The sequence below is a fragment of the Eschrichtius robustus genome, chromosome 2, assembly GCF_028021215.1.
Source record: "Eschrichtius robustus isolate mEscRob2 chromosome 2, mEscRob2.pri, whole genome shotgun sequence".
NCBI classification, from domain to species: Eukaryota; Metazoa; Chordata; class Mammalia; order Artiodactyla; family Eschrichtiidae; genus Eschrichtius; species Eschrichtius robustus.
This window is the reverse complement of record NC_090825.1, coordinates 172,604,806-172,738,026: the sequence shown is the minus strand read 5'-3', so window position 1 is coordinate 172,738,026 and position 133,221 is coordinate 172,604,806. Positions and strand designations below refer to the sequence as shown.

Below are 133,221 nucleotides of genomic sequence, written 5' to 3'. Positions count from 1 at the left end.
CAAAACACTATTTTTAAATGCCCACATGCAGGGTCACTCCTGCAGGCGGCCAGCACAGGGAGGTCAGTAGCCTCACAAGTACAGCTGCCTCAGCCATTCAGAAACAGGAACGCCCTGTTCCCAGGCAGGCACCAGAGGGTGGGCCAAATGCAGTGGGTCATGCAGGGAGAGCATCAGACACACATCACTGAGAGCCGGTGGTTGGGGAAGGAAGGTGGGCTTTGACACAAATCAGCCACCAAGAAGTGCTTCAAGGAAGAAGCCCACACAATAGAGTGTTCTGTATTCCCAGCTGAGGGGAGCCCAGTACCTCCTGGAGCTGCCCTTGTAGATATTTGGGCTCCAATCTGCCTGGCTGCTGAGGCACCACATGGCCTTCCAGGCCAGTGCAGGGGCCTGGTGCCCCCAGAGTCACCATGGGCTGAACGGTGTACCTGTCTAAACATGTTCCGTGACCAAGAACTCTGGGCTTTGCTCTAGAGACAAGACGTGATAGATTCAGGCGGAAGGATATTCCCAACCTGTCCCTTAACTTTTCCATTAACATTGAGATAAGAATGATGAAATTGATTCCACTGACGAAAAGTGATTCGTAGTGGTGAAAGGCGCTGTGTTCCAATGGGTCACAAGTGAACTGGTTCAGAAGCTCAGGGTGCAGCTCTCTCCTCCCCTCATGGAGCACGAACACAAGCTGACCCCGTTCCGCCCTTCACTCTGATGAATAATCTTCCCCACTCCTCGCCTCAAAGCTCCTGTACTAAAGAGATGCCTTTCTGCTGTTATGTGGAAAGACATACTGCTCAGGGGCAATAACGTCTTATATAATGTCCCCATCACCAGGGACCCACAAGCCACCCTTTATGTGACAAGTGACAGGGCAGTCAGAGGGAGAGAAGGAGACAGGAAGACAGCTGCCTGTGAGAGCGGCAGGTCAGGGTAAAGAGTGAAGAAAGGACCAGAGCTACATTGACTGCAGGGTCCCAGAAAGGCCAGGGGACAAAGCCAATCAGAAACCCAACGGATGCACCACTGGGGGCTGAGGGAGATAGCCAGGTCCAAAGTCGTCTGGGATAGAAAAGGCCAACGTGAAACCTTCATGACCCAGGAAAGCTGGGGACCAGTCACAGCCGTTTCCATCGTCGTTACTGTTATGTCCACAGCGGGGAAATCATGCAGTCTCCACAGCTGTACCCCTATGGAGGAGGCCAATTTACCTCACAAAGGTGCATTCATTTCACTGTTTCTGATGATACTGAGCACTTCCCTACAGGGGTATCCAAGTCCCTGTCAGATGTAACCTCTTCCAAGAAGGTGGGGCTCTGCCACTTCTCAAGGGGGAGTTGGTTCTTTTTCCCACCTGGGCCTGTTTAGTGGCTCTTCTAACTATGGACTGATTTCTGGGTCTCTGGGTCAGTGTGCTGCTGAGGAGTTGACAATGGGCATTGTTGTATTCACAAGTCCCAGTACACTTTGTACGAGGGAAAAGGTATTAAGACTTCAATGAAAGACATTAATTTAAAACGTTTCAGGGTAAAAACTAATATAAAATTAGTGGAGCATATAAATTTCAATCATCGACAGTAAAATTATTTACATGAAAATACACTAACAATGCAGAGAAAGATGAAAAATGAGATAAATATGGAAAAAATAAGACGCTAGACACAAACCCAAATTTATTAGTAATTACATTATATTATAGAGTAAATACACCAAGGGGGAAAAAAAGGATTTTAAGACTGCATTTCAAATACCTGGGCATCTTAAAACTCCATATAATGTCTATATCAAAAGAGACATTTAAAAAGTAATGCTACAGTGGTGTGGTGAACTGGGTGATTGGGATTGACATGTATACACTGATGTGTGTAAAACTGATGACTAATAGGAACCTGCAGTATAAAAAAACAAACAAACAAAAAAACAACTAATACTAAACTTTCTTTGGGTTATTTGTATGGAAATATGTTAATATAAATGTTTCAGACATTACATGAAATTTCTAAAAATCTTGTATGTTCTGGTATAATGTTATAAGTCATAATTCTAGTTATTACTTTAAAATGTATATCTCAGAAATAACTAAATTTCCTTGTCAATTGCATTATTATGAACTTTCATCAAATCTTTAACCGTGGTCATTTAAAAAAAGAAAAGTAATGCTACAGTAAGATTAAGAAATTAAGGAAAAGGAAACTGATATAATTACTGATACACTTACTGTTGAGGCTCATTAAGAAGTAGGACAGCAGGGATCCCTGTTCCCTCTTCTTGCCCCAAACATGGGCAAATGTCTGGGGAAGAGCTTTCATTACTGGATTCCAGATGCTTTTCTGTCTTTCCACCCAGCCTGGCCACTACTGTTCTGCCTCTTCCAGGAAGTCACGTCTCCATCACCAAAACAGTTGGATCTACAACTTGATTATTCCCTTCCTCCAAGGAAAGTTAGCCTGTTTGTACTGGTTCCCTTTGTCCCTGAGTCTCTCAGGGGTGACACAGAGGGCCCACGTGGAGTCTGCACATACATTGGGTTGTCTTACAGGAGAGGAATGCTGAGGTTGTGGAATTTATTTGTTTCTTTGAAGCAGGAACCAAGCCTGCTTGTTGTCTCAATGGGAGAGATGATCTCGTCTTTCCAAGCTCCTCACTGCATTTCTCAATTCTGAGAAAAAAAGGGGTCAGGGACTTGTACTCACATGTACAACATGATGAGCAGGAGCAAGAGTGATGCACGGAGGAGGGTCTTCAATAAGCTGCTCCTGGTTGACATGTCAACTTGGCTTATGGAGAATGTTCACATGAAAATGACACCTGGTCAGCCACTGAAGAACAAGAGCTGGGATGAAGTCTGCTTCATGGATCTCAGTGAGCACTTGTTGATGACACTATCACTAGGAGTCGAAGCAGCAGAATGAGGCCAACCCGCATATAAACCTCTAACCTGACCCATGAGGTCTCAGACTCAGGCAACTGCATCAAATTCTGCTGGACCCATAGGTCTTACTTCAGAAAATCAGACTGCCATCCAGGGCTACTGTAATGCATCCATTACACTGCATTCAGGGCAGTTAAGACTAATCTGCTGATAATTCAGTGTCACTGCCAGTAATTAAAGAGGTCAACAGATAGGTCACAATATGCATACACAAAAAAGAACCACAACATGACACATTACTTCACACATACAAACATGTAAATGAAGGTTCACAGGTAATGCCAGTCCAGGCTTTGTTTTAAGCTTGATTTGGATTATCATTACAATGGTTTGATTAGCCTCAAGAAAGTGTCATCAAGAAAGTGTCATGCACCCTGATGGTCATACATGATGTAACCCAAGGCTGCTCGAACATAAGAACTGTGTAACTTTTTATCAGAGGCTGAAATGAGGTTTTTATTAGACAGAGTCCTAGGAAGGCAAGATGGGCAACATATTCGGGTTAACAAGTTCTGGCTAGCTGACACCTTGCATGATGTGGGGTGTGGGAAGCTTAAAACTGGGGAGGGTGCAGAGGTTAGGCATACCTGCTGGTAAATGCATCAGACCTGGTAATGCAGTAGCTGGGTTCACTGGTGGCACATAAATGAGGGACTGGTTAGTTCTGATGGCAATAATGGTGCGGTTGGTACACCTGTACCGAGGACGTTACTGACAGCTGGTAGACTTGAGCCAATAAAAAGTCCAGAGAGATCCTGTTCAATTTCTGTAATTCCCAGTGGTGACAAAGATGGGGGAGTAACAGGACAGCTGAACCTCCATAAACCCATCTTTAAGAGGAGTAATAGGTGTACTGGTCATTTGTCTGTCTCTGCACCCGAAGCCCACCTTCAGGAACTGCCAGTCACGGCATCAAGCAGCACATATTAACAGGAGCAGCCAGAGTCACATGAGTTTTTCACTTTTCAAGCACTTGGATGGGATGACAAACCCAGAGGGAGACCATGTCACCAACAGCAGAGGTTGCTTGACCCAGACACATGATATGATTGTTACCCATGGGTTTGGAGCTGGATATAGGGGTGAAACAGAACATTCATTGCTTTTACCCTCTTCCTACAATGCCTGAGGTTGAATGCCTTCCACAGGTGTCAGGGTGTTGTTTTCCTGCAAAGGTCAGGAAATTGGGGTGTCTCACATCAGTAGATGAAATCTCACTTTTTCTCCATTCATCCCATGCTTAATCCTGACCCTGAAAGGGTCAGGACTGTGAGAGGACAAGGCCATCTTTACAAAGATGTACTATATTCTCCACTTCGGCCATTGGGACTTGATGAGCACCATACACAGTCAAGCAGTCCCTGTCTTCACAACGTCTTAACCAGGTCCACCCAACAAGGAGAAACCAGGGGTCCAAAGAGGATTAACTGTGAATCCTGCAGGCCCACTTTTGGCCAGGCTGTGGCCTGTAAGATGTAGCAACTAGACTGGCCTGGCTTGACGATGAGGAGAAAGAAAGACGTACCACTGCCCAGGAAAGGTCAGGGCCAGATGACAAACGTTCAAAATAGATCTTTGGGACCAACCGGAACACTATCCTTTTACAGAAACCCTAAGATTTCAGACTCAGGGTAGCATTTCCCATATTTCCTACATTTCATTTCTCTTAATTGTGAATCACCCCATGTCCAATGGATGAATAACATTCCTTTTTCTTTTTTCTCTTTTACTTTTGGCCACACTGCATGGGTTGCAGGATCTCAGTTCCCTGACCAGGGATCACATCGGGGCCCCGGCAGTGAAAGCTCTGAGTCCTAACCACCGAACTGCCAGGAAATTCCTGATGAGTAACATTCTAATGGAAAAAAAAAAAGATGACTCTACAATATTTCTTACATCCATAATGTTCTTCTCCACAGTGTGATCTCAAGTCAACATCAAAGTATTCAGGAGAAGTACAGTTTTCCACAAATCTTACCTTAGTAGCGTTCCTCTGCATTGCAAGATCTCCCATATTTAAGGAATATATATTTCCCTGAGGAAACAGTAAAGTGCTTACCATGTTTCACAGTAGTATGGCTTCACTGTGAGCCCTAACAGGCTGGGTTGTGAGATGGATGACTTTCCCACATTCCTCATGCTTGAAGACCATCTCTCCAGTGTGCTCTTTTCACGTCAAGTGAATAAGGACTACTGAGGGCTTTCCTACATGCCTGACATCGATAGGACAAGGTGATTTCTTTCAAGACAAAAGGAATAGAGAGAATTAAAGGCTTTCCTACATATTATTCATTTATAGGATTTTTCTAGAGGGTAAGTTTTTCATGTATCTAAAAGGAATTGGAATAACTGAAGGATTTCTCATGTTGTTTACATCCTTAGGTTTTCTCCACTGTGAGTTTGTACATGTCTAGAAAGGCCTGCATTCCAAATGAAGGCTTTCCCACATTCCTCCTATTAGTAGGGTTTTATTCCAGTGTGAACGTGAATGTGAATTTTAAGGTCGGAGGAACTTCTAAAGGATTTTCCACATTCTTCACATGGGAAGGGCTTCTCTCCACTATGAGATTTTGCATGTTTCCTAAGTTGACTAGAACTAATGAAGGCCGTCTCACATTCCCTGTGTTTATACGGTGTTGCTGCAGTGTGAAGAAGAATGTATTTTTTAAAGTATGAGGAATATCTATAGGACATTCCACATTCCTTACATATAAAGGGCTCCTCTCCAGTATGAGACTTTATATGCAAAGTAAGTTGAGAAGCTCTAATGAAGGCTTTCCCACATTCCTTACACATAAAGGGCCTCTCTCCAGTATGAGATTTTATATGCCTCATAAGCCAATAAGCACTAACAAAGTCTTTCCCATGTTCTTTACATTTATAGGGTTTCTCTCCAGTGTGGGTTCCCATGTGAATTTTAATGGATGTATGATATTTACAGACTTTCCCACACTGCTTTCACCCATAACCTTTTTTTGCGGTGTGATTTCGTACACGTATACCACAGCTTGTGGAGTGAACAGAAGCTCTCGCATGTTCCTTCTGTTCACAGGGTTTTTCCCCATTCTGAGTTACCACTTGTGCCTGAAGGGAAAGCTGATTCACACAGGCTTCCTCACCATCACTACATTCCAAGGCTTTCTCTCCAATGCTGGTTTTCCCGTCCACAATATCTGGAGTCAGGATGATGGCTTTTCCACACTGATTAAACACAGAATACTTCTCAACAGTAGAGGTTTTCTTCTGTGGAGTAAGGAAGCTTTTTCCATACTCATTATGCTCGTTAAGTGTTGCCTCCATTTTGAGTTCTCCAGTGTTCACTGAAGTCTTTCCTATGTTGCTCACAGTCATAGAGTTCCCATCCATTGTGGATTCTTGCCTGTGGATGGATAGATGAATGATGATGCAAAGATTGTTCAGACTCATTAATTGATCCTACTCATGTCAAACTTGAAACATCATTACAACGATGATGATGACTTTTACCATTTCTATTACATTCATACACCTCTGACCTGTTGATTTCTTTCAAGTTAAATGATGGAATCCTTATGCCAGAATGATGTTCCATCTACTCCAACCTTCAAATAATCCTATACAGCTTCATGGACTGTTGTAAAATCTCAATGCCTAGTTATATATGTGGAAAGCAGGACTTCCAGGAACTCTGAAGGACTAAGTTTCAAGGTAGGTTCAGGATGTCCCCAAATTCATCATATTCAGAATACAGTAAGTCCCCTACATATAAATGAGTTCTGCTCCGAGAGCGCATTCATAAGTCCAACAAAGTTAGCCTAGGTACCCAACTAACACAATCGGTTGTATAGTACTGTACTGTAATAGGCTTATAATACTTTTTACATAAATAATACATAAAAAACAAACACAAAAAATAAAACATTTTTCATCTTACAGTACAGTACCTTGAAAAGTACAGTAGTACAGTACAACAGCTGGCATACAGGGGCTGGCATCAAGTGAACAGGCAAGAAGAATTACTGACTGGAGGAGGGAGGGGAGGTGGGAGATGGTAGAGTTGAAGAATCATCAGCAATAGGAGATGGAGGGCAAGCTGCAATTTCACTCATGCCTGATGCTGATGGCACAGGTTCTGGTTCCTTGCTGGATTCAATTCTATCTATCCTCTTGAAAAAGTGATCCAGTGATGTCTGGGTAATAGCTCTTTTTCCCTCATCACAGATGACATAGTAGCACTGGACTGCATTCTGCACAGCTGCAGCAGCCTTCGTGTACCATTCTACATTCGGGTCCTGTGCCTCAAAATCTAACAGTGCCTCCACAAATAAGAAAATCCCCTTGCCATTTCCTGCATGGTGAATCTCTTCAGTTCTTCAGTTACTTCTTCTTCCTCTTGTCTCTCTTCAGCCTTTCTCTGGGCCTCCAATTCCATCATTAGTCTTCATTAGTAAACTCCTCATGTTGCATAGCAAGGAGTTCAATAAAGTTGTCCTCTTGCACATCTAGCTCCAGATTCTCCCTGAGGGTCACTAAGTTGCTGAAGACCTCTTTGGGCTACTCATCACCTTCTCAAATCCATGAAAATCATGAACAAACTTCAGGCAAAGGTTCTTCCAAACCCCATTCATGGTGATGGCCATAACCTCATTCCAAGCAAAGTCAATGATTTTTATGGCCTTGTAGATGTTACAGTCCTTCCAAAATTGTCACACGATTGTTCCTGATTGTCACTTGCCTTTACTGCCTGACAAAAAGTGTGATATAAATAACATTTCTTGAAAGTCACTTTAACTCCCTGGTCCATAGGTTGGATGAGCGATGTAGTATTCAGTGGCAGATGCACTACTGTGACGTTGGGATGAAAGTCGTCCATGAATCGGGGGTGGCACAGAGCACTGTCAAGCAGCAAAAGAATGTTAAATGGGGCATCCTTCTCCAAGCAGTATTTCTCTACCTCTGGGATAAAGTGGTGGAGAAACCAGTCCTGGAAAATGGCCTGTGTAACACAAGCTTTGGGGTTACTCTTCCACACAACAGAAAGAAAGCCCTTGGCTATGTTTTTAAGGGCTCTTGGGTTCTCTGAATGATAAACTAAGAGAGGCTTCAGCTTCATATCCCTGGAAGCACTGCCACCAAACAAGAGTTAGCCTACCTTTTTGGGTTTTTTAATACATTTATTTATTTATTTATTTATTTATTTATTTATTTATTTTTGGCTGCATTGGGTCTTCATTCGCACGAGCTTTCTCTAGTTGCAGCGAGCGGGGGCTACTCTTCATTGCGGTGTGCGGGCATATCATCGCAGTGGCTTCTCTTGTTGCGGAGCACAGGGCCTAGGTGTGTGGGCTCAGTAGTTGTGGCTCACGGGGTTAGTTGCTCTGCGGCATGTGGGATCTTCCCGGACCAGGGATCGAACCCATGTCCCCTGCATTGGCAGGTGGCTTCTTAACCACTGCACCACCAGGGAAGTCCTAGCCTACCTTTTGCTGCTTTCTAGGCTGGCATCAACTTTTCCTCCTTACTGATGTAACTTCAGTCTGGCATCCTCTTCCAGTACCGTCCTGTCTCATCCACATTAAAAACCTGCTCAGGGGACTTCCCTGGTGCGAAGAATCATGGCCCTCTGATTATTCGCCATGTTACTTCTTCAAGTCTTCATAAAGGCTTTTAGCTTTCTCTTGAATCAGCATTAAGCTGAGCAGGACTCAACACTGATGCTGATCCTGCATCCACACCCTGAGAAGTTTCTCCATCTCCTCCATCACTTTTCCACACTTCTTCGATATTATTGTTGACATCATTGGCACAGCAGACTTCACATGATCCATGATCTTGTCCTTGTTCTTTAGAATCATGCCAATGGTTGAATGATTCATGTTGTAAGAACGAGTGACATCTACCATCTTTTCGCCTCGCTCCGCTCTCTCAGTTATTTTCACTTTTATGTTTCCATTGTTAACACTTGGCACTTCTTAGAAGTACCAGCTATATCACCACTGCTTTTATGCTTCCTTCCAGACATCCTGGGCTTGAAATAAAGATACTGTACTACTGTACTCTATACAGTACTGTACAGTACACAAAAGCACAACCACTTATAGAGGATGCACGCATATGACAATATATGCCAGACACGTGAACTAACTTACGTGATTGGACATGTGAACGCACTTTCGCATCTTTGAAAGTTCACAACTTGAAGGTTCATATGTAGGGGACTTACTGTATTCAGAATATGTCGCCAGAGACATGGCTCTCCCCTGGGAGAATGCCACTTATCGCAAACATCTATCACCTGTGCTCATGCCATAACTAATAAAATTCCCATTCTTTTCTAAATGTGGAAAAATGATATGATGTTTCAAACTTACCAATGTTACTGTTACCATCCCAACAGATGTTTCCCCCCCCCAGAATATCCTGCTGAATTGTTGAGTCTTTGATTTTAAGTTGCATTTCCCATAAAAAAAAAGAATAACAAATATAAGAGTTTCCAGAAACAAAGAGTACGTTGAAGAAGTTAAAAATAATATCGTTTTTATTTACTTCCAAATTAAAGATACTAAAAAAAAACACATAACAGATTTGAGGAGTTTGGGTTTGCCAAATGTTTAAGAATGCTAGGCACGCAGAGTCAAAATACAGTAGCGAATTTAAAAGATATGATGGGGAAAAAAGACTAAATATTATCAGTAAAGGAAAGGAGGAATGTTTGGGAAAATAGCATACATAAAAATGATAAAACTTAAAAAAAGAAACAGAACAAGCCACTTTGTGAACTCAGAGGAAATTTTGAGTAAATGTGAAGTAAGTACGTATGACAATTTGAATATATCCTAAAACATCAGAGACCAATGACCTCAGCCTTCTGAGAGAAAGCACATCTTGAAATGTTTCCTTTTTTTTTTTTTTACCATCTTTATTGGAGTATAATTGCTTTACAATGGTGTGTTAGTTTCTGTTTTATAACAAAGTGAATCAGTTATACATATACATATGTTCCCATATCTCTTCCCTCTTGCATCTCCCTCCCTCCCACCCTCCCTATCCCACCCCTCTAGGTGGTCACAAAGCACCGAGCTGATCTCCCTGTGCTATGCGGCTGCTTCCCACTAGCTATCTATTTTATGTTTGGTAGTGTATATATGTCCATGCCACTCTCTCACTTTGTCACAGCTTCCCCTTCCCCTTCCCCATATCCTCAAGTCCATTCTCTAGTAAGTATGCATCTTTATTCCCATCTTGCCCCTAGGTTCTTCATGACCATTCTTTTTTTTTTTTTTAGATTCCATATCTGTGTGTTAGCATACAGTATTTGTTTTTCTCTTTCTGACTTACTTCACTCTGTATGACAGACTCTAACTCCATCCACCTCACTACAAATAACTCAGTTTCGTTCCTTTTTATGGCTGAGATATTCCATTGTATATATGTGCCACATCTTCTTTATCCATTCATCCAATGATGGACACTTAGGTTGCTTCCATGTCCTGGCTATTGTAAATAGAGCTGCAATGAACATTTTGGTACATGACTCTTTTTGAATTATGGTTTTCTCAGGGTATACGCCCAGTAGTGGGATTGCTGGGTCGTATGGTATTTCTATTTTTAGTCTTTTAAGGAAAGTCAATACTGTTCTCCATAGTGGCTGTATCAATTTACATTCCCACCAACAGTGCAAGAGGGTTCCCTTTTCTCCACACCCTCTCCAGCATTTATTGTTTGTAGATTCTTTGATGATGGCCATTCTGACCGGTGTGAGATGATATCTCATTGTAGTTTTGATTTTCATTTCTCTAATGATTAATGATGTTGAGCATTCTTTCATGTGTCTGTTAGCAATCTGTATATCTTCTATGGAGAAATGTCTATTTAGGTCTTCTGCCCATTTTTGGATTGGGTTGTTTGGTTTTTTTTAATATTGAGCTGCATGAGCTGCTTGTAAATTTTGGAGATTAATCCTTTGTCAGTTGCTTCATTTGCAAATATTTTCTCCCATTCTGAGGGTTGTCTTTTCGTAACACTTCATGTTTCCTTATTATAATTCCAAAGACACAGAAATTTTCATTGACCAGGGAATCACTCACCTTGGAGGACTCCTATTCTCTCCACTGTCCTCAAATCTTCTTGTTCCAACCAAGAGATCAGAGAGAGTTTGAACAATTGATACCCTGCTCATGAGCAAAGATATATTAATGGAAAAAGATCCTGCAAAATATGAGAAACTGTCCAATGAATCAGGTCCTATATTTCCAAAAAAGTGGTAAAATTATTTCAGAAGAGATAAAAATGAAAATTCACCTCTTTCTGTTCTCCAAAAAGATCGTTTCTCTCTGGCCCCTGAAGCCCATGTTCAGATTGCTATAGACAATTACAAAGCTTAAGACTTTTTTGAAATGGGAAATGAAGTAAGCGCAAAAAGAGATGTTTGGCTCAATAACAAAAAAACAAACAACCCAATCCAAAAATGGGCAGAAGACCTAAATAGACATTTCTCCAAAGAAGATATACAGATTGCCAACAGACACATGAAAGAATGCTCAACATCATTAATCATTAGAGAAATGCAAATCAAAACTACAATGAGATATCATCTCACACTGGTCAGAATGGCCATCATCAAAAAATCTAGAAACAATAAATGCTGGAGAGGGTGTGGAGAAAAGGGAACCCTCTTGCACTGTTGGTGGGAATGTAAATTGATACAGCCACTATGGAGAACAGTATGGAGGTTCCTTAAAAGACTAAAAATAGAAATACCATACGACCCAGCAATCCCACTACTGGGCATATACCCTGAGAAAACCATAATTCAAAAAGAGTCATGTACCAAAATGTTCATTGCAGCTCTACTTACAATAGCCAGGACATGGAAGCAACCTAAGTGTCCATCATTGGACGAATGGATAAAGAAGATGTGGCACATATATACAATGGAATATTACTCAGCCATAAAAAGAAATGAAATGGAGGTATCTGTAGTGAGGTGGATGGAGTTAGAGTCTGTCATACAGAGTGAAGTAAGTCAGAAAGAGAAAAACAAATACAGTATGCTAACACATATATATGGAATCTAAGGGGAAAAGAAAAGGTCATGAAGAACCTAGTGGCAAGACAGGAATAAAGACACAGACCTACTAGAGAATGGACTTGAGGATATGGGGAGGGGGAGGGGTAAGATGTGACAGGGTGAGAGAGTGGCATGGACATATATACACTACCAAATGTAAAATAGATAGCTAGTGGGAAGCAGCCGCATAGCACAGGGAGATCAGCTCGGTGCTTTGTGACCACCTAGAGGGGTGGGATAGGGAGGGTGGGAGGGAGGGAGATGCAAGAGGGAAGAGATATGGGAACATATGTATATGTATAACTGATTCACTTTGTTATAAAGCAGAAACTAACACACCATTGTAAAGCAATTATACTCCAATAAAGATGTTTAAAAAAAAAAAAAGAGAGATGTTCGTTCACATGGGGAAATCAATACACCAGTGACTGTCAACATCTGGTGTCCAAGAGAATCAAGTCCAGTGTTTATTACAACATAGATGACTGGGCCCCAAGGCCAGAGTTTGATTCAATAAGTGGAGAAAGAGAAGGCACATTTCTAAGACTGATGGTGATGCTGCTAGTCCTAGAACCACATTTTTACACAAGCCACCCAAATTGAAAACCATTCATGTAGAGACCAGTGTCTGTTACTTTCCACTGTATTCAGATTTAACATCACCCACCATGCAACACAGAAGGTGCATCATATACATCTGTTCCCTAAGAGGCTACAAGAATGGTGGCAGCTGTACCTGCTGTGGTCAGGTTCCTGTAGTTCTCCAGCATCACATCTCTGTAAGCTTTCTCTGAAAGGGGTCCAGTACAGTCCACTCTTCCTGGGTGAAGTCCACTGCTACATCAGCGAAGGTCACTGAATCCTAAACCATCACACACATACTAGCTTTAGTAAAGTAAGACCTCCACCAATGTTCAGTGGGGAATGGAGACCGGTGACCCATGGCAACAGAGGGATTCAAGGTCTCTCATCACCTCCCCCAGGACACACTGGTCATAGGTTCTCTTCTATCTACACTCACTCATGATTGATATCCTTCAGCTACAGCTCTAAAGGAACATGTAACACATGAACTTATCTCAATAGAATGAGCCTAAAAGCAGTTTATTTCCTTCTTGCAGCACAGACCTAAGCCAATTGGAGACACTTCTAAATGCTGATGAATGAATACATTCTTTGAGAAATGCAGTCATCTTCCTTACTATGTAAGAACACCAAGCAAAATTAAAAATATGCAGTCACCATCATGAGAGGCAATATTAGGAGGTAATTACTGAAATACTGAGATTATTCAGGGTAATCTGTCACCAGTAGGAGCCTCCAGTTTCAGAGGGAATTCATCAGGGATTCAGTCTTGCAATGACTTTATTTCTTTAAGAAGCTCTGGACACAGGTCTACCAAAACAAAATGTGTCCATCTGGTGGACTGCATCCACCAGACTGCAGTAGGTCATTTTGTAGAAGAATAGACTTTCTTCTTACCCACACTGTCTCCTTAACTGAGAACAATTTCTCAAACACTCAGTCATCATCCTTTCTGCCTCTATCTTTTCCTCAGAAAGGCAGAAACGATCCTTAGAAAGAACACCTAGAAGAAAAGAAAGGAGGCATGAGCACCCAGAGGTAATCATAATTCTCCCAGCCACTGCCTGGAAGTCATTCCACTCTAGCTCGAAATTCCCGAATATCCCTGCACACTCAAGAAATCTCACATAAATACACACTACTGTTGTGAAAAGCCAGAGTAGCCCTGTCTCACCTGCAGCCAGAAAAGGGGGTGGTGAGCCAAGCTGCACATCAGGAAGAAAGTAATGGGTTCATTTCACATGAAGGGAGGGAAAAGGATGCCATTACAGCCTGTTTCTCCATATGCCAGCCCCTGCTTATGCGGGCTCCGGGAAGCATGCCCCAATCACCGCCTCAGGGGTTCCCGCTCCCCAGCCACTAGTGGGTTGCCCGCTCACAGAGGTGAGGCTGAAACCACAGCTGAGCCCCAGGGACTGTGCGACTTGGGAAGCAGGGATGAAATCTCTCCCCTTGGCAGCATGAGCTGCAGATTTACACCTCCACCACCGGCTTTGTAAATTCAGTGTCTGCAGGACATCCGAGTGTACGAGTGCTCCTGCAGCTGGGACAGGACTGGCCTTAGCAGCTGTGGGCTTCGTGGACACGTGCACGCAGGGGCTGGGCCAAGCCAGGGTCTGAGCTGTCTCTATAGCTCCCACAGTAGGTCCAGGTGCATGACTATTGCAGTCCTGGGACCTGACTTCAGTGGATCTGTGCTGGTGGCCTTGTGAAAACAATGCCTGAGGGACACCAGCGCTAACTGCCAGCATTCCCAAGGTTGACACGGGGCTGAGGGCAGTGCCAACAACAGTGTACTTTGTGAGCCCACACAACAGATGACAGGTGACACAACAGAGCACACTCACCAGAGAACACCTCTGGCAGAGGTATATTCAGTGGCTTCTCTCCCAGTGGGAGGGCTCCAATCCCATCTACCTCACACCGCAGATCAGAAATGTAACTCAGAAATGGATCTAGGGGTTTCTATTCAACAACTAGGGAATAGGCCCCTGACACGGCAGTGACAACCACAGAGCAAAGAGGAGGCCCCACTCAATATCCAGTGCAGGCTCTGGTCACCACAACACCAGTTACTCCTCCTATCAAAGGGATAATGGCCAGCATACACTGAGGAAAGAGGCAGCAGGCATCCACACTGAAAACAGCTCTCACACCAAAAAAATATTAAACCCACACAGGCTATACAGGGATGCCACCACATAAAAATAGCCCTCCAAGACCACAGTAAATAATTGTTTCTCCTAAACTCATAGATCAAGAAAAATATAAGTGAAATGAAGCAGAGGAACCACTCTCAATTAAAAGATCAAGAGAATTCCCCTGAAAGAACAAACAATGCAACAGACCTCTTCAGTCTAATAGACACTGAGTTCAAAAAGGAGATAAAATATTGAAGGAATTGAGGACTATTGATAGAAATGCAGATTATTGTAGAAAGGAACTAGAAACTATAAGCAGGAGCCAAGAAAAATTAGAAAATTCATTCACCAAGACGAAAGCTGAGCTAAAGACAATGAATAAGCAGAATGAATAATGCAGAAGAATGAATAAGTGATCTGGAAGATAAAATAATGGAAATCTCCCAATCAGAACAGCCAGCAGAAAGCCAAATGAAAACACTATAAGAGAACTATGGCATAATATAAAGCATGCCAATCTATGCACAATAGGGATCCCACAAGGAGAAGAAAGAAGAAAAGGGGATTGAAAATGTATTTGAAGAAATTATGGCTGAAAAGTTCCCAAACCTAAAGGAAACAGATATCTATGCACAGGAAGAACAAAGGGTCCCAAACAAGATAAACCCAAACAGACCCACACCAAGACATATTATAATAAAAAATGGCAAAAGTTAAAGAGAGGATTGTAAAGGCAGCAAGAGAAAAACAAAGAGTTAATTACAAGAGAATCCCCATAAGGATATCAGCTGATTTCTCTACAGAAACGTTGCAGGCCAGAAGGGAGTGGAAAGATATATTCAAAGTCCAGAAAGGGAAAAATCTGCAACCTAGGATACTCTACCCAGCAAGATTATCACTTAGAATAGGAGGAGAGATAAAGAATTCCCCAGACAAGCAAAAACTAAACAAGTACAGCAATACTAAATCTATCCTAAAGGAAATATTTAAAGGTCTTCTCTAAATGGAAAAGAAGTAAGAATCTATAGGAAAGAGAAAATCAAAATTGGAAAGTAAATCACTTAAATAAGCCAGTACACAGATTTTTAAAAAAAATCAAAAATTTTATGTGAAAGCGATGATACCCACAATGAACAGCAAAGGATAAACATGAAGATGTAAAAGAGGGCATCAAAATCATAAAATGTAGGGGAGGAGAATAAGAAAATGTAGATTTTTTTTCTAGAATGTTGGAGCCTATATGATTACCTGTCTAAGGCAAGTAGATATAGGAAAGTGTTAACATACTTGAAAAGCAGGGTAACCATGAATCAAAAATATACAATAGATTCACACACACACAAAAATAACATAAGCATAATGCAAAAGAAAATCATCAAACCACAAAAGGAAAAGAAAAAGAAAAAGGAACAAAGAAGAAATATAAAATCAATAAGAAAACAATGTTTAAAATGGCAATAAATACATACCTATCAATAATTACATTTAATGTCAATGGACTAAATGCTCCAATCAAAAGACACAGAGTGGCAGATTGGATTAAAAAAAAAAAAAAAACAAGAGCCTACAATATGCTGCCTACAAGAGACCCACTTTAGGGCAAAGTATACACATAGATTGAAAGTGAGGGGATGGAAAAAGATATTTCATGCAAACAGAAATGACAAGAAAGTGAGGGTCACAATACTCATATCAGACAAAATACACTTTAAAACAAAGGCTATAAAGAAAGATAAAGAACACTATCCAATGATAAAAGGATTGACACAAGGAGAGGATATTACACTCGTCAATGAATATAGGAGCACTCAAATACATAAACAAATACTAACAGACATAAAGGGAGAAATTGATGGGAGTATAATAATAATAGGAGAGTTTAACACCCCACTCACATCAATGGACAGATCTTCAAGACGGAAAATCAGTAAGACAACAGAGATCCTAAATGATACGAAAGAACAGTTAGACTTAAATGATATTTTCAGGACATTACGTCCAAAAAAGACAGAATACACATTCTTTTCAAGTGTACATGGAACATTCTCTAGGATTGACCACATACTAGGGCAGAAAACAAGCCTCAACAAATTTAAGAGTATAGAAATTATTTCAAGAATCTTTTTTGACCACAGTGACACGAACCTAGAAATCAACCACAGAAGAAGAAGCAAGAAGAAATCAATTATATGGAGACTAAACAACATGCTACTAAAAAACCAATGGGTCAATGATGAAATCAAAGAAGAAATTTAAAAATACCTTGAGGCAAATGACAATGAAAACACCATACAATATCTATGGGATGCAGCAAAAGCAGTTCTTAGAGGTAAGTTCACAGTGATACAGACCTTCTTTAAGAAACAAGAAAAATCTCAAATAAACAACCTAAGCCACCACCTAAAAGAATTAGAAAAAGAAGAAAAAACAAAACCTAAAGTTAGCAGAAGGAAGGAGATAATAAAGATCAGAGAAGAAATAAATAAAATACAGATTAAAAAACAATAGAAAAAAATTAATAAAACTAAGAGCTGGTTCTTTGAAAAGGTAAACAAAATTGACAAACCTCTGGCCAGGCTCACCAAGAAGAAAAGAGAGAAGACACAAATAAACAAAATAAAAATGAAAGAGAAATCACAACTGATATCACAGAAATACAAAAAAAAAAAAGAATACTATGAATAATTATATGCCAACAGATTTGACAACCTAGAAGAAATGGACAACTTTCTAGAAACATACAGCCCACCATAACTGAATCAAGAAGAAATACATAACTTGAAGAGACCAATCACTAGAAGTGAAGTAGAATCTGTAATTTAAAAACAAACAAACAAACAAACAAAACTCTCTACAAACAAAAGTCCAGGGCCAGATGGCTTCACAAGAGAATTCTACTAAACATAGAAGAATTTATACTGATCCTTCTCAAACTCTTCCAAAAGACTGAAGACAAAGGAACACTCCCAAAGACATTCTATGAAGCCACCATCACCCTGATACCAAAACCAGACAAAGACAATACCAAAAAAGAAAATTACAGGCCAATATCTTTTATACTGATGCAAAAATTCTCAACAAAATATTAGCAAACTGAATCCAACAACACATAAAAAAGACCATATACCTTGACCAAGTCAGATTCATCCCAGGGTCACAAGGATGGTTTAACATACACAAATCAATCAACGTGATACACCACATCAACAAAAGACAGAAACCACATGATCATCTCAATAGATGAAGAAAAAACATTCGATAAAATTCAACATCCATTCATGACAAAAACTCTTACTAAAGTGGGTATAGAGGGAACATACCTCAACATAATAAAAGCTTTTTATGACAAACCCACAGCCAATATAATAAAAGCTGAAAGCCTTCCCAGTAAAATGTGAAACAAGACAAGGATACCCACTCTCACCACTTCTCTTCAACATAGTATTGGAAGTCCTAGCCACAGCAATCAGACATGAAAAAGAGATAAAAAGTATTCAAATTGGTAGGGAAGAGGTAAAATTGTCATTTATATGCAGATGACATGATACTATATATAGAAAACCCTAAAGACTCCACACAAAAACTACTAGAACTGATAAATGAATTCAGCAAGGTAGCAGGATACAAGATTAACATACAGAAATCAGTAGCATTTCTTTATGTTAACAATGAAATATCAGAAAGGGAATGTAAGCAAACAATCCCTTTTAAAATCACATCCAAAAAAAATACTTAGGAATAAACCTCACTAAGGAGGTGAAAGACTTACATGCTGAGAACTAAAAAACATTAATAAAGCATATAGAAGATGCTTCAAAGAAATGGAAAGATATCCCATGCTCTTGGATTGGAAGAATTAATATTGTTTAAATGGCCATACCACCCAAAGCAATACAGATTTAATGTAATCCCTATCAAATTACCCATGACATTTTTCACAGAACTAGATCAAATAATCCTAAAATTTATATGGAACCATAAAAGACCCAGAATTGCCAAAGCAAACCTGAGAAAAAAGAACAAAGCAGAAAGCATAACCCTCCCAGACTTCAGACAAAACTAAAAGCTACAGTAATCAAAACAGCATGGTATTGGCACAAAAACAGACAAACGGATCAATGGAGCAGAATAAAGAGCCAAGAAATAAACCTACACACCTTTGACAAAGGAGGCAAGAATATACAATGAGGAAAAGATAGTCTACTCAGCAAGTGGTGTTGGAAAGGTTGGACAGAAGCATGTAAAATCAATGAAGTTAGAACACACCCTCACACCATACACAAAAATAACCTCAAAATGGCTTAAAGACTTAAATATAAGACATGACACCATAAAACTCCTAGAAGAGAACACAGGCAAAACATTTTCTGACATAAATATTACCAATGTTTTCTTAGGTCAGTTTCCCAAAGCAATAGAAATAAAAGCAAAAATAAACAAATAGGACCTAATCAAACTTATAAGCTTTTGCACAGCAAAGGAAACTATAAACAAAATGAAAAGACAACCTATGCACTGGGAGAAATTATTTGCAAATGATGCAACCAACAAGTGCTTAATTTCCAAAATATGCAAACAGCTCATACAACTCAATAACAAAAAACAAACAACCCAATCGAAAAATGGGCAGAAGACCTAAATAGACATTTCTCCAAAGTAGACATACAGATGGCCAATAGGCACATGAAAAGATGCTCATCATCACTAATTATTAGAGAAATGCAAATCAAAACAAAATGAGGTACCACTTCACACCTGTCAGAATGGCCATCATTATAAAGTCTACAAATAATAAATGTTGGAGAGGGTGTGGAGAAAAGGGAACCCTCTTACACTGTTGGTGGGAATGTAATTTGGTGCAGCCATTATGGAAAATAGTATGGAGGTTCCTCAAAAACTAAAAATAGAGTTGCCATATGATCCAGCAATCCCACTCCTGGGTATATATCCAGACAAAACTATAATTCAAAAAGATACATGCACCGCTATGTTTGTAGCAGCACTATTTACAATAGCCAAGACATGGAAACAACCTAAATGTCCATTGACAGATGAATGGATAAAGAAGATATGGTATATACATACAATGGAATATTACTCAGCCATAAAAATAATGTCATTTGCAGCAAAGTAAGTCAGAAAGAGAAAGACACATACTATATGATATCACTTATCTGTGGAATCTAAAATACAACACAAAGGAACATATCTACAAAAAAAAAAAAAAACAGAGAGAACAGACTTGTGGTTGCCAAGGGGGGAAGGGGGGTGGGGGAGGGAAGGATTGAGAGTTTGGGATTACCAGATGCAAACTAGTAGGATGTATGAACAACAAGGTCCTACGCACAGGGAATTATATTCAATATCCTGTGATAAACCATAATGGAAAAGTATATGGAGAAAGTGTGTGTGTGTGTGTGTGTGTGTGTATATATATATATATATATATATATATACACACACACACACACACACACACACACACATATATAACTGAGTCACTTTGCTGTACAGGAGAAATTAACATTGTAGATCAACTATACTTCAATAAATTTTTTTAAAAACTGAAAGTGGATAGGATATTCTTTTTGAAAACAAGTGTCTTGAAGTTAAAACTAAAATTTGTTACACTTAAAAGGAAATCTTAACCAGAGCCAAGCAACTGTCATCACTACTATTAAATATTTGTTGATTCCACTGTTCCTCTTCCCTGTTATTAGATACTGGATACTACATAATTTTCATGTTTTAGGTGTGATGGATTCTCCACCAAGAAACTTAGAGGTATCCATTATTTCTGATAATGAACCATAATAAAATGGATAAATTTTTTTAAAAAACTAAAATTTGTTCCTTATGTTTCTCCATAATAAATTTTAGATATATTTTTTTTAAAGTTGATCAGAAACTACAAAATGGCACAAGATCTATGGAAGGGAGTTTGTAATAGCCAACAAAAGTAAATGTATACTTGCCTTTGACCTAGAAAAACACCCTAGAAACTTATTTACTGCAGGTTATTAACAGATACTAAAACAATTGCTAGGGGGAAAAAGATTCTGAGTATCAAAATATCACCCCACATATGATGCTTTTATTCTTATGGAAAAGTCTATTTTTAAAATAGAGAGCTCTGGTGATTACTATCTTAAGCAAGTAATCAAACTTAGCACACTAACCAAGGGATGTCATAAGTTTACATCTTCCCAATGAAATGCAACTTGATGTACACAACATCACCTTCAAAATATTTTGAAATGACCTTTTGAAGCTTATACACCAGGTGGTGGCACACTTTGGTCACAGGCATGTTTTTGTAAATAGTTTCTTGGGATCACAGCTATGCCCATTTGTTTCCTTAGGTCTTTGGCTGTTCTCCCACTACAAAGGCAGAGCTGAGTAATTCCATACCTTACAGCCCACAAAGCATCAAGAACTTACTATCTGGACCTGTTCATACCAAAAGCTTGCCAACTTCTCCTCGGAACCCATTTACTAACTGACAGGAAATACAAGACATGAAGGAAAGCTTAAACATACTGTGAAAATAGAAGCAGGAATATCAAAATGTGTGACTTTCTAAAAGAATGCATGTGACTCTTCAAAGAGTCAATATAATGAATATAATAGACAAACAACAGCAAGTGATCTAAGTTAAAACAGACTAAAAGGCATAAACAATTGTCATATATAAACCCTGATTGGGTTGTAGATCCCAAAACTACCCAAAACATATTTTGGAACAACGTGGAGAAGTTAACCTTTTAGAGTAGATATTAGAAGACATTGTTATTTTTACTTTCCTTGTGTGAAATAATGATATTATGATTTTACTAGGATAATACCCATATCTTTAGGAGAAGCATTACCAAGTTCTTAAAAGTCAAGTAGCATGTATACAATTTATTTTCAACTTACGCTCAAACACCTCACTATACAATGTATTCATAAATCTATGAGAGAACAAATCTGCACAATGTTAAAAATAAGTGAATCTACTACAACAAACATTCATTGTACTGGATGTTAACATTTTCTTGAGGTTTACGATTTTACCAAAAAAAAAAAAAAAAAAAGTGGGTAAAAAACACACTTAGTCCGAACTACACTCCTACTAGGACGAGAAGAAGACAACAACAGAAGTAGACAGCTAGCCCAAGATACCGGGCCTGACTCGTATGATCATTTATAATGTTTTCTTGACTTCTTGAACCACTGCATATGAATCAAATGTTTTTCTATCATGGGCATGATCCTATGCTAGTTTTAAAAATCAATCCAATTGTTGGGTTTGTGACCAATTATCTGTGTCTAGTACTTCTGGATTACCTTGGTGGATTTCTCCACTCCCAGGCTCTAATTGGTTGGCCCTTAGGAAATATATTCTAAAAGAAAGAAATTATAGTCCTGTTCAAGCCACTATTGGTATACTAGGTGGGATCCTCTCACCTAGCCAATTAATAATACCTGCTCTGACCCTGGCCATAAAAATGAATTTTCCTCTAAAGTTACTCAAGCTCAGTTAGAGCAACAAGCAAAATTTCAGCCAAGGAATAAAACCTCCCACAATTATGGTATGGATTTATGTGGTTAACACCAGGCTATGGTCATTTAAGTTTTAAGACCCACCTTTATCTTGGGAACAATTAAATGATACTAAGGATAACCAGCCTAGTAACAGTAGGAAGTTGGGCTGGGAGCCTTATGGACAATGCCGATACATAATTTCCCTGAAAGATAAGGATTGGTACAGAACAGACTACGTCAGATGACCTGGGAATATACTGGGCCGCACCTAATGGAAGTTCTTGGCTTAATTCTTACTTATGACTTTAATAATACTGCTAGCTATGTTATTTGTATTTTGCCTGTTTAACAAGATTATCGTTTCTTGTATTTCCAAATGTGTGACTGAGCCTCCAACAAAAATAATGATGACTAGGCAACTTGAAGCAGTTGATCAAGTATATAATTCTGTATGGGATCAATGATTGTAATAGTGTAACTCTAGATATGGGAAGATGGAATAAGAGGGATTTTTTTTTTCTTGGAACAGACTAGTAAGACAGGTGGTCCAGAGACCTTTGGCTATTGTTAATAAGACCTAGTCCAGTAATAGCACATTGAGTGGCCTATCAGCAAAATCTTTGCCAAACTTAGGAATGAGCCTTCCTAGCACCGTGGGACAAAATGGTCATGAAATGCCTCCCAAAGCATGGTCGAATTTATGACCAGGAGGGGGCCCTGTCAACTACAAATTGGCACTTGCCACCTACCTCTACAAGGATTAAATCATGAACTGCTGCAGCTGCTGACTTTCAACACCCGCTGAAAGGCATTCAGGGTGGAGAGCAGAAATGAGGCACTCTGTGCTCTGGGAAAAACTGGCAGAACAGGTCTTTAGATAGTTAGATATTTTCAGGAACCGATTTTATGAGCCCAGTTCTTGTATCTCCTCATATCTAGAAAAGCACTAAAATCTTTCATGGTGACTCTGCTCCTCGTGACTACCAGTAACCTTCACAAGACTAGCAGAAACCTTCTGCAAAATATGTGCTTGAAAAAAAAAAAAAAATATGTGCTTGATTGCATGTACTCCCCCTATAGCAAAATCACATATATACTAACCTCCCCCCCCACCTCTCTCGAGCAGTTTCTCAGAGCTATCTGAGATGCTGTCTCTCGGGCCCCAAATAAAACTTAACTCACAACTCTCACGTTGTGCATTTTTTTTAAGTTAGCACATGTACAATGCTAAAAATAAGTGACTCTACTACGAAGAACATTCATTGTACTGGATGTTCACATTTTCTTGAGGTTTAAGGTTTTACCAAAAAAAAAAAAAAAAAAGTGGGGAAAAAACACGCTTAGTCCGAACACCCTGTTTATGGTTCCTCATTCTGGAACTAGTATCATAAAGCCTCCAGCACATCTCCTGGAGGCCCGTTTTCACTCTGTGGGCACGTACAGCCCCAGGAAGCTCAGATGATGAGAAGACTTAAGTACTCTTGCTTTTTATTAGAAGAAAGATCTGTGATCTACATCCGTTTACATTTATATACAGAAATATGCACACCCTTGACACCTGAGAAAGTATTTTATCTACCTCTATGTAATATTCAAAAATAAAGAACACGGGAAGACAAACCCAAATTCTCAGATGAAACATTCTTTTTTCATACAAAAAGAACCGGCCCTTTAAACCAACTTTCCCTAATACTCAGAGCAACACGGCAGGATCGCCAGGTTCGTGACACCCGGAGGAGGTGGGAGCTGAAGCCAACTGTTGACCGGAACAGCGGAAATTCTTTTCTTCGTGGAGGAAAGTCACAAAAAACAGAGTGGAGGCTTTCGAATAGGGAAGCACAGTGAATGACAACACGCCGCAGAAGCGCCCTTACCGCACGTCCCACCGGCTAAACGCGATGGCTCAGGTTCCGAAGGACGCGAGCGGAGGGTCCAGGTCTTTCTAAGGCAGCGCCGTGATGGCCTAGTCCAAACCTGTCCTTTATCGCCCTCCTCGCATCCCAGAGCTCTCCCTTGACGCGAGCCTCACAAAGGACACGCTGAACCACACGACGACTACAGCGACTTGCTCCACCAGGAACTGGGCCACGAGGCAGAAGACCGCCACCGACCAGCGACGCTACTTCCGCTTCCTGCCTCGGCCGTAGGGGGCGGGCCCCGGGACTCTGGCTGCCAATCAAGTTCAACCATTGCTGGCAGGGAATTGTAGTTGGTGCTGGAGGTCTTGAAGTTGGCTCAGCCTGGGTTCTGGAAGCAGAAACAAGCCCAACGAGCCAAACTTAGGCTAGAACTAGGCCTGTGGGCGGGGCTGTGAGGAGAGGGTGGTCCCATACCCGGAAGTGGTGTTGGTGCAGGAGGAGGCCCAGTGCTGGCTTAGGGATCAGAAGGGAGAGGTTGGGGGTGGATACTCACCCACCAGGTCGCTCCTCAAAGGCTTATTATCTACCTGCCTGTCCTCAACATCCTGGAGCCTTTAGAATGAGTCTCCCATATTTTTTTTTTAAAAGATCAATCATGATTATACTAATGATACTTTTACATGTCTATACCATTTTCCTGTCTTAGATGCATTTTTATTTTATTTTATTTTATTTATTTATGGCTGTGTTGGGTCTTCGTTTCTGTGCAAGGGCTTTCTCTAGTTGTGCAAGTGGGGACCATTCTTCATCGCGGTGCGCGGGCCTCTCACTGTCGCGGCCTCTCTTGTTGCGGAGCACAGGCTCCACACGCGCAGGCTCAGTAGTTGTGGCACACAGGCTTAGTCGCTCCGCGAGCATGTGGGATCTTCCCAGATCAGGGCTCGAACCCGTGTCCCCTGCATTGGCAGGCAGATTCTCAACCACTGCGCCACCAGGCAAGCCCGAGTCTCCCATATTAATAAGCCTGCCAATCCATGAGATAGGCTATCTATGAAACTGTGCAGGAGGGCCCGGGGCATGGAGGTCTCTTTTTTTGTCCCCCGTTTCTTGTAGGCAAGACTCCAGACTCTATGACCTTCCCAAGAGCAGATTCAAACAGTTGCCAATCAAGGGAGGAGCAGCCAAGAAACCACCTGAGGCAAGATTAAAGGGACCAGAGAAGCTCATCAAGATTGGGAGACTACCTGAGTCCCTGCACACAGCCTAATCTTGTCAGCAACCTCACCCTTGGGAAGTATTGTTATAAAACTCCTTATCAAATCCTCCTGGGAAGGGACACATAGTTTTTCGAGGCAGGAGCCCACTGTGTCCCCCTTTGCCTGGCAAAGCAATAAAAATATCCTTCTCAATTGATACTTCACCCAAAACTCCTATCTCTGAGATTTGATTTGGTACCTTTGTACAGAGAAGCTGAGCTTTCAGCATCATCTCCTCCATTCAATCAATCCTTTATTTAACCTTTATTTCCCCTTATTTTTTTTAATTTATATTGGACACCGTGCTAAATTCTAATCATTGATTTCTTTGTGTATTCAAAGTAGTGACATTTTTCTGTTACCTATGTGTTTTTCTTCCTTGAGTATTTATTCTGTTTTTTATTTTTCCCATGGCAGATACTCCAAGATGAAGAAAATAGCAGGAGAAGTATAGGAGAGGCTGAACCCTGCACAAATAAAAGATAAAGACCATGCTTGTAGGCAGCATTAAGTTAACTTCTCCCATATTTCTCATTCTCAAGGTCAAGGAGACCTTCCCGACTGTACATGTGCAGAAAGTCTCCTTGGAGGTCAAAAAGGGAGTGATGTCAACCTATCCATAGGCCTCTTCACTGGAATCCATCTCAGCTAAGAGATGCCCTCGCACACATGGGAGGGCCCTAAGATAAACCAAATACGGGCTCAGAACCAGGCAGAGCAAGATGATTGGCCAAAGGAAACTCAGAAGAAATGCTCCATATACGTGATTCAAACTACCATGAGGGCACGACTCTCTGAGTCCGCCCATGTGTCTATCCACACGTACTCTTTTTCCTCCTAATAAACACTTTACTTCTTTCACTACTCTTTTTCTCTTCGTGGAAATTTATTTCTACAAAGCTGATGGGCCAGGGCCTTATCACTGGCCATTGGTCTAGCGGCTAGGATTCAGTGCTCTCACTGCCACAGCCTGACCTCAGTCTCTGGCCAGGGAACCAAAAATCCTGCTTCAAGCCGCTGCAGGCAGAGGCCATCTGAGATCAGGTAGTGAGGAGTTTTATAGCAATGGTTCAAAGAGGAGGGCATGATCAGCTCGTGGACATTCTTCTGATTGGCTGGTGGTGAGGCAATTAATGCCGAAAGCTCTGCTTCTCTGTACACTGGTGCCGAATCGAACCTCAGAGACAGAGTTTTGGGTGAAGTAGAAAAGGATAGCTTTACTGCTTTGCCAGGCAAAGGGGGACACAGCGGGCTCCTGCCTTGAAAAACTATGTGTCCCAACCCAGGAGGATTTGATGAGGAGTTTTACAGCAATAGTTCAAGGGTGGGGTTGCGGACAAGATTAGGGAGTGGGCAGGTAGTCTCCCAATCTTGATGAGCTTCTCTGGTCCCTTTAATCTTGCCTCAAATGGTTTCTTGGCTGCTCCTCCCTTGATTAGCAACTGTTTGAGTCTGCCCTTTGGAACTCAGGGAAGGTCACAGAGACTGGAGTCTTGCTTACAAGAAACCGGGGACAAAAACGCTTTCATGCCCAAGAGCCCCACAGGGTCCTTCTCAGTTTCATAATTGGGAGTCAGCATCACCAACCTTCTGGTTCCAACTGGTCTGGGGTCTCTGTGCTTGTGGGCAGCATACAGGTAACTTCTCCCACCTGGTGGAGGTTTCAGTATCTGCAAAACAGCTCCAAGATATTGTTATGTATATCCCTTGGGGGTGGGTGGGTACCAGGACCCTGCCCCAAGGCTGCACTATTGTTTCTTGACTGCCCCTCCCTTGTCTCCACATCCCTGATTAGCAAATGTTTGAACCTGCCCTTTGGAACTCAGGAAATGTCATGGAGGCTAAATGAAGGCTATTTCCCACAAACAAGAAACAGGGGACACAGAAAGCCTTTTGTGCCCAGGAGCCCCACAGTTTCAAATTCAGTGAGAGACCAATGATAGGTAAGAAGTGGATTTATTTAGAGACATACACATTCCATAGACAGAATGCAGTCTGTCTCCAAAGGCGAGCGCGGTCCCGAAATATGGGATGGTTAGTTTTTATGGGCTGAGTAATTTCATAGGCTAACGAATGGGAGGATTATTCCAACTATTTTGGGGAAGGGGTGGGATTTCCAGAAATTGGGCCACCGCCCATTTTTTGGCCTTTTATGGCTGGCCTCAGATCTGTCATGGCACCTGTGGGTGTGTTATTTAGCATGCTAATGCATTATAATGAACGTATAATGAGGCTCCAGGTCCACTGGAAATCGAATCTTCCATCATCTTGAGCCTAGTCGGTTCTAACCAGTTTATGTCATATCCACAACAACTAAGTCATTCTTTTAAAGATTTTGCCTTGCCCCTTTCCCTCCTGTTTCAATAATAGAATCCATAATATCAAAGAAAGAAAAGCAAAAATGTCCTGAGTCCAATTTATACCTTAGGTGAGTGAGTCCAAAGGTGTGGTGAATTGGGTGAAGTCTTCTCCAGGGCAGGCAGTAAAGTCATCTCCAATAGCAAGATTTGGGGCTGGGGTAATGTCATCTGAAGCAATGTCATCACCCCAATGAGCTTCTGGGCCAGGGCAATGTCATCTAGGAAGTGGGACTGGGGTATCCTTTCTCAGATGATATCCACTCATGTTGATGTGGGTCACAACATTGACCTACATATGTTTGATTGAAACAGTGACATATGTGGAGGATTTGGACCTCTAGATTGTAAATCAATGAAAGAACCCAGACCAGTAGTAGTAAGAGCAACAGACAACAGAATGGTGTGCAGCTGTGCTTAACATGTTTTTGGTTTTGTTTTTCGGTGGAAGTTTAGTCTCAAATTGGTCCCCTATCAGATAAGCAGCTGCCTGGCCTGTGGGACAATATATGTTCGATGTCCCAGGAGAGTATGCATCCTCCATCTGGCCTCCAACTCTTATGGAATTAAAAATTTATAACGATAGGTGTGAAATGAAATTCACATTTTATAGCAAGACAAGAAAAAAAAGTTTTTTAAACTGTCCTATTTTTATTTTTATAAATTTATTTATTTTATTTTTGGCTGTGTTGAGTCTTCATTGCTGCGCATGGGCTTTCTCTCGTTGCAGTGAGCGGGGCTATTCTTTGTTGTGGTGCACGGGCTTTTCATTGCGGTGGCTTCTCTTGTTACGGAGCACAGGGTCTAGGCGCGCAGACTTCAGTAGTTGTGGCATGTGGGCTCAGTAGTTGTGGCTCACGGGCTCTAGAGCACAGGCACAGTATTTGTGGCACACGGGCTTAGTTGTTCTGTGGCAAGTGGGATCTTCCTGGACCAGGGCTCGAACCCATGTCCCCTGCATTGGCAAGCGGATTCTCAACCACTGTGCCACCAGGGAAGCCCAAGAAAAAAATTTTTTTGATTAATTAATTAATTAATTAATTAATTAATTTGGCTGTGTCGGGTCTTAGTTGCGGCATGCGGGCTCTTCGTTGTGGCGTGCAGGCTCCAGGGCACGTGGGCTCAGTAGTTGTGGCACACGGGCTTAGTCACCCCACGGCATGTGGGATCTTAGTTCCCTGACCAGGGATTGAACCCGTGTCCCCTGCATTGAAAGGCGGATTCTTAACCACTGGACCACCAGGGAAGTCCCAAGAAAAATTTAAACATAAAAATTCTTCTCTGCCCTTTGGCCTCCTCTCTCCTCCCACTGTGCATTGTGTATCTGCATTATGCATCAACAAGACCTCCCCCATCAGCAGGAATACCTGCTCAATCATAAAGAGCAACATGCTCCTAGCATCAACAAGACAACTCCTTAAAAGATAACATAACTTCTTGAGCTTTTCAAGGGTCACATGACCCACCATGATGATTCTTAGATCTGGATTATGTAAATTGTCGGTAATATGTCATTTGATGTACAGCTCTCTGTCTCAATAAATTTATATAACTGTGCCTTGACTTCTAACAGGCAGAACAGTTATCAGACCTTCTGCTCTTCCTAGTTTATAATCCTCAAATTTGGCTCTAATAAAAATTTCCATTTCTTTCTTAGATCAAGTGATTAATTTTTCATCAACATAGGTTATGGCTCAGGACAAGATAGAGATCCACTTAGTGGTTCATTGGTCAGATTGGAATTTTTTTGAACTAATTAATTTATTTATTTTTGGTTGCACTGGGTCTTCATTGCTGCATGCGGGCTTTCTCTAGTTGCAGTGAGCAGGGGCTACTCTTTGTTGCGGTGCGTGGGCTTCTCACTGCAGTGTCTTCTCTTGTTGCGGAGCATGGGCTCTAGGCATGTGGGCTTCAGTAGTTGTGGCTTGCGGGCTTTAGAGTGCTGGCTCAGCAGTTGTGGTGCATGGTCTTAACTGCTCCGCAGCATGTGGGATCTTCCCGGACCAGGGCTCGAACCCGTGTCCCCTGCATTGGCAGGCAGATTCTTAATCACTGTGCCACCAGGGAAATCCCCAGATTGGAATTTTAAAGAAATTGTTTGAGGAGATCATTATGTCTTCCAGTTAAACTGGCTGTCTGGGATCAGAGCCATGAAACTTTTATTGAATGCATTCTCCAGGAGCCTAGTGTTGTGTATTTTGAGAAGTGAAATGTGTCCCTTTGTTACTATTAGTAACATCTATAACTCCGAAGGGAAAATGGAGTGTCTTGACAAGGCCTTATGTTGTGGCCTCAGTATGTGTAGAGATACATGTGATTTTGACTGACAATCTGGGTATCTGTGAAGCAAGAGATTCCCAGAGTTCTTGATCCTGAATGGATGATTTTTAGGGAATATCCCTACAGTTCATAATAAATGTGAAGATGAAACATTTGTTGGCCAGAACATCCAGAGCCAAGATACCTACATGAAATTTGGCCAAGTGTATGTTTTGTTGTTGTTGTTTTTTGGGGGGTTCCTGTTTTTCATTAGGACATCCTGGTTAAGAGGTGGAAAGCAGGAACATTCCACTGTGTTCCATCACATATGGTTAGCAGTGCAGTTTAATAGTCCATGAACTCTGCTATTTACTCAGTTAATCCCAAGGGTTCCCAAGGTAGCCAAGGGATGGATTCTTTCCCCTTTCTTTTCCTTTCCTTTTCTTTCTTCCTTCCTTCCTTCCTCTCTTCCTTTTTTCTTTCCTTCTTTCTTTCTTTTTCAAGAACATGCAAAACTGGGTTATTAAATGGAGTGAAGATAATCACCTCTTTATTAACTAGGTTTGTATAATACGTTTTAAAGCTTGAAGGCCCTGTTTTAACTCACAATGGGACATATTAATTATTTTAACTAGGGTTTTGCTGGAGGCGTCCCATCTTATCAAAACAATTCATGTCAAAGACTTAACTTAAACTTATTATTGTGTCAGGGCATCTATGTCCAAAATGGGATATTTTAGGGCAATAGGTACTATGACTATGGGAAATTTAGGCAAGGCTACAATTAAAGTGAGGCACACCTATTTTTCCTCTATTGTTAGTTACTTTTTATAATTGTAGGTTAGTATAATGTTTAAATTTAATGGGATCCCCAGGTATGCCTGTAATTTAACTGAGTGCCAGCATTAAGTCTATAAAGATTTGTCAATTAGTACATTTTACCAAATGTTAAAGTAAATTTAGAAGTTATGTTGTAGAGGTACAAAAGTCAATCAGTGCACTTTTAATCTTTTTGTTATATACATTTTTTAGTATATAAAGTTTATTACAAATCTCTTGTATGTCTTAATTACATGTAACTTATTATTATATATAAGTTATTTTGAATCTCCAGTTTGGTCAAATCATGGATCTCTAATTTCCAACTTATGCACAATTTATATAATTTATTATGCATCTATACTAAACTATACATATATACATTATATAAACGAACATATATAGAATTTATGTAGTTAATCTTTACTTTCTTCCCCAGTATCTAGGGGTTTATTTTTCTTTGTTGCTTTTAAATCAGTAAGTAATATGAGACTACCACTATGTTTGCTAGACCTGACATTTTCTCCATACCTAAAGATTTCAAATAATGGAGTGTAACTGATAAAAATATTGAATCACTATGTTGCACATCTGAAATGAATATAATATTGTAAATAAACTATAATTTTTTAAATTTCAAGTTTAGTTTTGGGAGGGAGGGGTGCTTGTAGCCACCTAAATCTGCAGCTTTTTCACTTTTTTTTCTTTTTTGTCTCCTGTCTGATCCTGAGACAACTGTTTGTTGATTGATTGATTGATTGTATTTACCTGATAAGCTGCTGGTGGTCCTGACTGGCCCCTGCTGTGAGTGGTGGCCCCCCTTTCCACGGTGTCTCCATCAACCTCAGGGGGGCTGGGGGTTACCTCCAAGAGAACAATGGTGACAGAACCCTGATTTTGTGATCATTTGGTTTTCAGGAGGATTTTCTTAGCATGTTGACATACAACAGCACTCAAGAGTGCCCAAGTACACTGACCAGGCGATTTACAACCTCACAAATGAGCTAAGAGCCCCCTTCATGTGTCTTGGGGGAAGCAAGAACAAAATGTGCCTTCCCCTCTTCCTTTTCCATTAAACATTGAGCCAACGTCTCTATGGATACCATCTCTTCTATCCCACTATGTTGCGGTGAATTTTGACAATAGCAAGGCAAGCAACAACACAGAGATTTGCCTTTAAAGCATCATTTAAACTTTTCAGGAGCCATGGTTTTCCAAGTGGGACCCTACACCTAGCTACCGACAACTGAGAAGGGTCCATGCAAATTTGGAATCAAATGTGTGTCTGTCAAGGGTAGCAATGCCCAGGGGACAGAAAGTCAATGATGTTTCTGATGGCCTGTTGACAAGGGACCTTATTTACCCTGGACTTGTTTGTTCACCAGAATAAGAGATTTGTTACATTTAAGGAGCACACCTGGGGCTCAATGCCCGGCTCCTAAGCCCTCCGTGGTGGCCCCAGATGGTGCTCTAACGGTGTTGCCAGGCCAGCGAATCAGTCTCAGCGCCCCCAATGTCCTCTGAGGGTAACCATCGTTACTTCCCTTACCAAGAAGCCTTCACTGTGCCGCTTTCAGCCTGTGTCAATTAGCCCTAGATGGCCCCATCACCTCTTGTCTGGTAGGACATTTTGTCACAAATAAGGTATCATTGGGGACTTCTCATACCCCCAGTCTTACTACATATACCAAGCAAAAATCCAGGTCCATCTCTTGTCACAATTTAGGCAGGAAAACCATGTAAGGACTTGCAGACACAACACCAGGCAGTGAGGACCAAAGTGCTCCAAGAGCCAGCAGTTCCCTCCCAGGCAGAGCTTGCTGTCGGGAATAGGCAGTTAGTAAGACCAAAGCATGTCCCTCCATCGAGCAGTGAGTCACCTGCTTGCTGTGTCAACTGACTTGTGCCTGAGTATTCATTTATAAAAATGACTGAGTGATGACACAGAGAGGTTAATGTCATTGAAAGGTTATAAGTGGGAATTCCCTGGCAGTTCAGTGGTTAGGACTCCATGCTCTCACTGCCGAGGGCCCAGGTTCAATGCCTGGTCATGGAACTAAGATCCCACAAGCCGAGTGGCACAGCCCAAAAAGAAGAAAAAGAAAGAAAGAAAAAAAGAAAGAAAGGTTATAAGCTACACAATCTCGAGAGGGCACAATGCCACACTGGGCCACATGGGGAAGCACCAAGTCAGTCAGGAGGGAAAAGCAGGAATGAGAGGAGAGAGGTCTACTGGGGTCTCTGCAAGAAAAAGGCAAGGCTGGGGACTTCCCTGGCAGTCCAGTGGTTAAGAATTTGCCTTCCAATGGAGGGGGTGTGGGTTCAATCCCTGGTCAGAGAGCTAAGATCCCACATGCCTCCTGGCCAAAAAACCAAAACATAAAACAGAAGCAATATTGTAACAAATTCAATAAAGACTTTTAAAAATGGTCCACATCAAAAAAATCTTTTAAAAAAATTCGGGGGTGGGGGGGAAGGCAAAGCAGAGCAGGGTCCAGCTTAGTACTGGCCTGTTTGAATAATTCCAGCAGGCTCTGGGGTGTAACAGTTGAACAGCAGAGTTGGAAAATCAAAGATATGGTAGCATGAGGGCTCAACTGATGTTGCTGGCTTTGAAGATGGAAGATGAGACAAGAGGCATCTAGAAGCTGGAAAAAGCAGGTCACCACTGAACACAGTCCTACTGACTGACATCTTGCTCTTAGCTCAGTGAGACCCTATTTGGAGATCTGATCTCCAAAACTGTAAAATAGGAAATTTTTGTTGTTTTACACCATTAACTTTGTGGTAATTCGTTACAGAAGCAATAGAAAACTAATACACAATGTAAAGCTGGAATCTTAAGGTAGTGATTGTAAGGTCAAAGAGGAGTACCTATCTTTATTGTCTGTAATACCTATCCATCCTCTTTTTCTGAAATTTATTCCAGTGAGAGCTTTCTACATCCTGCTCCACAAAGTCAGCTATTGAAAGGGTCCCCGATAACTTTCATGGTCAAATACCAGTCCTCACTGGTTTTGTACAATCAACTTTCAATACAGTTGGTTAGTCACTGCTCCCTCCTTTGGAGTCATGAACACCAATCAATTCTATTCCTATTTTATGGGCCACTACTTCTGAATCCTCTTGCTACTTCCATTCATAATCCCAACTGCCAAAGTCAGAGGTCTCCCATGGCTTGCCAGTCCTCAGGTGAAACCATCTAACTAACGGACGTATGTGCCATCTATACACTGATGACTCTCAAATGTAAGTGCTCGGCCTGAGAAGGAGTTGATTTTCCTCATGTACCAAGAAGTCTGCAAATAAGCAGTCCACTGGATGGTGCAAAGATACCATGTGGGGAATGGGGGTGGGAGTGTCCCTGTGTTTTTTAGCCAAACCATGTTTTCTGTGTCTTTTGTCCTCCTAGCAAAAATTTAATCATCCAAATTCCAGGAATGTGTCTGAGTTCCAGGAAGGAAGGGGGAAAGATAAAGGGCAGTAATTTAAAAGGCCATAAGAGACTGTCCCCTTTTTAGCAGCTTTCCCTGAATCCACATTAATGACTTCCACCTACTTCTTATTTGCCAGGACTGTGAAATATACTGTCCCATAAATCCAAGGAAACCTGAGAAGTGGAATGTTTTTTAAGTATGTGCCTGAAGATACTCCGGATTCTATTTATAAGGGGCCAGAGGACAAAGAATACTGAAGAGCCAACTAGATACTACTTGCCATTCAGGGCCAGAGAGAATTTCCTATAAATATACAGAAAAAGAACATCATAAAGAGCCTATTTTACGACCCACTTGCAAATATATTAGAAAGCAGTACCCCAAAACTTTTATAAAATGCCCTTACATTGCCAATTAACCTTCCAAATATCTCACAGTTCAATGAAGACATTATCATGTAGATGAGGAAGCCTTCAGAACTAAGCCATGAAGAAAACACCATTCCATGAAATGAGTATGATAGAGCAGAAATTCTAGTCACTTTATTTTTTTATTTTTAATATGATAGTAATTTTATTCAATTTTATTTTATAATTTTATTGGAATATAGTTGATTTATAATGTTGTGTGAATTTCTGCTGTACAGCAAAGTTAGAGTCACTTTAAAAGCTCCTTAATAATACAAAATCACCCCCCAAAAATTAAGGGGCCAGGTGCTTTCCATGAGAATAAGACACACAGAAAGGCAATCTCATGTCACGTTATTGATTTCACTATCTCCTCCAGCATGAATTCTCCTGTGCGTAATAAGTGAAGACCAGCACCTGAAGGCTTTCCAAAATTCCTCACATTCATAGTTTATCCCCAGTGAGTACTGTATGAGTCTCTTAAGTGATGTGTATTTACCAAATATCATTCCCACATGTTTGCATTCATACAGCTTCCTTCCAGGGTGGGTTTTCACATGTATTTAGAATAAGATTGATAAAATGGATACACCATTTCCCAGGTACCCTACAATCACAATTTCTCTCTGGTATGAATTATCGTTTTTATTAAAGGTTGAAATCCAAAAAAATACACACACGTGAAGGTATTCCCCTATTTCTAACATTCATAACATTTTCTGCCTCTGTGAGATTACCCGAGAATATGAACCTAGGAGGCAGAAGTAAAGATTCCTCACATACCTGACACCTTGACAGGGCTTCTCTCCACTGCACGTTGACTGAGTAACACCTGAAAGATTTTTAACATTTCTTACATTCCTGAGCCTCTTTGCACAGGAAGCTTTCAGGAATCTCTGAAGACTTCCCAGATTTCCTACATGGAGAGGGCATTTCTGCACCATGCGTTTTTATTTTTATTTATTTTTAATTTACTTTTGGCTGCGTCGGGTCTTAGTTGCGGCACGTGGGCTCTTCGTTGCGGCACACAGGCTTCTCTCTAGTTATGGTGTGTGGGTTTTCTCTTCTCTAGTTGTGGCGTGCAGGCTCCAGAGTGAGTGGGCTCTGTAGTTTGCAGCACGCAGGCTCTCTAGTTGAGGCGCATGAGCTCAGTAGTTGTGGCACGTGGGACTAGTTGCCCCGTGGCATGTGGGATCTTAGTTCCCTGACCAGGGATTGAACCTGCGTCCCCTGCATTGTAAGGCAGATTCTTTACCACTGGACCACCAGGGAAGTCCCTGCACTGTGCGTTTTTAAATGTTGGGTTCTAAAAAGATACGAAAAGTGTAGTTCTTCCTGTATCATCTACATTCATAGGGGTTTATGCCGAAGTTTCATGTGGATATTAAGGCCTTAACACTAAGTAAAAGTTTTACCACATTCCTTACATATATATGGTTTTTCCCCAGTGTGAGTTATCATGTGCTTTTTAAAGCATGTGAAACATTTTAAGGCTGTATCTCATTCTTACCTTCACATGGCTTTTACAGTAATTTCAGGTATATAAAATTAACGTTTAGAACAACAACAAAAAGGTTTGCCTACACGCCTTATGACCAGAAAGTTTTTCTCTCAAGTGTGAGTTCTTATACATCCTGTAAGGTGTGAACAATTACTGCTCTCCCATGTACCTTCTATGAACTCGAATTCTGCCCCATGTAAGTTCCCAAATATCACGTAAGGATGAAAACTGAGTAAAGCTTTTTCACATTCTTTACTTTCATGAGGTCTTTATCCAGATGAGTTTATTTTTTTTTAATTTTTTTAAATTAATTTTTAATTTATTTTGGCTGCATTGGGTCTTCGTTGATGCACACAGGCTTTCTCTAGTTGTGGGGGCTACTCTTTGTTGTGGTGCATGGGCTTCTCATTGCAGTGGCTTCTCTTGTTGCGGAGCACAGGCTCTAGGTGCGTGGGCTTCAGTAGCTGTGGCACGTGGGCTCAGTAGTCATGGCTCGCAGGCTCTAGAGCGCAGTCTCAGTAGTTGTGGCCTACAGGCTTAGTTGCTCCATGGCATGTGGGATCTTCCCAGACCAGGGCTCTAACCTGTGCCCCCTGCATTGGCAGGTGGATTCTTAACCACTGCGCCACGAGGGAAGCCCCCTCCAGATGAGTTTAGACGTGAATACTAAGGTCTGAGGAACATTTACAGGTTTTTTCACGTCTTAGTTCTTAGATGTTTAGCAAGTGCTGAAGACTGAGTGAACGTTTTCCAACATTCCTTACATTCATATGGTTTCTCTCCGGTGTGAGTTCGCATGTGCATATTCAGGCATGTGGAGTATCTAAAGGCTTTCCCACATTCTTTACATTTGTACGGCTTTTCTCCCGTGTCCGTTCGCATGTGCATAACAAGATTTGTAGACCGAGCAAAGGCTTTCCCACATTCTTTACATGCACAGGCCTTCTCTCCAGTGTGTGTTCTTAAATGTGTAGTAAGGCCTGACGACTGAGTGAAGGTTTTCCCACACTGCTTGCATTCATATGGCTTCTCTCCAGTGTGTGTCCTCATATGTTGATTAAGCATTGAGGAATTATTGAAGGCTTTCCCACATTCCTTACACACATAGGGGTTTTTGCCACTGTGTGTTCGCATATGTAAGACAAGACCTGAGGAACAAGTAAAAGTTTTCCCACACTCTTTACATAAATATGGCTCCTCTCCACTGTGAATTCTTACATATTTTTTAAGGTAGGAGGAATGAATAAAAGCTTTTCCGCACCCCTTACATTCAAAGGGTTTTTCTCCAGTGTGAATACGTATGTGTAAAATAAGTCCTGTGGATCGAGTAAGGGCTTTCCCACATTCCATACATACATAGGGCTTTTTGCCACTGTGAATTCCTATATGATCTGGAAGGTATGAGGGATCAGTGAAAGCTTTCCCATGTTCTTTATACACATAGGGCTTTTCTCCAGTGTGATATCTCCTTTGTAACTTAAGCAATGACTGATTCACAAAAGTTCTCCAACAGTCTTTGTGTTCACACGATTTCCCTTGTGTCTGAGTTTTTTTGAGATTTGAAAGCTGACTCAAGACTTTTTCATGTTGAATACACTCAGAAGTTTTCTCCCCAGCACTGATTTCCTTGAGCAAAGTATGAACAAAGTTCTTTTTGAAGGCTTTTCGACTCTGATTACCCTTAGAAGTTTTCTGTCTAATGTGAGTTCTCGTGTGTGTCATAAGAAATGAGTGTTCACCAAACACTTTTCCACACAGGTTAGAGCCATATTGTTCCTCTCCAGGATTGCTTCTCTCCTGTTGATTAAGGTATAAATAATAACTAAGGACTTTTCACATTAATTATAATAATAGAATTTCTCTCCCCTCACAATGTTTATGCATTAGAAACATTATCATAGTTAATTTTTCCCCATTTCCATTAAGAGTTCCTCCTCTGTTTTTGAGTTATTTTAAGTTGAATAAGCTATGAGGCCAGGACCTTGAATTACATTCTCTATTTTCACAGAGCATCTTAGAGAGTTTTTCTGATAATTATTTAGGGTACATTGTGTTTCAAAAACTGGATATCAGAGTTACATATAATATGGATGTTTACATGTGAGACCTCTGAGGAGAAGTAGGTTTTTTTTGTTTGTTTGTTTGTTTTTATTTTTTTTTATTTTTGTGTGTGTTGGGTCTTCATTTCTGTGCGAGGGCTTTCTCTAGTTGTGGCAAGTGGGGGCCACTCTTCATCGCGGTGCACGGGCCTCTCACTATCATGGCCTCTCTTGTTGCGGAGCACAGGCTCCAGACGCGCAGGCTCAGCAATTGTGGCTCACGGGCCTAGTCGCTCCACGGCATGTGGGATCCTCCCAGACCAGGGCTCGAACCCGTGTCCCCTGCATTGGCAGGCAGATTCTCAACCACTGTGCCACCAGGGAAGCCCCGAGAAGTAGGTTTGAAGTAAGTTAAGAGTACTTCTCAAATTCTTGATATTCAGAGAATCTCTTCATAGACTCTGCTTTCTCTAGGTAAATGGCATTTACCTCATATAATTCTCATGGATTTTGTGCTTCTGGCCCTGATATGGAGGAAAAAAATTGTTTCTTGGAGATCTTACCAATTATATTCCATTTGATGTTTTTTCCACAGAAATATCTTGCAGAGGTGTGGGACCTTTGGTTTTAAGTTGCAAATCCAATTCTGAAATAAAGTGGAAAAATTCAAGTTTGAGGAAAAATTGTGGGATAAAGTTATTTCAAAGCATAAGGAACAAAGAATGACATCACAAAATGCATTAGATTCTGGTGGCTCCTTCCCATGGTAAGAAAACTAACAAGCTTACAAAAACTACCAGAACCAACTCTTGCAGAATTCAGAATCTAGCCAAAAAATATACAACAACCAAGCAAATGGTAAAAAGAAAGAAGCAGCTGTATTTCCCTGAGAGTGTGCTGTGGCATTTTAACCTCCCACCTACCATCCACACTCTCCAGATCAGCTGCAGCCATGGAGATGGCAGGATGCACCTCTTGAACAAGCTGCTAGTGCCAAAAGGAGCAACATGGACCTTGTTCTCAAAGAACTGCCATTGTGTGTTTCAATCTGTCTGGCAGCTTCCTTGAGTATCGGTGCATGAGCTTGCCTTTATTTCACCCAACTCAGAGAGTTCCCAGGAGTGAGGCAGCTTCTGCTGAAAGTGTCTACAGGTGAAGTATTGGCCGCAGCAGCTTGAGGAAAGGGAAAATGGTTGGGACAAATAGTAGACAGACTGAAAAGCCTTGGGAGGAACAAGTTGGGAATGTTATATGCGGGTGAATAGGGGCATATAAAAACTCGAACGTTTACCAGAGAGTTAAGAAGTCTGCAAGCATGCGCAGGGCCGGATGCAAGGTCAGAAAGGCCAGAGAGGACCAAAAGCCTTCACCTCTGGCTGACCTTCAAGATGCATTCAAGCAGGAAGGAAAGGCTAAGGGAGAGTTGTAAACAGCCTGGCAAGGCACTAAAAGAGAATTGTTAATTTTCTTTTCATGGCTTCAGGCATTTAAGGAATTTCTGTCATTCTAAGGTGACCACTAAGCTAGTAGAACACAGATTTCAAGGGCTGCACTAGAAAGAATGTAGAACAAAAATAATTAAGGGACTTCCCTGATGGCACAGTGGTTAAGAGTCCGCCTGCCAATGCAGGGGACATGGGTTCGAGCCCTGGTCCGGGAAGATCTCCCATGCCACGGAGCAACTAAGCCCGTGCGCCACAACTACTGAGCCTGTGCTCTAGAGCCCGTGAGCCACAACTACTGAAGCCCACGCACCTAGAGCCTGTGCTCTGTAACAAGAGAAGCCACCACAATGAGAAGACCGCATACCACAACGAAGAGTAGCCCCTGCTCACTGCAACTAGAGAAACCCCGCATGCAGCAACGAAGACCCAATGCAGCCAAAAATAAATAAATAAATAAATTTTTTAAAAAAGATATCATTTTATACCTGCTAAAATGGTTAGTATTAAAAAAAAGGAAATAAGAAGTGTTGGCAAGGATATGAAGTAACTGGAACTCTTCCACATTGCTGGTGAGACTGTAATATGGTACAGCCTCTGTATAAAATAGTTTGGTAATCCTTAACAAGTTAAACATAAAATGACCATATGCCCCTGCAATTCTATGTTTAGGTATGTACCCAAAAGAGTTAAAAACAGGTATTCAAATATATGTACAGAAATGTTAACAGGAGTATTCACAATTGCTAAACATGGGGGGAAAATGTCCATCAGCATACAATTGGATAAACAAAATGTAAATCGACATGAAATTGACTATTATCCACCCATAAAAAGGAATGAAGTACTGATACATACTACAACATGGATGAACATAGATGAAAACACTGTGCAACCGAAAGAAGCCAATCACATTTTGTATGATTCCAGTTATATGATATATAGAAAATAGGTAAAATCATAAAGAAAGCAGATTAGTGGTTGCGGGGATTGGGGGTAGGAGATGAATGTAAAATGACTGTTTAAGGGATACTGGGTGTCCTTTTGAAATGTACTCAATAACAATAATTTACATTCACTAAAATGGTTAATTTATATGCATTTTACCTCAAAAAAAAAAGCATATGGCACATGTGTCTTTCTTAATATGAATGAAACATAATAAAAATGATGAAACAAAAGTGAAGATGGACCACAAAGTTTGGTTGTGTTAGGAGTTTGACAACGATAAGGATATGGTTGAAAAATTTGGATAATTTACCAAGTTATAACACTCTGGAAAAGAAAGGCTGATGGTAAACAAAAAGATGATAGAATCAGGAAAACAATATAAGAAGGTATGGTGAGGGAATTCCTGGGCAGTCCAGTGGTTAGGACTCCGCACTTCCACTGCAGGGGGCATGGGTTCGATCCCTGGTTGGGGAACTAAGAACTCGCATGCCGTGTGGCGCAGCCAATAAATAAATAAATAAGAAGGTATGGTGAAAACAGCTACCTGTAAATAATGAAATTTTCAAATGAGATGGACAGATCTTTCTGAGGTTGAGAAGATCAATGGAATTTAAAGGTAAACAGGAGTTGAAGGTTCCTGAAGAAACTCAGAAGCCAAAAGGCCTTAGTCTTCTCAGAAAAGAGAGTACACCTTTAAGTTTGCAGAATGACATTTCCAAAGGCACCGCCCCTTCCCCAGACTCTCACTGCTCTTCATAAAACCCTATCTGGGGCTTCCCTGGTTAAGAACCCTGGGGCAGTGGTTAAGAATCCTCCTGCCAATGCAGGGGACACGGGTTCGAGCCCTGGTCCAGGAAGATCCAACATGCCACGGAGCAACTAAGCCCGTGAGCCACAACTACTGAGCCTGTGCTCTAGAGCCCATGCTCCACAACAAGAGAAGCCACCGCAATGAGAAGCCCACGCACCGAAATGAAGACCCAACACAGCCAAAAATAAAAACAAATAAATAAACAAATTTATTTTAAAAAAAAAAAACCCTATCTTCCATGAACTCACCCTGCAGAACTCTTGCTCCTGTCCTCAGCTCTTCTGCTCCTTCCAAAGGAGAGTTGAGATGTGGTTTGCATGTGTACCCTGCTTAAAAGTAAAACACATAAAGAGGACCTTGCAAGACATGAAAAACATGTCCTTGAGTCGGGAACCAACACTTTAGCCTTTGGGGTTTCTGAAGACAGTGAAGTTTAACTTAAAAACAGCAAAATGATCATGCAAAATCTCAAACAAGTAAAACTTCTTTAAAGGGTCAAAAATCCAAACACATTCTCTCTCTGTGCCCTCAAGTGACTGGAGATCTCTAAGACCTAAAAACTATGTTCAACCCCATACACATTTAAAGTCTTAAGATTTTTTAGTCCCTAAAGGAAATAAAGATCATTTTCATGGTGGAATCCTCTAGACAGTAAGGCTCATGAGGCCAGGGGCCAGGTTTGTCTTGTTTACCACGGTATTCCCATTTGACAGCAAATGTACTTGAGAAACATTCATTTCCTAAAGAGCTCAGTGAAGAAATGATGCCAGCCTCACCTATCGTAATGAGATTCTGGTAGTTCTCCCACATCACATCTCTGTAGAGATCTCTCTGCGTTTGATCCAACAAAGTCCACTCTTCCTGGGTAAAGTTCACGGCCACATCCTCGAAGGTCACTAAGTGCTAAACTATCAAACACATGCTGGCTTCACCTAAAAACCATCCTCTTTGATGTTCTCAGAGAGATGCATGAGGGATTGAGGAGGGTAGACCAGAAGCCTACGGTACTCCTGGGCCCAGACCTCTTCTCTCTAGCTATATACACTGCCTGATCGCATCCAGTCACGTGGATTTACCAGCATCACTGACACGTGATTAAACTTATCTTAAAAACAGCTTTACTGTGGGCTCTTCTTGCTTTATTCCTCTATTTATAAGCTGTAGTTAGCACTGAACACAATGCAGCACTGTAAAATCTAATAACAAATGAATTATTTCCACAGTGACACACAAATTCTGTGAGATTAGATCTTAGATACTTTCACATACTTTCCTTAAGATCTGTCATAACACTCAGCAAAACAATAAGCCAACAAACATGACTGCGGATCAGAAAGAATTAATAAATATTGAGATAAAAGGATCATATCCCCTGTAAGCCCTGTATATTCTGAGATGGCATGGTCCGGGAGAAATTCACTTGGGACTCATTCCCTAAGCAGGGCCATTAATTGCTTTAAAAAGCTTGGGGACATTACAAGGAGACATGGCTACCTGATGGAAACAAGCATGACAGCATTTTGAAGAAAGGTCCTCTTTTCACTTGCCTGAGAAGAATCCATCAGTAACCGAGCCACCATCTGTGTCTCCTTGGTTTTTCTCTCGTAAAGACAGGAAGGGGCCCCAGAAAGATGACCTCAGAGAGAAGAAGCATGGCATATACTCTGAAGCCAATCCAATCCCAACAATCGCAGGCCTATAAACTCTTCCACACCATGCACAGAATACACCACAAACACACTAACTCCATGATATGACAAAGCACCATGAGTTACCTGGAGCAAGAAAATGGTTTTCTGAATCTTGCTACCCATGAGGACAGGTTAAAAAATCCATCTTAGAGTTATACAAATCAAAGTACAGAGAGGCAGAGTTGTGTGCCAGACACAATAAAGTTCATGAACATTTTATCCACCGCAAAAGCACACACACCTTCTTGCATCCCAAATCCCAGAAACGTGAACTGTGGCCATTCCAATCCCTTTTGTATGGCCCAGTGCATGATCTCTCAGCCCACTGCAACTACATGAAGTAAACGATTTGAAAAGAAGCATCAACAAAGACTCACCACATCCCTGAGTCAGATCATGGGCTGCCATCCTGTGAATCTGATAGTGAGAGTTTCCAGAACATTCCATTTCTTGCTCAGATCACTCCAGAGAAGCTTTTGAGTAAATTAAGAGGTTGAGCTCAATTTCTCTTTGAACACTAGAAAGTCTGGGTAACTGGTTTGCAACATCAATCATTAAGCAACTGACATTTTTCCTCAATCATCAAACATCCTTCTGCAGACGAAGCATGTGACAGCCACTAAAAACCATCTAATACGATACCACACAAATATTAACAATAAGAATTGCCATTTACTGAGCACCTATTAGTAGTTCTACATACATAAACTCCTTTAGTCGTCAACAACCACCCCCCAAGATTGGGTATTAAACTGTCATTTAATAACCAAGAAAGCTGAGGTTCACACAGGATTAGGAACTGGCCCCAAATCACCAGCTAGGAAATGAGAGCCCAGAGTAGATACGGGTTAGTGTGTCAAGAGCCTGATCTCCTGTGGTTGTTGTTATTCCTAACACGACCAGAATTCAGGCCAGACCCTCTACTAGGCATAATGGAGAGGAGAAATACAAAAGAGTTTATGAAATCAGAAGTCTCCCTGAGTACCCCCTGCTAGAGCTTGGTTGGGCTTGGAACCTTTGTCTCCCTCTGTCTCTTATCCCTTCATTCAGTTAACAAATATTTATTAAGGACCTTCCTTATGCCAGGCCAGGTACTAGGCAACGAGGAGGGAACACTTCTTCGGGACCTCACAGTTCAGTCGGGCAATGAAAATAATTATGTTGATGATGAGCAGTATAGTTAAAGAAAGAATCCATCCCATTAAAGTATAAGGAGTACCACACATACACAAATATATTCGTGATACATAGACAAGACTGGTTAAGTGTAAGATAAAGACAGAATAGGGAAATAACCACTTCAGAGGACTGTGGTAATTGATACTTCATTTACTTAAAAAGTTAGTGTTCCAATATTGACCCAAAGACATCCAAACTTGAATATCATGATTTTAGAAAAAAATCAAAATACATTTTTAACGCTGGCCACTCCAACAGGGTCTGAATCATGTCATTGTTTTTCTTTTATGTTGAAATTGAAGTCTTTCCATATTATCTCACAGTTAACTCCAAAGACTATTATATAAATATATTTTTCATCTTTTCACCTTTTCATAATACTGATCAGTTCTACTTTTTTTCCACTAAGTACTGGTTTTATTTTTATTCATCCTTTCAGTACATTTTGTTCTACTTCTGCATATCTCATTCAACTTTAGGAGGTAGAACACTTAGTTCCATTTCTTGAACTTCTTTTATTGAATTACAGCATACATATAACTAAGGGAGGCAATCATGAATAAAAATCTCAATGAACTATCAAGAAATGACCAGACCCAGGTAACCACCATTCAGATCAAGAAACAGAATGTCCCAATATCCAGCATCTCAGACATATTCCTTGTCTCTTTTCCAAATCACTAATTCCATGCTTCTAAATCCAAACCCCTATCCTGACATTTAACATTCTAGGCTATTCTGCCTATTTTTGAATTTTAAAGAAACACTATTAAACAGCATGCATTATTTCGTGTCTGGCTTCCTTGATTCAACATTACGTTTGTGAGGTTCATCCAAGTTGTTGCATCTATCTACCTGTGATTTGGCCCTTCTCTTTGCTGAAGAGTATGCCACACAAAATATATTCCACAGTTCATCCATTCTGTTAATTCCCTTTGGGTTATTTCCAATTTAGGGATATTTCAAATGATGCTATGAATAGTGCTTATGTTCAACTGGTGGACATGTGCCTGCATTACTGTCATGTTATCAACATATCATATTTAGTTGGTATCTTTAAAAATGTGTTTCCATTAGCCCTGTATACACATCTCAACCAACAACTGGCACTGTCACTCTTTTTAGTTTTACTTTTGACTAGTCAGTGTAATACTATCATATTGTGGTTTTAATTTGCATTTTCCTGGTTGCTAATCATATCAAGCACCTTTTCATGTATTTGTCGTCTCTTCGTATATTTTTTTGTTTTTGTCTTGTTGTTTATTTTTTAAATTTTATTTCTTTGTTTTGTATATTTTATTTATTAAAGAGCCTATCGAAACCTCTTGATCATTATCCTATTGAGTTTTCACTTGGGGTATTAATCTGTAGGAGTTATACGAGGCATCTATGAGGTAATAAACCAAGTATTAAAGGTCAAATATCATGCCTGCAAATTATTTCAATCTCCTTACTCTCAGAGTTTACCGTAAACATTTAACTATGCACATGAAGACAGATGTAGAGACACTAGATATGTAAAATATGAACAAACAGTTCACAAGGTGACACCTGCATAATTTATCAAATTCCCAACAACGGATGATCACAGCCAGAGCATTTCTGTCCAGTGCTCACCGGAACGCGCTGCAACCGCCAGGTCGGTGAGTAGAAGAGGGCGCTGGGGCAGTTTTCCAAAACGTAAATGCTTTTCCTTCACGAGAAACGACACAAGGATTGCTCTGGCAGTTTTTGAACAGAGGAGCACAGCGGATGGAGAAAAGGCCCCGCTTGCACCGGGGAGACAGAGCCACCACCGACACCCGCCCGGGCGGAGCGGCCAGAGGCTCTTGGAGGGACCGAGGCGGGAAGCCTTGGGCGCGGGGTACTGGCAGGAGGAGGTGCCGCGACTTCTAGCCGGCCGGCTAGGCTTGAGAGGCCGGGGCTGAGCGCCGAAACCAGACGCCAACAGAGGAGGAAACCAACCTCAGACACAGCGAGGAACGCGAAATGAGCCATAAACCGGAAGCAGTTTCGCTTCCGGAACCGCACCGCGTGCAGCACGAGGGGCGGAGCTTCGGGCGCTCCAGGATCCTGAAGAGTTGCGGCGGAGATAGGGGAGGATGGGGGCGACGGCTGCTTCTTCTAGACGCTAGGGAATGCAGCTGGACCGGGATCCAAAGCAGGCTCTCCTTGTCGACCAGGCCTGGAGGACAATGCCTGGCTGGAGGACCGAGCGGAGCGCAGAAGGCCGGGTTAGAAGCGGGACAGACGCGGAGGGCGGGGTTTGTCTACTGCCTGTCCCCGAAGGGTGGGACCCCGGGCGGAGTCAGATCCAAGGCTTGGTGCACAGGCGCAGCAGGATCATCAAATGCTTTTCTACAGGCGTCCTTTTTTTTTTTTTCCCTACAGGAATTCTTGTTTCTTTAGCCCAATGCAAACGATGTACATATATTTCCAAAGATAAGCCTGCTTGTCCATAAAATGGTCTATCCTCCTAATTAATTCAGTCCTCTTTTAGTTTTATTTGTTTGAGATGTAATGCTCACAGCACACAGTTAGTCTATTTGAAGTATACCATTCACTGGCTTTTTTTTTTTTTAATTTTTAAATTTGCTTTTATTATTGAAGTACAGTTGATTTACAATGTTGTGTTAGTTTCAGGTGTACAGCAAAGTGATTCAGATACACACACACACATATTCTTTTTCAGATTATTTTTCTGTATAGGTTATTACAAAATATTGAGTATAGTTCTCTGTGATATACAGTAGGTCCTTGTTTATCTATTCAATATATAGTAGTGTGTATATGTTACTCCCAAATTCCTAATTTATCCCTCCCCCCTCACCCCCCACCACCTTTCCCCTTTGATAACCATAAGTTTGTTACAAAGTCTATGAGTCTGTTTCTGTTTTGTAAATAAATTCATTTGTGTCATTTTTTTAGATTCCACATAGAAGTGATATCATATGGTATTTGTCTTTCTCTGACTTACTTGACAATATGATAATCTCTAGGTCCGTCCATGTTGCTGCAAATGACATTATTTCATTCTTTTTTATGCCTGAGCAATATTCCATTGTATATGTGTACCACATCTTCTTTATCCATTCATCTGTTGATGGACATTTTGGTTGCTTCCGTGTCTCGGCTATTGTAAATAGTGCTGCAATGAACTTTGGGTTGCACGTATCTTTTCAAATTATGGTCTTCTCTGGATATATGCAGAGGATTGGGATTGCAGGATCGTATGGTAGCTCTATTTTTAGTGTTTTAAGGAACCTCTCTACTGTTCTCCATAGTGGCTTTACCAATTTACATTTTCTCATTGGCTTTTAGTATATTCACAGTTGTGCATCTATCACCACAATTAATTTTAGTACATTTTCATAATCACAAAAAAAATCCAGTGCCCTCTTGGCCATAATCTCCTACTCCACTCCTGAGCCTGAGGCAACAGCTAATCTACTCTTTGCCCCTGTGGATTTGCCTATTCTCCACATTTCATATAAATGGAATATTACTATACTGTTGTCTTTGTGTCTGGCTTCTCTGAGTTACATGTTTTCAAGGTCCATCCATGTTGTAGCATGTACCTGTACTTCATTTCTTTTTCTTATTGAATAATATTCTATTGTATGGATGTATCATAATTTATCCATTCACCAGTTGATGGATATTGGGTTGTTTCCACTTTTTTGGCTATTATAAATAATATGGAATACCTTCTAAGCAGTGATCAGAGGAAAAGTCATCCTAAACACTTTTATCCTTAAAAATGAGATAATAATTTTTTTAAATGAGATAATAAAAAACAAATTCCAAGCTCAAAAAAAAAAACCAAAAACCTAGAAATAGAATATCAGTGCAAACCAAGATGGATAAATTTTACAGGAGCTTACACTACAAAAGAGCATCAAGCCCAGATGAATTGGATTTTGGCTTGGGGGATGGGGTTTTGGTAATAACTTTATTGAGACATAATTCACATACCATACAACTGTGTGAATATAAGAACCACTGAATGTACATAAAGTGTACATTCAGTGGTTCTTATATTCACACAGTTCTGAAACCATTACCACAATCAATTTTAGAACAGTTTCATCACCCCCAATACCCCATCCCATCCCCAACCGTAAGCATCCACTAATCTGTTTATTGTCTCTATAGATTTGCCTATTCTGACAATTTCATATAAGTTTTAAAAAAATACCATATGACTTTTTGTGACTGATTTCTTTCACGTAGCATAAACTTTTCAAGGTTCATCTATGCTGTAACATTTATCAATATTTTATTTTTTTAAGTGATGAATAATATTCCTGTTAGTTGATGGACATTTGGTTTGTTTCCACTCTTTGGCCATTGTGAGTAATGCTGCAAAATATTGTTTTACAAGTTTTTGTGTGGACATGTTTTCATTTCTTTTGGGTATATGCTTAGGAGTGGAATTGCTGGGTCATATTGTAATAGTATGTTTACCCTATTTGTCACCTGCAGTGTATGGGGGTTCCAGATTCTCCTCATCCATGCCAACACATGGATTGTCTTTTTAAAAAAGTATTATTATAGCCATCCTAGTTGCTATGAAGTGATATTTCATTGTAGTTTTGATTTTTTTTTTTTTTGAGGCTACAGCAGGACTGGTTTATTCTGCCTTGGGAGAGCAGTCTTGAGAGCAGCAGGTGCCACCCTGTCCCTAGTGGAGGAAGGGCCCATCATTGTAGTTATTATTTTAATTTCACCAATGACTTGTGGGTATTGAGCAGTTTTGTATGTGTTTGTCAGCAATTTTTATGTATTATTTGGAGAAATGTCTATTCAGATCCTTTGATTGTGTTATTTTTTAATTATTGGATTCTAAGAGTTCTTTATATATTTTAGATGCCAGTCCCTTACTAGATATATAATTTCCAAACATTTTCTCCCATTCAGTAGGTTGTCTTTTCACTTCTTTGTGATATCCTCTGAAGTACAGCAAATTTTAATTTTGATGAAGTCCAACTTGTCTATTTTTTTTTTTTTGGTTGCTTATGCTTTTGCTGTCAAATTTAAGAAACATTGTCAAATCCAAGATCACTAAAGATTTACCCCCTGTTTTCTTCTAAGAGTTTTATATTTTTAGCTCTTACATTTATTCTTTTTGTTTGTTTTAGCTCTTGCATTTAGTTCTTTGATCCACTTTAAATTAATTTTTGTATATGGTGTGAGGTAGTCATCCAGCTTCATTCTTTTGCATGTAGATATCCAGTTGTCCCAGCACCATTTGTTGAAAAAACTATTTGTTCCCTTATTGAATTGTTTTGGCACCCTTGTCAAGCATCAGTAGACTGTAAATGGGAGCCCAGATATTTTGATAGGGAAATTATACCAAATCTTCAAAGTTCAGATACATATTCTCATACTCCGTAAGTTGTTTAAGAGCAATGAGAGTAAAGAAAAACTTCCTAATTCTTTTTATGAAGCAAGACAACATTCATATAAAACCTGATAGAATACAAAAATAGAAAATTACAGAGCCATGTCACTTATGAATCTTGATTCAAATGAGCTATGTTAAATATTAGCAAACAGAATACAAAACCACATTAAGAAAATAATAAACCTTGACCAAGTGGAATTTACTCTAGGAATTCAAGGTTTGTTCAGTTATTAGGAAATCTATTAAATAACATACCGTATCAATACATCTAAGAAGATAAATCATATGATTATCTTCATAGATGCTGATGAAGCCTTTGACAAAATTCAACAGCTGTTACTGATATAGGTACTCAAGAAAAATAGAAATTGATGAATACTTTCTTAAGATGACTCTATGAATAGCTATGTGTGTGTCTGTGTCTGTACTGGTGACATTAACTAATGCAGTTAGATAAGAGAAATTAATTGCAAACTTAAGAATTGGAAGGGAAGTAAAACTATCTCTTTTTGCAGATGATATGATATTATGCATGTAAAGCTTTAGAGAATCAATGATAAAATTGATGTAGACAATGAAAGAGTTCAGTATCTTAGCAGGATATGGAATTGCCATATAGAAATCAAAAGCCTCCATCTACTAAACCAATAACCAGTAAGGTGATAGAGAAAAACTCAATTACAATAGCAAAAAAAAGATACTTTGGATTAAACTTAACAAGAAATGTATAAAACCCACATGGGGGACTTTAAAACACTCTTGAAAGACACAAAATAGACTTAAACAAAAGGAAAAACATCCTTTGTTCTTCAATAAAATGCATTAATATCATAAAGTAACAATTTTCCCCAAGTTAATTCAGAAATGTAACATAATCCTAATAAAAATTCCAACAAGCTTTTTTTTTAATAGTGTTAGGCAAATTGATGCTAAAGTTTATATGCAAGAACAAACATCTGATGATACCCAAGAAAGCACTGAAAAACAAGCAATGATGCCCTACTGATGTTAAAACATAGCACAAAGCCACTGTAGTTAAACCTGTGGTATTGGCACATGAATAGGAATCAAATGGGAATATCTCAAAACAGGCCCAAGAACATACAGAATTTTAGTTCATAAAGGTGGTATTTCAGATCACTGGGGCAAAAATAGAGTTTTTAATGAAAAGTGCTAAGACAACTAACTGGTTAGCCATCTGGGAAAAGATAAAATTACATATGTACCTCACACCACCCACAAAAATAAACTCCAAATGGATTAGGGATCTAAATGTGTGTGTCTTGGGGGAGGTGGGGAGCCATACATGTAAGTAGGGTATTCAAGTGATTTCTGGACTGATTAAGGAAAAAGATATGACCATGAGGTGGCAGTAGAACAAACTTTGACAGGTTTGCCTATGGGAAAAGGCCCTCGTGGTATGAGGAAATACCGAAGCTATAACATGGGGGCTGCTACTCCAAAGGGGAGTATGCAAACTCCCATTCCAGGAGGAGAAGGCAATTGCAGAGGGGGGTTTATGTATCTAGCTGATAGTGCTCAGAAGCCTGGTGGGGAGTCTCTGGGTCAGAAAGCTCTGAAGGGCAGCAACACTTGGGGTCTTTATAGCACCAGAATTTATCTTCTCTGTGGCTAGCAGATTTTAGACATCATTTTGGGGATGTCCAAAGCAGGCATGCTCTAAATGGCTGAAAATCTCCTTGTTTGGGCTATGTTTAAAACAATTGAATTTATATATGTATAACTGAATCACTTTGTTGTATACCTGAAACTAACACAATATTGTTAATCAATTATACTCCAATATTAAAAAAAAACTTATATAAGGAAAGAGTAAAAATAAAAACTCAAAAAAGTTGAATTTGTAAATTTTTGAGTTTGACATTGGTGGGCTACTGTGAATAATGCTGCTGTGAATATTGCTATGCAAATATTTGAGTCCCTGCCTTCAGTTCTTTTGGATTGATACCCAGAAGTGGAATATGGTAATTCTCTGTTTAATAATTTGAGGAACTTCCAGACTGATTTCCACAGCAGTTGCATCATTTCACATTCCCACCCATGTTCCCTGCATTGGCAGGCGTATTCTTAACGACTGCGCCACTGGGGAAGTCCTGCTGCCTGTGCTTTTAATGTTGTATCCAAGAAATCATTGCCAAACCAACGTCATGAAGCTTTTCCCTTATGTTTTCTTCTAAGAGTTCTGTAGTTTTAGCTTTTTTTTTTTTTTTTTTTTTTTTTGGCCAAGCCGTGGGGCATACAGGATCTTACTTCCCCAACCAGGGATCAGACCCGTGCCCCCTGCAGTGGAAGCATGGTGTTTTAATCACTGGACCTCCAGGGAAGTCCCTGAACATAAATTTCGTGGAGGATCCACTTTCACATATAGCTGGCTAATCCTAAGCCTGTTTACTCTGCCTTGCCCGTTCCGTCCCATGGAAACCACAGTAAAGGTGCTTGCCCACAGTTCTCCTCCCTTCCTCTGCCTTGTGACTAACCCCAGTGCTTACACTGAGTGGCCCTCCATGAAGTGCTGTCTTTTCCCTGAGGAACTGCAAATGTAACAAAAGTATAAAACTCTTTCTGGTTTCTCTCTCAGTCTGCATGTGGCTTCATGATACTTCACCCAAGGTAATATGAGTAAAACAAATGGGACAGTGAGTAGGACTGTTTGCCCCAAATGAGAAAGAGATGCCACTAGACTGCTCTTGGCTTACTAACTGGATTCACTAGATGGCAGGCTGAGGCGCCCTGGCAGACACCATTGCCTGCTGGTGTGATGGCACTTTGACCTCTGCTACTATGTGCTGTTTGACCTTGGTATCCAGATAAGGCTGGCCTCATAACATGAATTTGGAAGCATTCCCTCTTCAATTTTTTCGAAGAGTTTGAAAAGAACTGGTGTTAATTCTTCTTTAAATGTTTGGTAGAATTCACCTGTGAAGCTATCTGGTCCTTGGCTTTTCTTTGTTGAGAGATTCTCAATTACCGACTCAATCTGCTTATTCATAATTGGTCTATTCAGAATTTCTTTCTTCATGATTCAGTCTTGATAGGTTGTATGTTTGTTTCGGTTTTTTTGGCCACACCGCACAGCTTGTGTGGGATCTTAGTTCCCCAACCAGGGAGGGATTAAACCCAGGCCCTCAGCAGTGAGAGTGTGGAGTCTTAGCCACTGGATCGCCAGGCAATTCCCTAGGTTGTATGTTTCTAAGAGTTTAACATTTTCTTCTAGGTTGTCCAGTTTGTTGGCATATAATTGTTCATATTAATCTCTTCCAATCCTTTTTATCTCTCTGTGACATCAATTGTAATGTCTCCTCTTTCATGTATAATTTTATTTATTTGAATCGTGTCTCTTTTTCTTGGTAAGTCTAGCTAAAGGTTTGTCAACATTATCTTTTAAAAAAAACAACTCTTGGAATTCCCTGGTGGTCCAGTGGTTAAGACTCTGCGCTGTCACTGCTGAGGGCCCAGGTTCAATCCCTCCCTGGTCGGGAAACTAAGATCCCATGCAAGCCCTGCGGTACGGCCAAAAAAAAAAAAAAAAAAAACCCTTAGTTTCATTGATATTTTCTATTGTTTTCCTGTTCTCCATTTATTTATTTCTGCTCTGATCTTTGTTATCTCCTTCCTTCTCTTAACTTTGGGCTTAGTTTGTTATTCTTTTTCTAGTACCTTGAGGTGCAAGTTAGGTTTTTTGTGAGAATTGTTCCATTTGTAGATGTAACCTTTTTTTTTTTTTGATGTGGACCATTTTTAAAGTCTTTATTGAATATGTTACAATGTTGCTTCTGTTTTATGTTTTGGGTTTTTTTTTTTTTTTTTTTTTTTGGCCCCAAGGCAAGTGGGATCTTAGCTCCCTGACCAGGGATCGAACCCACACCGCCTGCATTGGAAGGCAAAATCTTAACCACCGGACCACCAGGGAAGTTCCTATAGATGTATTCTTTTTTTGTTTTTTAATTTTTGGCTGCGTTGGGTCTTCATTGCTGCATGTGGGCTTTTCTCTAGTTGCGGCGAGCAGGGGCTACTCTTTGTTGTGGTGCACAGGCTTCTCATTGTGGTGGCTTCTCTTGTTGGGAGCACAGGCTCTAGCGCGGGCTTCAGTAGTTGTGGCACACGGGCTCGGTAGTTGTGGCTCACGGGCTCTAGAACGCAGGCTCAGTAGTTGTGGCGCACGGGCTTAGTTGCTCCGTGGCATGTGGGATCTTCCCGGACCAGGGCTCGAACCCATGTCTCCTGCATTGGCAGGTGGATTCTTAATCACTGCATCATCAGGGAAGCCCTGTAGATGTATTCTTTTTTCATATATATATATAAATTTATTTATTTATTTTTGTCTGTGTTGGGTCTTCATTGCTGTGCACGGGCTTTCTCTAGTTGTGGCGAGCAGGGACTACTCTTCGTTGCAGTGCACAGGCTTCTCATTGCCGTGGCTTCTCTTGTTGCAGAGCAAAGCCTCTAGGCATGAGGGCTTCAGTAGTTGTGGCACGCAGGCTCAGTAGTTGTGGTGCATGGGCTTAGTTGCTCTGCGGCATGTGGGATCTTCCTGGACCAGGGCTCGGACCTGTGTCCCCTGCACTGGCAGGTAGATTCTCAGCCACTGCGCCACCAGTGAAGTCCCTGTAGATGTATTCTTGATGTACTTGTTAGGAGTAACAAATTCTGCATCCTCCTATTCTGCCATCTTGACTCCTCCCTGTAAAATTTTTTTTTTCAAAGTTAGGTTTTTGATTTGAGATCTTTTTTTCTTAATATAGGTATTCATTGCTATAAACTTCTTCTTATAACTGCTTTGCTGCATCTCATAAGTTTTGGTATGTTGTGTTTCGATTTTTGTTTATTTCAAGATTTTTTTACATACAGTAATGTTAGGGTTTGTTATTACCAGGTCTTATACATCAAGTAAGAAGAAAGAAAATCCTAAAATGTGAATATCTTTGGTTCAGCAATGCCACTTAAATAAAGGTATTTATCTTATGGAAAAGATACAATAGACTTGTAAAAGATTTAACTACAAGGATATTCATTATAGTATTGTATCAGTAGCAAGAAAGATTGGAAACAAGTCTCTAACAACAGGGCATTGCTTTAAATATAGTTTATTCATGTGAAGAAATACAATGCAACTACTAAAATGATGTCCTGAAAAAAATATTTAAATACGTGGACAGCTGATTGAGTTTAGAAAGCAGATTACAAAACATTATAATGTGGTCTTATTTTATTACAAAATATGTGCATAGGAAAATGATTAATTGTGGTTTACGTAGTTGATGGAATTGTGGGTTATTTCTCTTTTTGCTTGTCTTTGTTTTCTACAATAAACATATACTGATTACCAAAAAAAATATTTTTTAATTTCCCTTTTAATTTCTTCTTTGACTCATTGATTGTTCCACATATTTTGCAAATTTTCCAGCTTTCCTCTTGTTTATATCTAGTTTCATACCATTGAGTTCAGAAAAGATACCTGGTATGATTTCAAAAGTCTTCTTGAATTTGCTAAGACTTATTTTGTGACCTAATATGTGATCTATCCTGGAGAATGTTGCATGTGCACTTAAGAAGAATGTGTATTCTGCTGCTGGTTGGATGAAATGATCTTTATATATCTGCTAAGGCCATTTGGTCTGAAATGTATTTGAGGTCAATATTTTCTGTCTGGAAATACTGATCTTTTTCCTCTGGATGATCTGTCCATTTTTGTTTGTTTTTTTGTTTTTGTTTGTTTTTGGCTGCACTGTGCAGCTCGAACCTGGGCCCCCATGGTGAAAGCACTGAGTCCTAACCACTGGACGACCAGGGAATTCCCCATCCATTGTTGAAAGTGGGGTATTGGAGTCCCTTACTGTTATTGATTTGCTGTCTATTTCTCCCTTCAAATCTGTTAGTATTTGCTTAATATATTTAGGTGCTCTGATGCTGAGTGCATATATATTTACAATTGTTATATCCCCTTTATCATTATATAATGATCTTCTTTGTCTCTTGTTACATTTGTTGACTTAAAGTCTATTTTTTCTGATATAAGTATAGCTCCCTGCAATCTTTTGGTTTCCATTTGCATCTTTTTCCATTCCTTCACTTTGAGCCTCTGTGTGTCCATAAAGCTGAGGTGAGTCTCTTGTAAACTATACTGTAAAATATAGTTGGGTCTTGTTTTTTATCTATTCAGCCACCCTGTGCCTTTGGATTGGAGAATTTAACCCATTTACCTGTACGGTAAGGACTTACTAATGCCATATTCCTGTTTTCTGGCTGTTTTACATAGTTTCTTTGTTCCTTATTTCATCTCTTCCTGTCATGAAAAGATGTTTACCCTGAATCTGATTAAACCTGCAAACCTATGCTGTCCAATAAGCTAGCCACCAGCCACATGTGACTATTTACTTTAAATTAGTCAAAATGGAAAATTCAGTTTCTCAGTCACACTAGCCACATTTAAAGTGCTGAATAGCCACATGTGGCTCTAGGATATGATATTGAACAGTGCAGATATAGAACATTTCCATCATCACAGACAGTGGTGCTCTAGACCAGGGTTTCTCAACTTCAGCTCTATTGACATTTAGGGCCAGCCAGTTCTTCATTTTGGGAGGTGTCCTGTGTATTGTAGAAAATTTCACCACATCCCTGACCTCTGTACACTAAATGCCAGAAGCACCCCCAGTTTTGAAAACCAAAAACATCTCCAGACATTGCCAAATGTCCCCTGGGAGCAAAATCACCCCCATTGAGAACCACCACTCTAGAGGTAATTTCCAACTTATGGGAAATGCAGGTAATAAAAAAACAAGCTAAAAGAAACCATGAGAAAACAATGAGACATCCATAATGTGGGATATTCCACAAGGAACTGACATGGATTCTTCAAAATAATGTCATGGAGGGAAAAAAAAAAACGGCAAAGGTACTGTTCTATATTAAAAGGGTGTACAGAGACAATAAAAACCAATGTAATATGTAAACCTTGATTGGGCCCTGGACTAAATAAATAACCAGCTCTGTAAGAATATGGCCTGTGTATTAGATGATATAACTGAACTATTTTTAATTTTTGTAGGTGAAGTAACAATATTGTGCCTAAGTAGAAGAATGCCCTTCTTCCTAGAAGATGCATACCAAAGCATTTAAGTGTCTGTCATAACGTCTTCAACTTACTGTAGTTTTAAATGGTTAAGCAGTGGGTAAAAAGGATAATGGTTGGGGGCAGTTTGTGGCAAAGGGTTAACAATTGATGGTTCCAGGTTGAGTGTATTCAATTCAGTATATTCTTTCAACTTCATGGCAAGTTTAAACTATTTAAAAATAAGAAACTGAGGGAATTCCCTGGCGGTCCAGTGGTTATGACTCCGCACTTTCACAGCTGAGGGCTCAGGTTCAGTCCCTGGTTGGGGAACTAAGATCCTGCAAGCTGCGTGGTACAGCCAAAAAAAAAAAAAAAAAAAAAGTTGATAGGAAGGGGGGCATAAGGGGAATCCACTTTTGGTCAAAAAAATATTTCATGTTATGATAAAATGAATTCTAAATTTTTGAATAATATTATTTTTTCAAAGAAACTAGCATGGCTTCGTAGTGACCATGGCAAGCTACAGCTGAATGAAATGTTACAACACTATTGAGTCTAAAATTATTTCAAAATAAAAAGTTTTTCTAAATTCTATGATGATTAATTCGGAGTACTATTTAATCCTTGGAGTGTGCTCAAAATGCCTGCTTGACAGCTCCACTGCTGTGTGTGATGGTCATGTTAATTTTGAGATGCCCAAAACTGATTCACGATTTTCCCCAAAATTTGTTCCCGCTCCATCTTACCGCATTTCAATAAATGACAGTTCCATTATTGCAGTTGCACAAGCCAAATTCCTTGGAAGTCATCTTTTATTCCTTTTTTTTTTTCTCAGAGCGCACACGTAATCTGCTGCAAAATCCTGTCAGTTCTACAGTCAGAATATATAAAGAATACAGAAAATATATTTATAATTCATCGACATATCACCATCTTTAATGCTACCACTGGACTTCAGGGCTTATCTGTTTCAGCAGCCAGAGTTTCCTTAACTAATATGATTGATAGGAAGAAAGAAAGAAGAGAGATAATGTTAGGTAATAGAAAAAGCATTTTGTATTTTTATATAGTATTCTTCTAGTTATTTTATTTGTGAATTTTAATATTTTTCAGTTGATTCTTAGACATACAATCTTGTTTTGATCTCTTTACCCATTCTTTTGAAATAAGTTTCTTTCATTTCTATAAAATGTCATAAGGCTCTGCTAAAATCTTTTTAAACAGTGTTAAACTTCAAGAATAATGTTAAAACTGAGCTTTTAAAAATATTATTACCCATCTGTTAAAAATAACAATAATAAGCCATTACATGTAAACATAAATATCTTTACTTTTTTGAAGTATATTTTCCAAAACAAAAAATTTAGAGGGAAGAGTAGCATTAGTATATCTCTTTTTTTAAGGAAATTTTTAATTTTGTGATCATTTTTTAGATTGGCAGACAAGTTGCAAAGATGGTACAAGAATCCCCGTTTACCCTTTTTTTTTTTTTTGGCCACGCCACACAGCATGTGGGATCTTAGTTCCTCGACCAGGGATCGAACCTGGCCCCCTGCGGTGGAAGCACACGGTCTTAACTACTAGACAGCCAGGGAAGTCCCTTGCATATCTCTTTAATGTCTACTTAACAGTAACAGCTGGATTCTCATATCTCCTTTTACAATCAATCTGTTGTGATATGTTGTTTTGATTGAAGTATTTAAAGAACTTCAGCTATGCATAGATACGTAGATGGAAAAGGGATGAATATTTTTACAACCTCTTCAGATAACTGTGAATAGTCGTCTTTGATACTGTACCAAAATTAACAAGCAGTTATTTATTTCTTAAAGATTAGTTGCACTGTGGAATCTGAAACCATTATCAATAAACTTGTCATACTCTGTCACAAACAAAAATCAATTTCAGGTTGACTGAGAATTTAAACGTGAAACCAAACGTCAAAAGCTGAAGAAGACAATGAAGCTGAACATATTTAGGATCGGAGTTTGGGGAAGGATTTCTTAAATGAGAAACAAAAAGAAAGACTAACACATTAAACTAAACTAAAATTCAGAATCACTGTTCATCAAGACAGCATAAAGAGAGAGGGACATCCACAACAAAAAAAGAATTGGTATCAGAGATATCACACTTCTAAATATCACAGGGAAATGACAAAGATACAGAGAAAAATCAGCAAAAACATGTAAAGGTAATTCCCAAATGGAAACTCAAAAGAGCCAATAAATATAAAAAGATGCCCATTCTCATTAGTAATCAGCAAAGTACAAATTAAAACGAGATACATTTCACATAGAATACAAAACAAATTTGAACATAAAGATTCTACATTCAGCGCATTCATTTTTAGAGTAACTCATATATACGTGCAATGGGAGGTGTGCGAGAATGTCTACAGCAACGTTATTCATAATGGATAAAAGCTGCAAACAACCCAAGGAGGTAGAGCAATCCTCCATCTCTTGGCTTGGTTGATGGGTACAAGTTTATTGGTTTTTTTTAACTGTACTCATACGTTTTCATCAAATCTTCTCTATTTCCCATTTTTTAAAAGAAAAATGCGGAATAGAAATCATAACTATTAAGGTGGTAGAAATTAATCCAGTATGTTAGGAATCACAATAAAAAAACTGGATGGGTTTACAGACTGAAAGACATTTTCAGATTGGATTGGGGTTGGGGTGGGATCCAGCTACATCCTCTTTACAAGAGGTACATCTAAGTACACAGAAGGTTCAAATGAGAAGGATGGAGAACTATCTAACAGACAGAAAACTGGCATGGCTTTATTAATAACACCAAACAAAACAGACCTAAAAAATCTTTCTCCTTACTGTCTCCAGTTTTTCTCCTAGTTTCTTCTGAACCCACTTCAATCAGGTTTTTGTGGACAGTAGATCACAGCATCAGCTTTGACAGTGACTCCCATTGATATTTTGATATCTGTTGTCAAATCCAGTCAGAAGGAAGGGAGAAGGGCCGAGGAAGGCTGGGTCCGAAGAGTCTTGGACAGAGGCGCAGTCTAGCCAAGTTAGGGCCAGGCCAGTGGGGGGTTGTTGAACCATGCCCATCAGTGGAAGAGCCCTACAACCCACAAATGGGCTTGTACTATATTACTCCTGCCAGGCTTAGTCGCTGCTAGGAACAGTCTTAGCACAACCCCAGAGGTGGTTTCTGGGAAGGTCAGCAACCAGGGCCACCAGCAAACTCAGCCCCCTAGTTGGATACCCAAGGGGTGGGTTCTCATGACTACCGCACCAGCACAAACTACTCAGCTGGGAGTAATAAACATTTCCTGAGAGTAATAAAAAAAAAAAATTCCTGATAGCTCCCCCACCATGAAACTACAATGAAGACTTTTTTTTTTTAAAGAATATTTCTTTTCCTCATGTACCATGAGTCTAGAAATAAGCAGTTCAGGGTCGGTACAGACACTCAGAGAAACCACTGAGAAGCAAAGAGCCTTGTGTTCTGGCTGCGCCATCTTTGCCTGTGGCTTCTGCCTACTGGTCACCTCCTTCCAACCCCAGGCATTGTATTTACTTTCCAGGCAGAAAGAAGGAGGAAGGACCAAGGACAAAGACTGAAGATAACAAGCATGGGACTGTCCCGTTTTCAATGGCTTTCCCAGAAGCCACACCAGTGGCTCTGCCTGTCTACCAAGGCTGTGGGACATTCCTTCAAGAAAGACTAAGAGAGAGAGCTGGGTTTTTCTGTTTTTTTGTTTTACAGTAAACATTTAACAAGTTGAGCAAAATCCAGGTCCTGAGAGTCAGAAGAAGGGGCAGAGTGGACACAGAGGCAGCAAGCAGTGTCTGCTACACTGGGCCATAAAGTCCCAACAGATGCCAGAGAATCCACATTCTATAGGTCACTGACTCTGACCACAAACAACTAGAATGGAAATGAAAAACAAGGCGACTAAGAACCCCTGGCACTGCATCTGGAAAACATATTCCTGAATAACCCATAAGTCTTAAGAGGTTGTCAAAATGGAAATAAGACAGTATTTAGAACTGAGCCACAGTAAGTAAAAAGATTACCTATCACAACTTTTTCAATAACTTAGAGGGCATTTAGAGGGATTTGTGTGGCCTTGAGTATTTATATTATGAAAGGAAACGCAAAGAAATTAATGAGCTAGGGGTCCATATTAAGAATGCAGCATAGGGAACTATACTCAATATTTTGTAATAGCCTGTAAGGGAAAAGAATCTGAAAAAAAAAAAACAAACCCAGATACATATGTATGTATAACTGAATTACTTTGCTGTACACCTGAAATTAACACAACATTCTGTGAATCAACTATACTTCAATAAAAATAAATTAAAAAAAGAAAAAAAGGATGCAGCATAAAGGCAAACCCACATTCACAACATTGGCATGGCCTCTCTCTCAGAACGAGTTCTCTGAATAGTAAGAAGATCCACCCCTGAAAGCCCATCCATAGTCATTATACTAACAGGACCCTCCTCCACGTGTCCTCACGTGTCATACAAGGATGAGTGTTTCTGAAGGCTTTCACAACTTTTTCTGTGAAAAAAAAAAAAAATATGACGGTTTTCCGTGCGGGCATACTTCCTGTCCTATCTGATTCTTTTGAGTCGAATAAAGTGACTTTTGTCAGAAGGCTCTATTTAAGTGTCTACTTTCCCAGGGCTTCTTACATAAGATTTTTTAAAAATAATTTTTAAAACTATATTTCGAATCCTCAAGAAAGGATATTTATGGGAAGAGATTTGATTATAGGTTGTGAGCTGGTAACATTTTATCCATGTTAAATTTCATAAGTGTGGTAATGATATTTTGATTATAGAGGAAAATGTCGGAAGACAGTTCTCCACGGGTAGCTCACGTTTCCACGTGTCTTACTCTGTTCTGGACTATGTCTCGGAGCACAGGGCAGGTTTGTTTGCTGTCCAGTGTAATAAAGTTAAGGCCTCCCTCCGGGGCAAAGATTGGGCAGGTTTGTTTGCAGCTCGTTAGAAAAGCTTGGGGGTTCCTCAGCTGTGACACAAACTCACTGCATGTGTAGCAGCCGCCTGGTCTGCTTCACGTCACCCCTGTGGGACTTGGGAGTCGAGGGGAATTGACAGGAACGTGAAGTATCTGCTGCCTGCTGTGCTGTAATAAAGCTCTTGGTCTCTGACCAAGAAGTCCGGTGTCTTGGCCAACATCCATTAAACTGTGGCAGACTAACTAGTTAGCTTGAAAGTAGGGATAATCCTCAGATCTTACCGTTCTCGACAATGTCCCTGTTCTTGGGGATAAATGCTAAAGAAGTCTGATGTCTAATGGCTCCCCCATTAAAGAAAGTTACACACAAGCAAAGAAAGATACAGAACAATTGTCAAAAAAATGTTGATAACTGGTGAATCTAGGCGAAGGCATGGACTTTGGGGGAATTTCCCCAGCTAATTTTATGGGGCCAGCATATCCCAACAACAAAAGAACAGCATGACAAAAGGAAAATTTGCAGGCTGGTCTCACTCAAAGATGGAAAAATCTTAGCTAGCAAACTGGGAACGATGATGTGTAATAAATATGTGAGGGTCAAGTTACCCAGGAATGCAAGGTTAATAGCACAGTGGAAAAATCAGTTCAAGTAATTTACCACACAAACATGTTAAAAAAAGAGAAGTTACCTATATTCATTCATTCATTCATTCATTCATTCAACAAATACTTATTGAGTGCCTACTATGGGTTCTACCATTGTTCTAGGGGTTTTGAAATACATCAGTGAACAAATATTATCATTTGAGGAGATGCAGAACAGACATTTGATTAAAATGCAACATCTGTCCATGAGAAAGAACACTAACACCCTAGGAAGAGAAGGGAACTGTCTTATCCTGATAAAGTTATGTACAAAAATGTTACAGCAGACACCACACTTAAAAGATAAAATAGGAAAAGAATGCCCTTTAAGATCAGGAAAAAGAGAAGGATGCATAAGACCACTCCTAGTCATAATGGTTCAAGCCCCAGCCAGAGACAGGCAATAAAAGCTTAAGAAAGTTGTAAGGATTAAAAAGGAGCAAAGGAAATCTGTATTTGTAGATATGATTATCTACAGAAATCCACAAAAGATCTATGCATCAGTTATTAGATAGAAGTGTAGTAACTTTGCTACAATCAAACTCAACACACAAAGAAAATTCTCTATGAGGACCAGCAAGAGACATACACCTCTAGGCCTTCTCCAGAAACCTTATACCCTGATATAGTTTAAAGTATTCAGAGCCTAGGAAAGGAAACCATTCCACGTCTCACAAAATGTCCAAAAAGACTTCTAAAGAACACAAGGAAAAGAACCAAATTAAAAAGTGCAGCATGGAAACTACGGAGTAAAAAGAGGAAGGCCCTGAAAGAGAAGACAACATTGCCGAGATAAACAAATACCCCACCTGAACCCCCAATAAATGAGTTAAAGAGTGTTACGCTCTTTAGATCATTCAGTCCAAAAAGGATTCATTAACTGGATGCTAGCTTTTGAGAAAACAGACTGAGACTGGCATCTATGAGGAACGCCACAATTCCAAGGATGACTTCAAAACTGAGTATTAAGGGTGTATCCTGCCACAATGGAGACTGTGGCTAGATTTATCAAAAAGAATGCATAATGGAAGCACCTTTTATAACAGCTTTAGTGAGGTATAACTTACATACCGTAAAACTCACCCATTTGAAATGTACAGTTCAAATGATTTTTAGTCAACGTATAGCGTTGTGCAACTATCAACATGAACCGGTTGTAGAACATTTCCATCAACCCAATAAGATCCCTTATGCCTGCTTAGTTAATCGGGTTCCCCCACCAGAAACAATAACCTACTTTCTGTTTCTATGACTTTGCCTATTCTGCATATGTCACAAATGGGATCATACGGTCTGTGGTCCTTTGTGACTGGTTGCATTCACTGAGCATCATGTTTTGCAAGGTTCATCCATGTTGCAGCGTGTATCAGGACTTCATTTCTTTTTATCGCCAAATAATATTTCACTGTATGGATAACTACATTTTGTTTATCCATTCTCCAGTTCCCAAAAGGGAAACTTTTGGGGTTTCCCTTTTTGGCTATTACGAAACATGTTATGAACATTTGTGTGCAACTCTTTGTGTGGACGTATCTTTTTATTTCTCTTGGGGTCAAATGGTTTTTCATTATGACCACATCATTTTGCGTTCCCAGCAGCAATGTATGTTTCCTTAATTTTGGAAGCTGCATTTCCCTGGTTCCCCTTTTCCCTCAAGATCCATGTTTGTCAATAGAAATTATTATTTTTTAGATTTTTTTTTCCTTTTGGCTGTGCTGCTGCAGCTTGTGGGATCTTAGTTCCCCAACCAAGGCCCCTGCAGTGAGAGCACCAAGTCCTAACAACTGGACGGCCAAGGAATTCCAGATTTTTTAAATATTGAGGATCCAGTGTCCATACTTCAAAGTTGTACATGTGTTTAAAAAAAAAAAAAAAAGCCAATAAGGTGAAGTGCTTTTGGAAAACATGAGCCTCCTTTCTCCACTTATTTATTTATTTATTCAGTTGTGCTGGGTCTTAGTTGCGCCTTGCCAACTCCTTAGTTGCGGCACATGGGCTCCTTAGTTGCGGCATGCGAACTCTTAGTTGCGGCATGCACGTGGGATCGAACCTGGGCCCCCTGAATTGGGAGCGCAGAGTTTTAATCACTGCGCCACCAGGGAAGTCCCTCTCCACTTCCTTAATGAAAACTCTTTGCCTTAAAAGAAGGATCGGCCAGCCTGGCTTCTGTTTCTGTAAATACAATTCTGTTGGTGTACAGCCACACCCATTTATTTATGTATTTTCTGTGGCCACTTTTGTGCCACACGGCAGAGCTGAGTAGTTGCAACAGAGATCATCTGGCCCACCAAGCCTAAAATACTTACTATCTCTCCGTTTATCGAAAAAGCTTGCAGACCCCTGTCTTAAATAGTAAGTTTAAAAATCTGCACAAAATACAGAGTTAAACTACTGTTTTGGAGGGCTAAGAAAAGTATATCAGGCTGACCTGACCTAGAACAGTAAATCTGCCCTGCAAATTAACCCCCAATGCAACTGCTTTAAGGTGTTTAGAGTTCTGTACAAAGCTCTTGATTGGAGCACTGGGAAGGAAACTGGCCTACCAGATCACGTGATGTGGGCATGCGTGAAGAGGGAAAACAGCTTACACGCCTACTAAGCTGTTTGCTACGGTTAAACTGCCCAGGCTTAATGTCAGGTTGGTTTTGTTTTGTTTTGTTTTGTTTTTTGGCTGCTAGGCATCTTGCAGGATCTTAGTTCCCAGACCAGGGATGGAACCTGGGCCCCCTGCAGTGGAAGCTAGGAGTCCTAACCACTGGACTGCCAGGGAATCCCCTCACCGCCCCCCCCCCACCTTCTTTTCTCCTGTCAAATTGCTGCTTCTATTCTGGAAGACAAAAGCATTTCCATTTCCACAGTTTACAGCTTTGTTAATGTTGGGCAAAATCAGTATGTTATGCTTTCTGGGGTGATGGAAATATTTTATATCCTGATTGGGGTAGTGATTATAGGGGTGTATACACTGGTCAAAGCTCACCAACCTATACATTTCAAATGGTGCATTTTATGTGGAAAGTAAGTTATGAGACAGAATTATAAAATTAAACATCGTTTTTAAGAGAGATTCAAAGAAACGATTGCCTACACGAAAACTGTATTTAAAGATTTCTTTTTTGTTCATGGAAATAGGGTATATAAAAAGAACAAAGATATTTAACTATAAAATACTGTGATTCATCAATCAACACACACTTCCATTTCCTGGAGTTCATCTACTGACTTTGAACATAAATTACGTGGTTAAAGATGTAAAGATTTTGAACTAACGTTGATTCACATTGTGTTCTCTTACTGTATTTTGGCTTTTCAAAGTACTGCCCGTTGAAAAGGAAAGTACTATGTTTACAAGTCTATTCGGAAATGTTCAACAAAATTTAGTAGAATTCTTAATAAACATTTATCTCTAGCATTCAAAAACATTAAGAATATATGTTTACAAAGAAAAATTACATTTTTAATATATTAGCATTTAGAATGATAAAATGTGATAAAATATGAAGTGCCTAGGAAGACACCTGACACTCCATGTGCCAGACCTTCATAGGAAAATACATAAAACTTTACTAAAAGATACTAAAGAATGCCTCAATAAATGCAGATACTGAGTTCATGGCCTGAAAGATTTAATAACATAAAGATGTTGATTCCACCAGTACTGATCCAATGCAATTCCAGGCATGATACCAATGTGATTTTTTGTGAAATTCTCCAAGCTTATACGGAGACATAAAAGGCACAGAAGAGACATGCCACTCTTGAAGAAGAACAAGTTGTAGGAACCTGCCTCTCAGATATTAAAAAAAATTAGGCATAACGTTATTAAAGATGGTGCTATATTGATGCAGGACTAATAACCTGACCAGAACTGCATGGAAGGCCCAGAAACACAAAAACACACACACAAACAACTTATGGGACCTGGCTTTCTGATTAGAGTTCTAGGAAAATCTGTTCTGTAGGGCAAAAATTAAATTGGGCCCCTCCTGACACCACATATAAAAACCAATAATGGATAGGAAAATATTTTAGAAGACATTTTAGAAGGATATTTTAGAAACATTTTACAAGATGAGAGACCTGTAGTATTTACGAGTACAGGTTACTGTCCCAACACAATCAGCCAAAGACCACCAGGGACGAAACCTATAGTCTGACAAAGTCAGGTTTACCAGCTTGTTGCAACCAGGTAGACCACATACGTGAGGAACCTCGGGGTGTCCCACCAAACCAAGGAAGACACATGGATATTATAGGATTTGGGGGAAGGAGAGAGTTTGGGTGAAATTCAAATGAAGTAGCATCTTGACAGGCTTAAAAAGTAACGTGACGCTGTGAGTTAAAATAGATCTAACAGAGATATCAGACGATATTTAGAACTAAACCAAAATTTTAAAAACCTTAGCTCAGGGGCTTCCCTGGTGGCGCAGTGGTTAGGAGTCCGCCTGCCAATGCGGGGGATGCGGGTTCAATCCCTGGTCCGGGAGGATCCCACATGCCGCGGAGCAACTAAGCCCGTGTGCCTAGACCCCGCGAGCCACAACTACTGAGCCCACGCGCCGCATCTGCTGAGGCCCGCGCGCTCTAGAGCCTGTGCTCGGCAACAAGAGAAGCCCGTGCACCGCAACGAGGAGTAGCCCCCGCTCGCCGCAACTAGAGAAAGCCCACGCACAGCAACGAGGACCCAACGCAGCCAAAATAATAAATAAATAAATTTAAAAAAAAAACAAAAAAAACCTTAGCTCAAAACTCATGTAATACAGCCAAATGGGGTAGTTAGAGGGATATCTATGGCCTTAAATGCTTATATTCAAAAACACAGACTGGGGGCTTCCCTGGTGGCGCAGCGGTTGAGAGTCTGCCTGCCGATGCAGGGAACACGGGTTCGAGCCCTGGTCCGGGAGGATCCCACATGCCGCGGAGCAACTGGGCCCGTGAGCCACAACTGCTGAGCCTGCGCGTCTGGAGCCTGTGCTCCGCAACGAGAGGCCGCGACAGTGAGGGGCCCGCGCACCGCGATGAAGAGTGGCCCCCGCTTGCCACGGCTGGGGAGGGCCCTCGCACGGAAGCGGGGACCCAACACAGCCATAAATAAATAAATAAATAAATTTATAAAAAAAAAAAAAAAAAAAAACACAGACTGAAAATTAATGAGCTAGATTTCCAACCTCAGGATAGGGCCCTGATAAAAGCAATCCCACTTTCTTCACATTTATATGGTTTCTCTGCCACTCTGAATTTCCTTGTGCAGTAGTTTAAGTCCCAGCAGAAGGCTTCCCCATACTGAAGATATTCACAGAGTTGCTCTCATGTGAGATGGATGAGGCTTTCCCTGCTTGCACTCCTACACTTGTCTTTACTGTGAGTTCTCACATGTTTCCTATGTGATGAGTGACTACTGGAAAGTTCCCCACAGTCGTTGCACTGCTACATCTTCCCCCCTGTGTGTCCCCTCTTGTGGGCAGTCGCTTTACAACTCCTATCGAAGGCTTTTCCGCAGTCACTGAATTGGCGGGGCTTCACCCCAGTATGGGTTCTCATGTGCACCGTCAGATGGAACTTCCTGCTAAAGGTTTTGCTGCAGTCACTGCGCAGATGGCGTTTCTCCCCGGTGTGTACTCTCTTATGCATAGTCAGGTCACTGCTCCTGATGAAGGCCTTCCCACAGTCACTGCATTCGTATGGTTTCTCCCAAGTGTGCATCCTCTTGTGTATGGCGAGGCTCGAGCCGGATCTCAAGAATTTCCCACACTGGGTACACTTACGTGGTTTCTCTCCAGTGTGAGTTTGCTCGTGTGTCCTAAGAGACGAGCAGCGACTGAAAGCTTTCCCACACTGAGAACGAATATTCGTAGGGTTTCTCACCAGTGTGAGATCGCATGTGGATCCCAAGGGATGAAGGATAACTAAACGCTTTCCCATGTTCTTTACGTTCGCTGCGTTTCATTCCTGTGTAATTCCTCTTGGGCAAAATAAGGTCAGGATTCCTTCTGATGGTTTTTCCACACAGACTCTGTTCATGGGGTTTCTCTCCAGGTTGAGTTGGTGCCTGTTGATTAAGGGGTAAGTGGTAACTAAAGGTTTTCTCACTTTCATTGCACTCGTGGGAATTCTCCCCCATAGAAAGTGTGTACAGTAAAGAAGGCAGATTCCTACCTTAGAAGTTGCTACCACTTTCAGAGCACACAAATTGAGTAGAGGGAATCCTCGGCCACAAAGTTCCATCATGGCCACATTCATAAGCCTTCTTAGGTACAGAATTTTTTTTTCTGATAGTTGTTTAAAACAAAAACTGAATTCTGTGTCAATTCTAAGTCTTATTTATGGACCTGCTTACTTGTGGGACCTCTCCATGAATCAATATGGAAATCAGTTTAGAATGTTCCCCAAATTCATGACACCCCAAGACTCTCTCCTGAGACACGACTTCTCTTGGGTGAAGGCCACTGACTGACCCTATGTCTCGCCAGGTTGTTGTGCTGTTCTATCTCATGGCAATTCCCTCCTGCAGAGAACCAGCAATGAGCCCTCGTGAGCCTTACCCCTTTCCTGCTGGTAAATGGTTTTTCCCAAACTTTATTCTGCTTGGCAGTGGTCTCTTTGGTTTTAAGCTGAGAATTCTGGTCTGAAATGAATTGGAGGAAAAAACACTTAAGTTCTTGGAGAAATAAATGGTGAGATAAAGGTGATTTAAAAAAAAAAAAAAAAAAAGCCAGGCCCACGTAGATTTTTTCATATACTGACCCTAAACATGAGAAGGCAATGTGACGGGAAAGAATGCACCAGCAGTTAAAGACAGACTCCAAGGATTTCAGCAATGTGTAGAATTTGACAAGGATGTGAACAAGGGGTAGAAATGGCCAAGTGACTGGCTAAGAAACAATTTTGTTAAAAATGAGACGGCTGCTAGTAGTCTGAGAGAGGGCACTATATCATGCAAGCGAAGTGTGAAGACAGTGGGAAAATGGGCAAGTAGCACACCTGGAAATGTTCTGGAAAGAGGAAGCAGTACTCAGTACTCTGTAATGACCTATATGGGAAAAGAATCTAAAAAAGAGTGGATAGGGGCTTCCCTGGTGGCGCAGTGGTTGGGAGTCTGCCTGCCAATGCAGGGGACACGGGTTCGAGCCCTGGTCTGGGAAGATCCCACATGCCACGGAGCGGCTGGGCCCGTGAGCCACAACTACTGAGCCTGCGCGTCTGGAGCTTGTGCTCCGCAACAAGAGAGGCCGTGACAGTGAGAGGCCCGCGCACCGCGATGAAGAGCGGCCCCTGCTTGCCGCAACTAGAGAAAGCCCTTGCACAGAAACGAAGACCCAACACAGCCAAAAATAAATAAATAAATAAATAAATAAAAAAGAAGAGTGGATATATGTATATGTATAACTGATTCACTTTGCCGTACAACAGAAGCCAACACAACATTGTAAATCAACTATACCCCAATAAAAATTAATTTAAAAAAAAAGAGAAAGCAGAACAGAGCTTTTTCTAAGAGCAAATGTGGGAGAAACAACAAGGATTCACTGCACAGCACAGGGAAATATATTCAGCATCTTGTAATAACCTATAATGGAAAAGAATTGAAACACAAAAAAGAATACAGATATATACATATATGTATAACCAAATCACTTTGCTGTACACCTGAAACTAATACAATATTGTGAATCAACTATACTTCAATTAAAAAAAAAGGTGGGAAGAAAGAAAAGAGAGAAGGAAAGGAGAGGAAGGGAAGCAGAAGCTTCGAGAGGAAACTCGCCCCAAGTGGCCGGAGATAATTTCTTAGACAAAGATGACATTTGAGAAACTCCCTAAAAAGGGCTCCTTTTTCCCAGGGCTCACCTGCACAGGTGTCTTGGAGAATTCTCCTCTTCTTGGTCCTCAGCTCCTCCTGGGTGAGCAGGCTGGGTTTACGGAGATGATACCCTGGCACGTGGGGAAAGACACATGAGGTGGGGGCAGTGCAGGGGTGAAAACAGGAGCTCCCCCCCCAGAGTAGGGCCGACACTTTCGGCAAATGGGCATGTGTGAACCCACGAGCAGTAACATGATGGTACTCAGGACCCCAAACTCTTAACTACCCATCATGCCCTACAGGGATCAGGGATCCTCAGACCCAAGCTCAGAGACACACTTCAGGAGCATGGAAGCTTCCAATCATGAAGAAAACTAAGTCAGTGTAATGGATGGATCTTCACTCTCAAGAGGGAGACACTAGACTAGGGGCTGGTGACTGCAGCCCAGGGGTTAACCACCTGCTTCTGAAAGTCAAATTTTATTGGAACACACTCCGCAGATGGTACATTTGTTTATGTACCATCTGCGGTGGCTTCGGCACTACAGCGGCAGCACTGAGAAGTTGCAAGAGACCCGAGGGCCCACTAAGCTGAAAATATTTCCTCTCTGGCCCCTTAAGGAAAAGTGTGCTCACCCCCACTCTACAACGTCACTTCTTTTTTTGGGGGCTGGGGGACCGTGTCATGAGGCTTCCAGGACCTTAGTTCCCCGACCAGGGATCGAACCCAGGCCCTTGGCAGTGAAAGCGCAGAGTCCTAAGCACTGGACCGCCAGGGAATTCCCTACAGTGTCACTTCTTAAGGGTGGGCCACATCTCCTTCTGTGTCACTCTCTTCCCAAGAGCAAGAACAGTTCCTGCAACATAGCAGGTGCTGGAGAAAGGTTTGCAGCAAAAACCAATGAATGAAGAGATGAGGCCGACCTCACTCACCCACGGAGGCCAGGTTCCTGTAGTTCTCCAGCATCACGTCTCGGTACAGGATTTCCTGAGCGGGGGCCAGCAGGGCCCACTCCTCCTGGGAGAAGTCCACCGCTACTTCCTGGAAGGTCACCGGGTCCTGAAACATCACACATTCGGGCTCAGCTAAGGCTCATCTCCAACAGTGTCCCAAGAGGGCAGGGTGTGAGGAGGACATTGCCTGGGCACTGACGCTTGGGAAGTTCAGACAGGAAGGCGAGCTCGCCCTCAGCAATCCCATCCAGCCCCATAGGTGTATTAGTTCTTCAGTGAACAGTTGAACTTTCCAACTAGACTGTGAACCCATCCAGCCTGGGTCCCATCACTCAGGCGCCACACAGCACTGAGCTCCCAGCGGCCTGGGAGGAATACTTAGTAAATGAATGAGTGATGTCCCCAAGAGTTCCTGAGACAAAGTGGCCTCACAGCCTTTCTTGGTTTTCTGTCACAGCCCACAAGTGAGTATACTGAAAAAAATTAATAAATACTGAGGCAATGAGAGCATTCTCTGGGAAGTCCCTTAGCCACAATTAGAGGAAGCATGCGGACAAGTCCCGGTGGGGTTTGAGGCTCCAGGCCACCCACACTCAGGGAAGGGAGATGCCACGTTGGACATAGGGGGATATCTGGTTACCTGTGACCAAGTGGTCAGCAGCTCTGGAGCCACCCCTTCCTCCTCCATGTTCCCCTCCTGGCGACAGATGGGGTCTTGAGCAGGCACAGCTAGAGGACAAGAGAGGGGCCATGAGAGATGGGCCATGCCTAGATTCCACCCTGCACAAGCCTGGACGCTGCTTCACAAGACCCTGCAAGAAGCAAAGCACAAGCCCACCCACCTGCAGGCAGATTTCCAAAAAGGCCAGGGAGGTCCTTTCTCTCTCACAATCGGAAGAGGCCTGTGGCCTTGCTGCCCGTGGGGAAGGCTAGTAAACTCCTGTAAGTGTTGAGGGTACTCAAGCTTCGGAACAGTTTTGCAAGTCGTATTAAGTCGAAAACAAGGAGGGGGATTCCCTGGTGGTCCAGTGGTTAGGACTCTGCGCTTTTACTGCCAAGGGCCCGGGTTCAACCCCTGGTCGGGGAACTAAGATACCACAAGCTGTGCAGCCTGGCAAAAAAAGACAGAAAGAAAGGGAGGAAGGGAGGAAGAAAGAGAGAGGAAAGGAGGGTGTGAGGGAGGGAGGAAACAAGGAATAATGCAATATTATCCCCCAAGTATCTCAAACCCTAAAAGGCACCAACCCTGATACAAGCAGACTCAGGGGCTCCTAGGACTCACTCCCACCTTGTCCTAGCCTTTGGAAGCCCTGGAGGAAGAGGGTCTCAGGAAAATAGTGGCCAGGGCATGATCTACCTCTGGGAGGGGGCTCAAGGGGGAAGAAGGCCCATGTGGGAGAGGGCAGACAGCAGAAGCAAGAAGAACTACAATCCTGCAGCCTGTGGAACAAAAACCACATTCACAGAAAGACAGACAAGATGAAAAGGCAGAAGGCTATGTACCAGATGAAGGAACAAGATAAAACCCCAGAAAAACTAAATGAAGTGGAGATAGGCAACCTCCCAGAAAAAGAATTCAGAATAATGATAGTGAAGATGATACAGGACCTCGGGAAAAGAATGGAGGCAAAGATCGAGAAGATGCAAGAAATGTTTAACAAAGACCTAGAAGAATTAAAGAACAAACAGAGATGAACAATACAATAACTGAAATGAAAAGTACACTAGAAGGAATCAATTGCAGAATAACTGAGGCAGAAGAACGGATAAGTGACCTGGAAGACAGAATGGCGGAATTCACTGCCACAGAACAGAATAAAGAAAAAAGAATGAAAAGAAATGAAGACAGCCTACGAGACCTCTGGGACGACATTAAACACAACAACATTCGCATTATAGGGGTCCCAGAGGGAGAAGAGAGAGAGAAATGACCCGAGAAAATATTTGAAGAGAGTATAGTCGAAAACTTCCCTAACATGGGAAAGGAAATAGCCACCCAAGTCCAGGAAGCGCAGAGAGTCCCAGGCAGGATAAACCCAAGGAGAAACACGCCAAGACACATAGTAATAAAATTGACAAAAATTAAAGACAAAGAAAAATTATTGAAAGCAACAGGGGAAAAACGACAAATAACATACAAGGGAACTCCCATAAGGTTAACAGCTGATCTCTCAGCAGAAATTCTACAAGCAAGAAGGGAGTGGCATGATATATTTAAAGTGATGAAAGGGAAGAACCTACAACCAAGATTACTCTGTCTACCCGGCAAGGATCTCATTCAGATTTGACGGAGAAATCAAAAGCTTTACAGACAAGCAAAAGCTAAGAGAATTCAGCACCACCAAACCAGCTCTACAACAAATGCTAAAGGAACTTCTCTAAGTGGGAAACACAAGAGAAGAAAAGGACCTACAAAAACAAACCCATAACAATTGAGGAAATGGTAATAGGAACATACATATTGATAATTACTTTAAATGTGGATAGATTAAATGGTCCAACCAAAAGACACAGGCTCGCTGAATGGATACAAAAACAAGACCCATATATATGCTGTCTACAAGAGACCCACTTCAGACCTAGGGACACATACAGACTGAAAGCGAGGGGATGGAAAAAGATATTCCATGCAAATGGAAATCAAAAGAAAGCTGGAGTAGCAATACTCACATCAGATAAAATAGACTTTAAAATAAAGAATGTTATGAGACAAGGAAGGACACTACATAATGATCAAGGGATCAATCCAAGAAGAAGCTATAACAATTATAAATATATATGCACCCAACATCGGAGCACCTCAATACATAAGGCAACTGCTGACAGCTATAAAAGAGGAAATCGAGGGCTTCCCTGGTGGCGCAGTGGTTGAGAATCTGCCTGCCAATGCAGGGGACACGGGTTCGAGCCCCGGTCTGGGAAGATCCCACATGCCGCGGAGCAACTGGGCCCGTGAGCCACAACTACTAAGCCTGCGCGTCTGGAGCCTGTGCTCTGCAACAAGAGAGGCTGCGATGGTGAGAGGCCCGCTCACCGTGATGAAGAGTGGCCCCCGCTTGCCGCAACTAGAGAAAGCCCTCGCACAGAAACGAAGACCCAACACAGCCAAAAATAAAGTAAATAAATAAATAAATAAATAAATAAAAATTAAAAAAAAAAAAAAAAAAGAGGAAATCAACAGTAACACAGTAATAGTGGGGGACTTTAACACCTCACTTACATCAATGGACAGATCATCCAAACAGAAAATTAATAAGGAAACACAAGCTTTAAATGACACAATAGACCAGATAGATTTAATTGATATTTATAGGACATTCTATCCAAAAACAGCAGATTACACTTTCTTCTCAAGTGCACACGGAACATTCTCCAGGATAGATCACATTTTGGGTCACAAATCAAGCCTCAGTAAATTTAAGAAAATTGAAATCATATCAAGCATCTTTTCTGACCACAACCCTATGAGATTAGAAATCAATTACAGGGGGAAAAAACGTAAAAAACACAAACACATGGATGCCAAACAATACGTTACTAAATAAACAAGAGATCACTGAAGAAATCAAAAAATACTTAGAGACAAATGACAATGAAAACACGACGACCCAAAACCTATGGGATGCAGCAAAAGCAGTTCTAAGAGGGAAGTTTATAGCAATACAAGCCTACCTCAAGAAACAAGAAAAATCTCAAATAAACAATCTAACCTTACACCTAAAGGAACTAGAGAAAGAAGAACAAACAAAACCCAAAGTTAGTAGAAGGAAAAAAATCATAAAGATCACAGCAGAAATAAATAGAAACAAAAAAATAAAAAGAAGGCCCACATGGGAGTGGGTAGAGCTTGCTGACTGGGGTGTCCGGGGAGGAAAGTGGGGGGGAAGGGGGGCAGAGGGACCAGAAACTGAGTCAAGACGAGGGCAAAGGAGCATATGGATTTACACCTCATGACTAGCTTATCGGAAGTTTTGCACAAAGAGTGTTCTGTTCCTATTTATATTTTTTTAAGATCATTTTGGCTGCTGTTCACAGGACAGAACTGGGGAGGGCAAGGATAGAAGCAGGCGGCTGGTGAGGGGCAGCGGCAGGGCCCAGGACACCTTGGAAGAGGCCAGGAGCAGCAGAGAGATTCTAAGTGATTAGTATGGTATACACATCAGAGGAAACATCAAAGGATTTGCTAGGGAATTAGACTGGGGTGGAAGGGGGCATGGGGGAAACCCAAAGCCAATAACAGACGGTAGAGAAACCATGGAGGATCACTGGATCCTTTATACTGACAATGTTGAACTTTTTTTTTTTTTTTTTTGCAGGCGGAGAGTGCCACACCAAATGGCTTGCGGGATCTTAGTTCCCTGACCCGGGATTGAACCCAGGCCCATGGCAGTGAAAGTGCTGAGTCCTAACTACTGGACCACCAGGGAATTTCTGACAGTGTTGAACTTTTTTTTTTTTTTTTTTAATTAATTAATTAATTTATTTATTTATTTATGGCTGTGTTGGGTCTTCGTTTCTGTGCGAGGGCTTTCTCTAGTTGCGGCAAGCGGGGGCCACTCTTCATCGCGGTGCGTGGGCCTCTCACCATCACAGCCTCTCCCGTTGCGGAGCACAGGCTCCAGACGCGCAGGCTCAGCAGTTGTGGCTCACGGGCCCAGTTGCTTCATGGCATGTGGGATCTTCCCAGACCAGGACTCGAACTCGTGTTCCCTGCATTGGCAGGCAGATTCTCAACCACTGCGCCACCAGGGAAGCCCAGTGTTGAACTTTATACCTGAGCCCTGTGGTCCTAGAAAACAGCAATGGGACTGCCCTGGTGGTTCAGTGGTTAAGACTCTACGTTCCCAATGCAGGGGGCATGGGTTCAATCCCTGGTCAGGGACCTAAGATCCCACATGTCACACAGCACAGCCAAAAAAATAAATAAAATAAATATACTTTAAAAAAAAAAAAAGAAGAAGAAGAAAAAGAAAACAGCAGTAGGTAAGAAATCCCCCCAACCCTTTGTGCCCTGCAATGAAACACCCTTCCCCACACAACTTAGGTAAGACCCAAGGATGACCCCTTTGTTTACCTATGACAAGACCAGGCAGAGACTGTCCGAATTCCCCATATTTGTCTCATGAATGAGTAGCTAAACTGTCTGTCCCCCCCACCCCCAACAACCTGGACAAAACTTCACCAAACTTCAATCAGGCTTCTCTCCACCCACCCACCTCCCACCATGCCCCTGGGCCACTGAACTCTGGCCCACCCTTGAGCCTGGAAAACAGCTGTCCTTCCGGATCTCACTTCCCAGCCTTGTTTACTCTTTCTGATCAAAGAAAAGCCTGACCCTGGGGCGGGAGTGTTGGGTCATTAGCAAGTCTCTCCTTACAATACTAATAAACTGGGTAAATAATGGCCATTGCTTGAGAGGGAAAGATTAAGGAGGGGTAGGTTTGTTCAAGGTGAGGTGTGGCAGAGACAAAAATATATATATTTTGTATAACCTGAAAATTAATAATGATGTATGTATCATATATACTCTACACATATATATTTAACAAATGGCAAATACTTTCCCATCAAACTAAAAGGGGTACACGCCATGAAAGCTCAGGCACTAGGGAACTCAGGAGCTCAGAGGGTGCGGGCATCTATCCCTCTGACCACTCTCTCCCCACTCCTTGGCAAAAGACGAGGGGGCTGCCAGCTGGAGGTTTCAGGAAGGAAAGGAAATTTCCTCGTGGAGCAGGGCCACTCCCACAAGGCACACTCCCTCAGAAAGAGGCTTGATAGAGGAGAGGCTTTTTTTGCAAGAAGGATATCAAGGCCTATTCTTAGGCTCCTGGGAACGATGGGGGTGTGGTGGACCAGCAGGCTGAGAGAGGGCTTCCAGGGATGTCTTACCTGGGCTCCAGGTTCGGGCAGCCATCTGCCCTCAGCACCCGGTAGACAAACTGTATAGCCACAGATGACAAAAGATGACCAGGGGCCCGTGGCAGCTGGGGCTGTGCTGGGGATATTTGGAATTTATGTGTATAAAATTTTTAAATATCCCTATGCCTTCAAACCAGCAACTTGTAGGACTGTAAACAAGAGGAACCCTGGCACCTGTGGCGATACAGACAGATGAAATAGATGTGTGTCTGTGTTCAAGCTTGTTTACTACAAACTGTTTATAATGGGTAAAAACTAGAACCAACCAAAACATCCCGTTACAGTATAGCAAGGGGCTAAAGAATTATCAGATATTTGTATATGGGATATGATTACAGTGTTTAAAACAAAACCAAACAACTGACACAGATCTGAAGACAAAGTGTAAATACATTTACATAATTTATAAAATATATATGTGCATTGAAAATGACTGCGAGGTGAAAGCTTTTTTTTTTAATATAAATTTATTTACTCATTTTTGGCTGCGTTGGGTCTTCGTTGCTGCGGGCGGGCTTTCTTTAGCGGCGGCAAGCTGGGGCTACTCTTCCTTGCGGTGCACGGGCTCTAGGCGCACGAGCTTTGGTAGTTGTGGCACGCAGGCTCAGCAGTTGTGGTGCACGGGCTTAGTTGCTCAGCGGCACGTGGGATCTTCCCGGACCAGGGCTCGAACCTGTGTCCCCTACATTGGCAGGCAGATTCTTAACCACTGCGCCACCAGGGAAGCCTCGAGGCGAAGGCTTTGAATAAACATTTCTCCAAAGAAAATATATAAATGGCCAATAAGCACACAAAAAGATGCTCAACATCAGTAATCATTAGGAAAATGCAAATCAGAACCATCGTGAGATACCACTTCATACCCGTTAGGATGGCATAAGGGACGGAGGGAGGGAGGGAGGGAGGGAAGGAGGAAGGGGGAAAGAGGGAAAGAGAGAAAGGAGAAATGAAATAACAAGTGTTGGAGAGGATGTGGAGAAACTGGAACCCTTGTGGGAATGTGAAATGATGCAGCCACTGTAGAAAAGTGTGGCGGTTCCTCAAAAACCTTAACCAGAGTTACCTTAACAGAGATCCAGCAATTCTATTTCTGGGTATACACACCCAAAAGAATTGAAAACAAAGCGGAACAGATATTTGCACACTAATATTCATAGCAGTATTATTCACAATTGATGAAAGATAGAAACAGCCCAAATGTCCATCAACAGACGAATGGATAAACAAAATGTGTATACTTACAATGGAATATTATTCACCCTTATAAAGGAATGAAATTCTGACACGTGCTACAACGTGGAAGAATTTTGAATACATTGTTAAGTGAAATAAGCTGGACACAAAAGGACAAATGTTGTATGATTCCACTTATCTGAGGTATGTAGGTAACAGTCAACTTCATAGAGAAAGAAAGTAAAACAGAGGGTGCCAGGGACTGGGAGTTACGGTTCTGGGGAGTTATTGTTTAATGGGGACAGTTTCAGTTTGGGAAAATGAAGAAGTTCTGGAGATGGATGGCGGTGATGACCGCACAACAATGTATTACGTACTTAGTGCTACTGAAAAGTACCCTCAAAAAAGGTTAAAAGGTAAATTTTATGTTACATATAGTTTACTACAATTAAAAAAAAAAAACTGCAAAGACATACCTACATTGGTAACACTGGGGCCCTCTGGGGAAGAACATGACACTGTTTCATGTGCACTCGGCAGGGGAAACATGAAGGGAAATGTTGACATTTTTACTCTACAGTTTCCTGAATTATTTTAATGTTAAACAACGTATCCACACATTACCTGTGTAACTGAGAAAAATTAAACTGTCAAGTACAAACAAAAATGATGTATGGGGACTTCCCTGGTGGTCCAGTGGGTAAGACTCCACGCTCCCAAGGCCGGGGGCCGGGGTTCGATCCCATCAAGTCCGGGAACTAGATCCTGTGTGCATGCCGCAACTAAGAGTCTGCATGCCGAAACTAAGAGTTCGCAGGCTGCAACTAAGAAGTCCGCATGCTGCAACTGAGTCTGCATGCCGCAACTAAAGATCCCACGTGCCGCAACTAAGACCCAGCGCAGCTAAAATAAATAAATGTTTTTTAAAAAAATGATGTATGTAGCTGAAGCATCACCCCTGCACATGGCTAATCTCACGGATCAAAGGGACTTTTGCTCTCTCACCTACATGCACACACCAAGTGCCTTCCACTTGGAGCCGTGGCAACCAAAAGAAGAGCCTTTTTTAAAAAAAATTCATTTTATTGAAGTATAGTTGATTTACATTGTTGTGTTCATTTCTGCTGTACAGCAAAGTGATTCAGTTATACATGTACATATTCTTTTTTATATTCTTTTCCATTATGGTTTATCACAGGATATTGAATATAGTTCCCTGTGCTATACAGCAGGACCTTGTTGTTCATCCATTCTATATATACTAGTTTGCATCTGCTAACCCCAAACTCCCAGTCCATCCCTCCCCCATCCCCCTGCCCCTTGGCAACCACAAGCCTGTTCTCTCTGTCTGTTTCTGTTTCGTAGATAGGTTCATTTGTGTCATATTTTAGATTGCACATATAAGTGATATCGTATGGTATCTTAACGTCTTTCTGGAAGAGCCTTCTAAATCAAACAACTATTTAGCTTCCTGAGATGCATCCTTTTACATTATTTTATCGTTAGAAATAGTGTGAAGCAAACATCATTACTGTGAGCTGCATGTAATGTGCCCAAGTTGTGGCCTGTAGCATGTCCCACCTGGAAGATTCCAGTGTTTTCCAGACTGGTTCCTCTGCCCCCTTTTATCTCTATGTCTTAAGAGTTAACAGGGCTCCATGAAGTCGACAGAATTCTCTTGGGGAGGAAAAAAGCCCACAGATCTGATTATGCCCCTTCCCTTAAGGACTTAAGAACTTCTAGAATACCTCCTCCAATCACAACAGGGAAGACCCTCCCACATCTGGCTCCAAGCAGCCTTCCACACACCTACCCGGCCCTCCCCGGCATGAATGCTTGCTGAAGAATGACTGGGGGGCAGACCAGGGTCCCTCTGGTCTCGGTGCTGGGTTTTGGGGGCAAAACTCTCTCCCGAGAATTTGCAAACACAAGTCCACTTCCCGTGGGTATCAGGCCAAATTCACAATACCTCTGTGGTCCAAAACATCTCCAGCAGGGAACTGGCGTGAGCATATGAACGTTACTTTCGGAAAAATTCAGCTCCCACCAGGTCATAAAAGACTCCTAACCCATGGATTCCCCAAACCCACGCTGACACTGAAAAGTTCCATAAGTCAAGGATACACCAGATAATAATAAGGAGCCCATCTCATTCATGAGCATAAATGCAAACAGCAGAGAGAAGGTATCAGCACACTGAATGTACATTAGTAAAATGTATAAATGAAAAATTTATAAATAAATGTAAAATATAAAGAATGTAAAATATATTTATGAATAATAAATAATACAAATAAAAAACGTATAGATAAAATGTGTAAATAAACGTAACATGTAAAAAAAAGTTTAAAATGTGTAAATGAAAATAAAAATAAAGGGAATTCTCTGGTGGTTCAGTGGTTAGGACTCTGCGCTTCCACTGCAGGGGGCATGGGTTCAATCCCTGGTCAGGGAACTAAGATCCCACAAGCCACGTGGTGTCAATAAATTAATTAATTAATTAATTAATTAATTAATTAATTAATTTAAAAAAAGATAATCTACCACAACCACACAGGGATCCAAGTCAGGTTTAACATTTTAAAAAAAACCAATTCATGGAATTTACAACATTAATAGACTGAAGGAGAAAAACCATATGATCATCTCAATAGATTCAGAACACATATTTTTTTTTAAATTAATTAATTAATTAAATTTTTGGCTGCGTTGGGTCTTTGTTGCTGTGCACGGGGCTTCTCTAGTTGTGGTGAGGGGGGGCTACTCTTCGTTGCGGTGCACAGACTTCTCATTGCTGTGGCTTCTTATTGCGGAGCACGGGCTCTAGGCACGCGGGCTTCAGTAGTTGTGGCGCATGGGTTTAGTTGCTCTGTGGCATGTGGGGTCTTCCCGGCCCAGGGCTCAAACCCGTGTTGGCAGGCAGATTCTTAACCACTGCACCGCCAGGGAAGCCCCCAGTAAACATATTTGATAAAATCACTATCTATTCAATGACAAAAAAAGAAAAGTCAGGACCTCCCTGGTGGTCCAGTGGTTAAGATCCCTCGCTTCCACTGCAGGGTTCTATCCTAGTCGGGAAACTAAGATCCCACAGGCCAAGCAGAGCGCCAAAAAAAAAAAGTTAACAAATAAGAAAAGGGGAACTTCCCTGGCAGTCCAGTGGTTAAGACTCTGCGCTCCCAATGCAGGGGCCTGGGTTCCATGCCTGGTCAGGGAACTAGATCCCGCATGCTGCCAACTAAGAGCCCGTGTGCCGCAACTAAAAAAAAAAAAGATCCCACATGCTGCCACAAAGATCTTGCACGCAGCAACGAAGATCCCACATGCCACATCGAAGACCCGGCGCAGCCAAATAAATAAATATTAAAAAAAAAATTAAAAAGGAGGTAACAGGCTCATCGGAAAAGTTTTCTAAAAACCTACACCTTGAGCTCAATATCAAAAAAACAAACAACCCAATTAAAAAATGGGTGGAAGACCTAAATAGACATTTCACCAAAGAAAACATACAGATGGCCAAGAGGCACATGAAAAGATGCTCAACATCACTAATTATTAGAGAAACGCAAATCAAACTACAGTGAGGTATCACCGACTCAATAATCAGAATGCCATCATCAAAAAATCTGCAAACAATAAATGCTGGAGAGGGTGTGGAGAAAAGGGAACCCTCTTGCACTGTTGGTGGGAATGTAAATTGATACAGCTACTATGGAGAACAGTATGGAGGTTCCTTAAAAGACTAAAAATAGAACTACCATATGACCCAGCAGTCCCACTACTGGGCATCTACCCTGAGATAACCATAATTCAGAAGGACCCATGTACCCCAATGTTCATTGCAGCACTATTTACAATAGCCAGGACATGGAAACAACCTAAATGTCCAACAACAGATGAATGGATAAAGAAGATGTGGTACATATATAAAATAGAATATTGGCCATAAAAAGGAACGAAACTGGGTCATTTGTAGAGATGTGGATGGACCTAGAATCTGTCATACAGAGTGAAGTAAGCCAGAAAGAGAAAAACAAATATCGTATATTAATGCATATATATATGGAATCTAAAAAGAAGGGCACAGATGAACCTATATGCAGGGCAGGAATAGAGACACAGACATACAGAATGGACATGTGGACACAGCGGGGGAAGGGGAGGGTGGGACAAATTGGGAGATTAGGTTTGACATAAATACACTACCATGTGTAAAATAGATAGCTAGTGGGGACCTGCTCTATAGCACAGGGAGCTCAGCTCAGTGCTCTGTGACTACCTAGATGGGTGGGATGGGGGGGTGGGGTGGGACGGAGGTCCAAGAGGGAGGGGATATAGATATACATATAGCTGATTCCCTTTATTGTACAGCAGAAACTGACACAACATTATAAAGCAATTATACTTCAATAAAAAAAATTAAAAGGGCTTCCCTGGTGGCGCAGTGGTTAAGAATCCGCCTGCCAATGCAGGGGACACGGGTTCAATCTCTGGTCCGGGAAGATCCCACATGCCACGGAGCAACTAAGCCCGTGCGCCGCAACTACTGAGGCTGCGTGCCGCAGCTACTGAAGCCCACACACCTAGAGCCCCGTGCTCCGCAACAAGAGAAACCACTGCAATGAGAAGGCTGAGCACTGCAAGGAAGAGTAGCCCCTGCTCGCTGCAACTATAGAAAGCCCGCGCACAGCAACGAAGACCCAATGCAGCCAAAAATAAATAAATAAAAAATAAATTTTTTTTTAAAATTAATAAATAAATAAAAATTTAAAAATAAAAAAATTATTTATATTATAGTTTATAGAAGTTATAATTTATATGATTTAAATTATATTATCAATCATGCTATTACTTAGCATCTTTAGTCCTATTATCAAGTATACTATTAATTATAGTTTATCATTTTGTATTATACAATATTATATTAATAATATAACAGTATTTCATATGATACATTATTAATAATATAAATGTAATTATGTTATAATTAATATATAATTCTATTTCAGTTATATAATTCCATCAGTTTATGTAATTCCAATTATATACAGTTCAAGGACATGAAAAAATAATGTCTGGTGATAGGAATCACAAAGTAGCAGCTCTTAGAGTTGGAGACTGTCTGGGAAAGGGCACCCGGAACTTTCTGGGGTGATGGGAAACTCATATCCTTGATTGGGATGTTAGTTATTCAGATGTACATATTTGGCAAACCTCTTGAAATTGTTCACTTAAGATCTGTGTATTTCATTTTTGGTAAACTTTGCCTCAATTTTTAAAAGCCGTTTTTAAAATTTGGGGGAAAACAAACAAATAAATAAAGAAATGGGCAGGGGTCCTCTAAAAAATAATAAAAAAATTAAATTTAAAAATTAAAAAATAAATAAAAACATACACCTTCCAGAATGTGGTAACTGAACTGAGGTTACAAAAGAGAATGTTTTTAAGAGACACATGCTGAGATCTTTAGAGGTGAAGGGTTATTTCTGCAACTTACTCTCAAATGGTTCAAAAAAGATAGTGTTGACAATTATTACATGTATAGAGAGAGAGAAAAAAAAATGTGGCAAAATGTTAACAAATGCTGAATCTAGACAAAGAGCAAATGAGATTTCACTGTCCTGTTCTTACAATTTTTTATTCTGTAAGCTTAAAATGTTTTCCAAATGAAAACAAAAAAAGGAGCCATAACTTACGGGTGAAAAGTTGAAAAATTTCCCTTTGAAGTCCGAAGAAAGACAAGGATGGCAGCTGTCACCACTTTATGTCATGATGGTACTGGAGGTCCCCATCAGGGCAGTAAAGCTGAAAAAGCAAAGAAAAGAATACTTTGAGGACTGGAAAGGGAAAAGCACATCCATCATTATTCACAGATGAATGCAGTATGCATAAAAAATCCAAAAGCATATACAGGTCAATTATCCCACTTAAATAGCTTTTTTAGTTTAAAAAATTTTTATAGGATATAAAATATACAAAAGTTACAAAAACCAATTGTAATGTTATATGTGACATTTGTAATAAGTATTTCAATGCCACTCACAAGTCTATCTTGTCCCCTGAAGTGGGTGCTGTGCCAGGTTCAAAGTGAGCAACAGACGTTTGTCCCTGTGTAAATAAATATGTAAATAAATAAAGTGGTGCCGGCAGAGGGAAGCCCACGTGCCCCAGGTGGGACTAGAGCGAGATGCCTGGGAGTCCACAGGTGTGTGGGTGTCCTCCTAGCCACAGTGACAAGCAGCTGCCTCTGGAGTCCGCCAGCACAGACCAGCTGTTGCCACTTGGGGGGCAGGGGGGGAATGGGCCCCGTGCTCCCAGTTCATTAGGCCCTCCTCCCATGGAGACAGTGGAGGGGAACGTTTGTGGCACAGGTGATCATGCATACTCTCCTTGTTCAAATTCTGTACAATGAACACTCAAAACTTTCACAGACAGACACAAACACACAAACTCTATTTAGATCTATTACATACATAATATATATACATCCAAATATCTATCCATTTTGGATTGAAGATAAGAGCCATTTTTCACCTTTTCCCCATTAGAGGTAAGGAAACCTCATTGCTTCCATAGCACCCCAAAGTCACGCGCTACTCCAAAGGCTACTCCATCGGTATAAATGTTTGCGGTTTTGCCCTCAGATAAAGTACAAGCCAGAGTAAAAGCATATAATTCAGCCTGGTGGACCAAAGTAGCCATAGATATAGGTGCTGCCTCAAGGATATCAAAAGGAGTTGCAATATTTACCCAGCACAATATTTACCATTTTCTCCCTTTAAATAAGAACCATGGGTAAACCTTGAAAAATCTGCATTGGTTGGAGGAGTCTCCCATAAATTATTATGCGGAGTCAAAAGGTGATCTGTCAGGGTTAGGCGGTTGTGAGGGATTTCGTCAGTGAAGGAGGGGAGAAGAGTAGCAGGGTTGAGGTGAGTACAATGTGAGAGTTATGTGAGGAGCGATTAGCAAAAGGATTTCATTAGAGGTGAGGCGGCTGATTGGAAAGTGCTGAGGTGTGACAAGAAATTAAGAGGGCTTTGACTGCATGGGGTACAAAGATGGTTAAAGGGGATCCCATGATCATCTCTTTAGTGGCTTTAGCCAGAAGGGCAGTGACAGGAATGGCTCTCATGCAAGGGGACTAGCCCATGCCAGAGTCCAGCTGCTGGCTATAACACCCCATGGTCAGTGATGGTCCCCATTGTTTTGGATGAGTACTCCAAGGGCATTCCCTTCCTTCTCACATACAAAAAGGAAAAAGGGAAGCTGATGATTAGGATGTCCAAGCTTTTCTTTAAGGCTTCAAAAGCTGGGTCATCTTGATCTCCCCAGTTAATGGGGTCAGGTTTGCAGGTTTTCAATAAAGCGTCATAGGGGCTGAGCCATAAGAGAAATTTTGAATCCAAATTTCGACAGTAGCCGGCTGGCCCGAGAAAACCTCCTAACTGGGTTTTAGTCTCAGGTTTCGGGAAGTTCAGGATGCCACGAAGCCTATCTGCATCCAAATGTAGTCCTTCTTCCGAGATCGGGAGCCCTAAATATCAAACCTGAGTTTGAGCAAACTGCAATTTTTCTTTGGAGACTTTATATCCCTTTAAGGCCAAAAGTTTTAGCAGGTGGATGCTATTTTCCTGGGAGGAAGCCCTACTCTTGCCCGCCACCTTGGCTATTATTAAGACGCTGGGCATTCCAAGTTTGGCTCCCTAGAGGCTAAAAGGAAACCACCTCATTTCTATTTCCTCCCAAAACACTGCTCTCAAAGGAACCAATGGCCAAACCTCAGTCATGGTCCAAAGGGACACTCCCCAAGATAACCGTTTAGAAAAATTGACTAGAAATGCCCAACAATTGGCTCCAGAAAAGGAAAAAATATATATATATTGACCTAGTAACTGTTGGTTCAATAAAAAGAAAGAACTCCGGTTTGGGCCAAATAACTGGTCCTACTAGAAATTCTAAGATTCGTATTCCTGTCGTTTTGGTCCACTGACAAAATGAGAGCATTCAAGAACCATTATTGGTGGGGAAATAGTAAGAAGCCTACAAAGACCACCTACCTTGCGTGCCCCTCCTGTCCAAAGTACAATGCAGGGAAACCTGTTCACGCTGTTCCTGGACATTTTGAATTGCCTGATGGGTCATCTGAGGTTTAGCAAGTGGATTTCATGCAGCTGCCCCCATCTCACGGCTATAAATACGTTTTAGTCATGGTCTGTATGTTTTCTCACTGGACCAAAGCTTTCCCCTGTAGACAGCTCACTGCTGCTTCTGTGGCTAAAATTTTGTTGGAAAAGATTGTCCCAGGACTTCCCTGGTTGCGCAGTGGTTAAGAATCCGCCTGCCAATGCAGGGGACACGGGTTCGAACCCTGGTCTGGGAAGATCCCACATGCCACGGAGCAACTAAGCCCGTGCACCACAACTACTGAGCCTGCGCTCTAGAGCCCGCGAGCCACAACTACTGAAGCCTGCGCACCTAGAGCCTGTGCTCCGCAACAAGAGAAGCCACCATAGTGAGAGGTCCGCGCACCGCAACGAAGAGTAGCCCCTGCGCGCAGCAACGAAGACCCAACGCAGCCAAAAATAAATAAACTGATTAATTAAAGAAACATAAGGAATCAATTAATTAATTGATTAATTAAAGAAAAAAAAGATTATCCCTCCCTGGGGAACCTCTCTCAAACTTCATAATAGTGATCAAAGAACCCAGCTCACTGGTCAGGCACTTTGGCAAGTCTATGCTGTTTGGCCAGTTTTACATTTTCACTGTGCTTACCATCCTCAAACCTCAGGGTTATTTAAACATAAGACCCTCCAAATACCCTGGCCCAAAGCACTGCCATCGGTCCTTCTAAATCTCAGATCCACCCCTAAGCTATCTGCTGGCGATGTAGAACTTCCACTCCCCCGCGGCCGGCCTTTCCAAGCAGGAAATGACCTCCAGCCCGCAACACCTTCCCCTCCAACCTCCACGCCCCTTCCCTCCATCCCCAGATGTCCCTGATCCCAGCCTGCAAGGTTTTCTGCCAACACCCTCTCTCGGAAAGCCTTCTGCGACAGCCTCTGAGCCACCTGACCTTCTCCATCCAAAAATTTTCTCCTTTCCCTCCATGAGGGACCCAATTTGCATCATTAGGTATCATTAGGGAGAGTCCAGCCCCCAGGGAGAGGTGGACGGAAGGCTGGAGCCCAGAGGAAAAGAAAGAAGGGATCCTGGCTCTCCTCAGGCCTGAGGGCCAAATTACGTTGGGTGGAGGTTCCCCACATCAGCAATGGAGAAGAATCTCACAGGACCAGTCCGTCTGGACGGGACCTCCTTCGGTGCGCTGGGTAGGGGTGGCCGCACTGGCTGGCTGAGTGCTCAGGAGAGGCCCTGGGGTGGCTGCAGGATGGACCACAGACCTTCTGGTCTTTTGTTTATAAACACACACGCTGGAGATATAACACTGATACATTTCCTGGGAGGAATCTTCATGGGGAACTTATTTTTCGTAGCTCGGCCATCAAATCTCTTTAATTCCTCCACTGGTTTTCTATGCAGTGCAATTTCAACAGCTGTCAGTTTTTCTCAATCTCCCTTGTAATTATGAGAACAGTACTGTATATTTTATTCATGTACATGTTTGTTGCTTGGACTCCATCCATGATTCTAGCAGAAGCACATAGTAAGTGTTCTTCATCCTTTCGTAAATAAATGACTGAGTAAATGAAGGAGCGACCCAATCCTCTAATGCCACTTCCTACACTTCTTTCAAATCCTTTTGCTTCTTTTCTATCCCTAGACTTATTCTCTTGCCACCATGCCTTCTCTAGTGCTTCCTGAAGTCTATTCCCAATCCAGGAGCTAGAATGTTCTAGCTAAATCACAAACGGAATCACATCACATCCCTGCTTCAAACTCTTCAATAAATTCCAGTTTCCTTAAAGTCCCAACTAGTCCTGCTGTAAGCAGATAGGGTGGGGGCAAGGGGGTGTCCCCAGAGAGACAGAGAACCAGGAATGGCGTTCTTGACATAAGCTTGCCCTTGAACAGGTCTCAGTAATTAATGATCTTAAGGGAAGTGAAGGAATGCAAGAACAAAGGAAAGGTAGTCAAGAAATAATAGTTCAGCTATAAAACGGAGTCCTAGTTCCTCCTCAAGGGATATACATAACAATCACCTAGGTAACTACATGCTGAGACCTCAGACAGGTCGGAACCGAAGGAAAGTCAATGTTGACCTTTTCTGACCCCCGTGACTTCAATCAACTAAAGCTTGGATTCTGGCAACCTTTGACCCAATTCTATGCTGAATTCTCTTCTGCTCGAGCCCCTTCATGAGTATGCATGTACCCTTAGCTTAAAACTTCCCCGATTTTGCTGTTCAAGGAGACACTGCATTGAGAAAGATGGCAGTGTACTCCTTACTTGCTGCAAGTAATATATCCTTCCCTCTCTTGCTCTTTGGCTTGGTTGTGTCTTTTGGCTCGACACCCACCAAGAGGTGAACCCAGATTTCAGGTAAACACTGCCTCCCTCTCTCATCATTCTCTACTTCCCAGGTCAGGTCTCTCTTTCCTCCATTCAGGCAACACACCAGGCTCTGTCCTCCTTCTGGGATTCTGCACTTTCTATGCGGAGGGGGAGGGGTAAGATGTGACAGGGTGAGAGAGTGGCATGGACATATATACGCTACCAAATGTAAAATAGATAGCTAGTGGAAAGCAGCCGCATAGCACAGGGAGATCAGCTCAGCTCGGTGCTTTGTGACCACCTAGAGGGGTGGGATAGGGAGGGTGGGAGGGAGGGAGACGCAAGAGGGAAGAGATATGGGAACATATGTATATGTATAACTGATTCACTTTGTTATAAAGCAGAAACTAACACACCATTGTAAACCAATTATACTCCAATAAAGATGTTATAAAAATAAATAAATAAATAAATCATTAAACATTAAAAAAAAAAAAAAAACCCTCCTTCCACAGCCTCTGCCTAGCTCTGTCCTACTTACCTTTCAGTTCTTAAAGTTCTTCTGTTACAGGCCCCCAAGTCAGTTTTCAATGTTTCTGCTCTAAATAGCCTACTCTGTAGGGACAGCACCAGTGCATTTTTTATTGTCCCTGTGCCCATGCATCGACCTAGGTCTGGTTCATATCTGGCACCCAATGAGTTTTGCTGAGTGCCCTGGAAAATGTTCAGTTATAGCTAGATTGAGAAGGTGCACACATCCACTAGAGATACAAGACAAACATTAACACAGGAATTAACTTAAATGCCTGTCCACAATATAAACCACCCGTGTTATTTCTGAAACTTTTAAGAAAAATTCTCATGAAAAAGGTAAGGTGTGAGAAACATTTTCAGAAACAAGGAGCCTATGTTGCTGAATTTCCTCCAGAGTTATTTTTCCTCCAATTTCTCACCCATGAGTTTTTAACTTCCCTGAAAAAACCCCACTTGGTCAAACCACATCTCGTTTAAGGTTAGTAAATTCGATTTTCTGCGACTAATATTAGGAAAGCTGCTTCCTTCCTTTTTCTGGAGAGTCCTTATGTTTTTAAGAAATGCAATCTCACGTATTTCACTTATACTTTGGATTCCTATCACGCTTTAACTACAAATATATGGCACCAAAATCCCTTTTAGTAATATCAATATAAGAGATCCCTATATTTTTAAACTCTGCGGGGATCACAGCCTCTGGAGGAGAGCTGGAGTTGACTTAAGAGCTGAATAATCTTATTTTAATTGTAAGACCTGTTATTTACGTTTTCACTTCTCCCCTTTCGTTTTATTTTCTTTATTACACTTGCTTATTTACACTCACCCTAGAATCCCGAAAGTATTTTCCCAAACGAATTTGTCAAACATAAATAACTGAAAAACAGTTTATCTTAAAAGCTCACCTCAATGCCGCTCAAAAAAGCAAAAGTCACAGGTAAAATTCTCTTGTACAAGGAGGGCAGAAAAGGACCTCCTTGATTAAATCTCACCGGCACCTCTCACCCGAAAAACCGACGAAATGCCCAGGTTAAGAGAACGAAAGGACACGAGGACGGAAGGTCAACGCCATCTCGACTCCCAGTGGCTTGAGACCCCGCCTCCAGAGGTCCAGGGCCGCGCACTCGCTCAGACCCCGCCCCTTGGAGCTCCACGCCCCCTCCCTCGCCTACGTACTGCCTCCCAGAGCCCGGTCTCCCCACCCTCTCCGGGGCCCCGCCGTCCTGAGCTCCGTCTCCCCGCCCTTACCAAGACCCCGCCCCCGGAGCACCTTCTCCCAGCCCTCGCCAAGACCCCGCCCCCCAAGAGGCGGGGCCGCACGCGGACCTGCTCATCAGTGCCAGAGGCAGATTGCGAGGGAAACGGTGGCGCAGTTTTGGAAAAGATAGCAGCTCTGGGGGCGCCCTCTCCACTTCCTTGGAAGGTGGAAGGCTCCGGGGCCCGACCTAGGAGCGCTTGAGGCGGCAGGAGCGGCGACCATTGCATCCGCCAGCCTCGAGGCCGAGACCTCCTAGTGTTCTCTCACAGGAGCCGTTGGGCCCTGCCGGGCGGGCTCTGTTAGGGATCTTGGGGGCGGGGCCAGGCGGGAGGACGGGGCACGGGGCGGGACCAGGGCCGCTGAAGTCGATTGGGCGGGTCCTCGCGCCTACCCTAGAGCAGCCAGGCGGCGGGAGGCTCGAAGAATGCTTTTCTTTGAGCTCTTGCAACGCGGTAAAGGAGGTACTAAGTTTCCAGGTGGTTTGTTATGCAGCAATGGATAACTGACACATCCCTCTTCACTATTCTTTATTTCTAAACTTTACTGTCCCTTCTCAGGAGTTTTTCTGTATTAACTTTGAACTTGCCTTACATTTGTATGTTAATCTTGGGACTGTTAACTTTATTTAAATTATCCAGTTTTATAAGATAAATATTAATGGATTTTTAGACATTTTATAGGTATGTACATGTTTATATCGTTTATATATTTATAATTTGTTGGTTTTATGTGGTTACCATCATTTCCCTTAATACTTTTCCTTTCATTCATTCATACAGGGAATATTTGAGTCATGTCTTCACAGAAATTTTATTTCAATTGCGGAGGAGGACAGATGGTAGAATAAATATATACAAGAAAACATATGTCAGTGCCACATTGGAATGTTTCTACTACATTTCCAAGTTACATTGGGTGGAGGTTCATCCAATCATTTTTTTTTAAGCCTTTTTTTAAAAATGAGAAATACAACACCAAAAGGAAAAAACAAATTTATACTGTGATGAATACTTTTTAAATGAAAATCCCCACGACCTTAGAAATCTCATGGGTCCCTTCTTAATCACAAACCCCTAGCTCCCCACCTCAAAGGCAGCAATATCCCTGGATTTTATGTTAATCACTTCCTTGCCTTTCTTTATACTTTTACTACCCGAGTATTCATTCCTAATACTGCAGTTTTATTTTGCATATTTTCGAGTATTAGAGAAATGGAAACATACAACATTAAAAATTTTTTAGTTTCTTTCACTTAACGTGAGATTCGTACATATTATTGTGTATACTTGAGTTCATTCTTGATAATTAATGTATGGTATTCCGTTGTATTGAATACACCACAATTTATTGACCCATATCAGTGATGATGGACCTTAAATTGTTTCTAGTGTGGGGCTATTTCAAATACTGCATATATGAATATTTTTGTACATAGCTCTTGGTCATGTGCAAGCATGCCTGTTATATACATTCCAAAGAGTGGAATTACAGGGTCCTTGGGCATGCATATCTTCTACCATAATAGGTCTGTTTTCCAAATGGATTGTATTAATTTTCTATGCTGTGTAACAAATTACCATAAGCTTATTGGCTTACACAACACATATGATCTCAGGTTCTGTAGGTTAGCTGGGTTCTCTGTTTTAGGGTTTCACAAGGCTGTAATTCAGATGTCACCCAGGGGTGGATCTTGACCAGAGACTCATCTGCAAAAGAATCTGTTCCTAAGCTCCATCAGGTCATTGGCAGAATTATCCTTTTGGCTGTATGATTCATGAGAGCTTGCTTCTTCAATGCCAGCAACAGACGAAGATTAGGAAAAGTCTGCTACCAAGTTTTATACAATACAATGCATTGTATAAAACAGGAGTGGCATCCCATCACCTCTGCCATATTGTATCACATATTGCATATAACCAAATTCTGTTGGTTAGAAGGAATATGATTGTAAAAATTTACACTCCCACATAGTCTATGAGCATTCCTGGTGCTCCACATCCCTACCGATACTTGATATTGTCAGCCTTTAAATTTCGACACTGTGTTGGGTGTACACTAGCATCTCAGCATGATTTTATTTCCATTTCACTGATCACTGAAACTGAGCATCTTTTCATTTGTTTGTTTTTTGGTTTGGGTTTTGGTTTTGTTTTGTTTTGTTTTTTGCCACACCACACAGCATGAGGGACCTTAGTTCCCTAACCAGGGATCAAACCCGTGCCCCCTTCAGCAGAAGCGTGGAGTCTTAACCACTGGGCTGCCACGGAAGTCCTTTCATGTGTTTATTGATTGTTTGGAAATCTTTCATGAACTGCCTACTCAAGGCTCTTGCCCATTTTTCTTCAGACCTTTGTCTTTTTCTTATGATTTGCAAACTTTATTCACTTATTCTGTTACTTTTCAGATATATATGTTGCAAATATCCTATCCCTCATTATAGCTTACTTTTCCCTTTCTGAATGATGTCTTTTTAATAAGGAGAGTTCTTTAGTGTCGTCTGTGAAAAGAAATAAACCTCATTTTATTTATTTATTTTTTAAAAAATTTATTTTATTTATTTATTTTTGGCTGCATTGGGTCTTCGTTGCTGCACGTGGGCTTTCTCTAGTTGCGGCGAGCAGGGGCTACTCTTCGTTGCAGTGCACAGGCTTCTCATTGCAGTGGCTTCTTTTGTTGCAGAGCACGGGCTCTAGGCACGTGGGCTTCAGTAGTTGTAGCAATGTGGGCTCAGCTGTTGTGGCTCGCGGGCTTTAGAGCGCAGGCTCAGCAGTTGTGACACACGGGCTTAGCTGCTCCGCGGCATGTGGGATCTTCCCCGACCAGGGCTCGAACCCGTGTCCCCTGCATTGGCAGGCAGATTCTTAACCACTGCGCCACCAGGGAAGCCCTAAACCTCATTTTAAACGGAGTCCATTTTAAGTGAGGTTTTATTTATTAATTTTCACAGCTTCTTTCACAAAGCATATTTTTTGCCATCATCCATGCCCATGTCGTTTTGAAAGTTCTCATTTAAAGAAGCATTTTCGCATCCCACCATATCTTTGGGTTATAACATCTGCCTTGTGCTTGTGGGCGGGAGGGTGGACAACAGTTTGAAAGATGAGAAAACTGAGGCCCAGCGTCACCTGAACGTAATTCCACTTCAGCTCTTCCCCGACCCCAGTGGGTCGGGAAAAAAGCACTACTGGGGTGGGACTGAACCTACCCAGTGACCCTGACCCACCCCCCAACCCGGCAGTCCGTACCTCTGCTGAGTGACCTTGACGCCCGCTGCGGCTGCAGGCCCGCTGATCCCCACTTCCGCTTCCAGTTTTGTGAGCCGGAAAGGGGTGGGGCCGTAAGGAGGAGCCTAAAGAAGCCAGAGGGGCGGGCACGTTCCTGAAATCGCTGCAGCCTGGCGCCACTTACCAGGGTAAGTGGACGGAGCTAGAGGGGAGAAAGATTCTTGGAGGGCGTGGCCTGGGCGGAGATAAGGCCTGGGGGCGTGACCAGGGCTGAAGACCAATCCTAGAAGGCGAGGCTGGGCGTAGGTACAGGATCTGGTGGGCGGGGCCAAGCCGGGCTCCAGGCTCGGGGTCCGACCTGGGGGAGGGGTTCAGGTGTGAGGGCGGGGCTTGGGCGGGGCCTCGCTTCTAGTTGGCCAGTCCTCAGGATATCCAATACAGGCTTTTCTTGCTCCTTTTCTCTACCATTCGGAGACCCTTATACAACAGAACACCAGGTTTAGGAAGGTATCTGTCCACAAAGGGATCATCCTGTTTAGCCTGTTCCTTCTTTAGGGTGTTAAAGTTTAAACTTTGTCTTCTTCAGTGGGTTGTATCTTTCTATTAGGTTAGGTCCTAGACACTGTACATACATACATCTAAATTTCCGTTTCATTTCCCATTTGATTATTTTTGGGGAGTTCTGAGAGATGAGGGATGTGCTCTGATTTAAATCATAGGTGTAAATCAGAGGATCCTGCTGATAAAGTGGATATTCAACAAATACGAATTCCTTTCATTTTTCCCCTTATGAAGGGTGAAGAGGAATACAAATGTTAGCAGCTTCTCTTAATTCCTGTGTTATGAAGTTATAATATTTTTCAAATAAGTTTATTTATTTTTGGCTGCATTGGGTATTCGTTGCTGCTCACAGGCTTTCTCTAGTTGCGGAGAGCAGGGGCTACTCTTCTTTGCAGTGTGCAGGCTTCTCATTGCGGTGGCTTCTCTTGTTGCAGAGTACGGGCTCTAGGCTCATGGGCTTCAATAGTTGTGGCATGAAGGCTCAGTAGTTGTGGCTCACAGGCTCTAGAGCGCAGGCTCAGTAGTTGTGGTGCACGGGCTTAGTTGCTCCGCAGCATGTGGGATCTTTCCGGACCAGGACTGGAACCCGTGTCCCCTGCACTGGCAGGCGGATTCTTAACCAGTGCGCCACCAGCGAAGTCCCATGAAGTTATAGTGAATAATTTACATGGCAAATCTGGTGATGTGCTGCCATCTGCTGGGAATCAAGGGTGTTAGATTCTATCTCAACTGGCTACTTTTGAAATCAACCATAAAACTTTCCTTTCCGTATTGGAAAGTTCTCATTTTAAGAAAGCATTTTTCAAGACTATACTTTCAGGGATCATTTCTATAGGTCGTTTCTAGAGAAGTTTCTCTGAATGTGTAGAGCACCTGAAACCACGAGGAGGAGGTGTAGTGTTCTGTCCTGAGCATGAAGCTCGTTCTTGGTGTTGCTTCTGCAGCTGCCATTAGCCATTGATGATCGTTCTTCTCTTCCTTTGTGAGAGTGAGAGGGAGAGAATGCCATCTGAGTAAAAAAATAAATAAAAATAATAAAAATAATAAAAAATTTTTAACTAAAAAAAGAAAAAAGAAAAGAATAAACAAAGAGAGAAAAAACAAAACAAAAAAAAAGAGAAAAAAAGATTTTAAAAAAAAAGCATTTTTCCTTACCACTATACCTTTGGGTTCTAGCAGTGCTTAGTGCTTGGGCTTGCGGCGGGGAAGAGCGACGGCTTGGCAAATGGGAAAACTAAGGCCCAGAGTTATCTAGACACAGTATTTCCACATTACCCCCAGCAATCAGGCTGAAGGAATTTGGGGACTGTGAGAATTTCTGGAGGAAGAATGAACAGCAGGTGCAAAGGTCCTGAGGCAGGAAACGTTTGGCCTCTTTGACCAGCAGCAGAAGCTCAATACCTAAAATGGTTGAAGTGAATTGTGAAGGTTGGAGACCAGCAGGAGATAAAATCAGAGAAGTAACAGAGTCAGATCATATGGGGCCATCTGGGCAACTGTAAGAATTTTGGGTTTTACTCTGAGTGCGGTGGGGGAGCCCCTGAAGGGTTTTGAGCTACATTATCTGATGTATATTTTTAAAAGATCTCTGTCTTGTGTGTGACTTCATGGAAGCAAATATAGAATTGGGGAGGACAATTAGAAAGTTAAGGCAATAATCCTGATGACAGATGGAGATGTCTGGACAAAGGTGGCAGGGGAGGATGGAACGAGTGGGACAGTGCTCTGATGCTAGAAATAAGGCAGAGCCGATGACTGTCTGCTGATGGATTTGATGTGTAGTTTGGGGGCAAGGAGTCAAGAATGACTCTGAGGGACTTCCCTGGTGGCGCAGTGGTTAAGACTCCGTGATCCCAATGCAGGGGGCCCAGGTTTGATCCCTGGTCAGGGAATTAGGTCCCACATGCATGCTGCAACTAAGAGTTCACATGCCACAACTAAGGAGCCCGCCTGCCACAACTAAGACCCGGAGCAACCAAATAAATAAATAATAAAATAAATATATAGATATTTTTTAAAATGAGGATTTTTGTTTGTTTGTTCTGCATTGTCAAATAAAAATAATTCTGGACATTGGTAAAGAGAGACTTCATTCAAAATGATTATTGCAAGAGGGAGAACACTCCAACGAGATCTGCAAGCATCTTAACGAGTTAGGCAGAAAAAGGCTCTTCTTTTGTTGGGGGAGTTTCTCCCTGAGAAGCTCAGGGAATATCTTTGCATTTAAGGAGGTGCAGTGTACATGGCTGACATTAGCTTTTGAGTGCTGAGGCATCTACTTCAAAGACATCCATTTCAGATAAATCTATTACCAGTTGCATAACACAGTTACTAGCTAAACAACCAGATAGAAACAAGGCTGCCCCATCCATGAAGGTCCTCTTTTAGCGATCCCTGGGCAACCTAGATAACTGATTGTTTAAGTGATCCCATTTTTCTCTTCCTGCCCCCTAGTTCCTGCTCTTATGTTTTAAGTTCACCAATACAGAGTGAAACCTTAAAATACTTGTCACCCCACCCTTGACCCCAAGAAAGAACCCAGGTCTGTGCTTCCTATCTCCTTCTATCTGAGACCTTAGGCATGCCCTCGTACCTTTTAGGACCTGTGACTAATAAACCTTGTTTTTTCAAGTTCCCTGTTGATTGTTGCTGAGGTGCTTCTTGGAATTGTCAGTGAAAAAAAAAAATTAGTAGTCAATCTAATAAAGAAATAGAAAATTTTATTCTAGCCAACCTGAGGATTATAACCTGGGAGACAGTCTTTCAGAAAGCTCTGAGGACTTTTCTACCAGTTACAGGTCAAAGCACAGTTATGTACATTTTTTTGAGAAAAAAGGTTATACGTCAAAGTGACATGCTGAGAGTTCACAAAGTACAGATCTGCACGTACAAGGCAAAGAGTCAGTCATTGTGACCTTTTACAAGATTAAGAAAGGAATGTTATCTCCCAAGGAGTTACCTTGCTGGTGCCGGGAGAAAATTGCTCTTTACAGTTAGGCAGGTATTCTTGTATCTTCTAAGGAGGTCTGGTTAATGTATAATGCAGATGCACATTGTACAAAAGGGAGAGGAGGTAGTAGCCCAAATGGGCAGAGAGAGAATCTTATGTTTAAATTTTTTCTTGTCCAGCCTTAAAATAAATTTATTTCATCACAATCATAATAAGAAACCATAAGGGCCAGTCCAGCCACACAGCAGTGGCTCAGGTTGGGGAAATATCTGTGGAGGCTCGCTGCGTTAAGTCTGGGCCCAGGTGAGTGCTCCAGGCATCCCTAGCTGATAGCATCCTTGTCGATAGGCTGAGATAGACACAAAACAGGTATGGGGACTTCCCTGGTGGCGCAGTGGTTAAGAATCCGCCTGCCAATGCAGGGGACACGTGTTCGAGCCCTGGTCCGGGAAGATCCCCCATGATGCGGAGCACCTAAGCCCTCGAGCCACAACTACTGAGCCCACGTGCCACAACTACTGAAGCCCACGCGCCTAGAGCCCGTGCTCCGCAACAAGAGAAGCCACCGCAGTGAGAAGCCCATGCACCACAACAAAGAGTAGCCCCTGCTCGCCGCAACTAGAGAAAGCCCGCGTGCAGCAACGAAGACCCAACACAGCCAAAAATGCGTAAGTAAATAAATTTATTTTCTAAAAAATCAAAAAAAATTTTTTTTAAACAGGTATGCATCTACTTTAGTCTGAGTTAGGGCAGAAACTCCATTCCTCTGGCTCCCTGGGTCCGAGTAGGGGGAATTTCAGCTGAAGCGACTGTCCTGATCCCTCTCTGCACATACACATGCACACACTTTATCTGAATAGTGGGTTTGGAAGAAGGAGCTGAGTTCGAACGGTTCACACCCTTTCTGTCTGCCTTTTGGAGTCTTCTGGGCCCCAGACAGAGGGTATTTTGATCAGGCTGGGGTCATGCAGTAAGCATCTAGAGGAGCCTTGTGGTTGACCAGCTCTGCCATGCCCGAGTAGGTTTGGCAAATTTAGGGATGAAATATCAGAAAACCCACCAGGCTGCATAGTGGAGCCACGTGTTTCAGTCCTGCTTTTATGGGCCATGCAGCTGATGTTCTCATTGCTGAGTCCTGTGACTGGTCTCAAACTCAGGAGGGAAATGAAGAGATGCCCGTGATTGTTTTTTGCCCAAAGTCACAATAATAGACTGCCAACTAAAAATTGTCACTTGCCTTCTGGTTCTACAAGAATGAAGTCACTAGCCACTGCAGTGGCTGACCTTCAACACACCCTGAAAGGAGCTCAGGGTGGAGATCAGGAATGAGGCACTCTGTGCTCTGGGAAAAACTGGCAGAACAGGTCTTCCGATAGTTAGATTTTTCAGAAGATTTTATCAGTCTAGTTTCTTCCATCTTCTCATATTTAGAAAAGCACTAAAATTATTAACGGAGACATCTGCTCCTTGCAACTAGCAGCAACTTTCTCCCAAACGTGTGCTTGATTGCACGTATCCCCCTTCATTAAAGTCATATGTATACTGACCTCCTCCCCTACCTCTTGGGAGCAGTTCCTCAGAGCTATCTGAGAGGCTGTCTCCTGGGCTATAGTCCTCATTTTGTCCCTAATAAAACTTAACTCACAACTCTCACATTGTGCATTTTTTTTTCAGTCAACAAGACAAAGAAAGTTTTAGAAGACGATAAGCCGAACTTTTTACAATGATTCCCTGTGGGACCAGGGATTAGAAATAGATTCAATTTCTGTAATGTTAAAATTATTTACAAGCAGGTATTATTTTCAACATCAGGAAAATTTCTTGTTAACCAGAAATTATATGTTTTTTAAGGCTCTTTTAAAAAATATTTACTTATTTATTTATTTGGCTGCACCGGGTCTTAGTTGCAGCATGCGGGATCTTTAGTTGTAGCATGTGAGATCTTTAGTTCCCTGACCAGGGATCGAACGCGGGCCCCCTGCACTGGGACTGCGGAGTCTTAACCACTGGACCACCAGGGAAGTCCCAAGGCTTATTTTATACTTTACTTTTTTAATTGAAGTATAGTTGATTTACAATGTTGTGTTAATTTCTGCTCAAGAATTATATGTTTAAACGCAAATAACCATCCTTAGGTGAATGGATAACAAATTGTCTCTAGCCATAGGATGGAATACTACTCAGGAACAAATTTTTTTCTTAAGTTTTTTGTTTTTTATTTTTCTGGCCACGCTGCAGGGCATGCAGGATCTTAGTTCCTCCGACCACCAGGGATCAAACCGGGGCCCCCTACAGTGGAAGCACGGAGTCCTAACCACTGGACTGCCAGGGAATTCCTGGGAACAAATTTTTGATCCCTGCAACAGTCTGGATAAATCTCAAAATTATTATGCTTGGTGAAAGAAACAAGACCCCTCCCACACACACACAGAGAAGATAACACACTATATGATTCCATTTATATAATATCCTAGAAAAAGCAAAATAATCTATAGCGACAGAAAGATCAGTGGTTGCCTGGGGACAGGAATGGAGGGAGGGTTATGAGGGGCCGCAAGGAAACTTTTGGGGGTGATGGAAATGTTTGTTATTTTGATTGTAGTGATGGTTTTACGAGTGTACACATGTCAAAAGTCATCAAATTACTTAAACATGTGGTTTGTTATATATTAATTATGCCTCAATAAACTAAAAAATTTTTTTTGTCTAACGGAGCACAGTTACTGGGCCATCCTTTCACATAATGTTCCATGTCAACAGAGCAAATTCACATAATGGTTAAGATCATGGAATAAGATTACTCAAGTTTTGCTACTTCATTAGCTGTGTGGCTTTGGGCAACTTAACTTCTCTGTGCCTAAGTTTCCTCCTCTGTGCCTTTCTCCCTGGGCTGCTGATAGGAGTCTATACATGAAGGACTGAGCACAGTACCTGACATGCAATAAGCAAGCACTCGATAAATGATACCTTACCTTCATGGGATGGTGTATTTTTTGTTTGTTTTGTTTTGGGGGTTTTTTTCTTGGCCACGCTGCGTGGCTTGTGGGATTTTAGTTCCCTGACCAGGGATTGAACCCTGGACCCTTGGCAGTGAAAGCTCAGATCCTAACCACTGGACATCCAGGGAATTCCCATGGGAGGGTGTATTAATCATGTTTTTTATTTTCTACATTTTATGATGCTTTGACATCTTAGGTCTTGCAAACCTGGGGAAAAGACCGCCCCTCCCAGGGTTAGCTAGTTCCTAGAGATAGCAAACCACATGCCTGGGAGACCACTTCTCATATGCAAACCAGCCAATCCGATCACCTCCTTTATCTAACCCTGGGACCCTACACCAATATTCCCCCTGCCCTAAATCATCCCAGGACCATGTAACATGCAACTAGGGACCACCCCTAGAGCCTAGAACCCACTGAAATTATTTATTTATTATTTATTTAAATGCCTTTTAAAACATATTTATTTATATATTTATTTAATTGTTGGCTGCGTTGGGTCTTACTTACAGCACGCAGGATCTTCCTTGCAGCATGCGGGATCTTTTGTTGTGGCGCATGGGCTTCTCTCCCTAGTTTCAGCCTGCCGGCTCAGTTGTGATCCCACGGCATGTGGGATCTTAGTTCCCCGACCAGGGATCAAACCCACGTCCCCTGCATTGGAAGGCGGATTCTTAACCAGTGGACCACCAGGGAAGTCCCCCACTGAAATTATTTAAACCATCCAATTCTTAGCTTGCTCTGCTGGCCTCCCCTGCCTCTCCCATTCCTTCCAGCAAAAACCATAACAAAGGCTCTGGCCCGTGCTTTTCCCTCACTCCTTCTGACCAGTCCTGGTGCCCCCCCACGCCCGTCGTGTGGCCATGCATGGCATGGCATGCCCCTCCTCTTGGGAATTGTAGTAATAAGCCCTTCTTTAAAGGACAGTTGTTGGAGGATGGAGAGAATGAAAAGAGACCACCAAAATGAGAAGGCATCTTGAGACCGAAAAACAAGGCAGGCAGCTCCATATAATCAATGGATCCGTTTATTAGAGGGTAACTTGCTCACAGGGTGGGATCAGTTGGACAGCGACCCAGAAGCATTCACAGACTCACTCCACACCCACCAGGGGCCATGTGGACAATTTATAGTTAACCTAGGGTATGGGGGAAGGTGCTTGGAAACAGGATGTGCATTCCTAAGTCAAGATTTATAAATGGGTAACTAGTCTCATGGGTGCCGGGAATACATCAGCAGTGAAAGTTTTCATCATTGTTTGGGGCCTAACAGAGCATAGAGGCCACCTGAACCTAATGATTATGAAACAGTATCTATTAACTACAAAGCCCTTGACGACAGAGAAGTGATTTACTGTACAGTACAGTCCTGCATAGGGTCAGTGGGAGGACAGGAGGAACAGGGCCCAAGATGGTGTCAGTTATGCTAATGGCCATACAACCGCTGTCTCCACGTCTATCATCACCTTACTAGACGTGATTGAAACAAGTTCCAGGTACATTCTGTTTTGTTTTATTTTTATTTGGGGGGGGGGAATGAATTAGAAAAAAAATAGCTTTATTGCTTTGCCAGGCAAAGGGGGCCACAGCAGGCTAATGTCCTCAAAACTGTGTGTCCCGACCTGGAGTGGGGTTAGTGAGCAGTTTTATAGCAATGGTTCAAAGGGGAGGGTGTGATCAGCTCGTGGACATTCTTCTGATTTGTTGGTGGTGAGGTAAGTGGGAGTCAGCACCATTAACCTTCTGCTTCTAACTGGTCTGGGGTCTAAATGCTTGTGGGCACCATACCGTTTACTTCTCCCATCTGGTGGAGGTTTCAGTATCTGCAAAACAGCTTGAAGATATTGTTATGTATATCCCTTGAGGGGGGGGGGTACCAGGACCCTGCCCCAAGGCTGCACTATTGTCCAGGCACGTTTTAAAACAGATGACAGGGACTTCCCTGGAGGTCCAGTGGTGGAGACTCCACGCTTCCACTGCAGGGGGGCACGGGTTTGATCCCTGGCTGGGGAACTAAGATCCCGCATGCTGTGCGGCGTGGCCAAAAAAAAAAAATGTATATACATATACATATGTATAACTGAGTCACGAGTCACTTTGCTGTACAGCAGAAATTAACACAACATTGTAAATCAACTATACTTCAAAAAAAAAAAAGAAGTAAAGCTCATTTCATGGGTGGGCACTTAGGATCACTATCAGTCTGCCACCTGCATCTTTCAAGTGCTTCAGACTCAAAGGGCAGGAAAAGGAGTTGCTATCTTTTGAACCCCTAAAACCAAAGCCACCTGTGTGGCCCTTCCAACCTCTCCCCATCATCTCTCTGACTTCACTTTTGATTGCTCACCCCTTGTTCCCTCGGCCACTTGGACCTTCTTCCCATCCCTGGAAATTGCCAAGCTCACTCCCATCTCAAGTCTTTGCCTTTCCTGTCTTCCCCAGTGCTTCCTGGGGCTGGTTCCTCACCTCTCAGCTCTCGGCTCAGAGAGGCCCACCCTGCCTACTCAACCAAACACGTGTGCCTCCATCACGTGGCCCTGGTTTATTGTCTCAGAGTCTCTGAAACTGTTCCATGCATGTGTTCACCTGTTTATCATCCTGCCTTCTTCCTTGTGTGTTTTGTTCACTGCTGTGCTCCCAGTGCCTAGAACCATGCTTGCAAAAGAGCGGAGGCTGAAGACACATTTGTTGAATGAATAAACCAAATGCTTTTTTGAAAAACATGATGATTTTTCTTTAATAGCAAAATAATATATATTGTGGAAAACTTGGAAAATACAGAATACAAAATACTGAAAGGACAACTGAGAACCTTTATTAACATTTCGATCATCAAAGCATGAGTTGTATCTGCCCTTCTCTCCGTGTCTCCTGCGTGCATGTAGGACTATCAGTGGTGTGTCGGCGTGTCAGTGGTGTGTCGGCATGTCAATGATGTGTCAGTGTGCTGGTGCACGTGCGTTGACAGCCCTTCTAGGCTTCCTAAGGGGCCTTGGCCCCTCAGGTCTCCCTAACTCCTAACCCACCCTTCCACATCTGTCCTGTTCCTGAGAATGGCTCTTCATCGAGGACCTTCTCGGACCTCAGGGCTGGTAGTAAAGAGTAAGGCTTTGCAACATAACCGAGAGGTAGCTATGGTCTTCCTCATTTCTGGAGGTGAGGACAGGGCCTCCGAGAGGCTGGCTGATGTCACAGAGGCCACACAGCTGGCAAACCATGATTCCAATGATCTGAAGGAGCCAAGGCTTGGGTTCTCCCTACCTGTGGGCTTCATACCTCTCCAGCCTGATTACCTGCCCATGGTAAGGTGCTGCTCAGAGGGTCTGGGACTCATTAATAAAAGCTGAGAGGGGTCTCAGGGTCGGCTGGCACGGTCACATCCACCAGTCCATGGACTCTTTGGGGCAGGCCCTGACAATGACCATACAGTGGGGTAGCCCCTTAGACAGGATCCTCTCCGCCTCCTGACCCTCCCAGCCCAGCCCCTGCAGCTCAAGGACCCTGAGCTTGGGCATGGTGAGGCAGGAGGAGAGGATTTCATGCGGGGAAGGCATTTCTGGGGTGATGAGCGGCCCCAGCAGGCAGAGACTCTCCAGGGCCGGCATGCCCTCCAGGACCGACAGGCCAGGGGCCGAGAGGCCCCTCACGGTCAGCCGGATCTTCCGCACATCTCGGAGGTGGCGGCTGACGGCCAGGAGGGTGCTGTCGGCCGAGAGGGTGCAGCCCAGCACCTCCAGCCTCTGCAGGTAGCTCAGCTCCTGCAGGCCCATATCCAGCCCGGTCTCGGTCACCCGGTAGGTGCCACCCAGCACCAGCGAGCGCAGCGCGCGGAAGCGCGTCAGGCCCTGCAGGTGCTCGTCGCGGAAGGCGGGGACGCGGTCCAGCACGATGCACTCGAGCAGGGGCAGCACGGTGGGGTCCTGCTCTTTGAGGAGCCAGGCCATGGAGATCTCACAGCTGTGCAGCTCCAGGGTCCTCAGGGTGCAGGGGAGGCTGGTGATGGGCACCATGCTCAGGTTGGCCACGTGCAGGCAGAGACGCTTGAGGTTGGGGCACTTCTGGCCCAGGGCCCTCATCAGGGAGGGGGACAGCTGGGGAGCCTGGGAGCCCGAGAACAGGTAGCCGCCCATCCGCAGGGAATGGAGCCGGGATGCCATGTACCGGCGAAGGAGGTGCCACATGACTTTAGGCCGCATCTGTAAGAACCAGAAACGGGGTGTGGGGGGGGGGGGGCTGTGACTGGGGCAGAGATGTGGGGCATCTCCCAAGGCCCCCACCTGCCTGGAGACAGGCAGGCCCCAGCTGGGGCTCTGATGTTCCCTGGGAATTCTGTCCTTCCCTCACCAGCCTCACACAACCAGATACCTCCCCAGGGGCAACAGGATGATTTAATCTGTTTTGACCTCTAGGTTGGAACAAAAGCAATGGCGATAAGAGACCATAACAGATCTGTCTCTAGCAAGAGAGTGGATTCTCATTATCTTCTGCAGTAAGCAAGAAAGTGAATCCACCCGGCAATATTTTTATCCCTTTCTTAATGACTACCTCCTCATAGAAATAAGCAATACAAAATAAAACGGAAAAAGGCTAAAACTGCCCAGGGTAAATTAGATCTAGGTTAAAAGAAAAAAATACAAATCACAGCTTGGTAATAGCAAAAGCTGCAAAAATTAACCCTGGGAACTTAGACTTAGTAGAAAACAAACAAACAAACAAACTATAACTAACTGGTACCCTGTGCATTTCATTATATGTACATTTTAGCTTTAAAAAAAAAGGACAGAAAAAAGAAATTGTAGGGACTTCCCTGGTGGCGCAGTGGTTAAGAATCCGCCTGCCAATGCAGGGGACAAGGGTTCGAGCCCTGGTCTGGGAAGATCCCACATGCCGCAGAGCAACTAAGCCTGTGCGCCACAACTACTGAGCCTACACTCTAGAGCCCACAAGCCACACTGAGCCTGCGTGCCACAACTACTGAAGCCCGCGTGCCTAGAGCCCGTGCTCTGCAACAAGAGAAGCCACCGCAATGAGAAGCCCACGCACCGCAACGAAGAGTAGCCCCCGCTCTCCACAACTACAACGAAGACCCAACGCAACCAAAATTAATTAATTAATTTAATTAAAAAGAAATTGCATACCATAAAATCTGTTGACGACTTGTTTTTTGTAAATATGACTTTTTTATTAGCAAAATCCATGACCAGGCAAGAGGATATTTTGCTACGTCTCAGTTACACTTTTTCCGTTGGGTTCTTGGTATCCCTAATCCTTTTATTCCTAAATTCTGTTTTAAATTTTTTTATTGAAATATAGTTGATTTGGGCTTCCCTGGTGGCGCAGTGGTTGAGAATCTGCCTGCCAATGCAGGGGACACGGGTTCGAGCCCTGGCCTGGGAAGATCCCACATGCCGCGGAGCAACTGGGCCCGTAAGTCACAATTACTGAGCCTGCGCATCTGGAGCCTGTGCTCCGCAACAAGAGAGGCCGCGATAGTGAGAGGCCCGCGCACCGCGATGAAGAGTGGCCCCCGCTTGCCGCAACTAGAGAAAGCCGTCGCACAGAAACGAAGACCCAACACAGCCATAAATAAATAAACAAATAAATAAAAATTAAAAAAAAAAGAAATATAGTTGATTTACTATCTTGTGTTAGTTTCAATGTACAGCAAAGTGATTCAGATTCAGAATATATATATATATTCTTTTTTTTACACTGTCTTCCATTTTAGGTTATTACAAGATATTTAGTATAGTTCCCTGTGCTATACAGTAGGTCCTTGTTGGTTATCTATTTTATATACAGTAGTGTGTATATTTTAATCCCAAACTCCTAATTTATCCCTTCCCCCTGTTGACTACTCTTGACAGAGGAATCAAATCTTCCTGATAAAATTTGGACCTGCAAGTTTGGGCCGAGGGAAAGGAACCCACTAGAAATATTGCCCACTAAAAGGTAACTCACAAAAGTAGAAGCGACCGTTGGCAAAATTTTGAATGGCCACGAAGCCAGAGGTTGAATCCCTTTTACTTGTAAAAGGACAAAATGAGAAAATCCTTTTAGTTTCATAATATCAAACACTGGCCAGGATGTGGAGAAGCAGTTCTCAGGTCCTGCTGGTGGGACTTGGTCTGGCTACTTTGGAAGGCGATCTGGTGGTTTTTACTGAAATGTAAAATGTGGACACCCACTGGCACCTGTTTTGTTTTTAAGAATATGGGAGCAGGAGTTCCCTGGCGGTCCAGTGGTTAGGACTCCGCACTTTCACTGCCGAGGGCCCGGGTTTGATACCTGGTCAGGGAACTAAGGTATCTACATATATTTGAAATAGTTCATAATAAAAAGAAAAAAATGCAAATGCGAGAAAGTGGAAATGGTTTGCCTGCACCACTCGGGAGATTAATTCTGGAAATAAGTTGACTATGGAAAATGATTTCTCCATGAAAACTCATCAATAAGCCCTTTCCTTGCACGACTTTGGTAACACCCATTCTGGAGGTGGGGAAACTGAGGCCTGGAGGTCACAGTGGAGCAAATAATTGACGCGGCCGGGATGCACCCGGGACAGCCTCGCTCGAAACACAGGGTTGGAGGCGTGGTCCTCGAGGTCGGGCCAACCCGACCTTGGCCCAGACCTGCCCGGCCAGCCCCGCATACCGTGTAGAGCGTCAGGTCGACATGTCGCCACAGCCACCGGTCGTCCACCAGCCTCTTCCAGCGGTGACAGACCCTGGGGAAGGGGACCCGCCGTTAGAACGTCCCGGCCCCGCGGGGACTAGATGTCCATCTCCTGGTGCACCCCCCCGCCCGGCCCTTCCCTCGCGCGGGGCGGGGCCGCACCTGGAGATGCGGATCCTGTCCCGAACCGGGAGGTAAGAGAAGATCTCCAACAGGACAGAGTCCGGCAAGTCCGCAAACGTCGCCATGATCCCGCCGACACGCACTTCCGCTTCCGGCGAAAGGGACTCCGTGACTCGCCTTGGAAGCCCCTAAGAGACGGCGGGAAGTGAGGGCGCCGGCAGGGAGGTGGTCGTGGCTCCCGGTAGCCGGCAGAGTTCTGGCTTTCCTCTTGCGGGGACGTGGTTGTGACCTGGAGCCAGACCAGCACGGGATCTGAACGCGGCACCGAGGGTGGGGGTAGGGACTAGGACCAAGCCCGGAAGGCGTGGCTAGGGCGAAGACGAGGCCCGGGGGCGGGGCTAAGGGCGGGAACGAGACTCGGGGGTGGGGGGCTTGGACCAAGCCGGGAAAGCGTGGCTGCGGCGGCCACGAGCCCTAAAGGGCGGGATTGAGGGCGGAACCAAGAGCGGAGGCCAAGGCGGAGAGTTCGAGAATAAATTTGTAGAAGTGAAATAGCTTGCTAAAAGACGTGTTGAATTTTTCGCTTTTATTGATGGCGCCAAATTGTTCTCCACAGAGCCTGAATTGACACTCCCTCCAGATATATATCACTCTTTTTTTTTCTAAATATATCACTCACTTTTAAAGTTGCAATTCATAAGGGCAGTGAAATTTATTCAAACATTCCCGTATTGATGAGTATTCACGTTGCTTCCAGTTCTATCACCGCAATATCGGCGCTAAACATTCTCTTTATATATGTATGTACATGCATATATGTGTGTATATATATATACACACACACACATACATAATATATACCTCCCATGTTTTTATTTCGATAGGATAAATAACCAGGAGTTGGGTTGATGGGTCAAAGGACATGTGAAGTTTAATTCTGAATAGGTTTTGCCAAATCACACTCCGAAGAGCTAATAATGGCAATACATGGTTTTGGGTTGTTTTTTGTTTTGTTTTGTTTTTTGGTTTGGTTTGGTTTTGTTTTTGCCACGCTGTGCGGCTTGCAGGATCTTAGTTTCTCGACCAGAGATTGAACCTGGTCAGGGCAGTGAAAGCACCGGGTCCTAACCACTTGACCGCCAGGAAATTCCCTGGCAATACATGTTTTTAATACACCCACAGAGAAGAAATTGGAGACGTTGAAAACTGTTTTAAAAGGAAATGCAAACCGGGGCTTCCCTGGCGGTCCAGTGGTTAAGACTCTGTGCTTCCACTGCAGGGGGTGCAGCTTCGTTCCCTGGTGGGGGAATTAAGATCCCGCATGACGGGCAGCCCGGCCCAAAAAAAAAAAAAAAAAAAAAAAAAGCAAACTCATTAAGATGTATATTTTAAATGTGTGCAATTTTGTATATCAACTATATCTGAATAAAGCTTAAAAATCTGTATGCTTTCACTTATCCATAAATAAATAAAAAGTAAAACACTGTGGTATTCACCTATCAGATTAAGATGAGGAAGCCAGAAAATACCCACACTAGCCTTGGTGTGCGGAAATAGACCTTCTCAACCACTGCAGATGGGGCAGAATTGATGCAAAATCTTTGAAGACAGTTTGGCAGTATCAGATTGCAGCCCCTGTAGGGCCCAATAATCCCACTTCTAGGATCTCAGATTGTCAGAAAGAATGAGGTAGGTCTTTCTGTGCTGTTTGGAACAATCGCTAGGATATTGTTTGCTTTTAAAAGCAAAAGGTGTAGAGAACAGTGTATATAGTTTGATCTCATTGGATATATATATGTATTTATTGTGTTTCATTTTATACATAAAGGCCTGTATGAAAACTAAGTCATTCATTTCTGCCCTTTGACACAACTTAAAATATTGTATGTTACTTGAAAATACAAAGTCCCTATCTCTATTGAAACGCGTTATTAACATCTGAGAGGTTTCATCATTTTCTTGGGAGGCTCTGTATCACACGTTTGAAGACACAGGGATGAAATGAAAACTTTTAACTGTAGTTGTCCCTGGGGAGGGCCTGGGGTCTGGAGGGTGAGGAAACTTTATGCTGCCGTATATAATACTTTTGTACTGCTTGAATTTTTACCATGTGCAAGAAAGTTCCAAATGTTTATTAATAAATCCAACCCCTTTGATATTTTTCCTCAAACAAGAGCACAGAAAAAATGCTTCATGCTCTGGCAACCATTTTACGACTGTGGAAGGAAAGACCAAAAGAATCACACAGAGGTCAAGTCGCTTGCCAGGGCCACAAGCCCAGATTTTTCTGATGCCAGAGTGTGGGCCTCTATCACAGTGCTCTCTGATTCCTTCTGGAAAGCCCATGCCAGCCTGCAGGGGCAATGACTCCTCTGCTCCCAGTGCCTTGGGCTTCCCCTTCACAGCACCTGTCACACTGTATTGCAAAGACCTCTTCACTTGTCGTCTTCTTTACTTGTCTTCCTCCTGTATCAGACTGAATTCTGGGGTGGCAGGTCGGCCTTGGACACTGCTGCATCTCCAAGGCCTGCTGACAGGCTGAGATGTTGGGGGGAAGGGACCTCCTGAGCAACTCTCTCCACCTCTAAGATTATTTCCCCTCTGGTGAACCTTTAAGTTCAGCAGAACGCAGGTGTCCCTGACCCCAGCTCAGTTACAGGGGTTTCCTAAGGACCATCTCCTCCCCATCAAGCATACAGGAGTGGAGGGATGGGAATCCCCAAGTATAAGCTCCTTCCTCTGGGTCAGAAACTTAGGCGACAAGGGGCAGAGGGGCCCTGCCCAGTTTGCTCCTTGAGTTCTGACCCAGAACTCTCCCTCCTGGGAAGCATCTACCTCCCGACAAGAGCAGCTCTGACAGCAGGTCCTTCGGCTGCCTATAGACGGGAGGATGGGGCTGTCCTGGCCCCTCAATGGGCAGGCACTGAGTCCCTTCATGGGAAGCTCCGAATGATATTTACCAGGATGTGGAGAGAGGTCTCTAAGGTGAGGTGTCCTGTCTCCTGAGGCCTTTCCCCCTCCCACCTGGCTCTGGGGGAGGCAGTCCATGCAGCAGTGGCAGCCTAGTCCTGGGACTTCCCATTGCCCATCCCCTCCACTTCCTCAGGATGCCTTAGCCCAGTTGGGGCTGGCAGCCCCCCACTAGATCCCCACTACTGCCCATGGAGCCCAAGCCCCCAACAATCCCAGACTTTATATTCCTCCCCTTTCAGCAGCACTCCTCACCCCTTTCCAATCTCCCCCAGCCCATAACTCAGCATCACCATCCTGTGCCTTAGCTCCCCTTTTTTATTTTTTTAATTTTTAAAAAAATTTGGGTTTTTTTTTTTTGGCTGCGCCACACAGCTTCTGGGATCTTAGTTCCTTGGGCAGGGACTGAACCCGGGCCCTCGGCAGTGAGAGCGCAGAGTCCTAACCACTGGACCGCCAGCGAACTCCCTAGCTACCTTTGAATCAAACATTGAAAAAATAGAACTTTTTGTTTTAAAAAAATAACATTTACTTTTTCTTCTGATTACAAAAGTAACATATGTTCATTGTAGGTAATCTGGGAAAACACCAAAAGCACCAAAAAGAGGAACATGAGACACAGCAATTCCACTGTCTAGTGGTAAACACCATCAACATCTGGTGTGTCCTAGTATCTCTATGTGAATGCAAAGATGTGCTCCTTCCAAACTTCCTCGGGCACATTACTCCCCTCAAACTCACCCTTGACCTTCCCATCTCCCCCTCTTGCCCCATCTGTTCTTCTGCAAGAGGACTGTCAGGGGCTGGTCCAATCTAAGAATTGTAGATTCTTACTACAATCCTAGGGTGGGGATTGCTCTCCCCTTTCATAGATGAGGAAGATGAGAATCAGAGAGGGGAAGAGTTGAGACCACACAGCTTAATATCAAGGGGTTTTGACTCATCTGTCTGGATCCAAAGCCTGTGTCTCCAATCTGAATAAGCTTTCCATTCAGATTCCCTGCCCTCTCAAGCCCACTCAGAGGGATTCTGCAGGGGTCGGAGAAATAACGGATCAAAGTCCTGAGGCAGGAAGGCCCCTGAGTCTAGTGTTTGAGGTGGGACTTCTTGGGCCAGTTCCCTAAGGCAGGACAGCCCCAACAGGGTCACAGGGCACCCTCCCTTTCCCCAGGAAAGCATCTCATGTCTTCCACCTAATCTCATATCCTAGTTTGAGAAGGTGGATTGGGTGAACCAGAAGTGGTGGCCCCGCGGCTTCCCTGGTGGCGCAGTGGTTGAGAATCCGCCTGCCAATGCAGGGGACACGGGTTCGAGCCCTGGTCCGGGAAGATCCCACATGCCGCGGAGCAGCTAAGCCTGTGTACCACAGCCAGTGAGCCTGCGCTCTAGAGCCCGCGAGCCACAACTACTGAGCCCACGTGCCACAGCTACTGAAGCCTGCACACCTAGAGCCCCAGTGCTCCGCAACAAGAGCAGCCACCGCAATGAGAAGCCCACTCACTGCAACAATAGAAGCAACCACAATGAGAAGCCAACGCACCGCAATGAAGAGTGGCCCCTGCTCGGGGCAACTAGAGAAAGCCCACGCGCAGCAACGAAGACCCAACGCAGCCAAAAATAAATAAATAAAAATTAAAAAAAAAAAAAAAAAAAAAAAAAGTGGTGGCCCCTTTTCAGAGTGAATCCTTTTAGGCTCACCTAACTAGGAGAATCCCATCTGCTGAGAGGGAACAGTTCAAGAGTCAGTTCCATTGGCAGGTTGGACTTAGGGAGGGGTGTTCTCTGTCCCACCAGCTCTGGGGAACCAGACCAGTTCAGGGGCTGCTTTGGCGCTGAAAGGCAAGGTTGGGAACTGGTACACAGTGCCCCCTGTAGGGCGGGAGCGACCTTCCTTGAAGATACAGACCTGGGAGATTTTGCAGTTGTGCAGTTTCCAGCTTCCTCGTCAGTGTTGCAGGTAGACGTGCAACGTGAACTCCATTCTGGTAAGTGCTGGTATCCAGGCCAGGATCATGAGGCTCCTTCACTTATTCACTGTAGTCTGCACCCAAGATGTCCCTGGGGGCAGGCGAGATAAGCAGAGGGGAGGGGTGAGCAAAACGCTTCCGAGGCCCAGCCCTGAATGAAGGCAGGGGGGCGGACGGGATGCCCGCAGGACTTGACCCAGGCTCCCCAAAGCCCTAAAGCTGCAGTTAGAGGCTCCGTCAGGCTCAGGAACGAGAGGTCATCCCCGCCCCCCGAGATGCCACACCAGACGGCGTCTCGGCACAGCGAAAAGCCTTCAACTAACTGCATCCAAAAGGCTGGGCGCCGGTGCATGACCTCTGACTCTCCACGCCCCTCCCCCGCCGGGACCCTCATTCGGCTCCACGCTCCGTCCACACGTGTCCCTCTACTCAGGCTCGGGACCCCAAAGCTGCTCCTGGGAACCTAAAGCCCACATCCTGCCCGGGGCTGCGAACTCCGCGGGGCGTTGACAGGCACTGGGAGGAGCGGAGGGAGGAGCTTTCGGCTGCGCACTTCCGCTTCCGGTTCTTAGCGTCTGCGCTGGCTGGGGCTCTGCATTCGAGCGAGCTTGGTGTGGCGTCTGCTGATTCCAGGAGATTCGAGGTGAGGGGGCCGGGTGGAGAGGTCCGGAGTAGGGGAAAGTTGATGGGACCCGGCCGTCGAGGATCCGCCCGCCTGCGAGAGGCGAGGCGAGGCCTTCAGGCTACCTGAAGTGGGACTGGGCCGGGACGGGGGGTGGGGCGCGCGGCTGCCTGGGGTCCGCGGTCGCCGTGGGGTCCGAGGTCCTGGGACACGGGACTTGGGGCCCAGGAAGACTCCGATCTGGGGGATTGAGGGAGGCGTGAACATTAAGTCTCAATAACCGGGTGCCTTGGGGCCTGAGGGACCCCTGAAGTCCTGATTCTTTTGCCTTTATCCCCGCCCTGTGTAGCTCCAGCCAGGATGATCGAGGTTGTTTGCAACGACCGTCTGGGGAAGAAGGTCCGCGTTAAATGCAAGTATCCACTGGCGGCCGAGAGGCGGTGGCTTCCGGAGGGTGCTTGACGTGAATGAGGCAGGCAACTCAGTCTATGTTGTAGGGTGATTTTAGTTAAACCCGGGGGCAGGGGTGGGGGCGGGAATGGGGTCCTGGCAGAGTGCATTCACTCCTGGAAATGTCCTCGTCGCGTTCTATCTCCCCCTTCCATTTTCCTTAATTCCTCTGCGCCCAGTACTGATGACACCATAGGGGACCTTAAGAAGCTGATTGCAGCCCAAACTGGCACCCGTTGGAACAAGATCGTATTGAAGAAGTGGTGAGTACAGGGGTAGAGCTGGGGGCTGGACAGGAGCAGGCCAGAAGTTTTTGGTTGGGGGAGGGCTGCAGCCAGCCATTTGCTTAGGCAGAACTTCCGCAGCTTGCCTCCAGGCTGAAGAGCCTCCTTAGGCTTTTTCCTGAAAAGTTTTTATCCTACAGGTACACGATTTTTAAGGACCACGTATCTCTGGGGGACTGTATCCTTTGACTTCTTGAGGAAGGGTCTACATACCCAGACTTGGTTCTCTTTGTTCAGTACCGGAGTCTATATGAGATTTTGCACATAATGTATATTTAACTTAATATGTGGCACATGCTAAGTATTTAGAAAATGGGAGCCATGTAGTTATTTTGTTGGGGGAGGAGGGTGGTTGGTGAAATATTTTGATTTGACTCGGCTTATAAGACTTTGACACTTTCCAGTCAGAGTATTTATTACTGAGCTCCACTTGAGTTGGGTACAGGAGGTCAGAGTGGAGGGAGACTCGGGCATGTTTGTTGTGCAAAAGGAACATGAACTTTTTTAAAAGTTTGGATTCTTTTCAAATTAAAATGTGGCCACCCTGACCCAGCTGTGACAGATGGGAGGGGTGGGGATGGAGCCCACAGTGAGGATCCCTTGACACCTGTACTTCAGATGAAATCCACGATGGGATGAACCTGGAGCTTTATTACCAATAGAGCAGAATTCCTTCTCCCTGTCCTTCCCTCTTCCCCCACCCTCGCCCCCCACACTAATAGGGATGCTTGTTTTTGAAAACTCATGTTAATAAAGACTTAGAGGGTGCTTCACTGTTGTCATCTTTGAGTGAGGGGAGGGTTGGCATTTGGTCGTCACTATATTCTCAGTACCCAGCTGCTCAATAAGAGTTCAAGATTGGATCAATGAGGGAGCCAGTAGACTGGGAGCCTGAATGGAAGACCAGAGCTCTGGGGCTAGCCGTGTGTCTCTGAAGGTCAAGAGATCCTGGGATTATTGTCGTCCTAATAGACCTAATTATTGTCATCTGGGTAAGGACAGTAGACGTAGTAGTTAGGAATACAGGTTTAGATTCAGAGAGACTATGGGTGGAATCCCAGCTCTGTCACCAACTGTGACCCTGGGCAAGTTACTTAATCTCCCTTAACCTTCATTTCCTTATCCAAACTGGAACCGACAGTGTTTACTTCAGTGCTGTGTCGTGAAGTGGAGACGAGATAAAGCATGATTAAGCAGCCACAGTTCTTAGCACTTATGAAATCCTTGTGGACAGAGTGAAACAGTGTGGCATAGGCTACAAGAAGAACCCAGCCTCAAGAGTCAGACCAACTGGGTTTGAATTTTGATCATTAGCAGTGGAATTTGGAGGAGTCAGCCTCTCTGATCCTCAGTTTCTTCCTCTAAAAAGGGGAACCATGATGACAGTCACATTTCCATGAGATAATGATGAGATAATGGAGTTAAAACAGCAGGATGCCTGGCGTTATTAGCCGTCTCCTGCCTTCTTCCCTCAGGTTTAAGTAGACAGGACCCCAAACACTCCATTTCTGTTCCCCTGGCCACAGATCCTGGGCTCAACCTTGGCCCTGTCCTTTCCCAGAGCCACATTCTGGAGCTGCTTTGAGAGTTTTCACCTAGACCCTTGCTCCATCCCTTCTCCCCTCTCTGTGTATTGACTTGGCTGATCCTCTCAGGACATAACCATGTTCAAGTCTAGCCCACTGCTCCACCCAGGCTTCTGCCTGCCTTTTGCCACCAAGCTTCTTGGGATGCAGACCTGCCAGCTGCCTGGGGTGATGGTCTCACCTCGGTCTCCATTGGCCACCTCCCTACCTGCTCCCTTGGCTTCCCTCCTGTCCCTAGGACTCCACTTCCTCCTGACAAGTTAGAAATCTCTGTTTTCTGGTACCCCTGCTCTTCCTGCTCTTATAGGTCAGTATCCTCCTTACCTGTCTGCTTAAAAAACAAACCCCCGGGCTTCCCTGGTGGCGCAGTGGTTGAGAATCTGCCTGCCAATGCAGGGGACACGGGTTCGAGCCCTGGTCTGGGAAGATCCCACATGCCGCGGAGCAACTGGGCCCGTGAGCCACAATTACTGAGCCTGCGCGTCTGGAGCCTGTGCTCCGCAACAAGAGAGGCTGCGATAATGAGAGGCCCGCGCACCGCGATGAAGAGTGGCCCCCACTTGCCGCAACTAGAGAAAGCCCTCGCACAGAAACGAAGACCCAACACAGCCGTAAATAAATAAATAAATAAAACCCAAAAGTTTAAAAAAAAAAAAAAACCAATTTTTTTTTAAATTTCATGACAACCTTGACAAGGTGAGTCCTTGTTTTCAAATCAGCATAGAAAAGTACAGGCTAAAAGTAAGACCCCACTCCTGGCCCCATTCTCTCTCCTGAGGTCAGACCTTTTTCAATGCATCTATATAAACTTCAGTTTTATTTTTAAAAAGACTGTGCCAATAACTGCTTGTAAAAAAAATTCAAATGTTTTGTTAAAAATTGTTTCTTATTTTTATAATATCCCCACCGCCAGTGGCAATAATTAACATTTGAGTGAATCCAGAAATTTTCTGAAATACAACCTATAGTTTTTATACAATTGGAATAATTATATATTCTGTAATATTTGCATACCATTCAGCGGTTTGCTTTTTTATGCTTTACTTTTCTTCTTTCTATATAAATTATCCGTTTCATTCTTTTTAATTAGTATTTTTATTGATTTTTGTTTGCTTTTTTTTTTTTTTTTTTACATAAAAGGGCAGTATGCAGGGATTTCTGTGGTGATGGAACTGCTATGTCTGGAACTGTAGTGGTGGATGCAGGACTCAGCATTTGCCAACGAGGATATAGGGAGAAAGATGGAATGCAGGCTGTCAAATAAATCTGCCTGTATTACAAATGAATCACATGACCCCACCAAAGGGGTTAGGGGAGAAAGGAGCTGACCTAAATAACCTTGAAAAAGTAATTTGATTTAATACTGTAAGGATAAAGAAAAAAGAATTATACACAAACACTGTACTTTAGTTGGTAACTATGTTCCTCACAGTGGTATGATTTAGCAAATCTGAAACTAGTTTTGTACATGTATACACACACAGGGTTGGATAATATATTGTATATAATTAGAGCCAGTTTTCTTGCTGCTGGAGAAAGAAGTTACAAATAAAACCAGGAGAGGGTACAGTGGAAGGGGGTGGGTAGAATGAACCCTGTGGGGCTGGATTAGAGTTGGGAGTTATCAGTGTGGACTCATGGTTTTTGTTTAATATGTTTACAGACACATGTAGAAATACAGACATGTGCATATGTACATATATTTCCTTTACCCACTTAGAGGGACCAGAAGCCGTGACACCCCAGTATTAGTGAGCACACCCAGCAGCCAGATCTTGGTTTCTAAATAATATTCTCCAATAAAAGGAACCAGGGCTTCTGGGAGAAGTACTTGGGGTGGGGGTGGGGGGGAGGAGAAGTAATTGATTCCAGAGCTAGGGCAGGGAAAATACAAGCTGAGCCTGTATTTTCCTGCTCTTATAGGTCAGTATCCTCTTTACCTGTTTGCTTAAAAAACAAACCCCAAAATTTGTGTGCCAGAAGGTAAGAAGTACTCAAATAAAAAGGACGGAAGCACGTTGAAAGGGCACAGAGGCCAACCTGTGAAAAAGCTCTCAGTGGCCAAATTTGGAACAACTTGAGCAACAAAATAACGATAGTATTGGATTATAACCCAAAGAATTAAATATCCTTGAGCCCATGCTCGTATAAATAACTGAATATGTAAATGAGTGGGCGAGAAGGGACAACTCTTCATTACAAAAGGATTTCAGTTAGTTGTAGAAGGAAAGAGAGAAATAAGAAATCACCCACCCTTGCATCACCGTAGTAACAATTGCTGTAGGCAAGATGCACTAATAGATGCTAAAATTGGTGGGCAAAAGTTTAAGCAGAAGTAGGGTATTTGCACAGTCTCAAAAGTATCTCTCCCAAAAGTAGTTATTCATTACAAAGGGGAAAATAGTTCAGATACTGCCCTAACCAAGTGATCAAAAACATCACAACTGTGAGAGGCAGCTTCTAAGATGGCCCCTAATGATCTCATGTATTCATACCCTTGTGTGATCCCCTCCTCTTGAGTATAGGGTAGATCTAACTTCTGACAAACAGAATATGGCATAAGTGATGGTATATCACTTCTGAGATTGGATTGTGAAGAGACTGGTTTCTGTCTTGCTTGCTCTCTTGCTCATTGATGAAAGCCAGATGCCAGGTAGTGAGCTGCCTTACTGGCCCCCAGCCAATAGCCAGTGAAGAACTTGTGGTCCTCAGTCCAGTATCCTGTTAGCAACTGAATCATGCTAGCAACCATATGAGGGAGCTTGGAAGCAGATCCTATCCAGTTAAGCCTTCAGATAAGACCACAGACGCCCTTGCTGACACCAGCTAAACTGTACTGGAAACTGAGATGGCAAATGTTAATCCACTAAATTGTGGGGTAATTTGTTATGCAGCAGTTGAAACCCTAATACTACCAGTAATACATTGCAACATCATTTATCACCCAGTATGATGCACTGAGAAGGGCATATCATCTCTGTGGTATCCCTCCCAATAATGCATAACCTCAATCTAATCATGAGAAAATACCAGACAAACCCCATCATGACCAAACATCAGAATGAGAGACATTCTACTCTACAAAAGTATCAAGAGCATGAAAGACAAGGAAAGACCTAGAAATTGACATATATTGGAGGAGACTAAGGAGACATGACAATGTAGATCCCGGAACATACAAAGGATATTAGTGGGAAAACGGGGGAAATTCTTTTAAAGTCTAGTTTAGTTAATAGTATTGTACCAATGTTGATTTCTTAGTTTTGATCATTATTCTGTGGCAGAATTTCTCAGTTTTGGCACTGTTGACATTTTGGGTGGATAATTGTGCATTGTAGGATGTTCAGTAACATACGCAGCCTCTACCCACTAAATGCGAGTAGCATCTCCTTTCCTCCATTTGTGACAATCAAAAATGTCTTAAAACATTGCCAAATGTCCCTTGGGGAACAAAATCACCCCTAGCTGAGAGCCTCTGTTCTATTATGTAAGATGCTAATATAAGGGAAGGCTGGGTGAAGGACATAGGAAACTATACTACTTTTGCAGCTCTGCCCTAAGTCTAAAATTATCTTTTAAAAAGTATTATTACTACTGTGCTCATATATGCTTGTAAAAAAGAATCAAAATGTTATATTAGAACTTAAGTTCCCATTTCTTCCTTCACCTGAATCACCAGTGTTACTCATTAACATATTTGAATAAATCCAGAAATTTTCTGTGATATAAAGCTATAGTTTTTACACAATTGAGATAATTATACATACTCTAATAATACACATAATTAATTTTTGTTGATTTGTTTTTCGTTTTGTTATGCTTTCATACATACTATAATTGCTACACTGTACTGTGACTTGCTTTTTTTTTCACCCAGCAACACATATCCTTGCTATGGACCAGACATTGTTTTTGAGTGCTTTATATAGATTAACTCATTTAATCTTTACATCAAAGGTATTTATGAGATATGTATTTTTCTTACCCTCATTTTGCAGATGGAGAAGCTGAAGTGCAGAAGTTAAGTAATTTGTTCAAGGTCATAGCAAATGGTAGAGCCAGGCTTTGAACCCAAAGCAATCTGGCTCCTGAGTGCTGTTAACCTTCAACCTCCATCCTGCCTCTATAATTTGTCATAGACATGTTTCCCTGTGTTTCATGTCATTGCACCTCATTCTTTTTAACGGTTATGTAAGGGTCTATGCTATAGATGAACTGTAGTTGAACTCTTCCCTGTTGGTGTCTTGACTCCCATGTCTGTCTCTAGCCCTAGGTCTCCAACCACCTCCCCAGTGTCCCACGAGTGCCACAGACTTAATTTTAAATTGACTCATTCAACTATACTTAAATAAAAAATAAATTAAAAAAATAAATTGACTCAAACTGAGCTCATCATCCTCCCACCCGCGCCTCCCATGTTGTCCCATCTGAATGGCAATGCCAACACCCACTGGTCACCCAGGACGGAGGCAGAAGCCAGACTGGGAGGGAATAGGTGAAGTAAAGTAGACTCCAACGGAAGTGTAAGGTGTTTGGGTCAGTAGCATAGGGAAAGAGACTTGCACAAAAAATTAAAAGGAGGTGGGCTAGCTTTGGACATCTGGAGGAAACAGGTGGGAAGAGGGAGGATGGAGGAGCCAAATTTAGGCTTCTGGGTTCCTAGCTGTTCATCACCAAGGTAACTTCGTTGCTATGGCAACAGCAAAGGCAGCGCAGCCTCTGCCAAGAACCTTCTCTGCTGCAGTTACTTCCACACAAACCAGACACTTCCGCATGGGGAGCTGCGGCCCTCCGGGTACGGCTTAGGAAGGCGGGAATTGCTGCTGCAGTAGCCAATCGGATGAGCTCTGCGGCGAAGGACGCAAAGGAGAGGTGAGGACTTCTTTGAAGCTCGGCAAAGGGCGTTGACAAGGAGGGCTCGTGTCCCTTTCCCACCACTTAGGGGCCGAGGAAAGGAGGAGGGCGGGGCCTGGGTGAGGCCGACCGGGGGCGGGGCCCAGGTAAAACCGTGGGAGGTCCCGCCCACCCCCGCTTCTGCTCAATAGGAAGCCAGAGAGCCCGTCCGGACAGTTGGGGTACCCAATGAGTGTCGTCGCCAGACCCCGGTGCGGGGCGGGCCCAGCCAATCGGCAGCAGCGGTGGGCAGGCGCGGGCGGCAGAGGCGGTGCGGCGGAGGCGGAGCGGGCTCTGCGGCAGGAGGGAAGATGGCGGACGAGGAGAAGCTGCCGCCCGGCTGGGAGAAGCGCATGAGCCGCAGCTCAGGTGCCGTAGGGGTCGGGGCTGGGGCGGGGCCGCGAGGGCCCGCGGAAGCAGGGCTCGAGCTCGCCCCTTGGGCGCGGCGCCGCCGCTCGATTGCCGTGGGGTCTTGGCTCCTCCGCGTAGTCCCAGGGTGACGGCCCGGCTCACCCCGTGAGGGCTGCGAGCCTGAGGAGTGGGGAACTCTGAGGAAACTGAGGCAAGGGGCGGGGCCGGAGAGGCCCCTCGCACTGTCGGGGTGGTAGGGGGACGATGATCCCTCGGCACTCCCTCAGGGATGTCCCTGGCCCTGCCGATCTGACTGACACCTTTCGTTCGGCCTAATGCACTTGACGTCCGGGGAGAAGGTCTTTGCACCCCGCTGGGCCCAGGGGGCACCCCTGGGGGAGGACACCCCAACCCCATGCTCAGGGCGGGGCCCCAGGGTTGCTCGGCCTCGGGTCCACAACCTCCTACTGCTAACATGCCTGCTGCCATCCATACCTAATTCTGAGTTTGCGATATCCGCCCGGTGGTATTCTGCCTGAGAACATCCCCCCGTGCTCCGGGACCCGATTTAAGGTTTTTCCCCCAATAATAATGTCAATAATAGGGCACGTTTATCTCAGTGCCAAGCATTGTGCCAAGCGTTTTAGGTGTTTTCTTTCTCTGAATGGCTGCAATTCTGGAAGGTAGGTAGTTATTACTCCCATTTTGCAGGTCAGGAAACTGAGGCCAGAAAACTGAAGGAACTCGCTCAAGGTCATTCATTTCAGGGGGTGGGGGCTGGGTTAGAATCCAGTCAGTCTGACTCCACAGCCCCCTGCCCTTGTTACTGCAAACCACTGAGATACACTGAGGTCCAGTGTTTCACTCCGCCGGACCAGAGCTCACAGTAATCACAGTCGCAGTAAGAATTCCGATTTATTGAACGCCAGGAGCTCTGGTGAGCACTTTGCATACATCATCATCAGCTCTCCACATGAACCCCATGAGGTTTGATGTCCTTGTTCTCTCACCTCACCCCCACTTTTCAGGTGAGAAAACTGAGGTTCAGGGAGATGGAGCCCATTGCCAAGGTTTTAGAGGCAGTCAGTGGCTCAGCTGTCACCCACCCTGTTGCAGCCCTGGCCTGTGGCTGTGACCTGCAGCATAAAGCTGATGCTCTGCCCAATTCTGGGCCCCCACTCCCTCCATTTCTTCCCAGTTCAACCCTAACAGTGTTCCCCATGGGTGACATCCAGCCCTTCACAATGGTGGGCACAAGTCCTCCACGTAACCCAGGCAAACTCTCCGCCCCTGGAATGACACCCTATCTCTACTGAGTCCTACTTTAAGCTTCTTGTTTGCGGCCCTCACTCCATGCTCCTTAGTCTCTGGGTAACATCTGGCCCCAGTAATTCTGGCCCCCAGTTCTGCAGCAGAGTACACTGGGTAGGGGAAAAGAGCAGAGCTTTTGTGTCTGACGCACATGGGTACAGTTCCTGCCTCCCCCATATGTGCCTGGAGCAGAGTAAACACCCAGGAAATGTTGCTTAGTTTTGTGGTCTATAAAATGGACATAATAGTTGCTACCACACTCCTAATGTGTGCCAGGTGCTATCCTAAGCACGTTACAGATATGAACTCATACAGCCCTTACAGCAACCCTTCAGGCAGGTATTGCTGTTATCTCCATTTTACAGGTGAGAAAACCGAGGCCCAGGGAAGGTTGATCATACAGTGAGTGAGTGGCAGAGTGGCAGATTTGAACAGGCGGTCTGGCTGCTGAGTGCACGCTTGGAACCTTTCTTCCTCACCTGGGGTTATTTTCCCCCTTGAAGTCATGAATGACTGAAGTTATAACGTGGTCTTATTGCTTGTTTGGTGTCTGTCTGCCCCTACCTAGAATGTTAGCTTCCTAAGGCCTGGTGGCACTGGTGGACAGCAGTGGGTTGGCTGAATGGAGGCATCTCATTGGCCAGTCCCTTATCACGGCCTCACGGTGGTGTCCTTTGAGCAGGTCGCAGCTGAATTCCACTCCCCCCTCTTCCAGGCCGGGTGTACTACTTCAATCACATCACTAACGCCAGCCAGTGGGAGCGGCCGAGTGGCAATAGCACTGGCGGCGGCAAAAATGGACAAGGGGAGCCCGCCAGGGTCCGCTGCTCACACCTGCTGGTCAAGCACAGCCAGTCACGGCGGCCCTCGTCCTGGCGGCAGGAGAAGATCACCCGGACCAAGGAGGAGGCTCTGGAGCTGATCAATGGTGAGCACAGGTGGAGACAGGGTCTGGGGGTGGGGGTGGGGGGGCAGGTCCCTCTCCCCAGGGGCCAGACTGGGCTTGTAGAAATCATGCCAGACCCTCTACCCCACCTTGCTCAGCTGTCAGCTGTGGCCTTGACAGACCTGGAAGTGCCTGTACATGACACGAGCCTGCCTCTCAGGGCTGCCTCTCCTTTTCCTCTCCAGCTGGTATCTGAGGGTGAGCCAGGGTAGGTGGGGAGGACCCAACCTTGGGGCTGGCAGACCTGGGTTCAGACGGTAGCCATGCCACTATAAGCTCCTTGACTTTGGGGCATTCACGTCACTTCCTTGAGACTCAGTTTTCACCTCTGTAAAATGGGCATCATATACCTGCCTCCAAGGGCCATCGTGAAAACTCAGTGAGATGAGAAAGTGCGTGGCACACAGTGGGTCCTCGTTCAGTGGGAGCTATCCTTGATAGTAGTATCATCAAGCAGGGTCCTGGGGCACGTGTATGGATGGGTCAGGAGGGAGGTTGGAAAGGTAGAATCGGTGAATTAACTCTGCCCTGAAGGAGAAGGCTGTTCCTCGTTCTGTTCTGTGTTTCCTCCACAGTCTAGAGCAGCAGTCGGTAGGCAAACTTTTTCTGAAAAGGCCAGATGGTAAATATTTTAGGTTTTGTGGGCCATACAGTCTCTGTCAGCTCTGCTTGGTAACTCCATAGCAGCCATAGATGATACGTAAACAGATGGGCGTGGCTGTGTGCCAATAAAACTTTATTTACAAAAACAGCAGGATTTGACCCGTGGGACATAGTTCGCAGCACCCTGGTCTAGAGCTGTCCAGTGTGGCCACCACCACCTACATGTGGTTATTTCCATTTAAATTAATTAAATTTAAGTCATATTAAAGATTGGGTCCTCAGTCACACTGGCCACACTGTTCAGTAGCCATATGTGGCTAGTGGCTGCCATCTCGGACAGCACAGATACAGAATGTTTCCATCCTTGCAGGAAGTTCTGTTGGACAGTGCTGGTCTGGATCACACGTGTGGTTTCATCATCCACTCAGCCTCTTTCACCAGAGATCCCAGACCCCTCCCGGGCCCTCCAACCCCACATAACCCATCTCTCTCCCATGCCCAAATAGCCTGAGTGCCCATCCAGCTCTGCCAGGTCCTGGCTGTGTGACCTTGAGCATGTTACTTAACATCTCAGAGCCTCAATCTTTTCACTTGTAAAATTAGCATTATGATAATAGGACCCACTGCATAGGGTAGCTGAGAAGACTCTGACCTAATGCAGTAAAGCATGAATAACAGCCTTGGCATCTAGTAAATGTTCTGTGATTGCTGGTGGCTATTATGACGGGTGTTATTAGCACAGCCCTGGCATAATCAGTCCATATTGGCTGTTGTTTTGCTATGACATCACTGGTCCGGTACTTGGCCGGTGGGATTTTTTTTTTTTTTTTTTTAGTTATTTATTTCTGGTTGCGTTGGGTCTTCATTGCTGCGCGCGGGCTTTCTCTAGTTGCAGCGAGCGGAGGCTACTCTTCGTTGCGGTGTGCGGGCTTCTCATTGTGGTGGCTTCTCTTGTGGCGGAGCACGGGCTCTAGGTGCGTGGGCTTCAGTAGTTGTGGCACACGGGCTCAGTAGTTGTTGCACACGGGCTTAGTTGCTCTGCGGCGTGTGGGATCTTCCCGGACCAGGGATCAAACCCATGTCCCCTGCATTGGCAGGTGGATTCTTAACCACTGCGCCACCAGGGAAGTCCCTGGCCTGTGGGATATTACTTAAACACACCTACACCCCCCATACAGTGTCTGGCACCTGCTAAATGGCACCTCTTAGCCTCCTACCTCCCAGCCTTGTAGAGCAGAGCCAAGTTCTTGCACAGAATCTTGAAGGCAGATTCAAAAAGCTCACCTCCTGAGCTACGCCTACACCTGCACCCCCCATATAGTGTCTGGCACCTGCTAAATGGCACCTCTTAGCCTCCTACCTCCCAGCCTTGTAGAGCAGAGCCAAGTTCTTGCACAGAATCTTGAAGGCAGATTCAAAGAGCTCACCTCCTGAACTCCATGAGGGCAGGGACTGGATCTGTCTCTTTCCCCACTGTATTCCTGCCACCCAACACAAAGCCTGGCCCACGGCAGCGCCCGCAGCCTGGTTTCCTGAATCAGGAGGAAGCGAGAAGGATCCCTGGCAGAGGAAGCGGCAGAAATGAAGGCCTGTGGCTCGGCTGTAGGTAGGACTCGGGGGAAGGCTGTGGAGGGGACTGAAGAGGGATGAGACCCCTCAAGGGCAGGTCCCAGCCAGGTGGAGGACGGCCCAGAGTGAGGCCAAGAGTTCGGGTCCTTTCCCAGAGACAGCAGGAAACACATGGCCACGTGTGACTGGGAGGGGGGCCCTGTGGCGCTGGCTTTTAGGAGAGAGCCGTGTGGCTAGAGGGTGACAGGCCAAGAAAGCCAGAAGGCCCAGGGCCCAGGCTGGCTGGACCAGCGGTGAGCTGTGAGCAATGAGCGGGGTCTGGCGGCCCCAGGGGAAGAGGACGTGGCAGGAAACCCAGAGGAATCACGAGATGACCTCTTGGGTCCTCCTAGCTCCTAGAGGGGTCCCTGTTCTGAGGCTTCCGAACCACATGAGTGAGCAAGGGGTGATGGGCACTTGGAGATTGAGCAGCTGGAGGTGCCATCACTGGTTGAGGGGATTGGGAAGAGGCACAGTCTGGGGAGGGACTCACTAAATCTGAGGGTCTGAGGAAGAGACGTTGGCAAGGCAACCGTGAGAGGACCTGGATTCCGCAGAGCAGCAGGCCAGAGACAGAAGCCCTTGCGGCAGTCCTGGCCAGAGACGGCAGGTGGACATGGGGATATCTGAGCATCACGTGGAAGGAAAGCTGTTGGGCCCTGGGGACTGCCTGGGGGTGGCAGGTGAGGGTGCCCCCCAACCCAGCTCTAGGATGGACGGGGATGTGTCTGGTGGGGCTCACACTGCAGTGGGAGCCTGGGGGTGCTGAGGTCAGCCTGGGTCTTGGGAAGGGGTGTCTGGGGGTGTGCCCAGTAAGCAGCTGGGCCCTGGGGCCTGGCCTTAAGTCAGTGCACACTCGGGAGTGTTAGCAGGGGTCCGACATGCCTGCGTGTGCCAGAGGGCCTGGTGGAAGCTGTGGGAGGAATCGCAACTAGAAACACTGTGACTTGAACTTGGGGCAGGTAGGAAGCAGGTAGAGTAGATTCTAGAGAGATTTAGGAGGCAGAATCGGGAGGATGGGGTGATGGATTAGAGGGACAGGGGTGGGGTAAGGTCAGAACCAGTGTGGCCCAGCCCTGGAGTCACACAGAGATGGATCTCGGTGCCAGCGGCGTAGCTTCCAGCAAGTGTCTTTACTCTCAGAGCCTCAGTTGCCTCATCTGTAGGATGGGGACCGGGTGGCCGTGAAGGTCCAGGGGCCACAGCCGGCAGCTGAACGCTCAGCAGAGCAGTGGGCTCAGTGCCGGCCGCTTGCTGTCTACACAGCAGAGCCTCGACCCCAGTCATTTAGGAGTGTGTGCTGGGGACCATGGTCTGGACAAGGCTTCCGCCTACCAAGAGCTCCCTGCTGCTTCCCCATGGCCCATGGGTGGAGCTCTGGGCCAGGATGCGGGAGGCCTGGTGGGTTTAGCGTGCAGACCCTCCAGTGACCTTGGCCTGTGGTTTTATTCAGTGTCCTGAGATGGGGCTGAGGCAGGCCCCCTCGGGGGTCCTGACGAGGGTGCAGTGAGATGGCCCGGGCCATGGTGCGCTCGGTAACCAGACACTTGTGTGCCACATCAGCAAGCTTTGGGCGCCTGGGCTTGGTTTTCTCTTTCGTGAAAGTGGATGTTGTTCCCCCCTCCCCTGTTCTCGTCAAGGGCTTGTTCCAGGTGATAAAGAGATCAGGATTTGGGCGGCACACTCTGCAGCCGGCAGCCTGGGTCCATCAGTTCGCTTTTAGGTCCTGTGCTCCCCGGTTGCCCCGAGGGGACAGGCTGCCGGCAGTGTGTCCACATTTTCTGCTGAGGCTCCTTTTCCCAGTGCTGGCTCCTCTGCAGCTGCTGGGCTGCGGCCACAGGCTTGTCAGGGATCTGGGGACCGGCTGCCTGTCATTGCCAGTGTCCTTGTGTAAGGAAGCCAGGCCGTGGAGAAGCCCTCCCTGCCTACTCCCATCCCTCCATCCCCACATGCCCAGGGCCTGAGGGTCCCAGGGAGGCCCTGAAGTGAGCAGCAGTCCCCCTACATGTAACTGTCACATTGGAGGGTTAGGGCTTCAATATATGAATTCTGGAGGGACATAAACATTCAACCCGTATTATTTATGGACTGACAGCTAGTAATTGTCAGGGGCTCACTCTGCACCAGGCACTGTTCTGGCAGTAATTCCTTTACCCTTCACAGCAGCCCTCCAAGGTCAGAGCTGATAATTAGCCCATTTTACAGACCAGGCAAGTGAAGCTCCGAGAGACGAAGTCACGTACCAGGGTCGCAGAGCTCAGGATCGGTAGAGCTGGCATCCGAACACAGTAGTTGGGGTCCACAAGCCACCCTGCTCTGCCTCAGCTGCCCCGTTGGGTGAGGGTTAGATGGACGCTGTCTGGGTAGGGGGTGTTGCTGGTCGGGTGAGGCAGGGCATTGCTGGGAACAGCCCGGGGTGTCTGGTTTGCACTTCCTTTCTTGCCTCCTCTGCAGCATTTGAGCCTGAGGTTCATAGAAAAAAGGCATGAGAGTCCAGCATTTCCGTCTATAGAGCCCAGTGGTGGATCCCTCTCTCTCCTTCCCCGTGGCCTGTTTCTGTCTCATTTATTCACGAATTCCTTCAACATTAGTGAACACCTGTTCAGTGCACAGCACGGGGAGCTGGGGACACAGCAGTGAGCAAGGCCGACCTGGTCCCTCTCCTCCCCGTATGAGGTGGCAACAGACGCACAAACAGGAAAGGGGTAAATGGAGGGCCCAGGGAGGCACCTCGCCTAGTGGGGCCTTAGGGAGACTCCTGGGTGAGACCAGAGGACAGCAGATGAGCCTCGGGTGGGAAGAGACGATTAAACAAAGGTTAAGCAAAGGCTGAGAGGTGGGGGTGTGTGGGGGGGCAAGACCGGGCAGGACACCATGGGGGGTGTAAGACTGAGCTGAGGGGACACAGGGGGTTCTGAATGTAGCCTTGCATCTTGACTTGTGGCCAGACCCCTGAAGGTCAGCTTTTGAAAGGGAAGTTCAGGAAGGAAGCGTTGTTTCTTTAAACAAAATCATTTCAGGTTCCCATCCAAGCAGAATATTTTCTGAGAGAGTTGGCTGGTCAGAGGAAGATTTGGGTGCTATGAACTATGGGGGACATGGGAATTCTTTGGCATTCCAGTGGTTAGGACTCCGCTTTCACTGCCGAGGGCCTAGTGAACTAAGATCCCACAAGCCATGCGGCTGGCCAAAAAAAAAACCCCAAAAAAACAAACAAACAAAAAACTATGGGGGGGCAAAAGCTTGGCTTTTATTCAGTCTTTAGGCTGCTGTTGCTTGCACACATACACTGTGTGTGCGCCTTGGCCAGGCCGCCTAGTCTCGGGGGTTCCCTGCCACTGTGCCCACAGCTCCAGCTGCTAGAGGATGCAGCAGGGGGGTGCTTGTACCGGGCTCAGGGCTGGGCCCGACTCCCCAAGTGCTGGGCGTGTGCAGCAGCGCCCCCCACGGTACCTGGAGGCGGGCAGGTGCACTGGGGGGCACTGTGCACTCAGGATCCCCTGGCCGCTGTTGCTGAGGTCCAGACAGAAGAGAGAGGAGATATCTTGGTGCCGCCCGGGTGAGGCCGAGGACGCAACCAGAATCCAGGGAGAGGAGGAGGTAGAGGCAGGGTATCCTAGTGACATCCGGTTCAGATCGCAGTCACCCATGAATGCGTCTGGCACAGGGGGACCGCCTACCTGGCAGCCCCAGGGCGGCGTCGGGAGCACAGCAGAGCATTACGGCAGAAGCCGCTGCAGCATGCGAGCCGTCCACAGAGGGTGGGGCTTGTGTCGCATCCGACGGAGAGCCTGCCTGACCAGGCAGCGCATCACAGTGACGGCCGGCGCAGACTGCGAGGTGCAGGCGAGGAGGACCAGGGGTGGGCAGGTCAGAGAGAAGTAGGGGCAGCCTCGTCACCGGCTGGCACAGCCCACACGGAAGGGGGGACAGAACGGTGACAGCAAGTGCCATTTGTCAAGGTGTCTGTCTGTGCCGGGCACTGTGCTGTGGGTCACTGTGGCCTGCTGGCAATGACTGACAGTTGAGGCTCAGAAGCAAAGGGACGGTCAGGACAGGACGAGAGTGACAGGGACACGGGGGAGGCAGGGGCTACCGGGACAGCCATGGAAGCAGCCAAGCAGGTCAGATACCGGGACACGCAGTTGCTGCTGTGACATGCAGTGAGACGGGGGTGGGCCGGGAGTGATAGGTGTGCTGTCACCGTCGTTCCAGGGAGATAGATGGATAACAGTGACATTGAGGTCGGACGGGAGTCGGAGGCCCATGGGCCGAGGGGAGGTTTGCACCAGCTGAGCATTAGGCAGATGGCCTGGCTGCGTGTCTGGGCCTCAGATCACCAGGTAGATTAATCCGCAGTGTCCCTGCGGTGCTCAGACAGGTACCAGGCGTGTCACAGCCTCGTTTAGGTCAGACAGGAGCAACGGCTAGAGGTGTCACCATGGAGTTCAGAAACCCACCAGTGGGTGTGACGGGGTACCCCTCACATCCAGCGTGGGCTGGTGTCCCATCGCTAAGCTGGGGGGGGCGGTGCATGGTCCCAGGTCCCCCCGGGGGCCTCAGGGATAATGCCCCCCAGGAGAGTGGCTGTCAGGGAAGCCGTGTAGGCCTAGCTCGAGGCAAGGGGCTGTCCGGTGGTGGTCTGGGGAGGACAGGATGGGTTCTCGCTCCAAGGGCTCCTGCCTGGACTCAGGAGGGTGGCTGGCGGCCCTTCCCTACCCCACACACGCAGGGTCTGTGAGAGTCACACAGGTGCTCGGTGCTGCCCCCTGGCGCCCTCTGCTGGGAGCCCTTCCCCTCAGTCATCCTTTTCCTGCCCTAGCATCAGCCCGGCCTCCCTGTCCCTCCGGGGAGAATTGGTACCCAATGGGGACAGTTTGGGCTGCACAGAGGGTGAATCTGGTGCGCTACCAGCACACCCTGCTGTCTCTGGGGCGCAGTCTGTGGGAATGACGCGTGTCCCTTCCTGAGCCCTAGCTAGGCCGCCGCTAGGTCTCCACAAAGCCCCAGTAAGCGGCCCTGGCCTTCCTCACACTTTGAACAGATGAGACAACTGAGGCCCATGGGCTGAGGACCCAGCCGTCTCCTGTGGCAGAGTTGGGCTGGTGCCCTGGCCTCCTGCCTTTCTCCTAGAAGCCTGTAGAAAACTTTCCACTGGGGCTTCCACCACTGCCCTGGGGCTTTTGGGGAACCCCTGGGTCCCAGTGTCCCTTTTTAACTTCTGTCCTGTCTTCTGCTGTCCTCCCCAACAGGGCCTGGGGGGTAGATTTTCTCTCAGAGTATGTGTGAGGGTAGGAAGAGGCCATGCTCTGTTCATTGTATGTTGCTGAGTGTGTGTCGGGTGGGGAGTGACAGAGCGGGTGGTATAGGGATGGGACGTGAGACCAGCTGGCTGTTGCGGTCACCACAGGGTCACGGTGTGCATGCACGTGAAAAGCACTTTCTGAGTGGAGTGCCGCCCTCCCTGGAGCCCTCTGCCCCGCCCCAGCCCTGACGGGGAGGTCTCCCTGTGTGTCCCCCTCGCAGGCTACATCCAGAAGATTAAGTCGGGAGAAGAGGACTTTGAATCTCTGGCCTCACAGTTCAGCGACTGCAGCTCCGCCAAGGCCAGGGGAGACCTGGGTGCCTTCAGCAGAGGTGCGCGAGGAATGGGCACCACCAAACCCCGGCAGGACCCTCTGACCCACCAACGCCCGCCCACCACCTAGAGATCGGGAGGGGTAACGCCTGCCGCATGGGCCTTTGGAGTCCACCAGGTGGCAGCAAAGTCCCTCCCTCAGGCTTCAGAGGCCGCCCTGCTGGGGGTGGTGGCCGCAGAGCCTTCTCCCCAGTGACATTCTCTTTTGGGGTGGGGAGTCCATCCGTGTGTCTCCCTGCTCAGTTGTCCCCATCACGGACCCCCCAAGGTGGGTACTTGCTGCCATTTTCCTCTCCTCCTGTTGGAAGTGTAAGGCTGGGGCCCCTTAGAGCCCCAGGGCATGTCCCCCAGCATCCCCTGCCCCGCCCTCATGGGTGGGGAAACCAGGGGTGAGGGGAGGAGGGGGTCAGATCAGCAACCCCGAGTTCAGGCCTCTCCAGCTGGGGCTGTGGAAAAGGGAGGAGCGGAGGGAGCCAGGCCTCCGCCTCCTTCCCACTCCATCCCTGGGGTCTACAGAGCATCAGGGAGGGGCCCAGGATGGGGCGAGGGGTGTCGGGGAGCCAGCAAGGGTCTGTGGACCGCCTGCCCACCCCAGGAGGCAGGGGAGACAGACAGTGTGGCAGGGGCTGGGGACCGGCGCAGGGAGACCAGTTCATGCCTAGAACGCATCTTTACGTGCATGGCAGAGACTACAGCTCTGCCCTCATCCCTCACGCTGTCCTCAGCCTTCCCGGGGCCTCGCTAATTGCCCTGCCGCCCTCAGCTGGGCCCCACTCGCCGCTGTGACCGGGCCATAAACCACGTGACGGATGAGTCCAAATGAGTGCCCGGGGGTGCAGGTGGGAGCCCCATCTGCCCGCCCTGCCTGGTCCTGGCCTGCAGCCCGGGTCTTGACCCCCCACCTGCCATCCCTCATGCTTCCTTCCCCAGGTCAGATGCAGAAGCCATTTGAAGACGCCTCCTTTGCACTGCGGGCAGGGGAGATGAGCGGGCCCGTGTTCACGGATTCTGGCATCCACATCATCCTGCGCACGGAGTGAGGGGTGTGGACGGCCCAGGCCTGCCACGCACGCCCCCCGCCCGCCCGGGCTGGGTGCGGGAGAGGGTGGCTGGGTGCGCACGCTCCGCTCCCTGCTGCCGCTGACCAGTACGTTCCCCTCCCTGCTCGTGTCACACAGTATTTATTGATCCCAAAATGGCTGGGAGGGGGGCTCTTCACCACCGGGGCTCCCTGCCAGACTCCCCTCCCCTTTAGGAATTGACTTCAGAAGGGCGCAGGGTGGAGAGGCTCACAGGACTTCCAGATCCAAGGGCTGGGGGTGACCTGTCCCAAAGAGAAGGCCTGGTTAGCTGAGCCGCCCCCTGTGTCCCCCCAGGTCCAGGACGGGGGCAGGAGGGCCTTGAGTTGTTTCTGGTGTTGCCACCTGCCTGTATTCAGTTGCAAAAAGCAAATGCTCCGCCTGGGGCCCAGGCTGCTGCTGCTTGGGGGCCCTCTCTAAGCAGCAGTGCAGCCCCGTCCCCAGCCTCGATTAAACCTGGAACCACTGTTCTGCTGTCCCTGTCTCTCATTTCCTCCCTGCGGAGGTGAGTGGGGCGCGGTTGGGGGAGCGATCATCCCCCACCATCCCCGGCGTCCAGGTGTCCAGGCCGCCTCTCCTCGCGGAGGAGCCGCTCCTCTTGCTGGGCTTGGGGGCATCCTAGCGGCAGCCGGGCTCTCGGGGACGTGGAGCCGTGCTCAGCGCCAGCGGCCCTCACACCTGGGTGTTCAAGAACGTCCTGGCACACGAGGGCCCTGACCCCCCAGCTCTGGATTCAGCAGGTCGGGTGGAGCAGGGCATCCTCGGGGAGCCAGATTGAAGCCCCCGTGCCCTGGGTGCTCTCGCCGCCCCCCTCCCACCAACTCCCTCCACGCACGGCCACTTGAGTTAGAATGAGCTACGCCCAGCACCCTGAGGCCTGCTTCCCTGTCACCATGAGCGCTCTGGCAGATTGTGCTTGGGTCCTGCGGCCTCTGCAGACGCTGTTACCATGGCAGCAGGGGGCCAGCCTGGTGGGGGGGCCCTGCCAGGCGCCTCTGAGAGCAGGGGTCCTGCCCCGCCCTCTGGGGGAGGGGCTGTCGTGGAGCAGAGGGAATCCTGTGGCACATGGGGGTCGGGGTGGGGGGTACTCTTCCTCCTCTTCAGATGGGGGGCTGGGGTGCGGCCCACCTCTTGTCCATCACCTCCTCGTAGCTGCCCTGGGGCCAGGGCCTGGGCTGGGGGCTCAGGTCGGTCAGGAGGTTTGCGGAGTCGCTGAGAGGCGGTTAGGCCTGGTCTGCCCGCCTACTTCACCGGGACCAGCCCGGGGCGGGGGCGGGTGGCCGGCTAGCGGGGCTTGGGCACCTGAGGAAAATAAAGTCCTGTCTGGCCTGACGCCAGGGAACACCCCGCCCCCCGCCCCCCACCCCCCGTCCCCACCGAAGCTGAGTCTCTGATAAAAGCCCGAGTCTCAAACAGCCACCTGGGCCGACTCCCATCTGGCCAGCTTCTGGAGCCATCGCTCTCTGCCTGCCGCCTGCCAGAGCGTTTGTCATTAGGCAGGTTTAATGAATTTCCTCTCAGCTCCGGTGGGCTGGGGAGAGCCGGCTGGGCGGCTGCGCCTCCAGGCAGAATCCTCTGCCACCACCCGTGGAGGCCACAAGGCAGGCAGCAACCCTGCCATCTGCGCCAACCGTTCTGCGGTGTCGGGGGAGCCATTGCACCCCTCCAGGTCCAAAGGAGCCTCTGGGAAGGATAGGAAACGAGCACTTGGGGGCGGGAGGGTTTTCAGGGTCCTGCTCCAAGGCACCCCCTGAGGATGGGCCTGTGCCTCGCTCTCGGCACCAAAGCATCTGAGATGCTGCCGGGGAAGGGAGGGTGCGGGGTGTGTGTGTGTGTGTGTGCGCGCGCGCATTTTCCTGTGTGGGGCTGCCAGGGAAATTTTCCTTTTCTTTTGGCCAAGCCGCACAGTTTGGGGGATCTTAGGTCCCTGACCAGGGATCGAACCTGTGCCCCCTGC

The 133,221-nt window shown here is 44.3% G+C and overlaps 5 protein-coding genes and 2 non-coding genes across 13 annotated transcripts; 4 read left to right on the top strand and 3 right to left on the bottom strand.

Annotated features, from left to right (window-relative positions):
- Positions 1–36,815: 36,815 nt before the first annotated feature.
- Positions 36,816–42,937, bottom strand: LOC137758956 (zinc finger protein 846-like). The gene is given in 5 exon segments (XM_068534905.1): positions 36,816–37,929; positions 38,735–38,817; positions 41,624–41,704; positions 42,152–42,278; positions 42,923–42,937. Coding segments are annotated over 5 exon segments (1,407 nt in total). The 3' UTR covers positions 36,816–36,828.
- A 14,574-nt stretch (positions 42,938–57,511) lies between these two features.
- Positions 57,512–90,555, bottom strand: LOC137758953 (zinc finger protein 177-like). Of its 4 annotated transcripts, none has more exons than XM_068534901.1 (8): positions 90,494–90,555; positions 84,225–84,289; positions 83,878–83,986; positions 71,727–71,815; positions 71,066–71,192; positions 70,180–70,263; positions 68,874–68,956; positions 67,491–68,380 (listed from the first exon to the last, which is right to left on the bottom strand). In XM_068534901.1, exons 4-8 carry the CDS (start codon positions 71,772–71,774, stop codon positions 68,132–68,134), a joined length of 591 nt encoding a protein of 196 aa, XP_068391002.1. In that variant the 5' UTR covers positions 71,775–71,815; positions 83,878–83,986; positions 84,225–84,289; positions 90,494–90,555; the 3' UTR covers positions 67,491–68,131. The 4 variants fall into 4 exon arrangements, with proteins under 4 accessions (XP_068391003.1, XP_068391002.1, XP_068391000.1 ...); XM_068534899.1 differs by lacking the exon at positions 90,494–90,555 and adding an exon at positions 90,073–90,233; XM_068534902.1 differs by lacking the exons at positions 67,491–68,380; positions 68,874–68,956; positions 90,494–90,555 and adding exons at positions 57,512–57,598; positions 90,073–90,233.
- On the top strand, positions 72,101–72,173 carry TRNAK-UUU (transfer RNA lysine (anticodon UUU)). Its single transcript has one exon. It is a non-coding gene; the product is annotated as a tRNA-Lys (tRNA).
- A 4,459-nt stretch (positions 90,556–95,014) lies between the features above and the next one.
- Positions 95,015–95,225, top strand: LOC137760382 (small nucleolar RNA U3). The gene has a single exon (XR_011073331.1). It is a non-coding gene; the product is annotated as a small nucleolar RNA U3 (small nucleolar RNA).
- Positions 95,226–102,951: 7,726 nt separating this feature from the next.
- Positions 102,952–112,392, bottom strand: FBXL12 (F-box and leucine rich repeat protein 12). Of its 4 annotated transcripts, none has more exons than XM_068537049.1 (5): positions 112,178–112,392; positions 111,833–111,984; positions 106,996–107,144; positions 106,813–106,885; positions 102,952–104,354 (listed from the first exon to the last, which is right to left on the bottom strand). In XM_068537049.1, exons 3-5 carry the CDS (start codon positions 107,079–107,081, stop codon positions 103,533–103,535), a joined length of 981 nt encoding a protein of 326 aa, XP_068393150.1. In that variant the 5' UTR covers positions 107,082–107,144; positions 111,833–111,984; positions 112,178–112,392; the 3' UTR covers positions 102,952–103,532. The 4 variants fall into 4 exon arrangements, with proteins under 4 accessions (XP_068393150.1, XP_068393151.1, XP_068393149.1 ...); XM_068537050.1 differs by having other exon boundaries at positions 112,217–112,392; XM_068537048.1 differs by having other exon boundaries at positions 111,833–112,392.
- On the top strand, positions 112,380–114,017 carry UBL5 (ubiquitin like 5). The gene is made up of 5 exons (XM_068537052.1): positions 112,380–112,536; positions 112,865–112,931; positions 113,145–113,228; positions 113,390–113,427; positions 113,868–114,017. The coding sequence occupies exons 2-5, from the start codon at positions 112,876–112,878 to the stop codon at positions 113,909–113,911; spliced, it is 222 nt and encodes a 73-aa protein (XP_068393153.1). The 5' UTR covers positions 112,380–112,536; positions 112,865–112,875; the 3' UTR covers positions 113,912–114,017.
- A 5,972-nt stretch (positions 114,018–119,989) lies between these two features.
- On the top strand, positions 119,990–131,731 carry PIN1 (peptidylprolyl cis/trans isomerase, NIMA-interacting 1). Its single transcript, XM_068537047.1, has 4 exons — positions 119,990–120,097; positions 122,106–122,318; positions 130,074–130,184; positions 131,116–131,731. The coding sequence occupies exons 1-4, from the start codon at positions 120,040–120,042 to the stop codon at positions 131,223–131,225; spliced, it is 492 nt and encodes a 163-aa protein (XP_068393148.1). The 5' UTR covers positions 119,990–120,039; the 3' UTR covers positions 131,226–131,731.
- The last annotated feature ends 1,490 nt before the right edge of the window (positions 131,732–133,221 follow it).

Excerpts from the sequence above, each read along its gene's own strand:
- LOC137758953 (XM_068534901.1), bottom strand. The coding sequence starts at position 71,774 with ATGGAGGAGGAAGGGGTGGCTCCAGAGCTGCTGACCACTTGGTCACAG. Across the intron at positions 70,264-71,065 it reads CAGGAACCTGGCCTCCGTGG|GGTATCATCTCCGTAAACCC; the intron begins GTGAGTGAGGTC and ends CCCACGTGCCAG. Across the intron at positions 68,381-68,873 it reads CATTTACCAGCAGGAAAGGG|GCACCAACTCAACCTGGAGA; the intron begins GTAAGGCTCACG and ends CTTAATCAACAG.
- FBXL12 (XM_068537048.1), bottom strand. The coding sequence starts at position 107,081 with ATGGCGACGTTTGCGGACTTGCCGGACTCTGTCCTGTTGGAGATCTTC. Across the intron at positions 106,886-106,995 it reads GACAGGATCCGCATCTCCAG|GGTCTGTCACCGCTGGAAGA; the intron begins GTGCGGCCCCGC and ends CCCCTTCCCCAG. Across the intron at positions 104,355-106,812 it reads TCGACCTGACGCTCTACACG|ATGCGGCCTAAAGTCATGTG; the intron begins GTATGCGGGGCT and ends TGGTTCTTACAG.
- UBL5 (XM_068537052.1), top strand. The coding sequence starts at position 112,876 with ATGATCGAGGTTGTTTGCAACGACCGTCTGGGGAAGAAGGTCCGCGTT. Across the intron at positions 112,932-113,144 it reads AAGGTCCGCGTTAAATGCAA|TACTGATGACACCATAGGGG; the intron begins GTATCCACTGGC and ends CTCTGCGCCCAG. Across the intron at positions 113,428-113,867 it reads CCACGTATCTCTGGGGGACT|ATGAAATCCACGATGGGATG; the intron begins GTATCCTTTGAC and ends CCTGTACTTCAG.
- PIN1 (XM_068537047.1), top strand. The coding sequence starts at position 120,040 with ATGGCGGACGAGGAGAAGCTGCCGCCCGGCTGGGAGAAGCGCATGAGC. Across the intron at positions 120,098-122,105 it reads GCGCATGAGCCGCAGCTCAG|GCCGGGTGTACTACTTCAAT; the intron begins GTGCCGTAGGGG and ends CCCCTCTTCCAG. Across the intron at positions 130,185-131,115 it reads CCTGGGTGCCTTCAGCAGAG|GTCAGATGCAGAAGCCATTT; the intron begins GTGCGCGAGGAA and ends TTCCTTCCCCAG.